This window comes from Schistocerca americana, chromosome 7 (assembly GCF_021461395.2).
Source record: "Schistocerca americana isolate TAMUIC-IGC-003095 chromosome 7, iqSchAmer2.1, whole genome shotgun sequence".
In the NCBI taxonomy this organism is placed as follows: domain Eukaryota; kingdom Metazoa; phylum Arthropoda; class Insecta; order Orthoptera; family Acrididae; genus Schistocerca; species Schistocerca americana.
This window is the reverse complement of record NC_060125.1, coordinates 123661311-123774876: the sequence shown is the minus strand read 5'-3', so window position 1 is coordinate 123774876 and position 113566 is coordinate 123661311. Positions and strand designations below refer to the sequence as shown.

Sequence of the window (113566 nt, the reverse complement as noted above, 5' to 3'; positions counted from 1 at the left end):
TTCCAAGCCACAATTCGAGGTTGATCTCCGAATCTAATGAACTCCAGATCGACGGGACGTTACACCCAATTTTCCTTCTTCCTTCCTCCACGGATTTCGTCGTCAAAACAACTGAAATCGGGTAATTTTCTAAATTACGGTCTGGAGAGAAGTCGTCATAAATTCTGTCTCAATGGGGTTGATTAGAAGTCTAGCCTACCGTTCTCGATATTTTTGTGTACATTGCTTCTTTCTGTAGGCATTCCATAGGTCAAACACGGGAGTTTTTCCGTCAGCGAGAGGAGAAAATGGTGTGTGCTGTGTGGGCAGAAAGCCACACGTTTGCGTCACGCCTTCGACAGAATGTAGGTTCCGACTATCATCACTTTCTCTATTCTCTGTTAACAGCGTGTTCCATTTTGCATGTGATACAACGATCGCCCGAGTAAAGTGAAGCGCAGTTGCGTCAATTTAAAACCGCCATGCTATGCGCATTCGCCGTCATTAACACACGACGGGTTTTGTGCTTGTCTTTCATGATGTACCAGCCACGCCGCGCGGTCTTCGTGACGGGGGTTAAAGACAACAACACGGATTTTCTCGGACTGACAGCTGCCCCTGATGCCTTCTCAAATTGTGTGAGGATGGAATGAAGGACATCAACATCTTCATGTCATTCTGTAAAGACGCATAAGTCATCTGTTTCAGCTCTACAAATCAAGAGTTCGTGCCAATGGAAAACCGTCAACATTCTTTGCTGGTTTTGCGAAGCAGTTAGTCTATAGCAATAGCGAAAAGGCCCATTGAAAGGCGGCAGTCTTCTCTAACAGATCGTGTGACTGGGAACACGGCTGCTGGACGCCCATTAAAGACTACGTGTTATGTTGCAGCCTGGAGAATGTTATGAGTCGTTTCAAATTCCATTTCCCTCACAATTCTGCGTAAATATTCATGACTAATTCTATGGAACGCATTCTCAAAATCGATGGAAAGAATAGCGGCCCTGTTTCCATTGTGTGTAGTGGCATAAGCAATGCAGTCGCGGTACAAAGCACTGCGTCATAAATATTCCGTCATGGTACGGTGCACGTTTGTGGAGGAATTGCGATATTCTTCAACGAAAGTTTCAGTTCTTTGGAGTTATATCGGCAATGATTTTGTTATGTGCATTCAACAGAGTTGTCAGCCGCAAGGTGGAAGTGCTGGGCGTCGCCACTGCTTTTGGAGTGAGGACAATTAAACCTTCAAAAACTCTTGTGGCGCAACGATGGCTCTGTGAATCTCGTTCGCACTGACAACAAAACTATACTTTTAAAGAGCATATAACTTGACACAAAACTTCACAGGAAAGCCGTCGCCGGCCGCTGTGGCCGAGCGGTTCCAGGCGCTTTAGTCCGGAACCGCGCTGCTGCTACGGTCGCAGGTTCGAATCCTGCCTCGGGCATGGATGTGTGTGATGTCCTTAGGTTAGTTAGGTTTAAGTAGTTCTAAGTCTAGGGAACTGATGACCTCAGATGTTAAGTCCCATAGTGATTACAGCCATTTTTGAAAGCCGTCACTGCCTGAATGTCATCCACGATAAGGTCTTCGTTTAAAAGCATTCCATCCGACCGAGTTAATACATGTGAAACTTTTTGAAATAGTAACTGAAGAGCTGTATTATCCATTGGCTTGTATTGGAAAAGACTGCACAATGTTCATAAGTTATGTTGTGATTTTAAATCTGTTGATGGTTTTTAAGCCGTCAGTAGTACCCTAATCTTTTATATAGAGGTTGTCACTACGTTGTTGCCCCGTTTTAAATGGCACACTGCAAGAGTTTCAACCGTTTCAGTTTTGAAAGTCCCGCTGCGACGAATAATAGCACCCTTTGCTTTACGGCATGGACTGTTTAAGATTTTAGTCTTCATCTTATCTGAAGAGTGGAGAAATACAGGTCGGACGGCGACTTTACATACGAGGGTGAGTCAAATGAAAGCCTTAAGTCTGTAATAACAAATCTAAATTTCGCGCCATTATCCTGTAAGTTGGTAAGCGTGCTAATAACAGCGTGCAGAATGACCTGTAGGTGGCAGCATAGTGCAGGTGCACACATACCATCGCAGTATCAGTATAAAGATGGCCGCTCCACTTGCGACTTGTACCAGGGAACAACAGCGTTCTGTTATTCGATTTTTGGGTAGTGCAGGTGTGAAACCTATTGAAATTCATCGATGAATGAAGGTTCAGTACGGTGAAGCATGTTTGTCACAGCAGCAAGTCTACGAATGGAGTAGGACGTTCGCAAATGGCGTGATTTCAGTGGAGGATGCTCCTCGTCCACGTCAGGCACAACGAGCTGTGACTCCACAGAACATTGCAGCAGTTGAAGCCAAAGTGAAGGAAAACCGCCGAGTGACACTGAATGACATTGCAGCATGTTTACAGATTAGTCGTGGGTCAGCACACATAATTGTGCATGATGTGCTGCAGTTTCACAAAATGTCTGCAAGATGGGTGCCACGGCAGCTGACTCCTGCAATGAGAGAACGACGTGTTGATGCTTGTGAAGAACTACTTCGGCGCTTTGAACGAGAAGGTGATGGCTTCCTTGCAAGAATCGTTACTGGGGACGACACCTGGGTTCACTTCCACCAACCGGAAACGAAGAGAGAGAGCAAGGAATGGCGCCATTCCTCATCACTAAAACCAAAGAAGTTTCGAACAGAACCATCAGCAGGGAAGGTTATGCTGACTCTCTTTTGGGATGAAAAAGGCGTCATTTTGGAGCATTACATGCCTAGAGGGACCACTGTCACCAGTGAATCACACACAGATCTCCTAAAAAATCATCTGCGACCTGCAATCAAATCAAAGCGACGTGTATTGCTGTCAGCAGGTGTCCTTTTGCAACATGACAATGCAAGGCCCCACACTGCCCGTACAACAGTTGCAACAATCACAGACCTGCATTTTGAGTGTCTTCCTCATTCACCATACTCAACAGACCTTGCCCGAAGTGATTTCCATATGTTTGGACCACTGAAAGACATAATGGGAGGAAAGAAGTTCCGTTCTGATGAAGAGGTACGCCACGCGGAGCATGAGTGGTTGCGCGGACTACCAAAAGAATATTTTTCTAAAGGAATTTATGCACTTTGTAAGCGCAGGAGGACTTGCATTGAGCGCGGGGGAGATTATGTTGAAACGCGATACAGCTTTGTACCACTTCTCCACAGTAAATAATATTTAAAAAAATATTCGTGGTTTTCATTTGACTCACCTTCGTACAAGATGTTTTAGGCATTCTTGATAAAAAGTTAACGTCGCCATCTCCCTGTAGCCCTTGTCACGATTATAAGTAATTAGAAGATGGCGGATGACGGTTTCAAGTACGGGATTCGTTTGTGAATGATAAGGGAGAGATCGTGGTGTTACACGCCAGCTTTGTATAGGGCAGCAAATGGATAAAAGTGCTAAAGCGAAGCTGTCTCACTGTATTACAGCAATGTCGGCACGGGGCGGCCGCAATGAGAACATTTTACCACCGAGACTGGACGAGGGCAAAACACAACATCGGCGTTTCTGCCTAGCCAGGCAGCAGACTTCAGCAGAATGTAGTGGGACAGCAGCCAAACTGTGTCACGTCACCTTCGTATCTGACGAAAGAAAGTCTAAGGCGAATGCGACAAATGGTACCAAGAGCTTTACAAAGCGGTTCTATGCATGGTAGACGGTAAACCGCTGATACCTACGTAACAGCAAGCCCTATGTAGCCATGACGAGTGACTCTGGGTACACATAAGCCACTACTTTGCTCCATAAATAGCCCAGCAGTTTAGCTCATAAGGCAGTCGGTCAGACGGCTCAGTGGCATACATGACGTTCGCACTCGATTCCCTGGTCGATGTGAAGTGACGTCTGGCACAAGTCTGCAGTAGATTTCCTGCACGCCATGGTCAAGAACAGTTGCTACTGGGAGAGATGGCTACCGCGACATATTCACCAGTCGCAGACTTCAACACGACAGTGTAGTGTTTAATAAAAAAAAGAAAATGAGAAGAAAAGAAAAGGAAAAGGTTGAAAATGTGGGAAGAAATCGTAAGTGAAAATGGTTTTCTTAAAATCGTTAATGACCGTGAAAAAAAAGGGAAAGAATGAAAAGCAAATCGGACTTCGTATTACAGAAAAGCTATTGTTGGGGTGGCCCTTGTGGCGTTTTTGAGCAAAAGTTAAACCAATTTCCACTACAAAAAGTATTGAAAAAGAACAGAGAATAACAAAATGTAACTGACAGGGGGAAATGACGTAGATAAGAGTTCATCCTTTACCAGGTAAACTTGTCTTCTTTCATGTGGCGTCCAGGTCTTCAAAATTCTCCTGCTTCATTTCTGCGCAAAAAGTCTGCTCCGAATTCTTGCAATAAGTTTCATTGTCCAGGAATTTCTAATGTATACAAAAACGTCTTGATCTTGAATACAATTTATTTTAGTTGCTTCTCTCCATCCTCCGAATTTCATAACAACTTCCACAATGTCTACACATTACAATCAAATCAAGACTAGCTATTGAGTTTTTTACGTCAGCATCAGATCACGTCTGCCTTAAGCTTCGGCTATCAAGAGACAATTAAGAAACGAATAAAAAACAAAAAAAGAGTTACAATTTTCGTAGTTTCTCTGCCGTCGAGCGTTCGTACCGCTGCGATGGGATATTTTTTATCTTAGGGAACGAGTGTAGCGCGGCGAAATTCAAAGTCCCGCTACAACAGTCTGCCTCTGTCGCAGATGGAAGGACCTGCATATCTTTCTGTCCCGCCAGGATTAGGACACCTGCGTTCCTGACAGGACTGAATGGGAGCTACCTGGACGGCAGGGCAATACTGTTGAACTTCACGACTACTCGGCAACAGTCATTACGGTACAATGGATGACGAAGAAGAATGGTGATCAGGAGGGGACAGAGCACCTCCCAAGTCGGCGTGTGTTAGTTTAGTACATGTACCGTCATCAGTCAGTGCCACGGCGTCGCAGTACAGTCGGAGGCAGGACCACCACAAGCGGTGAGCCGCCAGTACAGCAGCCAGCTGGAACGAAGTGTGTGGTTTAGCTGCCTCCAGCGGGCTGAAGCCCGTTTTCGGCGCTATTTCTCAGCGGGCATTGACAGACGATGCCAACCACGAGTCAAGACGCTACCTGTAATTTTATGGAAATAATTAACGAATTCTCAATCTTTCAGTGCGCCTATTGGCTACCACACTTCATTACCATTCTGCCGAGGAAAACTGACAAGGAGCTAACTGGCAGATCTGTTTGATAATATCCATTTATTAAACCTAGAGTTTAAAAAGAACTTCCGCTGGCCCAATTATCTAATCAGAGCCTTATAGCGTATTAAGACTGATTCCACAAATGCCCTGTCTTTACTCTGAAAGTGTTAACTTTTAACTTTTTCTTGCGATGCAGGTATGTCGACAGGTTGCTGTGTTCTACCTCGTACCCTAGAATCCTCAATATCCTCCTCTTCGAGAACCTCCAACATGGCTAACAGTAATCGCCTTGGAAGACTCGCTTCATCTCCCCCAAAATCACCGACTTATTGCTTAAATAACGTGACCATTGATATCCCTTGTATGTATTGTACACCTACGTACAAAACAATGTTGTTCATTCAACATGTCATTACTTGCTAGCGGTTCTACTAAAGAAAGTACACCGTGTTGAATGTTACTATCTACAGGTATCCAGATTAGGTTTTTTTATCTGCTGGTACTTTGTCACGCAAAACAACTTTTAATGCATTTATACACAGTTTATTCGATGCCACCTTTGCAACGGGTGCGTCTTGTGATATAGAAGCATTTGCAACTGTTGTACCCAATGGGAATAACTTACCATCGAGTTCAATCGACTGTTGCGAATGGTTGATTCTAGCACAATGCCTAACCAGAAAATCAAGCGCAAGTATCGCAGCAACAACTTGTTCACAGTCGGCAACACTCCTATTTGCTTACGAAACCTTGAATTTTCTATTTTAAACCCAAGCCTTGCTGTCGCGACTGAATCAAATGCATCGCCCCCTGTTGCGCGCAAGATGTACCTTGGCTCTTGTAGTCTGCTCTTTTCCACGAGGTCCAGACTGACAACCGATACGTGTACCGCAGAATCTACCGAAAATTCATATTGTTTCTATTTCAAACAAGCCACCAACGAACAATCCGTCTCTGTGTGTGGATTGAATGCACTACTATTTAATGTGAATGCTTCTCGATGGAATGAAGATTCCTGTTGTCGTTTAACGATTTCTTTTTACCATTATAGTTACCCCATTTCTTTGACCTACACTTCTGTGTCTTATGACCAATCCGTTGACAATTAAAACATTGCGGCTGGTGACAATGTGCTTTGAAATGACCATTTTTTCCGCAGCGATAACATTCTTTGTTGGACACAAACATTTTCTGGTCATTCTGAGACTTACTAGCACTATCTGTCTCTTGCAGATAATTGGCTACGTACAGCGCTGCTGGTACGTCTTGAGGGTTTTCCATTCTCACTCTGCGAGAAATTTCCGGAGATATCCCCTTAGGAATACATCCAGCGCCCAATCCTCAGCGTCCGGTTTGTTAGTCAAGTCACAAGTTTGGCCGTTGACCTTGCGTGTTTATCCAAAAACGCTTCGACAGTTTCATTTAACAATTATCTCAAATTACTTAACTTTTCTCGAAAGAAACGAGCACTATTTTGTTTTCTGTATCGTTGCTTTAAGCCATCTGTCAAATCTGTAAATGTGGTTATTTTACTCGAATCCTCGTGGTGCATGATGTACGTCTTACTCGGCAAGCGTAATTTGGCCTTCTGCAGTGATATTTCTTCAGACTAATTGCACAAGCTGGCGGCTGATAACATCCTGAATAAAAATAATGACATCACCTGATGTGTTCCCATAGAAAAGGGAAATAAGACCAGTGAGTACAAGATCCACAGAAAGGGAAAGTACTGCCAGTATTGATTAAACTTCACTAGGACCTGATTGTGAAGGATCTCCCATTTGACTGCACAATTGCTGAGTCATTTGCTCGTTCTATTCTCTTAATTTATTTAACCTGCTCTGTCAGAGCTGATATCGTGTCTGCTGTAGTAGCTGCTCGCGTTTGAGCCATATTTGTGCAGTTTCATTTTTTATCACAGTAACCCTTGTATACCACACACAATATACACTGTAATGAATATCAAAACTTACTTATTACTTCGTCTCATTGACACCTAGTGACACTTAACAAAGCTCTCTTTTGCATGACCATACGTAGGTGGGATATATTACGAGAATAAACCTATCACAAGGCGCACTGTGCCTAGACAAATTACAAATTTTACAATCTATCGAAAAAATGCGTTTTACTAATATTCCCCTTAAACGCTGATACTGGGCTTTGCAAAAAGTAACTCTGAAGTCACTGTATCTTATTCTGGATATGATCACCACCTAACCATGCTTGTGTGAGAAGCAAAGATTTCAGTGAGTCGCATCGCAACTGAAACTACTGGTGTTGCTCTGTACGGAATACTTCGTAGAGCCTTTTGGTATAGATGCTGCAAGGGTTAGAAGCACAACCACTTCCTGACACCAATTTTGCAAGAGGCGACTATTGGGAAGGCGTAAGTATAGTTGGTTCTGTGTGAGGAGGCACTCTGCCAGATAGCTCCTTGCCGGTTTTCTTCAGAAGAATGGTAGTCACCTATGGTCGCCGGTAAACACAGCGGAAAAAGATTCAGAATTAGTTACTTGTTTCCAACTTGACTCGTGATTGGCACCGTCTGTCAATGCCCGCTGAGGAATCGCGTCGTAAGTGACCTTCAACCCCTTCGAGACAGCTGAACCGCACACTTTCTCCCAGCTGACAGCTGCTCTGGAGGTTCGCCTGTGGCAGCGGTCCTGGACCCGGCTGTGCCGTGACGCCGCGGCACTGAGTGACGGTGGCCCTTGTGCTGAACTCACACACGCCGACTTGGGAGGCGCTCTGTCCCCTCCTGCTCACCACCCTTCTTCGTCATCCGTTGTATCGTGAAGACGGTTGCCGTGTAGTCGTGAAGTTCGACGATATTGGACTCTAGTCCTGGCAGGCTCCATTCAGCCCTCTGGAACGTCAGGAACGTGTCCTGATCCTGGTGGGAAAGAAAGACATCCAGGTCCTCCCATCTGCGATGGAAGCAGACTGTGCTGCTGAACCCTGCAACTGATGATTATGGCGAAGTATCCATCTCTCCCAGTAGTGGCTGTTGTCCGCAGCGTGCACGAAATCTACAACACACTTCTGCCAGACATCCCTCTGCTGCAAGCAGGGAATCGAGTGTGAATGTCGTGTGAGCCATTGACGCATCCGACCGGCTGCCTTATAAGCTAAACTACTGGGGTGCTTATGGAGCAAAGTAGTCGCTAACGTTTACCCGATGACATTCATCTCGACCGCATATGGCTTGCTGTTACGAAGGTATCACTGGCTTTTCCTTCTACCGTGATTGTTTAATGAGTTTGTTATGGCATCGAACTGGTTTTGTAAAGCTCTTGGTCCCATTTGTTGCATTCGCCTTAGTCTTTCTCTGGTCACATACGAAGGTGACGTGACCCTGTTTGGCTGCTCTGGCCCCCATGTTCTGCTGAAATCTGCTGCCCTGCTCATCACAACCGTCGACGATGTGTTTTGCCCTGACCCACTTACGGTGGCGAAATGTTTTCATTGGGGCGACCCCTGTGTCGACATTGCTGTCATGTAGCGACATACACTATGTGATCCAAAGTATCCGGAGAGCTGAGTGAAAATGACTAACAAGTTCGTGGCGCCCTCCATTGGTAATTCTGGAATTCAGTATGGTGTTGGCCTACCCTTAGCCTTGATGACAGCTTCCACTCTCGCAGGCATACGTTCAGTCAGGTGCTGGAAGGTTTCTTGGGGAATGGCAGCGCATTCTTCACGGAGTGCTGCACTGAGGGGAGGTATCGCTGTCGTTCGGTGAGACCTGGCACGAAGTCGGTGTTCCAAAACATCCCGGAGGTGTTCTGCAGGATTTAGGTAAGGACTCTGTGCAGGGTAGTCCATTACAGGGATGTTATTGTAGTGTAACCATTCCGCCACAGGTCGTGCATTATGAACAGGTGCTCGTTTCTGTTGAAAGATGCCATTCACGAATTGCTCTTCAACAGTGGGAAGCAAGAAGGTGCTTAAAACATCAATGTAGGTATGTAATTTGATAGTACCACGCAAAACAACAAGGGATGCAAGCCCTCTCCATGAAAAACACGACCACATCATAACGCCACCGCCTCCAAATTTTACTGCAAGCACAGCATTCGCTGACAGATGACGTTCACCGGGCATTCGCCATACCAACACTCTGCAATCGGATCGCCACATTGTGTACCGTGATTTGTCACTCCACACAACGTTTTTCCACTGTTCAATCGTCCAATGTTTACGCTCCTTACACCAAGCGGGGCGTCATTTGCCATTTACCGGCGTGATGTGTGGCTCATGAGCAGTCGCTCGACCATGAAATCCAAGTTTTACTCACCTCCCACCTAACTGTCATAGTACTTGCAGTGGATCCTGATGCAGTTTGGAATTCCTGTGTGACGGTCTGGATAGATGTGTGACTGTTACTCATTACGGCCCTGAAACTTTCAGCGGTCTCTGTCAGTCAACAGATGAGGTCGGTTTGTACACTTTTGTACTGCACGTGTCCACGTTTCAACTTCTCTATCACATCGGAAACAGAGGACCTAGGGATGTTTAGGAGTGTGGAAATCTCGAGTACGGATGTATGACACAAGTGACACCCAATTAGCTGACTATGTTTGAAGTCCATGAGTTACGCGGAGCGCCCCATTCTGCTCTCTCACGATATCTAATGACTACTGAGGTCGCTGATATGGAGTACCTGGCAGCAGGTGGAAGCTCAATGCACCTAATCTGAAAAAAGTATGTTTTTGGGGGTGTCCGGATAATTTTGATCACGTAGTATTGTCATGGAACTGTGGCAGATTTGACAGAAAGAAACCTCTGCAGTTCATCATCCTCTGTCACTGTGATGAGGCGCCCTTGGCGGTCAGCAACCCCGCAGCTACCACACTGTCTAGCTCGCCTGTGTTTGTGAACAGGCCTGTTGCCCCTCTTGCTGCTGTCACGCGGCCAAGCAAGCAGTGCTGGCCGGCCTATCCGGCAACCCTTGCCAGACTACACTCTCATAATCCACGTCAGAATGTGGAATGGGTCTTCGCCTGCTCTGTCGCCTGATTGACCTGCTTCCACCCCTGTCACAGCCGCCGCTCATACCTCGCGACCTTCGGAGCTCGTTCGTGTGTACACTGCGGCAGCCTGCTCCTTCGCACCTGCGCAGTACTGAGACACTCCTTGTTTGTCTTTGTCCCCAATAATCTCACAATACAACTGTACAAATACATAACACACAAACAAAATAACAAGAAAAATCCTTAAACCTACAATAGCTATCGGTAATTTAAATCAACTTGATATAGCAAAGCGATGTACGGAACGTAATACTTCATAGAGCCCACGGCCTTGTCGCAGTGGTACACCGGTTTCCCGTCTGATCACAGGCGCTGTCGGGCTGGGCTAGCCCTTGGATGGGTGACCATCCGGTCTGCCGAGAGCTGTCGGCAAGCAGGATGCACTCAGCCTTGTGATGAGGGAAACTGAGGAGCTTCTTGATTGAGAGGTACCGACTCCGGTCTCGTAAACTGACGTTCGGCTGGGATTGCGGCGTGCTGACCACATGCCTCTCCACATCCGCATCCAGTGACGCCTGTGGTCTGAGGATGACACGGCGGCCAGTTGGTACCGTTGTGCCTTCGAAGGCCTATTCGGACTGAGTTTAGTTTAGTTAGTACTTTATAGAGAAACGCCTAAGATTCAAAATGGTTCAAATGGCTATGAGCACTATAGGACATAACATCTTAGGCCATCAGTCCCCTAGAACTTAGAACTACTTAAACCTAACTTACGGACATCATACATATCCATGCCCGAAGCAGGACTCGAACCTGCGACCGTGGCGGTTGCGCAGTCCGAGACTGAAGCGCCTAGAACCACTCGGTCACACCGGCCGGCAACACGTAAGATAGAGCAAGTACAGATTATGCGTAGTACTGAACACTTTGATTGGACAACAGTAATACAGTTTGCAGAATAGGCCGAGCACTCGTTTGCGATCGCTAAAATAATACTGTTTATTTGGCGGCTCGCCGCAGACCCTATTAGTTGTACGGATGCGCGATCTCTGAAATCGTGCATGTCATGAGTGAAGGTACGTCACTCCTTCCTTTCAGGGATGGGAAAACCATATACATAAAAACACTAGGCACAGAAAAATACATAGTACAGAGAAAAGCACTGGGCAGAAAAAAAACCACTGGTATGGAAAAAAACCACTGGTACACAAAAAAGGACTGGTACTATAAAATCATTGGTACCGAAAAAGTACTGTTACCTAGAAAGCAGGCACCGAAAAAGCACTGGTATCCAAGAAGTACTGTTACCATGGAAAACAAAACACTGATCTCACATGGCACTGAGATTTCGAGTCACAGAAAACACCAGTGACTGTGCTGAAATCCATTTCATTTCATTGCCCAACGTCGGCAGCTGCTGCAGCATGTGCCGAGCAAGCACCGGCGAGTAGGGGCGGAAGTAATGAGGCGGCGGTCTGGCACACCACCTCCCTCTCGTGAGAGGCCGTAGGGCAGGACCGGGCATGGCGTCGTCATAGTGACGTCCTCGTCGATGTCAGCAGTCGGCGCCGGAGGCGTCAGCGAGGGCGTTAGAGATGACGGTTGCAGAGGACCCAGCAACGGAGGCGGCGGCGGCGACCGTGGCGTCAGGTGCAGGGCAGGGGGGCTGCATCGGCAATGGCGGTGGTGGAGTGGGCAGAGGTTGGAACCCCTGACAGCGATCCATCAGGCAGCGTGAACCGGACCGTCTGCGACACAGGAACACGCTTCGGCAGCGACGGGGGTGGGGGGGGGGGAGGCGGTGGTCCCTCTGGAACAGACCCCCCGTGCGCAGCCATAGCTGGTCGGATTGATGGGACATCTGCCCGTCAGTGGTGCGGATGACGCGCAGATGCCGGCCCCGACAATGCTCGATGGCGGCGGGAAACCACAAGCCCAGACAGGAGCACCTGGTTGGAATGGTCACGGATCCGACGATCTTGGTGGAAACGTCGTCGGATGCAGTAGGTGAAGGAGAGTCCGTGGTTGGCATCCACGTAGCTCCACTGGGCTCTTGTTCCCCACCGGAGTGAAATGATACGAACTCAAAAAACGGTCTAAAGCAGCTTCAGGGAACCTGCTGGATATATACTCCCACAACTGAGTTTTAAATGTTTGAACCATGTGTTCAGACTCGCCGTTTGATTGAGGATGAAACAGGGGAGGTGTGAGATAGCGAACACCACTAGCGTGACAAAAGAAAGCAAATTCAATGCGAGGTGCTTATAATAGTTTCCACAACGAAACTTTGTTTCGAAACCTGGCAGTTATTCCAATGAGATTCTGGTTGTATGTGAAGTATGTTAGCGGCAAGACACAATCGATGCCTTCTCTGCGATATAGCAATGGAGATGCTAACGAAGACAGTGCTGCCAAAGCAGAGTTGCTAATCACAGCCTTCCGAAATGCCTTCACAAAAGAAGACGAAGTAAATATTCCTGAATTCCAATCAAGAGCAACTGCCTACATGAGTAACGTAGAAGTAGATATCCTCAGAGGACTGAAACAACTGAAGTCATGAAATCTGGTTTCGCGGGACAGAGCGGATCAGGTTGTGGAAAGGAGCCAAGGTTAGTTACTGTTAGTTATACAAAAACACACCAGTTTATTTCTCGAACCAATGCACAGTTTTCTCTTTAAAACAACAAAGAACAATTACATATTAAAGCCACAGATTCTGACACAAACGCGGCTGAAAGCCTAAATACAGAGCAACAAGAATTTTAAATAAAACGCAGCTGAAGGCCTAATCTTAAAATAGTTGTCATGAAGTTCGGCTGAAGGCCATATACCAAACATTAAACAGACAATATTAATACACGGCTGAAATCCTGGCACAGTACCTGCGACCAAATAAAATGACAATGACAAACAAGAAACAGTAGTGCTCAGAAGCGTTCCAAGGGTCGGCCTGGGGAGGAAACTCTAACAACAGTTTAGGTGAGACAGGCAGCCAAGCGTAACACTAAACAATAGGGTGGCAACACCACCTAGGGACGGCTCCAGAACCAACCAACAGCCTAATCCATTCCCCTTCCACCCAACACACTCGCTGCTCTATTTCAACCGACCGACAGACAGCATTCATCTGCTCAGTGGAAATCATAGAAGCTACATACGGTTCCACGTAAACACACTTGCACAAGAACTCGAACAGTGATAAAAACAACCACTGTAGAACAACAAGGAGTTTCTACACGTCGTCTGATCAGTTACGTGTGTCGGCAACGGTCGGGCGAGCCTTGACTGTCCGAAGTTGACTGCAGCTCCAACCCGACTCAACTCCATGTCCGTTCGGAACTCAGAGACACGGCGACCTGGGCACCCTGGCTCGGACCCATCCATGCAGAGGTAACTCCTGCCCATTGACCACGACATCTTTGCACAAGGAAGGACCGACCCACGTCCGGCAAGTGACGAGGCCCAGAAACGGTCAAAGACCAAATACACGTCGCCCGATGGGACGACCAACCGAACGACTGAGCAACGGTCGTCCCGCTCCAGTCTCCTTCCGTCGGACAGTTCATGTGTGTCGCCAGCTGTTGGCTGGCACTGGCTGTCAGCGCCTCACCGGAGCTCTGTCCCCGACTCACTGCTGCTGCGTGCCGACTGAACTCCGACAGAACACGACCCGGTAATACTAGCGGTCGCTCCAGAGATAGTACGACAGTGCACTTATCGATAAGCGCTGCTGCTGCCACTCACGGGCAAGCAAACCAGCAACTTAGTGACTCCAGTGAACCGAATAGAAAACAAAGAGGCGACAGACAAGATGACGAGCAAAAAACGGCATGACCGCGAGCCGCGCACGGCTCAAATCACTTGATAAAAGCAAGTCTTCTGGTCCAGACTGTATGCCAGTTAGATTCCTCTCAGAATGTGCTGATGCAATAGCCCCATACTTAACAATCATATGCAACTGTTCGATCGACGAGAAAACCGTACCCAAAGACTGGAAAGTTGCACAGGTCACACCAATGTTCAAGAAAAGTAGTACATACACCAAATTACAGGCCCATATCATTAACGTCGATATGCAGAGGGAATCTGGAACATATATTGTGTTCAAACATTATGGATTACCTCGAAGAAAACGGTCTATTGACACACAGTCAGCCGGCCGGTGTGGCCGAGCGGTTCTAGGCGCTTCAGTCTGGAACCGCGCGACTGCTACGGTCGCAGGTTCGAATCCTGCCTCGGGCATGGATGTGTGTGATGTCCTTAGGTTAGTTAGGTTTAACTAGTTCTAAGTTCTAGGGGACTGATGACCTCAGATGTTAAGTCCCATAGTGCTCAGAGCCATTTGAACCATTTGACACACAGTCAATACGGATTTAGAAAACATCGTTCTTGTGGAACATAACTAGCTCTTTACTCGCACGAAGTGCCGAGTGCTATCGACAAGGGATTTCAAATTTATTCCGTATTTCTGGATTTCCAGAAGGCTTTTGACACTGTACCACACAGCGGCTTGTAGTGAAATTGCGTGCTTGTGGAATATCGTCTCAGTTATGTGACTGGATTCGTGATTTCCTGTCGGAGAGGTGACAGTTCGTAGTAACTGACGGAAAGTCATCAAGTAAAACAGAACTGATTTGTGGCGTTCCCCAAGCTAGTGTTATAGCCCCTTTGCTGTTCCTTATCTATATAAACGATTTGGGAGACAATCTGAGCAGCCGTCTTGGGTTGTTTGCAGATAACGCTGTCTTTTTTCGACTAGTAAAGACATCAGAAGATCAAAACAAAGTGCAAAACCATTTAGAAAATATATGTGTTTATGGTCCGAAAATTGGCAACTGAGTCTTAAGAACAAAAAGTGTGAGGTCATCCACATAGATGCTAAACGGAATCTGTTAAACTTCGGCTACACGGTAAATCAGTCAATTCTAAATCCCGTAAATTCAACTAAATACCTACGAACAACTTAAATTGGAAGGAACACATAGAAAATGTTATGGTGAAGGCTAAGCAAAGACTGCGTTTTATTTGTAGGATACTTAAGAAATGTAACAGATCTACTGAGGAGACTGCCTACACTACACTTGTCCGTCCTCATTTCGAATACTGCTGCGCGGTGTGGGATCCTTACCTGATAGGACTGACGGAATACATCGAAAAAGTTCAAAGAAGGGCCGAACGCTTCGTAGTATCGCGAAATAGGGAGAAAGAATAACTGAAATGATAGAGGATTAGGGATGGACATCATTAAAGCAAAGGCGTTTTTCGTTCAAAATGGTTCAAATGCCTCTGAGCACTATGGGGCTTAACATCTGAGGTCATCAGTCCCCTAGAACTTTACTTAAACCTAACTAACCTAAGGACATCACACACATCCATGCCGACGCAGGATTCGAACCCGCGACCGTAGCGGTCGCGCGGTTCCAGACTGAAGCACCTAGAACCGCTCGGCCACACCGGCCGGCCGTTTTTCGTTCCGGAGGAATATTTTCAAGAATTTCCAATCACCAACTTTCTCCTCCGAATGCTAAAATATTTTGTTGACGCCGACCTACATAGGGAGAAACGATCACCGTGACAAAATAAGGGAATTCAGAGCTCGTACGGAAAGATGTTCCTGTTCGTTCCTTCCGCACACTATGCGAGACTGGAATAATAGAGAATTATGAAGGTGGTTCGATGAACCCTCTGCCAGGCACTTAAATGTGATTATTTAGATGTAGATGTAGAGTTATCAAGAAATAAAGTGGGGGCCATTATTGATAACCACAGTTTACGGAAGTCCCTCAATTGGAAAAGTCTTAGATAGGACCAGAATAGTGGAAGGGCCACTTGGGAAAACTTGGAATAGTCAATACTGATTTAGGAAGGGCTCAGCAAAACCGACATGTAGACACTCCCACTGGCGCTGCGGCGTCGGCCAGGGGGTGTGAAGGCATTGTTAATTACGCATATTAAATTTTTTTTCGTGATTTACTTTAGATTTCTATTCTTTTTCTTTTGTTCATATGGGCATTTCTAATTGTGATTATGTAACATTCTACTGTGGTTTTTAAATGTAAAGATGTAATTGTGATTATTTCGTTTGCCAATGGATAAATATGTTTCTTGCTTTGTACCTGTGGTAAAGTTTATAAAGTTCTCTTTTGAATATTATTAATTGTGAAAAATGCAGTCAATAACATTTATAAAGGTTTATGTAATTTACGATAACGATATAACATCTATAGACAGGGGACAGCGATAGTGATATCGAGAGTCGAAAGGTTGTTGCGTAGTAGAGGGGATGGTGGATGGCGTGTCTGGGAAGCGTGCGCGGGAAAAATAGTACTGTGTTTCATGAAAAGCATACGTAATTGTATGGACAGTGATACCGAACTATCAGATTGTTAATTCTCTTTACCACTGCGGTATGTAATGCCATCGCCAGCGAACTTTAAGAGCAAATAAACTGGAGTCTGAAAGTGCCGCTAACATTACTATGTTGTGGCCGACACGAACAGTGCACTTTTATGTGAATGAACTTTGCTGATATTGGTTTTGGGTGGTGGAACTGTTGTATATCACATTCTATCAAGCCGTGAAGGTGAAGACTAATTAACTGTGCAATATAAATGGCTTTCAGTGACGTTGTAGAAGTTTGAAATGCAAGAACAGAGTGGACATTGCTTACGGTGTGCTTCACACACAAGAACAATTCTATGAACTGTGTATTTGTGGCTAAGACTATATGAATGTGACGAACTGTGTAATTATGGACGATAGCGTCACGGACAGTGAATAAAGTGTAAAAACGAGCGATGTCTACGTCATGTACTTTGAAAGAGAGGACATGTCAACAACGTTCGTATACTGGCGTCTTGTGGTTTGTTAATCACCACGGGGTTAATGATACAGCTGTGCCGGAACTTTATTTGCGTTTCGCCGGAGAAGATTAACCAGCGGAACTGCCTGTATCCTGCTCTCATCATCGTAACCCGCTGACATCCTGCTGCCTAACGCAACACTTCGTATGCAACAAAAAGATAAGGGATTTTGCCGAACGCTACCCCCTGACCTAGAAACATTCTTTCTCTAGTAAAAGTATAAGAATTACAGAATCTATTTAATTAAATTCTTTGTTTAGTTTGTTTGCTTTCTGCTAACGAAAATAAAATTACAATCAGTGAATTAAAAGTTGCCTGGTAGTCATTGTTGAAACACCAGTAAATATAAACTTCTTCCTCTCATTAGGACTAATTCTCCTCGCATGTCAAAATTATTGTATTTATTTTATATAGTTTTATGTATTGTTATGAGACTAGATATATGACAGTGACTAATAAGAGTATTTTGTCACGAAATATGGCTTCGCGCGAAAATTACGGCGACCGCCATAATTGCTTGCGTTCTGACCAATAACGTAAAAGCTGCTATTCCCGTATTGGTGCTTTTCCTGACATGAGCGGGAATTATAAATGTCAGCTGTCAAATCACGTAGTGACTGTTTACCCAGTAATAAAAGTTTTTGATATTGTATTGCTACGAGTCGTAGTATTAAGAGACACTGGTTATACTCAAAAGTGGGTAGATGTATGGTGAAAGCCCCCAGTGTTCATGCGATTGTTAACAGTATTGTGTGTGATTCACGAAATTTTGTCACTTTTTCTAATTCCTTTAAGATATTGTCTTAGATGTCTTTGAAGTTTCACAGAATATATACACAATTTTTTCGGTTCAGGTTAATTTCAGAGCAGTTTCTCGTGAATATTAGAGTTTTCAGTTCATAAACAAAGTGGGATCGTGACCAATTGAGAAGTATAACAAAGAGTGTGGTTTTCCGACTAGAATTTTGGATGACTTCACAGTTCAGATTTTGATTATTATTTTTCCTGTGGGTTGAGGTCATCACAGGGGGGAAAAACGCCCACACGGCTGCCTGTTGCTGAACACAGTGAGTGCAGGCGGCGACAAGCCGCGTAATGTCCACACCTATGTGCGGCTAATACACGTGCCAACGGGCCAAAGCCTTGGTGTGAGGGGTCCCCCAATGACGCACAAGCGGAAGCCACAGTACATTAGCGCGCAAGGAAGCGGGAATCACAACCCGGGGAGCAGCGTCCTCCATAGTTAACAAAAGAACCTCGTCAAACACTGAAAGGCGGTGTTGGAGGGAGAAGTAATTGCTCAACGCATCCGAGGCACGGCCCGGGTATTTTGCCGACCATCAGTGCTGCAAAGAAGGGAGAGGACCTGACAAAGTACAGGATCTGCGGTGACGGCCGATCCTATCGCGGCACAAGAATGTAAAAGCCATTGACCGCATTCTGGTTCTTAGTATTTGAATAGAAACAAAGCAACCCGTTCTGATCGAACGCCTGGACACGCCCGATCGGAAGGCGAGATGAGCGTGACGTGTAGGCCGTCAGCCAGCAATGGATGCGGTGGTGGTAACAGGAGAGGGCGAGAGACCACAGTCGCAGTCGGTGTGCTGCCTCGTCCGGCACGGAAGCCGGAGGGTTTGAAAGAGACGGCTTGTGATCCGCGATTAAATGGAACCTAGAACCGTACAAGAAGATGTGAAATATCTTGGGGGCGAACGCAACCTACGATAATGGCAGAAGCTGAAGAAATGAATTTAAATTTGTGCTTCTGCCCTTATCGTAGACGAAGTTGAGACTCAAATCTCTCAAGGAAAATTTAATTATATAAGATCTATGAAAACAATCGCTAAAGCCTCCTTTTTCAATCTGTGAATACTTCTGCTGAGAGGGAGTTAAAGTCTTGCAAGTGTAAGCAATGCGTCCTCCAGACCCGTCCACGTACCTGTGCGCCAAAACTGCGCCGAGATCAGATAGTCGTCTGTAGCCAACTGGAGACGCTGATCCGTTTTAAAGGTGGCCAGACAAGCGGCAGGTTGAAGCTTAGTTTTAAGCATAGCTAACGCCCAGTCACAAGCTAGGGACCTGAAAAAGGGCACATTTTTATGCAGAAGCCCTCGTTGGGGCTGAGCAAAAATGGATGCGTTCGGTAAAACAACTTTACCTTAAAACGCCTGCAGTTCGTAAACGGAGGTCGGCCGCGACAAAGCAGCAATTGCGTCAGCTTGGTGACGCAGTGGCTTTATCTATGGGTGAGAAACCTCAAAACCTAGGTACTCAATTGACGGCTGAAAAAAATTGAGATTTGGCAAGTTTGCACTTGAGACCCAAAGACTGCAAAATAGAAAACACGATTGGAGACTGCTAAGCGGAAGATTTAATCGATCCAACCGGTTTCAGAGGCTGTCAGTTGTTCTAGAAAACGCTGAAAAATCGCGGGCGCTAGCAACGTCAAAAGGTAAGCGTTGATATTGGCATAGGCCAAAAGGACTATTAACAACGAGAAAGTACTCAGCGGTCCCATGTAAGGGAGCTGGAGCCACGCTTCCGACAAAGCAGTCCTGTAAAAGGAGTGGCTGCTTGACAATTCTGCAAGCAACTCGTCAGGGTGGGGCAAAGGGTATGCATCGGTAACGGACTGTGCGTTGATCGTGACACTGAAGTCGCCGCAGAGGCGAAGCTTACCCCTCGACTTTCTGACGATGACCTGTTGTGTAGGCCACTCACTGGATAGCACCTAGCGACATCAAACGGTCTAATTTGGACTTGACAGAGTGGCGCAATGCGAAAAGCATCTGTCGCGCCCGATGAAACCGAGGACGGTGGACTCTTTCTCGGTAAAGCGGGGCTGAAAACCAACAGCACAACAGGGACCAGGGGAAAACAGAGACAAAAACTGAGAGCAGACGGACTACAGTTGCTGATACGGAACTTGATCTGACACTAATTTACCTCATTGGCAGTGGAGAAACCGAAAGTATGTAACCCGAAGAGGACAGTAGTATGGGAATGGTCCGCACCAAGGAAGGTGAGAGGACGAACGACAGATTTGTTAGACACAGGGGCAAAGATCTGACCTAGGATCGGAGTCTTTTGTTTATTGCAGCTAACCAGACCCAGCGAAACCTGTGTGAGGGGAGGAAATCACTGTAGCTCCTGTGTCCACTTGATTTGTAGTGGTTTATTGTACACACACAAGTCAATAAACAATTTGTTTGGGGAAACAATCACTGTAGAGATAAAGTTTATGTCCATCACTACTAAGTGTTCGGCACGTTTGAAGAGGAGTTACGCACCGATGCAATGTGGACTTTTTTACCACACTTATTGCAAACCGGCCAAGGCTCAGGGCACGCAGCACTCCTCTCGTGTTGGATGAAGCAGTAAGGGCAAGACGGATGGGGGAGGGGGCGTGGGAGGGGGGGGAGCGGATCGAAGCCGTGGCTGTGACGCGGCCTGTCGCCGCTGTGGCCTTAACCGCCGCAGCCCCATGCGACGCTGTCGAAGGCTGTACTGCTGCAAAGACTTCCCCGTCACACTTGCAGCGTGCCTAACAGGGGTTGACCTCCTGCCACTCAGCATTGTGTTCGCCTGGGGCCCGTGACACTGTAAGTAGGCTGTTTAGGTTTTTTTATTGGTAACGCCACCTCTGTATGAAAATCACTGGCTGTGCTGTGTGCAGTCTGTGGCTGCTTTGCATTGTTGTAATACTCGCCATTGTAGTGTTAGGCAGCTGGCTGTGAACAGCGCGTAGCATTGCGCAGTTGGAGGTGAGCCGCCAGCAGTGATGGATGTGGGGAGAGAGATGGCGGAGTTTTGAAATTTGTCATGAACTGCTATATATATCTATTATGACTATTAAGGTAAATACATCATTTGTTCTCTATCAAAATCTTTCATTTGCTAACTATGCCTACCAGTAGTTAGTGCCTTCCATAGTTTGAATCTTTTACTTAGCTGGCTGTAGTGGCGCTTGCTGTATTGCAGTAGTTCGAGTAACCAAGATTTTAGTGAGGTAAGCAATTTGTGAAACGCATAGGTTAATGTTAGTCAGGTCCATTTTTTTTGTAGGGATTTTTGAAAGTCAGATTGCGTTGTGCTAAAAATATTGTGTGTCAGGTTAAGCACAGTCTTGTATAATTCTTCAAAAAAGGGGACGTTTCATATGGCGACCCTGCCAGGATACCTCACTGGAATCTTCAGATTTTTTCCTTATAGTTTGTGTAATTAGCGTAGATTTTGTTTATTGCTAGTGTGTAATTGCAGAGAGAATCTCCTTTGTAGTTGCAGTCTTTCATTGTTGTACACTAAAACAGTTATGACATGCATGTAGATTGGCACCAAGTATTTAAGTAGACATTATTTCCATTTCTATGTTAATGTGTTATCTTATTTTGCTCTTCAAATTATGCTTTTCTGTGTTATCGTGTGAAATATTGTGACAATAATGGCGTGTGAAAAACGTAACACTAGGCTCCAAAGTAAACTGAGAAATAATAGTGACGACGAGCGTAGCTTATCAGCACCACTGTGTAATGAAGTAACAGACATTCAAAGTAGTAATTTGGTAACTGTGCATAGGGAAATGGAGCGGGCATCAAATAATGGTGTAGACAGTGAAACAGGTAGTGAACAGGGAAGTGTTATCGATCGATCGGTCGCAACAGCTCGTCTCAGGAATCGGGAATGACAGAACACAATATTGCAAATACTGCAGACTCAGGTTTTGGGTTCTCACCGTTTTCTCAAATGAGTCAAGACACATTTTCCACTTGTCAAAATGTGAATGTTGCCGGTGCAAATTCACTGCCGAAAAGCACTGAGGAACATGTTTCAGACACCAGTGCATTGTTATTACAATTAATGCAACAAATGGGACAAAAGCTTCAAAAGTTAGACACAATGGAACAAAATCTTCAAAAGTTAGACACAGTGGAACAAAATCTTAAAAAGTTAGACACAATGGAACAAAATCAGAGACAAACACAGCAACAGTTAGACACACTGGAACAAAATCAGAGACAAACACAGCAACAGCTTCAAAAGTTAGACTCATTGGAACAAACTCTTGAACAAACGCGTGAAGATTTAACTACTGAGTTACATAACATTGAATCGAAATGTCAAAAAGTCTGTAATGACGTAAAAACTCAAATTTGTGAGCATTTTCAACCTATTTTTTCGCGGCATGAAAATGCATTACAGAATCACGAAGCAGCCATAAAAGAACTGCAAATTATTGTTCATGAAAATCATGAGACCTTGCAAGCTAAAATTGACTCAGTTGCGTCTACCGATTCGGTTACGCAACTTGCAAAAACTCAGGAATACTTAAAGGACACAGTAGAAAGACACATGGAGGAAATTAGTACTTTATCAGAGAAAGTAGTTGAACTTTCGGATCAGCTAAATAATTTATCTACGAAGGTAGATGATAATCTGAATGACACAAAACCGGTAGTCTTTAATGACACAGAAGAGTGCGAACAAATTAGGAAATTCAAACAAAATCAGAATCAAATTAATACGCAACACCAAAGAGAAATCCGCAAAGTACAAGATCAGCTGACACAGGTAGTACAAGAATTACGTATTTCAGAGGACACTCACGCCCCAATACGGGAAGAGGGACATAGAAATACGGAACAGCCACAAAATAATAACACAGCGCATTTCAGAAATTATGAAAGATATTGGCAAGGTGCACCGAATTTTGAAATTACGAAACGACGTAACAATGACCGATATGCGACTCGCCGACATGATGATTTTGATTATAAGCCGTTCGTTACTACACGTAAATTCAAAACGTTTAAGAATTCTGCCAACGACATTCATCCACAAGCATGGCTCCATCAATTCTCTCATTGTTTTCCTCCCAACTGGTCGTTAGAACACAGATTAGAATTTATGTGTGGCTACTTAGAGAATGAACCAGCTGTAAGAATGCGATCGGTCATTCACGATTGCCACAGTGAAGGAGAATTTTACCATGCCTTCCTCTCAGCATATTGGTCTCAAGCCACACAAGACCGAGTAAAACATGGCATCATAATGATGAAACATTTCGAACAATCTGAATTCTTCAGTCTTGTGAAATATTTTGAAGACATGTTGCACAAGTATCAGTACCTGTCAAACCCATACAGCCCATCAGAACTCATCTGCATTTGCTTAATCAAATTACCTGAACATTTACGACATATTATTTTAGCAGGACGTTGCAAAGACGACATTGAAGCTTTTCAGGGACTGTTACAAGAATTAGAAATCGACACAGACAGTCGCGGGATGCGAAAACAGGAAAACAATCACTACAGGTCACATCCGTCACAATTTTGTTACGACAGAAATAATAACTGGACACGACAAGTCTATTCTTACAAAGCAAATCGTGACCAAAACAGACGCCACCCATATGACAACCACTGGCAGAGTGATAACAGTTACAGAGAAAGATCGTATTTCTGTAGTAATGAATATGACAGAGATTACCATAGAAACAGACAATATGGGAACCAAAATAATTATTATCAAGGGAAACAGAATAACTTTAGATGCAATGGTCCAGCGCACAGTTACGATTCAGGGAGAAATTCTCCACCACATGACCGACAAACAAGAAACTATGTAAACTACCGACAAAACGACAGACGTGAATTTCATCAGAACTGGCGAGCTTCAAACAGGGCAGGGCCTTCTCGTCAAGGTGAATTTGTAGAAGTTCGGTCTCCTAATCCCAGTAATGACGCGCGCCAACAAAGAAACAGACAATGACTCGCACTGCAGGCAACCACGTGCGGCCGCTGGCTCAGGGAAAAATAACATAGACGCTAACCTTGAGAAAAATTCCAGTATTCTTTACCGACGTATACTGCATGATAATTGCGTTCAAGCTGAAACTCTGAGTACTTTGAAGAGTAAAAGATTGTACCACATTTCACATGTAAAACCGTTTATTGAAAGATAATCTGCTTTTTAACTTTGTCTTTGCCATAAAACTCTTAACTTCACATTTCTAGTATGCATTGTCAGACTTAGAAACTGTTACCATGCAACAATGTTTGAAGTTAAATATCCAATCAAGAACCTGGGGAACATTTTTAAACAGAAATTACGAATGCATTGTTATTGTGAAGAGACGACCCAGTGTTATTGTGTGTGTGCATTCTTGCTTGGTAGTTGCACGATTACGTAATGACTATAAGGCTCACATACTTAGAACATATACCGGTACTGCTAATGAGATTTTAATGCAACATTTTGGTTTACTTGAAAATACATTCTGGATTTAAAGTACTTTATGTGAGATACCAGATGACACAGTGATTAGTTTATGTAACAGCTACACGATTTTATCACGACGCTACTAATGAGTGACAATTTACAATGTTGCTTTTGCGGGTTTCTGTTTTATGTCTGCACAGTTTTATGTATTATTCTGGAAAGTAAAACATGTTTTAGTAGCAACTTTTGTGGTATAGCAACAATGAGACAGCCTTTTTCGTGGCACAACAATACGTTACTGTACAGTACTTTCTTCATCACGCCAATAAACATAATAACTACGATATCTATTCGCAAAGCATTTCGCTTTCGTTTATGATGAGGTAAGTACATTGACTTCAGCAGAGCTTTGCTTGCAGAGGACGATAACTACGACACTTCCACAGAATTATCTTACAGCAAGACGCACATTTAGCGCTACAGGACACGCATTTGAGTGATCAATTTTGTACTTAAACCATTTATTTTTCAAGATTTTTGAATTACAAAGAAAGTTTTCCGTGATACATTTCATTCCATTGCTGTAATCTGTAACACTTGAGGATATAATTGCATTTATCCTCAGGGGGGTACACGCTTACTTTGTGTACCATGTGTTTGGCAAGCACAAGGAGCCCTAGCTAATATGGTATTTGCTTATACAACTTTACACATCGGTACCATATTCCTCGAACACATAAATTACATAGCTATCTGATCATTTAACTGAGAGAGACAAACTTCTTTACTGCGGCAGTGACACATGTTTACGTAATTACACCGTTGGATAACTTCACACTTACGAAATTGTATTTTGTCAGTACATTGTGAACTGTTCATATTTTTTCGGAACCATTGTGATACTATGAGAGCTTTGAATGATGTATTTGGTATGGGTTCATGATTTTAAAGTACGTTTGCGGTTGATGACACTATTGAAATGAGCAGAGAATTTTTTTAGGTTTTGACATTATTGCAGAAAGCTACGACATTTTCGAGATTTGATTGAGGTGTTATGATGTTATTTTTACGACGACGATGTGTATTATGCTGTTGAGATATGTTTATGATCAATAAGATGATGCTACCGTATATGAGGAATTTGATTGTGCTACGTATTTCTTATGATGAAATATTGAAGAAGTATCGACAAATATGTATATGTATAATAAGGTAAGGAATAATGAGCAGTGGTTAGGGACTCTGATTTGTGGAAAAGGATGTTGGAAACCAAGAATCGTACTTTAAGAGCTATGAAATGTGTGTATATGCGTGAATGTATCACAATGCTGGCGAAAATTTTTTGGACGCTGTTATATTTATAGGATTTTGTTTCTACAGATTTGTAACCCAAATTCTTGACCTGTGAAATATTTTTATATGAGACTGTCACCGTAGCGGAAACTGGTGTCGTAAATATTTCGGTAAGAAAGTTAACTGACCACCTGCACGTAATGCGTCGTGGGCACCCAGCTGGGCGACAGTCGCCTGAAAAAAAAAAAAAGAAAAGCCATTAGCGTGTGCCTTTCAGAGGTACAGGTGGAGAAAAAAAAAAGGAGGCCATTATCCTCGCTATTGACGTTCCTTTGTAGAAAGCATCGCAAAAACGACATGGTCGAACTTGAAAACATATGATTACACTGTGGAGCTCTTAATTTATGATATTTACTGAAATGCCTAATGAAATGACGAGAAATATTTTTATGTCTATACACCTGATTATGACTACTGTCTCTCTAGTTGAGAGATTTTTCTACTAACTTATGAAATGCCTCATGACTACTGAATGATGTTCTTATGCTTTACTTTGTACATAGTTGCTTATTTCATTTGATATCTGATGTTCTTATGCTTTACTTTGTACATAGTTGCTTATTTCATTTGATATCTGGTTTCCAGCTGTGTTGCAGCATTAGTTTTATAAAATAAACTTAGATGCATTTGCTAATGTGAACACTTTCTGTCAACAGATCTATTAAATAATTATTTTATGATCCACATTCTTCGAAAAAGGAGCTCTTGGAATGGAAAGAACAATAAGAAGGGACTGATAACAATAACTGCATATATAATTTTCTTTTCAAGTACTTGGTAATTTTTTGTAGAATTAGTTTTTGTGGTGCACCACTTTAATTACATAGATATTAAGATGTGAATAGACATTTCCCTTATCTGCATTGTTATCTTTAGTGTACTATTTTTTCTGCTTGAGCTATGTCATGTTTAGATATGTGTTTTTTTTTATTTGCTGCTGCTGTTTGCCAGGCATAATGTTACAGAATTTGACTTTGTATTGCCAGTTTTACTACGGATTTAGTTTTCTTGTTTGCTGCACAGTGCCTTATATTAGTTGTAATATTGCAATTGCTTTGCCTATTTAAATTTTTTGTCATTGATGTTTGTGTTAATTGATTTGTGCTGCTGCATTGCCTCGTCCCTTAGTTTAGCATCTGAGCTCAGTAGATTTAAGTTAGCTTAAGAGGGGGTAGCCTATAAGAGAATGAGTTGCGATGAAATGCATTGAGAAGTCATACGAAAAAAGTACAGAAAGCAGGTATAGATAGGACTTTTTGGAAATAATGAAGAACGAAGGGAGATCTCTGAGAAGTAAAGAAAGTTTTGTTTGCAAAATACTGCAGTAAAAGAAACCCTGTCCTTTCCTTGTGTCATCCCTCTATATGTTTGTGTACCCTTGTGTATTTGTGTTTTTCCTGTCTTTATGTGTTCAGCTGATGAGAGCTATGTTGTAGAATTTTTCTAATACTATGTTATTTACTTTGTAAAGATGTTGAGACATTATTTATTCTGTTTTGTTGCTCATATGTGAAGGTGATGTTTCAAAAGTTATTCTGATATTTATGTATGTACTTATGTCATTATTTTTGTAACACTGATGTATATGTTTATTTCTATTCTTTTGTAAAGCCTGTTTTACTACAAGTGTTATCTGTATTGTTATGTTCTTTAATGATGTATTTTGTACCTTTGTTATTGTATTCTTATGTTATAAAATTTTAATTGACACCAGTTCATCAAATTAAGTAACTTGTAAGTTACATTTCACTGCACACGTTTCTGTTGGTCATAGTATATGGACAATATGTGGGGAGTTGGGACTGTTAGTGTTTGCACGTGTGTTAATAATTCAGCAAGGGACTGGATAACAGCATTGCTGGTTCTAAGGACAATTCCAAAAACTTTGTGAGTGGACAAGTGGTGGTTATGAACTTGCTGTATTATCCGCAAGACTCTTCGATGGTGATTTTGCACCTGCACAGTCGCAGCAGATGGCTGCTGGCCATCTCTACAAGAACTACATTGGGGCTGCATCTTTGATGGCCCACCAATACCATTATTTCTACAAGGACTACAGTGAGTCTACACCTTTGCTGACTCACCAATACTATTATTTCTACAAGGACTAAGTGAGTCTACACCTTTGCTGACTCACCAGTACCATTATCTCTACAAGGACTACAGTGGGTCTGCGTCTTTGCTGACTCACCAGTACCATTATTTCTACAAGGACTGCAGTGGGTCTGCACCTCTGCTGGCCCACCAATACCATAATCTCTACCAGGACTACAGTGGGTCTGCACTGTGATGTCCTACCTACCAGTATTCTTCAAAACTTTGACTGACTCCGCTGTGGGTTTGCTCTGTTGTGGCCCATGACCTGTCTGCATGTCGAGAGTCAGCACTGTCTTTCCGTTGGAAGGCCAACGCTACTTCTTCAAGACTGCATGGAAATCCACAACTTCCGTGTGCATTTTCTTTTACTGCTCAGACTTTGCGAAAAACACGGCTATTTTACTGTGATGAACGATTAGGACTGTCCTCATGGACTGTGAGAAAGTTTAGCTTTTGACCAACATTGTATCAATAAATGTGTGCAATTGATATCTTTGTTACTGTAATTATAAATTTTTTTTTATCAAATCATTATTGGCCACTGTCCAAAACAATTTGTAAAATTTTTTGTGGGGAGCATGGGGGCTATGTAAGTAGGCTGTTTAGGTTTTTTTATTGGTAACGCCACCTCTGTATGAAAATCACTGGCTGTGCTGTGTGCAGTCTGTGGCTGCTTTGCATTGTTGTAATACTCGCCACTGTATGAAAATCACTGGCTGTGCTGTGTGCAGTCTGTGGTTGCTTTGCATTGTTGTAATACTCGCCATTGTAGTGTTAGGCAGCTGGCTGTGAACAGCGCGTAGCATTGCGCAGTTGGAGGTGAGCCGCCAGCAGTGGTGGATGTGGGGAGAGAGATGGCGGAGTTTTGAAATTTTTCATGAACTGCTATATATACATACATACACATATATATATATATATATATATATATATATTATGACTATTAAGGTAAATACATTGTTTGTTCTCTATCAAAATCTTTCATTTGCTAACTATGCTTATCAGTAGTTAGTGCCTACCGTAGTTTGAATCTTTTACGTAGCTGGCAGTAGTGGCGCTCGCTGTATTGCAGTAGGTCGAGTAACCAAGATTTTTGTGAGGTAAGCGATTTGTGAAACGCAAAGGTTAATGTTAGTCAGGGCCATTTTTTTTGTAGGGATTTTTGAAACTCAGATTGCGTTGCGCTAAAAATATTGTGTGTCAGGTTAAGCACAGTCTTGTATAATTCTTCAAAAAAGGGGACGTTTCAACACTTCAAAGGACAGTGCTATACTGAGCACATCCGTAAATTGAAGTGCATTTTCGCGGATTCCCTGTCCGGGTCAGACGAATAGTAACATCGTACACCATGGTTCAGTGTAGGATTTGTGATCGGTGCTAGTGACAAATTTACAACTACGGCTCAGCCTGTGTAATTCTGCGGGTCAGGCAGTGTGGTTTGGGCGTTTCTAACAACGTCAGAATTCTACACTCGTCGCAATGACGTGCGTTTTGTCGCAGTAATAGGTTGAGAGAAGCTCGCAGCCGGCCGAAGTGGCCGTGCGGTTAAAGGCGCTGCAGTCTGGAACCCGAAGACCGCTACGGTCGCAGGTTCGAATCCTGCCTCGGGCATGGATGATTGTGATGTCCTTAGGTTAGTTAGGTTTAACTAGTTCTAAGTTCTAGGGGACTAATGACCTCAGCAGTTGAGTCCCATAGTGCTCAGAGCCATTTGAACCATTTAGAAGCTCGCATATTTCATCAAATGATAAGCTGGCTGGGTCTTGCAAAAGCGCAAGTTGGCAGAACAACTGATAAATGTGCGGCGAAAGCCATGACAGAAAGAAAGCCCAACACAGGCTTGCATCGTCCACGCAAAGAACCTGGCGATGTTGGCGTACATATCAAGAAAGAGTGCACGGGTAAACAAAGTTTATGAGCTCAATATAACAGCAACTAATGAGAAAATATTGGAGGTACCTACATGTAAAAAACGAACATAGTTACACCACATTGACTTGTCTGGTGCCGAGCCTAGACGACCTGATGACGTGTCGCCGCTCGTCCTATGACACCTTGTGAATTGGGCTATCAGCTCCAGCTCTTTTCTCCACTCCCAAACAAGCCATAACTGACACTTACACTTATTTTAGGTATGAGTACAATTTGCTAATCATACACATAACTTCACATCCACTCCTATACATACCGTGCGGTTCTAAGCGCGTCAGTTTAGAACTGCGTGACCGCTACGGTCGCAGGTTCGAATCCTGCCTCGGGCATGGATGTGTGTGATGTCCTTAGGTTAGTTAGGTTTAAGTAGCCGCTGCCAGCCCGCCCCCTTCGGTGGGGGGGGGGGGGAAATTGAAAATCAATAAAGGAAAAAAAATGACGTCGCCGAGGAGTTGTTGCTCACAGTGCCATTGTCCTGATTACTCAGTGCGACTCTCTCGAGTGCACACGTCCACCGACATGACACTGTTGCGAGAAACTCGCTGCTCCCACGACGATGTACCCCACGCTACAGTGGCGTGGGCGGGCTCGGCGGCGGGCATGGCACCACACTCCAGGCAAACTCTCGCAGAATGGTGCAACGCGACCAAAAGCGTGCCCATACTTCCGCGAAATCTACCTCGAAAAATGGTAAAGCGCAAACAAAGGCGTGCCCATACTCCCGTGAAAGAGCTAGTTCCTCCCCGACGTTATCTATGACACAAAATCAGCTTCTCTTATTCATGGACAGGTGGTAACGATCCCATGCAAGAGAAAATCTGTTGTGCTGGAAAACAACCCACTGATATCTCGTCCCACACTATTGCAGATGGCATCACAATCACGCAAGATAACATAGCACGGGTGGTCGACATTATCGGTCATCCAACCAAAATCATAATTAACGGATTTAAAAATGAAATTCTACCTATATGTTGGATGCAAAATTCACTATCCTCGCTAGACAAAATTATTTTACAAATCACTTGATACGTGAAATGCGGTGTATACCATCTGATTTCTTCAATTGTTTCAGTTCAAACGCATTTTGGTGAGCCGTCCTCATCACGTAGGATCCACTGTACACCAAGAAGTTTTTCTGATGCTTCTGTTTCTGTTTGTTCGAAATCCGACAGGATTTTACGAGTACCTTCTATCATATATAGAATTACCGTCCTCGTGCTTTCTTGTCGGCACGGTCTTTCCTGCTTCGAGCTCCGAACTGAATTCTGTTGAATGCTTGCTCGATAATTCGCCTCCGCCGCACACGAGTCCTCCACTTTCCTGACGGGGTCTTGTGGTTGTCAGTTTACCAAGACAGTAACCGGCGCTAGCTCCGTGATCCCACGGGATGCCTCGTTGACGACATCTTGAGGATTTTGAGGAAGATGCCTCAAAAAGTGTTCTCCTTCTTGCAGTGTATTCGACACAGGTTGTCCAGCTCTTTTATTACCCATTCGGCCGATTTGGAACGCGGATGGTGGGATGAGGTATAAACTGGCTCAATCTTGTGTCTTCTTAATTTCTCCTTCCACCTTCCTGACTTGAATTGTCACCCATTATCAGAGATAATTCCTGCTGCATGCCCCACCCGTGGCAAGAAATTTTCACACAGAGAACGCGAATCTTCAGTCCTGTAGCCTTTTTCAGTGGGTGTTTGTGGGAATTGAAGATGAGCCGAAGTGATCCGTCTTCCTTGGCGACTCCCCTGAGTCGATTGTTATCTGTAGACCTGGCAGATTCCGTCATCCCATCGGCCAGCGTTTTCGAAATCTCTTTAGCGGCTTCATCTCTGTAGACCAGAGTAATTGGATAAGGTGGGAGAAAGAATTTCATGTGCGGACACAACTTGGCTTCATATTGAAAATTATTCATCATCTCCGGTTTTGGCAGAAAAATTTGACCTGGACAATGTATGAATCTGGCGGCATACCATCTTAGTCTCGGAAAAGCATCATCCACACAATTCCGAAAACGGCAAGAGCTGACAAGCGCGAGAATTATCGCACAGTCAGGTTAACAGCTCATGCATCCAACTTGTTTGTGGTGTGCGTACTGTAAGACCTTCCGTACACACACCATCAGATTATTTGACTTGTCGCTCTAACAAAGTAGGCGAATGTCAGCAATATGTCTCGTGGTCTTATTGTGGCGTGTTTATCTTCTGCCGTTAGGTCAGACGATAGAAATGCCACTTGCACGCTTAGAGTAGCAGATTGATGGTGACCAACTTTAAACAGAACTTGATTAATTTTCACACACATTTATTAAAGTAGTAACAAGCACAAACCTTATGTAACTTGATTCTGGTTGCTATTTACAATTGACAATCTGAAGTTCCTTTGGTCTTATTCTCACATATATCTGATACTTGACAAAGTGTCTATACATTTCTCTTCATGGCTATGTACAGGAATATGGTAATCTTATTAGGCGCAGACTGAAACTTGACTATAGACTGGTACAGACAAATGCAGACTGGCACAGACTGGTGCAGATAAATGCAGACTAATGCAGACTGAATGATCGGACGTCTGTACACTCATTATAATACCTCGCACTTTCAGGTATCACTACACGAATGTGATCCACGAGGAGAAAAGGTTCTACGTTAGCAGCAATCTCACTGCCTGCGTTACATATTAATACGCAGATCGGCGGAAGCAGAATTTGGTCCATCTCTAAGGCAGCGCCATCTCGTAGTGCAGAGATGGACAAGCGCTGCGCCTGCGCTGTTGTGCTTAGCGGGGTGTGCTTTAGTGGGAAAGTTGTGTACACGCTGACTACGCAGAACTATGTACACAACATTGTTGATAAGAATAGCAAACAGAAGAATGGAAAAGAAAATTGAGGATGCGATAGATGACGATCAGTTTGGCTTTAGGAAAGGTAAAGGCACGAGAGAGGCAATTCTGACGTTGCGGTTAATAATGGAAGCAGGACTAATGAAAAATCAAGACACGTTCATAGGATTTGTCGACCTGGAAAAAGGGTTCGACAGTGTAAAATGGCGCAAGATTTTCGAAATTCTGAGAAAAATAGGGGGAAAGCTGTAGGGAGAGACGGGTCACATACAATATGTACAATAGACAAGAGGGAATAATAAGAGTTGACGACCAAGCACGAAGGGTGTAAGACAACGATGTAGACTTTCGCCCCTACTGTTCAATCTGTACATCGAGGAAACAATGATAGAAATAAAAGAAAGGTTCACGAACGGAATTAAAATTCAAGGTGAAAGGATATCAATGATACGATTCGCTGATGACATTGCTATACTGAGTGAAAGTCTAGAAGAATTACATGATCTGCTGAATGGAATGAACAGTCTAATGAGTACAGGGTACGGATTGAGAGTAAATCGAAGAAAGACGAAGGTAAAGAGAAGTAGTAGAAATGAGAACAGCGAGAAACTTAATATCAAGATCGATGGTCACAAAGTAGATGAAGTTAAGTAATTTTGCTACCTAGACAGTAAAATAATGAGTGACGGACGGAGCAAGGAGGACATCAAAAGGAGACTAGCAATGGTAAAAAGGATATTCCTGCCTAAGAAAAGTCTACTAATATCAAATATCGGCCTTAATTTGAGAAAGAAATTTCTGAAAATGTGCGCCTGGAGTACAGCATTGTATGGTAGCGAAACATGGACTGTTGGAAAACCGGAACAGAATCGAAGCATTTGAGATGTGGTGCTACAGACGAATGTTGAAAATTAGGTGGACTGATAAGGTAAGGAATGAGGAGGTTCTGCGCAGAATCGGAGAGGAAAGGAATATGTGGACAACACTGGCGAGGAGAAGGGACAGGATGATAGGATATCTGTTAAGACGTGAGGTAATGACTTCCTTGGTACTAGAGGGAGCTGTAGAGGGCAAAAACTGTAGAGGAAGACGGAATACATCCAGCAAATAATAGAGGACGTAGGTTGCAAGTGCTACTCTGAGACGAAGAGATTAGCACAAGAAATCGTGGCGGGCTGCATCAAACCAGTAAGAAGACTGATGTCCTCCCCTCCCCCACCCCCCCAAAAACAGGACACAGGGACAATTCAGTATACAACGTAATGATTCTTAGTATAATCGACAAAAAAGAGGGACTTGCGAATGAGCTGCTGGTAGAGTCAAATGTCGATGTACTACATAATTACTGTTCCCTACATTCTGTTATCAGCAAGATGGAATTTCACGTGGGTTTAAAAACTCGGCTATACCATCTGCCAGTGGTCAAGTAAGATTACTCATCTGTAGTTTCACACATGCAAAAATCCTTAGTGTGACCATAACGCTATACTGCATGTAGCTGAGAGCGTCAGCGTGAATAAATCAGTCTCTACTTTATCGGAGCTACAAATACTTTACCCAGCTGTGAAGCTGATAGACAACTTTCAGCACTGAGTTCCTCTACAGACTTCTGCACGGTGAAACTGTTTCTCTCTCTGGCGGTTCTAGGAGAGGCTCCACGACCTTTCTCTCTCTGGCGGCCCAGATGAGACACTCCTCAGCGCAGCAACTCTGGAAAATAAGCGCGTCTTCATCCCTCCACATTCCAACACTTGCAATTGTGGCTGTGTGCAGCACCACACGTCTGTCATTTCTGTACTGTGCACAGCGCGCAACCCCTCCAAAAACGCCACGCACAACCCAGCTCCAATCGAGAAAATTGCCGCCAAATTTGAGCGGCGCTCTGTGACGTTAGCATGGACCATCTCCAGCCCTCTAATCGTGTCGTTCGTTTTTTACCGAGCAGGGGCGGACCGGGGCGGCAGAAAGTGCACCCGGGCTCTGCAAAACAGTGCCTACGTGTGGCGCCTATCTGTCGGGGCCCCGAACTGTCAGACATCAAGCTCCGAGAACGCCAGACTCGCAATGCACAGGCCTGGCGCCGAGACGACGCCAGTGGCCACAGTCAACAGTAAAAACTACTTTGCGAGGCGGTAGCCAGTCGCTCCAAACTTCTTCCCAGCCGCTGACCTCCGCACCCAGGCTCATACAAAGTCGTACCGCCGACCTTTCGCAAGGGGTCGCCTCCGTCGGCACCCCGCTATTGTCACCGACCGACCGTCTTCTGGGATCTGTCTGGCGTGACCACAGCCGATTGTTCTAAGCGCGCCACGCCTCGCAGAGTTGCCGCACTCACACAGTCAGTAGAAAAGTATAGGAACGAGGCCAGCGCCAACACCCAATTTAAACACAGCAAATGAAGTTATTCTCACAAGGGAACCTCCCCATCGCACCCCCCTCAGATTTAGTTACAAGTTGGTACAGTGGATAGACCTTGAAAAACTGAACACAGATCAATCGAGAAAATGGGATGAAGTTGTGTGGAACTATGAAAAAAATAAGCAAAATATACAAACTGAGTAGTCCATGCGCAAGACAGGCAACATCAAGGAGTCTCTGTGTTCCGGAGCGCCGTGGTCCCGTGGTTAGCGTGAGCAGCTGCGGAACGAGAGGTCCTTGGTTCAAGTCTTCCCTCGAGTAAAAAGTTTACTTTCTTTATTTTCGCAAAGTTATGATCTGTCCGTTCGTTCATTAACGTCTCTCTTCACTGTAATAAGTTTAGTGTCTGTGTTTTGCGACCGCACCGCAAAAACGTGCCTCTCTAATGGGAACCGAAAACATTTGATCGCAAGGTCATAGGTCAACCTACTCCTCCACACGAAAACACGTCTGATACATTCTATACGACACTGGTGACGGCATGTGCATCACATGACAGGAATATGTTGTCGACCACCTAACTTGTACACTTGGCGAATGGGTAAAAAGATTCTTCTACCTTGCCCGATTTAGGTTTTCTTGTGAATGTGATAATCACTCCCAAAAAAGTGATGAAAACATAAGAGTTTGTCACATAAACTTTAACAAATGAATGCAACAGTTTCACAGTCGCACAGTTTTCCCTGTGCTCTGTCAAAACATATGTTTTTAACGTTTTCAAAATTTTTCCGTGTGTAGACCGTCAAATCCTGCATATGTCCAAGCAAATCTGAACATGTCTTGGAATTTTGGAGAGCGAAGTTGATTACGTGTGATTGCCTGAACTTTGTTAAATGTCTCAAAATAAAAAATTAAACTTTTCACTCGAGGGAAGTCTTGAACCAAAGCCCTCTCGTTCCACAGCTATTGACGCTAACCACGGGACCACAGCGCTCCTGAACTCACACCATCCTTGATGTTGCATATATTGCGAATGGACTACTCAGTTTGTATATTTTGCTTATTTTTTTCATAGTTCCACACAACTTCTTCCTGTTTTCTCGATTGATGTGTGTTCAGTTTTTCAAGGTCTATCCACTGTGCTAACTTGTAACTAAATCTGAGGTCAGTAACCGATCACACGTTACTCCATGGCTTAATGGGCCTGCTCCCACCGACGACATTTCGAATGAGTGATGAAATTGGAAGGTAAATGGAAGAAGACAAATCAACAAGGGCTTGGCGTCTTTCGTGATCAACTTCAGTGTAATTGTTTAGTGTACCATATGTTCGCAGACCATGAAATAAACTGTATTTGCTAATGGATTAACAGAGAAATGGTAATATCGCTGAGCGTCTTCTCCAGAAGGGGATGCAAAATTAACGATTTTGCATCTATATTTTTGTTCTGGGAACCACTGTGAAGTTCATGGCAAGAGGTAGATCCCAATGTACCATTTATTAGGTCTTTGACGTGTTCCATTTGTATACGGAGCACTGGATGAATGATTACTTAAACGCCGTGTAATTAGTCTAAATTTGTCTTCGCGGCCTGTATGGAAGCGATGTGTAGTGGGTTGCGGCACATCCCTAGATTCACCACTCAGTTATTAAACAGGATCCTTGAGTGTCTGCCAGTACTCCACTTGTTCGATGTACCATATCAACTGATAAGTGCAAATGTCAAGTCCTTCTTTATCGAACACACTTGTCGGATAAGTATCAAGTTGCTCTTTCCTGTGACGATTGGAAACACCTGCACTACACGAAGTAGATCTTGCCTCTGCTACATTGGAAGTGCCCATCACTAATGGCATAGTGGATAATCCCGAAGTATTCCAAGTAATGTGACAAGTGTGAGAAACAGACGTTACATTAAGGAGATTTTAGTGTCTGAAGTTTCCCCTGGTGACTCCACACGCTATATTTCAGAAACAGCGTGGTCTGTTACATGCGGCGAACACCGTGAAAGGTTTACTCGAAGAACAGCGCTAAGGATGCAATGGATCTGTTTGTTTGTTTTACTTATTTATTTATTTATCTATTAGTTTTCATGCGATCATGTGAGCCAAAGCTGCTTTTTATAGGACGAGGCAGTACATAGTTACGAGACTGCCGATTAGAAAATTTATAAGCAAGGAATTAATGAAACTAAAGAAAAACCAGAATATAGGAATAAATAACAAACGACAAAGAAAAGTTCTCAACTACAGCGAAAAATTCCTGTACAGAATAGAAAAACTGTGCCACAAGAAGGAAAGTTTTGAACTCGGGTTTGAATATGTGGGATTAACCACTCAATTTTTTTCAATTCTTCTGGAAGCGCCTTGAAAATGAAACCTGCTGAAAAGTGTACATCTTTCTCTACAGTGCTTAGGGAAACGTTATCGAGATGCATATCGTTTCTGCGTGTGGTATTGATGTTACAGTTTCTTTTGAATGTGTCAACATTGTCAACAATAAATCCCATGTTGGAATATATGTACGAGGACCGCAGAGTTAGCAGTGAGAAATACTTAATAATCGACTGCACATAGTTCGTGAACTGACGCCTCAGATCAGTCAGAGTGCCAGTTTCTTGATCAACAATATTCTTCGTGAGTCCACAGCTCTGCCCTAAATGTAACACCATACGAGATAACAGAGTGAAAGTAAGCCGGGTAAACAAGCCTTCGTGTTTGAGTGACAGAGAGAAATCATTTTTATAGTGGAGCATGTGTGAAGTATTAGTTAAGCATTTAGCATTAAGACGTCAGCTCTGAACCCAGTGGCCTATACACTGAACAGATCGCTACCCATCATATCGTGCGAGAAGTAAAAGCAAAGTCACGCAACGGATAACTAATTAAAAACCTGAATTAAACAGGGGTGACCCAATTAAACGGAAAATATGGGTAAGGCAATTCACACAAATATACCGATAAAAGTTTCCATCTAGCTACTATATGAAAGTAAAGGTTTCATAACAGTCCGATTTATTGCTAGATGCGTTAATGTGATCCTGTCCACTGAATAAACAATACGAATAATTTCAAATGGGTACAAGGGTCTAAAAATATGTCGAAAAACCTTGGCGCTGGAGGGTGAATTTGAAATATAGATGATACAAAAACTGTGTGTTCGATAATCGCCAATGATTGCTGAATAGATCACTAAAGCCTAAAGAAAAGATCCAGAAAAGTACGTACAAGTACCAGTGCTTTTGAGTAAGCGGACACTTAGGAAAACGAAATCTTGACCTCAAACAAATAACTTTGCTGTGCCTTCGTCACGACGTACGCAAATGAGACCCATGATGATCAATGTGAAGGTGCAGAGGATAGCTGCGGCAGTGGCTGAGAATTCTAAGTTCCACCCCAGGAACTGTGGACACATCTCCGTATGCATTACTTAAGTGTTCTCGGTCTGCAGTCCCAAGACAAAGTCTTCTTTCTGTGGAGATCATGGCACACATTGTAGTATGGAATTGGGTTGCCAAGCCACAACATTAAATTCACATTCACACTTCACCACAAGCATGCACACGAATTTGTGTATTGTGTGTGTGTTTTGAATCGGGGACCTAGAAACGACGGAGAGGCTTCGTCCTGCCGTAGTGCTCAGTGGAACCCCACAGAAGGCCACAGTAGTCCACACACCCCACCGCCGCCCCGCACCGAACCCAGGGTTATTGTGCGGTTCGGGGTCCCCAGAGGACACCCCCCCCCCCCCCCTCTTCCACTGGGAACGTCTCATACCGGACTACTGTAACCCCAAATGTCTGCATCGTAGAGTAAGCGTTGTGTACACGTACGTAGAGACAGTGTTTGCGCTGAAATCGCCGACATAGTGTAACTGAGGTGGAATAAGGGGAACCAGACCGCATTTGCCAAAGCAGATGGAAAACAGCCTTGAAAACCATCCACAGGCTGGCCGGCGCACAAGACCTCGACACTAATCCACCGAGCGGATACGTGCCGGGAACCGGCACGCCTTACAGCGCGTTAGACCGAGCGGCTAGCCGGGCGGGCATCCACATAAGTACTCTTATTTGCTTTCGTGAGGGTAAAATTTCATTAAGTTTATCTATACTTAAGGGCGCACCGGCTCACAAAGTTCCACTCAGACCTACTATTTACTTTTAGAACAGTCAAAAGAAAAGGCATTGCGTTAAGAATCTCATACACACATGGATGGCTCAAATTTCTCATACTCAAAATCACTTGAACAATTACTAATTAGACATACACACTTCCTATATTATAATCGCAAATCATTCACACTTTATATATTCTCCCTAGCGTCATTATTCACGATAAATCACTGTGTATAAAACAGATATAAATACAATGACATAGTATCCTTTCAACATACGAGAGGTGTTCAATAAGTAATGCAGCAAGTTTTTTTTTTCTCGGCTAATTTGGGTTGAAATCAAATAGAATTTGTTGCGGGACATGGTGGAATATTCACGCTTCAGCCCCTATAGTTCCGTGAAATTCCGATAGGTGGCGCCGCTATATGCAGCCTTCAAAATTGCTTCTGTAACGGAGGTGTGTTCCAAGCAGAGAGCTGTTATTGAGTTTATCTTTGCGGGAAACGAGAGCATCACAGATATTCATTGGCTCTTGCAGAATGTATACGAAGGTGTGGCAGTGAACAAAAGCACAATGACTCGTCGGGTGAGGAGTCTGTCTCCATGGCAACGAGGTCACGAAAACCTGTCCGATCTCCCGTGTGCCAGCCGGCCGTACGCTGCTGAGAAATTAAAGAAACGTCGTCAGTGTGATCGTCGACACAAAGATGCAAACGGACTTCTCCTCCTCCATGACAACGTAAGGCCCTACAGGAGTCTACGCACGCGAGAGGAGGTCATAAATCTTCTTTTGACTGTTCTTTGTCGTTCACCCTACAGCCCGGATCTCGTACCTTCTGACTTCCATCAGTTTGGCCCAATGAAGGATGCTCTCTGCGGGAAGCCGCACGTGGATGATGGGTGGGGGTGGGGGGTTACTGATGCAGCAAGTTGTTGGCTCCGACATCGACCAGTAGACTGGTAGCAATGCGGGAATACAAGCCATTCCAGCAAGGTGGCGTAAGGCCGTCGCATTAAAAGGAGACCGGGGAATAGTATGATGTACTGGAATCCGGAATAAAACCAACTTGATTGGTGTGCCATCTTAACTGCAGAAAATGTAACACTGACGTGCTCAACTTAGAGTACAATTATTTTCACATGCAACAAACACACTTAAATGTTACCAGGTAACAGAACCGTGTAACTTGCAACACCGCTGACGATGCTCCTCTGGATTCTTTCATGAAGTAGGCAGTTCACATGAACGTGTTTTCGCATGTCTCAGAATGGGCCTATAGGGTAGCTGCTGCTAATACATTTACCCACTCACTTACACACACACACACACACACACACACACACACACATACACAAATTAAATTAAATATGCCCCTAAAAAGAAAAGCGTCAAAGAAAAACACAAAAATACACTGTACTGTTTGCGAGCAAACACACACTTTTCAACACACGGATGGTCTTGACTGAAAGTTTGCAATCAGAAATGTCACGATTACATATGGGTTAATGTTCGGAGAGCTTTTACAGTACATTTTGTAAAACCGCGTCACCAATTTGCAGCTTGTATTAAGATATCGTTTGGTTGATTTGCCCTCATTTGTATTTTGGTCAAAGGGCTAGATAATACGTATATCAAAAAAAGTTTTGCACCACTCCGGTTCCCAGAACTCCTGAAGATAGATGCTGACTGTGGATGTTGTATCACAGACACAATCCCTTTGTTCAGAGATTCACTAAACCCGCCGAAAGATGTAAACAACCATGCATGAGCAGCGTCTATCAGACGTAGGGGGTCCGATAGCCGATCAGTTCCAGTCATTCTAGCATGCAGGATATACACGGCTCCTGTTGTCTGTAATTTAACCATGCCAAGAAGGTCAATGCGGCGGTTCCATCGCGTCCGCATTGTTACTTTGTGCCAGGAAGGGAAGTGTCCAGGCGTCTCAGAGAGAACGAAACCTATGTTGTTAGGACATGGAGGAGATACATAGAGACAGGAACTGTCGATGACATGCCTCGCTCAGGTCGCCCAAGGGCTACTACTGCAGTGGATGACCGTTACCTACGGATAATGGCCACCATGTCGAATAATGCTTTCCGTACAGACACAGGACGTCGTGTTACGACTCAAACTGTGCACAATTGGCTGCATGATGCGCAACTTCACTCCCGACGTCCATGGCGAGCCCCATTTTTGCAACCACGACACCACGCAGCACGGTACAGATGGGCCCAACAGCATGCAGAATGGACCGCGCAGGATCGGCATCAAGTTCTCTTCACCGATGAGTTGCATATGCCTTCAACCAGACAATCGTCGGAGACGTGTTTGGAGGCAACCAGGTCAGGCTGAACGCCTTATACACACTATCCAGCTAGTGCAGCAAGGAGGAGGTTCCCTGCTGTTTTGAGGTGGCATTATGTCGGGCTGACGTACACCGCTGGTGGTAATGGAAGGCGCCGTAACCGCTGTACGACGCGTGAATGCCGTCCTCCGACCGATAGTGAAACAATATCGGCAGCATATTGGCGAGGCATTCGTCTTCATGGCCGACAAATTCTTGCCCCCATCGTGCACATCTTGTGAATGACTTCCTTCAGGGTAACGTCATCGCTCGACTAGAGTGGCCAGCACGTTCTCCAGACATGAACGCTATCGAACATGCCTGGGATGCACTGAAAAGGGCTGTTTATGGACGACATGACCCACCAACCACTCTGAGGGATCTACACCGAATCGCTGTTGAGGAGTGGGACAATCTGGACCAACAGTGCCTTGATGAACCTGTGGATAGTATGCCACGACGAATACAGACATGCATCAATGCAAGAGGACGTGCTTCTTGGTATTAGAGGTTCCGGTGTGTGCAGTAATCTGGACCACCACCTCTGAAGGTCTCGCTGTATGGTGGTACAACATGATATGTGTGGTTTTCATGAGGAATAGAAAGTGCGGAAATGATGTTTATGTTGATCTCTATTCCAATTTTCTATACAGGTTCCGGAACTCTCGGAACCGAGGTTATGCAAAACTTTTTTTGATGTGTGTATTACCGTTCGTGCCCATAGCCTGCTTGAAATAAAGGACTGGCTTATTCTTATCTACACTTCTCCCAATGTCTGCCTTTCTGTTCTTCATGACCGCAGGACCTGATGGATGATCAGTGATCTAGTTGCATTAGTAAGACAACGTGATGTGTCCTTCTGGTTGGTTTCAGTGAGTTGCCTAGCAATGTTCATACTCACAAGCAGATGGAGTAAAACTGGTTATGTGTACTGTATGGATGCAATCGCACTTGCATCACTCTCAAATTGCACTATGTGTACACCAAGGCAAAAGTTCGAGGTGAGCGTTGCACTTGATATTTATTATTATGATATGTCTTGTGTGGACAGCACAATGAAAAAGTCTGTTATAGATGAGTGCAGTCCACACGCAAGTTATTCCAATCGTCGCAGGGGCTGTCTGGTTTTACAACTGTGATAAGAGTTGACATCCGAAGCATTGCCTCTTGACTTTGCCATCAGACATCAGTTTTGGATGTTCTAAGGAGGATTACTGGACAGTGATCAGTTGTGTCATGTGGATGACTGCTCATCACCATCAGCAGGTACAAATCCCTATTGTACGCAGCCAAATCCTGGTTCTGTGCCACCAACCATAAACATGCGGTGTGGCGCACAGTGCCGAGTGTGGCTGTCCTAGACAGGGGACTCATCGTGGGCCTCCAAGTAGAACTTGGCCCAGTCCCTTCTCATGCTCGCACCGATATGTGGGCCACGATCGCTGCTTTCCTGCTGCTGGCAATGTGGTCAGCTATGCTGTCATTTCATTCGCGCTCCAAAGCCCACCTCAATCTGTCCTCAAACAGAGTTAGGTAGTTGCATGTTAGAAGTACAAGAAATGGTCGTTACAAAGTACTCATGCCACTCAACGTGGGTTACTGATCAGGAAAAATGGTTATCCATTATGAATTAAAACTGAGAGGTGTTTCCATCATTTAACTTACTGTACAAAAGTTAGTTCCACTATCATTTAAAAATGAACAATCTCGGTTTGTGTGGCATCCATGAGCAGAGTGGTGCGTACTAATGTCTAACTTCATAGTCTAATATTGGAAGTGATTGATTTACATGGATGTATATGTGTACAAATTGGTAGTCATGCTATTGATGTTTAACACATGCAAACACGGGAACCTTTTCTATTACACAAGTGACGCAAAATTTAAGGTACTTATTGCCACACTGCAAGACTAACTACTCTGCATGCAGCATGTGTGTGTACACACTCTTCTTTAATGACAGAACCTCCGTTTTGTCGTTACATTCATCCGTTTTGTTCCTGGATCATTCAACGTATGATGGTTTCTGTAAATGATGTGTAGTTGCTCTGAAACACACAACACGTACCTGAACAACAAATGGTCGATAAAGGGAAAGAATGGAAAATACCCCACAGCGATCCTCAAACTCAATATATATATCTATCATAAATCTATCTTTGTATCTGTGAACTGATAGCCGTACCGTAGGTGCAACCACAACGGAGGGGTATCTGTTGAGAGGCCAGACAAACGTGTGGTTCCTGAAGAGGGGCAGCAGCCTTTTCAGTAGTTGCAAGGGCAACAGTCTGGATGATTGACTGATCTGGCCTTGTAACAATAACCAAAACGGCCTTGCTGTACTGGTACTGCGAACGGCTGAAAGCAAGGGGAAACTACAGCCGTAATTTTTCCCGAGGGCATGAAGCTTTACTGTATGATTACATGATGATGGCGTCCTCTTGGGTAAAATATTCCGGAGGTAAAATAGTCCCCCATTCGGATCTCCGGGCGGGGACTACTCAAGAGGATGTCGTTATCAGCAGAAAGAAAACTGGCGTTCTACGGATCGGAGCGTGGAATGTCAGATCCCTTAATCGGGCAGGTAGGTTAGAAAATTTAAAAAGGGAAATGGATAGGTTAAAGTTAGATATAGTGGGAATTAGTGAAGTTCGGTGGCAGGAGGATCAAGACTTCTGGTCAGGTGACTACAGGGTTATAAACACAAAATCAAATAGGGGTAATGCAGGAGTAGGTTTAATAATGAATAGGAAAATAGGAATGCGGGTAAGCTACTACAAACAGCATAGTGAACGCATTATTGTGGCCAAGATAGATACGAAGCCCACACCTACTACAGTAGTACAAATTTATATGCCAACTAGCTCTGCAGATGACGAAGAAATTGAAGAAATGTATGATGAAATAAAAGAAATTATTCAGATTGTGAAGGGAGACGAAAATTTAATAGTCATGGGTGACTGGAATTCGAGTGTAGGAAAAGGGAGAGAAGGAAACATAGTAGGTGAATATGGATTGCGGGACAGAAATGAAAGAGGAAGCCGCCTGGTAGAATTTTGCACAGAGCACAACATAATCATAGCTAACACTTGGTTTAAGAATCATGAAAGAAGGTTGTATACATGGAAGAACCCTGGAGATACTAAAAGGTATCAGATAGATTATATAATGGTAAGACAGAGATTTAGGAACCAGGTTTTAAATTGTAAGACATTTCCAGGGGCAGATGTGGACTCTGACCACAATCTATTGGTTATGACCTGTAGATTAAAACTGAAGAAACTGCAAAAAGGTGGGAATTTAAGGAGATGGGACCTGGATAAACTAAAAGAACCAGAGGTTGTACAGAGATTCAGGGTGAGCATAAGGGAGCAATTGACAGGAATGGGGGAAATAAATACAGTAGAAGAAGAATGGGTAGCTTTGAGGGATGAAGTAATGAAGGCAGCAGAGGATCAAGTAGGTAAAAAGACGAGGGCTAGTAGAAATCCTTGGGTAACAGAAGAAATATTGAATTTAATTGATGAAAGGAGAAAATATAAAAATGCAGTAAGTGAAACAGGCAAAAAGGAATACAAACGTCTCAAAAATGAGATCGACAGGAAGTGCAAAATGGCTAAGCAGGGATGGCTAGAGGACAAATGTAAGGATGTAGAGGCCTATCTCACTAGGGGTAAGATAGATACCGCCTACAGGAAAATTAAAGAGACCTTTGGAGATAAGAGAACGACTTGTATGAATATCAAGAGCTCAGATGGAAACCCAGTTCTAAGCAAAGAAGGGAAAGCAGAAAGGTGGAAGGAGTATATAGAGGGTCTATACAAGGGCGATGTACTTGAGGACAATATTATGGAAATGGAAGAGGATGTAGATGAAGATGAAATGGGAGATATGATACTGCGTGAAGAGTTTGACAGAGCACTGAAAGACCTGAGTCGAAACAAGGCCCCCGGAGTAGACAATATTCCATTGGAACTACTGACGGCCGTGGGAGAGCCAGTCCTGACAAAACTCTACCATCTGGTGAGCAAGATGTATGAAACAGGCGAAATACCCTCAGACTTCAAGAAGAATATAATAATTCCAATCCCAAAGAAAGCAGGTGTTGACAGATGTGAAAATTACCGAACTATCAGCTTAATAAGTCACAGCTGCAAAATACTAACACGAATTCTTTATAGACGAATGGAAAAACTAGTAGAAGCCAACCTCGGGGAAGATCAGTTTGGATTCCGTAGAAACACTGGAACACGTGAGGCAATACTGACCTTACGACTTATCTTAGAAGAAAGATTAAGAAAAGGCAAACCTACGTTTCTAGCATTTGTAGACTTAGAGAAAACTTTTGACAATGTTTACTGGAATACTCTCTTTCAAATTCTAAAGGTGGCAGGGGTAAAATACAGGGAGCGAAAGGCTATTTACAATTTGTACAGAAACCAGATGGCAGTTATAAGAGTTGAGGGACATGAAAGGGAAGCAGTGGTTGGGAAGGGAGTAAGACAGGGTTGTAGCCTCTCCCCGATGTTGTTCAATCTGTATATTGAGCAAGCAGTAAAGGAAACAAAAGAAAAATTCGGAGTAGGTATTAAAATTCATGGAGAAGAAATAAAAACTTTGAGGTTCGCCGATGACATTGTAATTCTGTCAGAGACAGCAAAGGACTTGGAAGAGCAGTTGAATGGAATGGACAGTGTCTTGAAAGGAGGATATAAGATGAACATCAACAAAAGCAAAACAAGGATAATGGAATGTAGTCTAATTAAGTCGGGTGATGCTGAGGGAATTAGATTAGGAAATGAGGCACTTAAAGTAGTAAAGGAGTTTTGCTATTTGGGGAGCAAAATAACTGATGATGGTCGAAGTAGAGAGGATATAAAATGTAGGCTGGCAATGGCAAGGAAAGCGTTTCTGAAGAAGAGAAATTTGTTAACATCCAGTATTGATTTAAGTGTCAGGAAGTCATTTCTGAAAGTATTTGTATGGAGTGTAGCCATGTATGGAAGTGAAACATGGACGATAAATAGTTTGGACAAGAAGAGAATAGAAGCTTTCGAAATGTGGTGCTACAGAAGAATGCTGAAGATTAGATGGGTAGATCACATAACTAATGAGGAAGTATTGAATAGGATTGGGGAGAAGAGAAGTTTGTGGCACAACTTGACCAGAAGAAGGGATCGGTTGGTAGGACATGTTCTGAGGCATCAAGGGATCACCAATTTAGTATTGGAGGGCAGCGTGGAGGGTAAAAATCGTAGAGGGAGACCAAGAGATGAATACACTAAGCAGATTCAGAAGGATGTAGGTTGCAGTAGGTACTGGGAGATGAAAAAGCTTGCACAGGATAGAGTAGCATGGAGAGCTGCATCAAACCAGTCTCAGGACTGAAGACCACAACAACAACAACATCTGTGAACTCGCAACTTTACCTTTCTATCTCTTAAAATTACATTATTCTTTACTTATTCGTTTCTTCTGTGGACCGTAGATGTCTTTCCCATCACATTTATAATCACAAATATGGATTTCCTCCAGATGATAGTTGTACTTTCTGTGAACATTATAATAAGGACTCGAAAAATTCTGCACCTTCACTTCATGTGACTCATGTATCTGTTAGTGAAGTGGCGCGTCGGTGCTCTAACTCTCCCCCTTAATGGTCCAGTGTATCCCACAACTGTCTCCCTTCCCTACTGGCACAGTACTCCATCATGACCTGCAAATCAAGGCTCGCTGTGTCCATGCTATCGGCAAACATGGCACAATGGATCTCATTGCTGGCTCCTAAAGAAAATTCCACTAGGCAGACAATCCTGATTGGGAACATTCATCCAGTATCTCGTTCGATGCTTTTATCCTTGTCATCTTCCATTCTGCTACTATGATCCAACTCTCACTGGAGGTCATCCACACGTTAATTTACCAGTGTCTGAGCGACTACAATAAAAGGACTAATGTGGCAAATTGGGCGCTCTCAGTTTTATCAGCATTTAAATATCTCAACATATTTTAATTTGTTTGAGTGTACCTTTCGCTAAGTGTGATGTACCAAAATTCCTCTCCTGTTCAAACACGAGTCAGATTACTCTTCCTTCTCTTCAGGTGTACCTCTGCCCATGGATGTGAGACTTACTGTAAGATCTCAGACTACCTTTGTTCTATAACCATTTGAAGTGGGAAATGTGTTGCCATCCCTTCAGTTTGCAGCTCCTGATGGGTTCGATCACTACAACATTGTCATGAATAATTCTCCTAACTCGGCACAGTCCAAAGTAGGCACAGAAAAATATGTGACTCATGATCTTACTTTTTCGTGATATTTCCTTCATCTTTAACAGAACCTTTCCACCTTCACCAAGCTTAAGCTGTCTTCTCACGCCTTTCTGATTAACTATAAATACACTTTTAACTGGCGCAGACATCCACGTTGATATTACTGCCACGAACTAATTTGTAGCATATGTTCCCCTATTTCCAGCATTTACCGCCCATTAAGGCCTCATAACTCGAATAGCATTCTCACCATCACTGTTCAGTGCTCTTTCTTCTTTCCTCTCCGTCTCAACCACCAGAACAGCTGCATTCGCTGTATCTGTAGCACATATGTTTTCCTGGTGTTTTATCATACATTCTTCGTTCACACTTTGCTACTCAGCTCGAATAAACATCACCTTAAGGTATATCTAGCACCGGTTGATCCATCCTTTTGAATGAAGAAGTGTGTAAAACGTGCTAGCGGCCTTTTCTTAAATAATAAACCATACGTACTCTATCTCATCATCTTCGGAGTCGCTAGCCCAAACACCTTCCCATTTGTCGTCATCATCTTCACAACATCCTTCAGTACCTGATCCTCTTCTTCTACCGCTAATTCTGTCCTCGCCTCTGTCGTCAGAACATCTGATGAATCTGCTTCATTACCCTCGTTTTCCTCTTACAAGGAACCTCTTGACTGCCAGGTCGCAAAAGGCCAGTGATGCGTATGCCACATAATGTCTTCCATGCAAGCAAAATATTGGCTGCTAATAGCAACAGGGGTGGGACTGGAGATATACAATGACAAGACCGGCATGAGCCGATGGAGAGTAGTTGAATTGTGTAGACAACGAGTAACTCACAACAGTGCTACAGTGTTAATACAAAGCAGAACAATGGCAACGATAAGCAAACAAAAATTGCATTACATCAACAACAACAGTTGCCGAACTTGACATTTCTTCAGAACGGAAAGGAATTTCGCAGGGTGAGAAAGAAGTGGCAGATGGAATATTAGCATTTCTACGAGACGAGTTAGTAGAATATATGGTTTGTATACGCTCGATTCTGTGGCAATATCCATTAGGAACACAATAATGGTGATATGTGCTTAAGGAGTGAAAGTGATAGTGAAACATGTCGAGCCGTGTAGTTTATCATCCTTGTCGGATAGGGAGCCACAAATCTGGTGCGATACTATCTGACAACTTCCTTCGTAATTCATAGCAGTCGATAAATAAAACTCCGAGGAGTTGTATACCTCCTAACGGCAAGGTCACAGCCTATCCCATTAGACAAATGCGCTGGGTATTCCCGCCTCCACCATCGTTGCATTGATCAATTGACGGGACAGGACTACGTACTTCCACGATTTCTGCACCTTCTCTGCGCTGATCTCTTCTTCCTCCTTGGCTGCCTCAGTCATCTAGTTGATATGGAGACACCCAAGATCATTGAGGAGTCTTTCTACGCCACCTATCACCGTTCTTGCAGGGTGGATGCCTCGCACACCAGTTTCAGTTGTGGACAGTATACTGCTTCACCTCGAAGTGGATTTGCACAGACATGCTAAGAAAAAAATTAAAAATTAAATTTTTAGGTGCAGTCTTCAGGTCTTTAGAGGGCAAAATCTGTTTAAGACAAAGAGACGGATTATGCCAAAGGCTGTTCAGTTGTATGTTAGGAAAGGTAATCATGGAATGGAGGAAAAGAACGGAAGAAGGAATTAAAAACACCGCAATCTGGACGAAAGGATGTAATCTGAGAACTGATTGTTTGGGTTTTGTAAAAGATTTTGCCATCTTAGCTGAACTTGGAGATGGTGAGCAATGCAGATAAATATCGTACAAGAGAGAGCTCTAAAAGCAGACACATATATATTTTGAAAAAACAGTATATGGCAGCTGGGAAGACGGCATCTAAACACACGGAAACTAGTACAGAAGAATGAAGAAAGGTTCAAAAATGGTTCAAATGGCTCTGAGCACTATGGGACTCAACATCTGAGGTCATCAGTCCCCTAGAACTTATAACTACTTAAACCTAACTAACCCAAGGACATCACACACATCCATGCCCGACATAGGATTCGAACCTGCGACCGTTGTAGTCACGCGGTTCCGGACTGAAGTGCCTTGAATCGCACGGCCACCGCGGCCGGCTAATGAAGAAAGGCTGCAAAATTTAAATATCTAGGAAAAATAATGGAGCTGAATGCGCTGGATGAACTTTAAGCTGCATCGTGACATTCATATTACTGATAAAATCTTTGCCAGTGGCGAGTATATCTGATACGAATATCTGTTGTCGAAGTTTTCAGCAATCAGTACTGTTGATACGTCAACGTACTTTCCCATCTCCGTAAATGATAACTCAAACTTAAGATGCTACTTTTTTATGCCTACCGGAAATGGCTATTACACAAGTGATTCGGTTTGGTCGAGTTATAATCAGTGAATCACTTAATCTGTTCAGTGCTGAGTAATGTTACGAAGTAGTTTACAACCTGTACGTATATATATCAGCTGGGTTGTCTGCCTGACATTACTGACTATACGAGATGCTGAAGCTGACCCTGTTGGCTGGCCTGATCGCTGTTGCCGGGGCCCAGACGGCAGTCAACCGGTTCCCGGATGGTTTCCTTTTCGGGGCGGCCACTGCTGCCTTCCAGATCGAAGGAGCGTGGAATGAGGATGGTGAGTATAAACTAACATCTGTGTAAGAGTCTTCTTAATCGTCATGTGGTTTAAATATGAAAGATGGTGGCAAATTAAAACTGTGTGCTGGACCGAGACTCGAAGTCGGGACCCTTGAATTCTGCGGGCAGGTGCTCTATCGAATATTTTTTCTTTTTGTCTGCCGATTTCTTTTTCCGTAGACCCACTTCAGGTGTTGGCCCCTAACGCCCTTACTACCCATAAAATCTATCTAACACACAAACAAAAACAATACCTAGTGCCACTGCCGCTTTCACCCTAAAAACTAAGTAGGGGAGATGTATGCCACCCCATCAGGCTCCGTCTGCAAACTAAAAAGAGATACGCCTCCGATAGTTTTGTAAAAAAGAAAGAGGAATGAAAGAAATGGTACCACGATTTATTTTATTTTATTATGTTAACTATTTTAAAATCTTCTTTCACGGCTGTCCAGATCGTCTTCTCGTTCATCGAGGGTGAAACACCCTACAATTACCGTTGATCTCTCACATCAGCCCATCCTGTGCTATATCTTTAATCTCACACGCTGTAGCCGGTATCGGTGGCCGAGCGGTTCTACGCGCTTCAGTCCGGAACCGCGCGACTGCTACGGTCGCAGGTTCGAATCCTACCTCGGGCATGGATGTGTGTGATGTCCTTAAGTTTAAGTAGTCCTAAGTTCTAGGGGACTGATGACCTCAGATGTTAAGTCCCATAGTGCTCAGGGCCATTTGAACCAGATGAACACCCTGTGCATCCCAATGCTTTGAGGGGCGCATAAACAACGGACCCAAGTAATTAGCAGAGAGCGAACCATTCGACCCTTTGCGCCATAAAACCATGTAGTTGCTCTTTAAATAGAACCATAAATCTAATACAACCATTAAAATTGCTACACCACGAAGATGACGTGCTGCAGACGGGAAATTTAGATGACAGGAAGAAGATGCTGTGATATGCAAATGATTAGCTTTTCAGAGCATTCACACAAGGTTGGCGCCGGTGGCGACATCTACAATGTACTGACATGAGGTAAGTTTCCAACCGATTTCTCATACACAAACAGCAGTTGACCGGCGTTGCCTGGTGAAACGTTGTTGTGATGCCTCGTGTAAGGAGGAGAAATGCGTACCATCACGTTTCCGACTTTGATAAAGGGCGGATTGCGATTGCGGTTTATCGTATCGCGACGTTGCTGCTCGCGTTGGTCGAGATCCAATGACTGTTAACAGAATATGGAATCGGTGGGTTCAGAAGGGTAATACGGAACGTCGTGCTGGATTACCCTTCACGCTGCATCACAGACAGGAGCGCGCGCAATGGTGTACTCAATGACGAACCAGGGTGCACGAACGGCAAAACTTCATTTTTTCGGATGAATGCAGGTTCTGTTTACTGCATCATGATGGTCGCATCCGTGTTTGGCGACAGCACGGTGAACGCACATTGGAAGCGCGTATTCGTCATCGCCATATTGGCGTATCACCCGGCGTGATGATATGGGGTGCCATTGGTTACACGTCTCGGTCACCTCTCGTGCGCTTTGACGGCAGTTCGAACAGTGGACGTTACATTTCAGATGTGTTACGACCCGTGGCTCTACGCTTCATTCGATCACTGCGAAAACCTACATTTCAGCAGGATAATGCACGACCGCATGTTGCAGGTCCTGTGAGCCTTTATGGATGCAGAAAATGTTCGACTGCTGCCCTGGCCAGTACATTCTCCAGATCTCTCACCAATTGAAAACGTCTGGTCAATGGTGGCCGAGCAACTGGCTCGTCACAATACGCCAGTCACTACTTTTGATGAACTGTGGTACCGTGTTGAAGCTGCATGGGCAGCTGTACCTGTACACGCCATCCAAGCTCTGTTTGACTCCATGCCCAGGCGTATCAAGGCCGTTATTACGGCCAGAAGTGGTTGTTCTGGATACTGATTTATCTATGTACCCAAATGGCGTGAAAATGTAATCACATGTGAGTTCTAGTATAATATATTTGTCCAATGAATAGCCGTTTATCATCTGCATTTCTTCTTGGTGTAGCAGTTTTAATGGCCAGTAGTGTAATTTTGCAACGGCCTCACTAGAAATGTATGACAGCGCCATACCTTTAACGCACACCGTGGCGTCATGTGGAGCAGCAGGGTAGTATGTGACGTCAGCATGGATCAGTTCTGTGGACTGCACGGACTGAGTCGTCCGTCGGAGCAACAATGGCAGCATGCCACGTCTGAGGAGCCTACAGTCCGCAGCCGTATCACGAACGAAGCGGTGCATGTCAAGTGTCGACAGCTGAGCGTCGGGGCAGAGAGGGTCCTCGGAAGATGCGTAGTGTGGGGAAGTTTCCAGTCGTTATCACATACCACAGCCCCCCACCGTGGTGGGAAGGAAAGGCGCGTGTATGTTACTCCACACTCGCTTCCAGCCAACCGCCGGATGTCGGCGTTTAGTCAGCAAACAGTGCTCGCCGCCGATGAGCTACCCAAGTACGACTCACGACTCTCCTCACAGCTTTACTTCCGCCAGTACTTCGTCTCCTACTTTCCAAACTTCTCAGATTTCCTGTGAAACTTGCAAGACCTTCACTCATGGAAGAAAGGATTTTGCGGAGACATGGCTTAGCCATAGTCTGAAGGATGTTTCCGGAATGAAATTTTCACTCTGCAGCGGAGAGTGCGTGAACTTCCTGCCACGCTCCACCAACATACTGACACGCATATGAGTTTATCACTTCAGACAGCTGACAATATGTCTCAGGCCGTTTACGCTTTCGCACATTGGTGTAGTGGACTGTACGTAAGGTATGGAAGATGACAGAAAGGCCCACGCTGGACAAGTCACGTATGTATAACATAATGAGAGAACATGATTTTTTTTCACTTTTAATGTTCCAGTCTGAGCAAGATTTATGTGGTGTACGTACACTGATGAGCAAAAACTTTATGACCACCTTCTTAATTGCTTGTTTGTCCGTCTTTCGACCGAACTACATGACTGATTATGCGTATCACGGATTCGACGGTTCGTTGGTAGGTTTGTGCAGGTGTGTGGCATTATATGTCTAAGTAAAAGTCATGTAATTGGCGTAAATAACGGGGCCGCTAATTTGCTTATGCGTGACGGGGTACGATAGCGACCAGTTGGGTTTACACCAGAGGAATTTGGTCGCCGGGACATCAACGTGACTTCACTATAATGCTCCCCAAACCATTGTAGCATGGTTCTGGCTCCGAGATATGGACAATTATACTGCTAAATGATGACACTGCCTTAGGGGAAACATCAAGCATGAAGGGATGAGGGCGCTTTGCAGCTGTTAGCGTTCCTTCGATTGCTGCCACAGGCTCCATGCAAGTACAGGAGAATGTCTCCCTTAGCATAATACTGCTGCTACCAACCTGCGTCCGTGGTGCGCTGCACTTTTCGAGCCGTCGTTCACCTCGATGACGGCGTTTGTGGAGACGATCTTCGACCTAGTGTAGCGAAAATGTGATTCACCCAAAGAACCGACACGTTTCCACTGATCGACGGTCGAATTCTGATCGTCCCGTGCTCACTGTAATCGTAATTGACGATGTCGTGTTGACATGTGAATACGTAGGGGCGGTCCGCTGCGGAACTCCATGTTCAACGATGTACGATGAACGATGAACGATATGCTCCAGAACACTTGTACGTGCACCAGCATTGCGCTCTTTCTGCAGAGCTACCACAGATCACCATATATTGTACTTTAGAGAGAACAGAAGTCCCCTAACTCCGCGTTCTGTGGAGGGTCGTCCAACCACTAGTGTTGTTCACTGTCCTACCTCTTTCCACGACTAAAGCACGTCAACATTAGACCAGCTTCGCCGTTTTCGAGATGCTCGTTCACAGGCTCTGTGTCACAATAATCTGATCTCTCAAATGTTTTTTATTTCAGTCTCTGACCACCATATCAATTCTTTTGACGATGGCCGGTTTCAGTCAGTAATGACCATCCTCAGATCTTTTCTACACCATGTCTGAGGATGGTCATTACTGACTGAAACCGGTCATCGTCAAAAGAAATGATATTGTGATCAAAGACTGGAATAAAAAAAAACATTTGACAGTATTGGATCACTGTTCAATTATGCGACTATGCCGCAGGTGGTGGAACATGAATTCTGTCAAACTCGCTTATCTAAATGGATTTCCCCATTTTCATTCCCACAACTTCGCTAGGGTTCCCTCCCGTCCGTGTCTGCTCCGCTTACAGAATTTTGCTATCGCGCCACATGCTCACAACACCACCAGGCGGTAACCAGCATCGCTGGACTGTGGTCATGTTTTGGCCTACCAGTGTATGTGATTGCGCACTGCAGTATTGTAACTGTAACAGGGTGATTTTGTATGATTTCTGTACTGGAAATGCAATTCCTAACAGTGGGAGATACTACGAAATCCCGCACAGGCTTTGAATTCTGCAGCCAACAGCAACTGTCAACTGAAAATGATAGCGTTAAAGGCTTACACGAAGACTGTGCTGATGTGTTCAGCATCGTTACGCATCTCTAGAAGTAGAGTTGTGTTCTGCATAAAATCCAGTGTTTTATTCCTGATACCTAAAGCATGAGAGTGGCGGCTGACATCGGAGGTGGGAAATTAAGCGCCGTGGACAGTTGCAAATTACTGTTAGTTGTGCTAAAATATAATATGCTGTATATAAGACGACTAATAGACCGTCTTCCTCTACTGCGAGCTCGTTTGCCACCTCGTTCCCCCTCTGAGACACACACTGGCTGCAATATTCGATTTCCATTCGACTGGGTACGAGCCGATAATTCTCCTTTCAGAAATTTGTTTCCTCCTTTTCTTATCACTCAGTTCTTGCTCTCTTTCTTACTGCTGTCTTCTGCAGAAAACTTCTGGACTCCCTCCGCTCTCAAGCAACTGTTCCTCATTTTCTTCTGCTCTGTGTCCATCTACTTTCTCACAGTCAGGTGACAGGCGATGTAGCGAAATGGCGGTGCCAAAACAGTTTCCTCTGCGTGAGGCGACATTTGAGCCACGTGCTAATGTCCTAATGTTGCCTAGGCATCGTTCGTGGGGCGTCCGTTGGCCGTTGGCCTTTGGTGACGGGTTCATACTTTGAGGTATCTCGGTGGCCGTCTGATGATAAATTCCTGTACTAATGAATCGTGTGAGAGGCGTGGGATATCAATGGTTGTCTGCTCGCAGATCATTGCAGTATGGACTCAGGTTCCTACAGCGGAGTGGAAGAGAACAGTAGCATCATTACCAAGAGCCTCCATTAGAAACTCTCTTTGTAAAACTGCTTTCCACTTAACTGTACCTTAGAAATGACATATATTATAGCAATTGTTCTTTCGCTCACAAGTCTGCTACAGTTCGTGGAATTATAGTTCGTTTGTACGCAGGCAAGGGTGAGAGCATCTGGGACCGCATGCTCCACGAACACCCGGAGTACGGCACGAATGGCGACAACGGCGACGTGGCCTGCGATTCGTACCACAAGTACCAGGAGGACGTGCAGATGCTGAAGGCGATCAACGTGAGTACTCGCTGTTACGTAAATGTGGTATTCAGTGAATCTACATTTCAGTGTCGCGGTAAGCCGTGGCACAATTTGTTGATCTTCTCCCCACATACCAGAACGTACTTCCCTCATACAGTATTTAAGCGATTTAGACTTAGCAACAACGTGTCTATCCTACTTGGTGAATGATTCCTGCTGCCATGGTAGAATACATACAAGATAATGAGTTTAAACCGATGTATCTCCTTTAGGCGTAATTATGCCCTTTGTTTATTTACCTAGAGTAAAAGTAACTTACTGATACCGCGTAAAGATTGCGTGTAGTACTTTAAATGCAATCTGCTCAACAAGTATCACAAAAATGCAGATATTGCGACGGTAAACTAATCTTATCTACCATTTACGATAAATACTTAAACAGGTGATATTGTGATATTAACTCTTCCTGAAAGTTTAAAGTTCACGAAATCTGATCATTTATTCTATCTTTTGTTACTCACGAATTAAGATAACAAAGATACCTAATCGTTTAACGGGGATACTGTGAACAAGACAACGGTTCAAAAATGGTTTAAATGGCTGTGAGCACTATGGGACTTAACTTCTGAGGTCATCAGTCCCCTAGAACTCAGAACTACTTAAACCTAACTAACCTAAGGACATCACACACTTCCATGCCTGAGGCAGGATTCGAACCTGCGACTGTAGCGGTCGCGCGGTTACAGACTGTAGTGCCTAGAACCGCTCGGCTACTAGGGCGGGCAAGACAACGGTCAACTTCAGAGTATCGTTGATAGCTTTCAGAATTCCTGTTTGCATTTTCTATTTATTTTATATATTTTTTTCTTCCATTAAATTATTTTCTATCTTGTTAATAACTTTTACCTACAGTCTGTGTATTAAAACCTATATAAAAAAAGAAACAAATTTTGAATCTTTCGTATGTAAGTACGTGAAGTGTCTTATCTTTCCCTTTGCTTACTTTGTTTGATCTCTGATCCTGGAGAAATAAAAAAGAAAGTTATTTTCTTTTGAAATTAAAGCTTTATCATTCATTAAAGTATGTTCAACGTGTTCACTAATATCAACTGGCTCCTGAATCTTTAAGACAGAATTTTATTCTTTAAGGGCTGTCTGGCAGTTTCACGTTATTGTCACTTAAGATCAATTACATGTGTTGAAATCAAGTAGTGATGTCCTAATTTAGCTTTGCCTACAAAAAAGTTAGTTAGTGCCACCACCACTTGATCTCTAAAAATTTAACAATCAAGAAAATCTCTACCATTCAGACGCTGAAGAATTTGTTACATACTCGATTCTGCTGATCTTGTTGGGCGAAGAGCAAATTAACTCGCTTGAAAAATGAATTTCCCAGTTATGCGGATGTAGTCGCCGCTGCATCAACAAAATTTCCTCTTGAGCATGTACATGCACTTGAGGTAATATATAAACAGATCCTTCACCGTCCGCGAGATCACAAACACTCTCGCTTGAAATGGTTCTGTATAGGACACCCACCCGTATTTCGCACCGGAGCTAATTGGTGCTTACCCCATTCTAATACTATACATGTTATCGATAAATGTTGTGTTTACGACCTTTTGGGGCCTTATCGATCTAACATCCTTTATTATGCAGTATCCTTAAATTGACAAATGAATCGAATTCATTTACCGAATGATAAAGGAACAATATATGCATATTACTCTTTAGAACGGCATGAACTGACTATAGACAGAAAGTTTTAAATTTACTTGACAACCTTTCCGTAGCAACCTAAAGACAACTTCTCCAGTGACTTACCCATTCTCGGTCTGGCAACTTAACTACGGCAGGATCAATATATTACTGTCATCAGAGCCATATTACAGCTCAGGAACGATGAAAATTAGACAAACGCTACTAGTACTCTTAAACAATGTTGTCGCTGCATTCGTTGGCCATGAGTGAAGTGTGCAGCGGCTGACCACACGCTTGCAGTACACCCTTCGCGACCACGGAGCTGCAACATAGGTAGCTACTCTTGGCCCCAACAGTTTGCGTCATCTTTCTCCTTCTTTTTATCTACAATGTATTTGACACAAAATTTGTACATCAAGAAATTTTCAATTTTATACATCAGTTTTATATTCATGGAGCTCATTTCCCACGGTTTATAAACTAAGAATGGCCGTTAAATGTAGTTATTCCATTAGTTTTAAGCTATGTAAATGACTTTTCTCTTGCTAGATATGCAATTTCGAGACCACCACATTAGCAATACTGTAACCATACTTTTAAGCAGATCCAAATGAGGATGGAGCTTTATAACTAGACTTTTTGTGCCGCCTCTAATATAGTAAATGTTGTTGGACTAATCACTTTCTATACGTGCTCTAACATATGGGCATTTGACATTGGTATTTACAATAAAACCTGATATCCTGTATCTATCTCAGTTATGTCCAGAATTTGCCACACATCACACATTGCATTTAAAGAAATCTGTAGCCCTGTCTGCACTTCTTCAATAATTTTTTTTTCCACTAGCAGATCACATTCTTCTCGTGTAGCAACTATTTTCAGCGAATACTCGGATTTGTATTTTGGACTTCCATTTCCGCTTTCTTTTGCGTACAAGTAAGATATTAGCTAGACAGAAAGGCGTCATTTCTACAATAGGAAATTGTTTAAGTCCTTTTAGTATATTTCTCCTTTTCCTTGAGACCTGTGGAATAAGATGGTACCCAATCCTAGTTTGGCAATAAATATGTTTGACAGTATAGTGTGTAACAACGTTCTAGAATGAGAATAATACATCTTTGACTATAATAGGAAAGCTTATATTGTTGTTGTTGGAGCTTGTGTTAACAATTTTCACACAGTTCACAGGTAAATAATTAAAACTGTAGGCAATCAGAACAAAGTTAATTTTTCTCGGTCTTGATTGGAAGATTTACTTGTACACTAGTCAACGCTTATGTATTCTTCTTACCTCAGCAGGAAAATTGCAGAACACTGTTAATCACAGCAACTATTCTGTAAGCTGTCCAACTGTTTGCACCACACAGAAACGATAGTCACAGAATGCAGGGGAGCATAATGGAAATACTCTTTCTTGGCATTTAATACAAACAGACAGTCTTCCACAGAAGCAAGCACACCATCCATTCTATAATTACAAATCGTGGCCTGCAATCTGGTAACAGCATATTCTTTAGCTTAGGAAAATGTAAAAGTTTCTCATGCACACATATAAAGGACACTTCATAAAATAAATAGATGGTTTCTGATATAATTGTTCAGTTCTTGGCTATTGATTTGACGTATTAATATGATATTTATCTTTATTCTATAACTGGAACTCACCCACATTAAACTGTCTATTCAAAATGTCTAATTGTTGCTCACAATCTCACTGCTGTTTCCTTGGTAGTCGTCTTGCACACAGAGGTCATGGTTTGATGTAAGGTAATTACACATCTCCATTTTGTTAAAAATCCCAGAAAAATCTTGCGTTATATCCAGACCCACAAGGAAATAGTCATCTTACCATAATTGCTTCAGAACTGACCACTTAGATATCTCTTAAACGTACCACATATCTCGCTCTTTAACGTTATAGACCGTCCGTTCCCTAATGGTTCTTGGCAGTCCACTTGTACACAGCTGCAGGCCTCTGACAGCAACATGATACATGTGAAGCCCACATCTCCTGTAAAAGGAGACACAAGACATGTGCAAGTTTGAACACAATAACAAGTATCCACTTGCCTGAGAACTACACATCTGACCACCATCCCCTGACGTCACATACAAGAGACTGGGAGGAAGAAGTCTCTTTTGGACTTAACTTGGAGTTATCTGAAATGAGTGTACGCTTGTACGAAAGTGAAATGTGGACGATGAGCCTTTCAGACAAGAAGAAAATGGAAGGTTTTGAAATGTGGTGCTGTAGAAGAGTGTTGGAAATAAGATGGGCAGACCGAATAACTAATGGGTGAATCCAAAAGAGGAAGAATACTTTGCGGCACAACTTGACTATAAGAGCGGACAGGCTGATGAGACACATTCTGCGGGGTCAGAGAATCACCAAGTTGGTAGTGGAAAGAAGTGTGGGAAGTACAAATTACAGAGGAGACGAAAGCTGAATACAGTAGACAGATTCAGAAGAATATACGTCGCAGTAGCTGTCCAGAGATGACCGGGCTCACTCAGAACGAAAAGGAGAAATGGTTCAAATGGCTTTGAGCACTCTGGTACTTAACATCTGAGGTCATCAGTCCCCTAGAACTTAGAACTACTTAAATCTAACTAACCTAAGGACATCACACACATCCATGCCCGAAGCAGGATTCGAACCTGCGACCGTAGTGGTCGCGTGGTTCCAGACTGAAGCGCCTAGAACCGCTCGGCCACAAAGCGAATAGGAGAGCTGCATGAAAGCTTCCTACGTTTTACTTCTCCGGAGTTACAAGAAATTTGTCTGTATGTCACGTCAATTTTTGCTGCAGTTATATCTTATTCAATAAGGTTTCTATACTGTTTCCTCATCCATCCTGATACATTCTACTTTTACTTGCCATTAACTTCGTTCCCTGGCCAGCTATAGTGTTACTTTCTTACCTCATTCATAAGATTCTTGTAATGTTTTTGTTATGTTGTTAAGATTGGGTATTTCTGCGTGATACATAACTCTTTGGAGTTTTGTGTACAAACGATGTTCTGTCGTGCCTTAATTATTTTGCTTTACTACATTTTAATTCTTGTAACTACTTTCATGTCGTTATATAGATCATTGGTCGTTACCTCATATAAATTGCACTACATTTCACACTGTCCTAATTTTGCAGCTTTCTGTTTCGTCGTATACCACCTCTCCTTTATCTTATAGAGATTCAACCTACTGCTTATCGAAGCTGCACTACGTTTTGAGTCTACTTCAGCCCCTTGGCGTGCTCTGCAGTGCAGAAACTCTCTTTTTCTAACGAAGACATACTCAACTTGATATCTTCAGTTCCCTCCTACATATCCAATGTTCTAGTCGATCTATGTTTGCTTTCCAACCACATTGGACTATACTAGTTTTTCATCCCTCTTCACAGTTTCAACAATTTCTCTGCTCATACAGAATATTTTATTAAAGTGTTCGTCATTCTTACAGCGGATAGTTCTGGTAAAAAATAAAAAAATCTTATTAACATATGACCAGAAGAAACATTTTTGAGCTGTGGAACATTTTATCGACTGACAGGCATATGTCTGTTGGCACTAGAGGAGGTGTTCCATGGATTCACTACTTATCGTTACCAGTCCGGCACCCTTGGTTCTCAAAGAATGACAGATTTGTACGAATATCTGGTTGCCTTCGGATTCGGTTACAAGCGTGCCACAGACTTTCCAGTAAGGTGTGCAAGTTGTCAGTGGATCTAGAACATGACGGTGACTTTAATCGTCCTCAGCGTTATAACTGTAAGGGATTAAGATTAGGTGAAAGGGGAGGGGACCTAATCGAGCTATAGACATATCACTACACTTTTGCGTCAGGCACTGTCACACGAGGCGCAGACAGAGCAGTGGTGCACCGTAGTACAGTAAGAGGCTTTATTGCGTGTGTTACGTCTGACAACAGTATTAGTGCTAGAAGCAGAAGTACAGAGGCACACACAAAGAAGTAGAAATGTGTAATGAACGTCAACAAGGAGGCACCCTACACCACTGTGCTTGGGCCGTTCTACGCACAAGTTAAATGGCCCAATATTTGGGCCCAACCATTTGGCCAATATTAACACGCTGAGAATGTGAGGCACTCTTTTCAAATTCCTTGTATATTACTTCTATTTTCTCATCCTCGGCTTGTTTCATGCACATAAAGGCCTGTGCAGTCGTGGCTGGTGCGCTTAGTGTCAGAGCACAAAAGAATCTTTCAGTAATAACGTATCACTTTTGAATTTAAGTGTTTTAAGGCGTCCTTTGCCATGGTGGTTATATTAGAAAGGCCACACAGATATTAATATCTTTTCTGAACCAAAGAAAGCACACGAGATACAGAAAACAGTATATACCAGTACCTAGGATCATGCCGTATTGCTCAGGGAAACGGTTTTGTTAAAAAGATCCGAAGTACCCTTTACCAAAACTGTTTCACTGGGGAAGATCGTGTTGTGGTTCCTCCCTTAAACAGTCGCATGAACTTGAAAATGACAGATATCGGGAATAGTGACCAGGGGATAGAAAGGTAACCGACACCGCTCAACAGAGACAAGGACACTGGACCTAGTGAGACAACCGTACGACATAAGGGTACGCAAAATAAGTCGCTCCTCTTCTAGCGTCTGTAGGTCGCTGGAGGAGCTAAGCGTTCCTAGTAATCGGAAGAAGAGCAGCTCATTCCAGTTTCGAAGAAGGATCGTCGAGTAGACGCACAAAACCACAGGCCTATATCTCTGACGTCGGTCTGTTGCAGAGTTTTGAAACGTGTTTTATGCTCGCGTTTTATGTAATTTCTCGTGACCAAAAGTCTGCCCCGCAGGAATCAACATGAGTACCGGAAACAACGGTCGCGTAAAAACCACCCCCTCTGTTGAACCAGGCGCGCGAGATAGTAAACAACAGGAAATATCGGTGCATCTCGGCAGCGCGGCATAATGAATGAAATACGAGCGTGCGGAATGTCAGACCAGCCATGTGACTGAAGAGTTTCCAGCAAACAGAACACTGTAGGTCATTCTCAACGAAGAGGAATAATCAGACGTAAGAGTAACTTCGGACGTACAGCAACGGACTGTTATAGGACCATTTCTTTTCACAATGTATATGAATGAATTAGTGTACAATGTCGAATGTTCCGTGAGGCTTTTCGCGAACGATGCTGTTGTATACAGGGAAGTCACAATGCTTAGAAAACCCTTGTTCCACCAACACACGAATGTTTCTCATCCGTGTGCGATGTGTACCAGATAGGGTCGATAGAGGAAACTGAGAACATCCGAAGAAGAACGGCGCGTTTCGTTACAGGTTGATTTAGTAAGCGCGGAAGAGTCACTGAGATTCTTAGCTTGTTCTATAGGCGGATGGTGCAGCAGAGGCTTTCTGCATCACAGTATGGTTTACTTTTAGCGTTCCGACAGTGCACGTTCCTGGAAGAGTCAGCCAAGATATTGGTTCCTCCTACGTACGTCTCTCGAAGTCATCGTGAAGGTAAAATTATAAAGACTCCAAATTACACGGAGGCATGCCAGCAATAGTTCTTCCCGCGAACCAATCGTGACTGGAACAGGAAAGGGGGAACTGACTGTAGTGCATAAAGTACCCTACGCCACTCACCGTAAGGTGGCGTGCAAGGTGTAGTTTTTCAATGTAATGTTCTATCACCCATATTTACTCCGACATTCATTCTTTAGGTGGCGTCATTTGACTTTTATGCCTCACAAAATGTTACGATTCTGATCCCCTGCATTGCTTATCCCAGTATTCACGCCTATCCTAACATTTCTTTCAGAAAATTGGACCTCTTTCTGTTTATGAGCTCGTACTGTATACTCATTCAAAATCAGCGTCCCATTAATCTGTCTCACAGACTGGAAGATTTGCAAATCATTAACTGCAAACTGTTAACTTTAATGGCGCGATCTGCATGCAATCCACATAAAATGCATGGTTACTCTGCTATAGCACACAGGGGCGTGGACCCAAAAATAAAGCTTGCAGTTCTGCAGCATTTACTGTAGCTCAACCATCATCACCTGTCGCATGTTCCTACTCAGAGTGACGTCTGCATGTAAATGTGATACATAAATTGCACATTCATTTGAAGATGACAATGAATAAGTTCTGCACTCTATAAGACACATTACTTAAAATACATTACTCGCCATTCAAATTGCTACACCACGAAGATGACGTGCTACAGACGCGAAATTTAACCGACAGGAAGTAGATGCTGTGATATGCAAATGATCAGCTATTCAGAGCATTCACACAGGGTTAGCGCCGGTGGCGATACCTACAACGTGCTGATATGAGGAAAGTTTCCAACCTATTTCTCAAACACAAACAGCAGTTGACCGGCGTTGCCCGGTGAAACGTTGTTGTGATGGCTCCTGCAAGGAGGAGAAAGGCGTACCATCACGTTTCCAACTTTGATAAAGGTCGGATTGTAGCCTATCGCGATTGCGGTTTATCGTATCGCGACATTGCTGCTAGCGTTGGTCGAGATCCAATGACTGCTAGCAGACTAGGTTCAGGAGGGTAATACGGAACGCCGTGCTGGATCCCAACGGCCTCGTATCACTATCAGTCGAGGTGACAGGCATCTTATCCGCATGGCTGTAATGGATCGTGCAGCCACGTCTCGACCCCTGAGTCAACAGATGGGGACGTTTGGAAGACAACAACCATCTGCACGAACAGTTCGACGACGTTTGCAGCAGCATGGACTGTCAGTTCAGTGACTATGGCTGCGGTTACCCTTGACGCTGCATTACAGATAGGTCCGCCTGCAATGATGTACTCAACGACGAACCTGGGTGCACGAATGGCAAAACGTCAATTTTTTCGGATGAATCCAGGTTCTGTTTACAGCGTCGTGATGGTCGTATCCGTGTTTGGGGACATCGCGGTGAACGCACATTGGAAGCGTGTATTCGTCATCGCCATACTAGCATATCACCCGGCATGATGGTATGGGGTGCCAATGGTTACAGGTATCGGTCACCTCTTGTTCGCATTGATGGCACTTTGAACAGTGGACGTTACATTTCAGAAGTGTTACGACCAGTGGCTGTACCCTTCATTCGATCACTGCGAAACCTGACATTTCGGCAGGATAATGCACGACCGCATGTTGCAGGTGCTGTACGGGCCATTCTGGATGCAGAAAATGTTCGACTGGTGCCCTGGCCAGCACATTCTCCAGATATCTCACCAATTGAAAACGTCTGGTCAATGATGGCCGAGCAACTGGCTCGTCACAACACGCCAGTCACTACTCTTGATGAAGTGTGGTGTTGTGTTGAAGCTGCATCGGCAGCTGTACCTGTACACGCCATCCAAGCTCTATTTGACTCAATGCCCAGGCGTATCAAGGCCTTTACTACGGCCAGAGGTGGTTGTTCTGGGTACTGATTTCTCAGGATCAATGCACCCAAATTGCGTGAAAATGTAATCACATGTCAGTTCTAGTATAATATATTTGTCCAATGGATACCCGTTTGTCAGCTGCATTTCTTCTTGGTTTAGCAGTTTTAATGGCCAGTAGTGCATCATACGAAACACCAGTTGCAATCATGTTGCCTTAAACCCTTTATTGCCATGTCATGTAATATACATTGTAAAGCTATAACGTGAACTACGTTCTCAGCTATCGACCTAGATGCTACCTCGTCGCTACGTATGAAAAATATACGCTACCAGGAAGAAGTCATGTCGCTGCTACCAAAATAGCTCTCCTCTCTCTTTAGAGTACAAACTTGAGATTCGTTTACAGTAGTATGCCATTCCTCTTTTGTCTCTTCCCTCCTCCTCACTTCCGAGTATGTTGTGCAACCCCACACCATTCATAACGTGGTGCATGTGTGACATCCTTGGGCGTCCTCGACTGTTCTTCCCCTCTATAGCTCCTGCTACATAGTTCCACTGATATTATTGTGTTTCAAAATGTGCCCTACCAGGTTGTCTCTTCTTCTTTTGAGGTGTCTCCAGAGAGATCTGGTTTCTTGTACTCTTGTCAGCACCTCTCCACGGGTAACTCGGTCTTTCCAGCTGATCTTTATCAGCCTTCTACAGCACCAGATCTCCAGAGCTTCTGGCTTTCTTCTCTCCTTTGTACATCAATAATATTTTATGAGTCGCCATTGAATGTACCTAACCACATGAACCATGGACCTTGACGTTGGTGGGAAGACTTGCGTGCCTCAGCGATACAGATGGCCGTACCGCAGGTGCAACCACAACGGAGGGGTATCTGTTGAGAGGCCAGGCAAACGTGTGGTTCCTGAAGAGGGGCAACAGCCTTTTCAGTAGTTGAAGGGGCAACAGTCTGGATGATTGACTGATCTGGCCTTGTAACACTAACCAAAACGGCCTTGCTGTGCTGGTACTGCGAACGGCTGAAAGCAAGGGGAAACTACAGCCGTAATTTTACCCGAGGGCATGCAGCTTTACTGTATGGTTAAATGATGATGGCGTCTTCTTGGGTAAAATATTCCGGAGGTAAAATAGTCCCCCATTCGGATCTCCGGTCGGGGACTACTCAAGAGCACGTCATTATCAGGAGAAAGAAAACTGGCGTTCTACGGATCGGAGCGTGGAATGTCAGATCCCTTAATCGGGCAGGTAGGTTAGAAAATTTAAAAAGGGAAATGGATAGGTTAACGTTAGATATAGTGCGAATTAGTGAAGTTCGGTGGCAGGAGGAACGAGACTTGTGGTCATGTGAATACAGGATTATAAATACAAAATCAAATAGGGGTAATGCAGGAGTAGGTTTAATAATGATTAAAGCAATGGGAATGCGGGTAAGCTACTACAAACAGCACAGCGAACGCATTATTGCGGCCAAGATAGACACGAAGCCCATCCTACTACGGTAGTTCTAGTTTATATGCCAACTGGCTCTGCAGATGATGAAGAAATTGATGAAATGTATGATGAGATAAAAGAAATTATTCAGGTAGTGAAGGGACACGAAAATTTAATAGTCATGGGTGACTGGAATTCGAGAGTAGGAAAAGGGAGAGAAGGAAACATAGTGGGTGAATATGGATTGGGGGAGAGATATGAAAGAGGAAACCGTCTGGTAGAATTTTGCACAGAGCATAACTCAATCATAGCTAATACTTGCTCCAAGAATCATAAAAGAAGGTTGTGTACATGGAAGAATCCTGGAGATACTAGAAGGTATCAGATAGATTATATAATGGTACGACAGAGATTTAGGGACCAGGTTTTAAATTGTAAGACATTTCCAGGGGCAGATGTGGACTCTGACCACAATCTATTGGTTATGAACTGTAGATTAAAACTGAAGAAACTGCAAAAAGTTGGGAATTTAAGGAGATGGGACGTGGATAAACTGAAAGAACCAGAGGTTGTACAGAGTTTCAGGGAGAGCATAAGGGAACAATTGACAGGAATGGGGGAAAGAAATACAGTAGAAGAAGAATGGGTAGCTCTGAGGGATGAAGTAATGAAGGCAGCAGAGGATCAAGTAGGTAAAAAGGGATGGGCTAGTAGAAATCGTTGGTTAACAGAAGAAATATTGAATTTAATTGATGAAAGGAGAAAATATAAAAATGTAGTAAATGAAGCAGGCAAAAAGGAATACAAACGTCTCATAAATGAGATCGATAGGAAGTGCAAAATGGCTAAGCAGGGATGGATAAATGTAAGGATGTGGAGGCTTATCTCACTAGGGGTAAGATAGATACTGCCTACAGGAAAATTAAAGAGAGCTTTGGAGAAAAGAGAACCACTTGTATGAATATCAAGAGCTTTGATGGAAACCCAGTTCTAAGCAAAGAAGGAAAAGGAGAAAGGTGGAAGGAGTATTTAGAGGGTCTATACAAGGGCGATGTACTTGAGGACAATATTATGGGAATGGAAGCGGGTGTAGATGAAGGTGAAATGGGAGATACGATACAGCGTGAAGAGTTTGACAGAGCACTGAAAGACCTGAGTCGAAACAAGGCCCCGGGAGTAGACAACATTCCACTAGAACTACTGACGGTCTTGGGAGAGCCAGTCCTGACAAAACTCTACCATCTGGTGAGCAATATGTATGAGACAGGCGAAATACCCTCAGACTTCAAGAAGAATACAATAATTCCAATCCCAAAGAAACCAGTTGTTGACAGATGTGAAAATTACCGAACTATCAGTTTAACAAGTCACAGCTGCAAAATACTAACGCGAATTCTTTACAGACGAATGGAAAAACTGGTAGAAACCGACCTTGGGTAACATCAGTTTGGATTCCGCAGAAATGTTGGAACATGTGAGGCAATACTGACCCTACGACTTATCTTAGAAAATAGATTAAGGAAAGGCAAACCTACGTTTCTAGCATTTGTAGACTTAGAGAAAGCTTTCGACAATGTTGACTGGAATACTCTCTTTCATATTCTAAAGATGGCAGGGGTAAAATACAGGGAGCGAAAGGCTATTTACAATTTGTACAGAAACCAGATGGCAGTTATAAGAGTCGAGGGGCATGATAGGGAAGCAGCGGTTGGGAAGGGCGTGAGACAGGGTTATAGCCTGTCCCCGATGTTATTCAATCTGTATATTGAGCAAGCAGTAAAGGAAACAAAAGAAATATTCGGAGTAGGTATTAAAATTCATGGAGAAGAAATAAAAACTTTGAGGTTCGCCGATGACATTGTAATTCTGTCAGAGACAGCAAAGGACTTGGAAGAGCAGTTGAACGGAATGGACAGTGTCTTGAAAGGAGGGTATAAGATGAACATCAACAAAAGCAAAACAAGGATAATGGAATGTAGTCGAATTAAGTTGGGTGATGCTGAGGGAATTAGATTAGGAAATGAGACACTTAAAGTGGTAAAGGAGTTTTGCTATTTGGGGAGCAAAATAACTGATGATGGTCGAAGTAGAGAGGGTATAAAATGTAGACCGACAATGGCAAGGAAAGCGTTTCTGAAGAAGAGAAATTTGTTAACATCGAGATAGATTTAAGTGTCAGGAAGTCGTTTCTGAAAGTATTTGTATGGAGTGTAGCCATGTATGGAAGTGAAACATGGATGATAAATAGTTTGGACAAGAAGAGAATAGAAGCTTGTGAAATGTGGTGCTACAGAAGAATGCTGAAGATTAGACGGGTAGATCACATAACTAATGAGGAGGTATTGAACAGAATTGGGGAGAAGAGGAGTTTGTGGTACGACTTGAGAAGAAGAAAGGACCGGTTGGTAGGACATGTTCTGAGGCATCAAGGGATCACAAATTTAGCATTGGAGGGCAGCGTGGAGGGTAAAAATCGTAGAGGGAGACCAAGAGATGAATACACTAAGCAGATTCAGAAGGGTGTAGGTTGCAGTAAGTACTGGGAGATGAAGAAGCTTGCACAGGATAGAGTAGCATGGAGAGCTGCATCAAACCAGTCTCAGGACTGAAGACAACAACAACAACATTGAATGTATGCATAACGTAATCCACGGTAAGCCGTTTAAATTCGCGTACTCTCAGGTAGACGTGCTAGCAGTTCTCTGACAGAGGGTTTATAGCACCCTTTACAGCAAGACGTTTGCTGGAAATAGGGTCGTCGAACGTTTTCGGTTTGTTGATGTAATAATTTTCTCTGACAGAATGTCCGAATAAAAAAAAAATGTAAAAATGCTATTTCTTTCGGGACACTGTTCCTGTTTCGTTATAACATACCTAACCGTGATTTTTGTTATCATTGTCACATGCCTGCTCCATTCTCCATTCTCGTGAAGTGTTTCGTCCCTTTGCTCAAAGATCAAAATGTATTCTCAACTGTACTCGACTCTCACACGTAGTGTACTACACGCTCTTGTTTATTTATCTATGTCATTTGAAATTTATAGCATAACTTTTGAAAGAGACCTAGAGTATGATTAATATATTCGTACATTCTTCCCGTACTCTTAGAATGAATTGGTCAACAAGGACAGCGGAGCTGTTTTCATAAACTTACTTACGTATTTTATTCTGTTTTGTTTACGGACAGGCGGACGTGTACCGTTTCTCCATTGCCTGGACACGCATCCTGCCCACTGGAGACCTCGACGTCATCAACCAACCGGGCATCGACTACTACAACAATCTCATCAACGAGCTGCTCGCGAACGGAATCCAGCCTCTGGTAAGAGAGAAGCATACATGCAGGTGTGACCAAAGAGTCGTTATGCAATTATAGGTTTCCATATGTAGTCGAACGTTGTTATAAAGTGGTTTCTTTGTCTGTCTACACTGGTTCATTTGTCTTGTGCTAGTAATGCAATGGTACATTAGCGCAAATAATACTGGATCTAGTTTACTGGCCATAAGTATGTAAAAATTAGGGGAGAGGTGGAACTTTCGGGCACATTGTTGTCTTAGATTCAAGTGGTTCAAATGGCTCTAATAACTACGGGACTTAACATCTGAGGTCATCAGTCCCCTAGACTTAGAACCAAGTAAACCTAACTAACCTAAGACATCACACACATCCATGTCCGAGGCAGGATTCGAACCTGCGACCGTAGCAGCCGTGTGGTTCCGGACTGAAGCGCCTAGAACCGTTCGGCCACCGCGGCCGGTTTGTTAAGTCATAAGCTCAAAACTTGTCTATATAGGACACAACGTGTTCTTTCGCAATCTCGGTTACGTGCTATGCCCCATTCATGGTTCGAGTAGTGTGAATCACGTGCCCAGATTTTATTAGACGCCAGTAGAAGATGACCGCTAGGCAACATGAAATTAGGTACTCAGTGTTGTTTAGACCACGACCATGCTTGGGGTTACTCTAAAACAGTGTAACGTTCCAAGTGTACGTTACATGCGGGAATTGCTGGTATAAGAACTGATCCACAAGTAATGTAAGACTTTGGTTTCGTCACTTCAAATCACCTTTCGAAGAGTGAATTGAGGACGAGTTGTCAGTGCCATGATTTGAAGGCAGGAGTGACAGCTTCACGATTACAAGTAGTCTGCGTAAACCAGTTACGTTGGCCAGTGATGCGTTGTGTCTACGGATGGTGTTAAGCCCTTCAGCATCACTAAGGAATGAAGATAGTGCATTGTACCGCCGAAACTGCTAGCCAACAATAAATGACGTCATAAAGACGGCTGTAGGTTTTGAAGAAATCAGGTTCAGCATCAAGTTGCAGTCGTTGTAAGTATCGATCGTAGCAGGATTACCACGTGCAGAGACTATAATCAAGAGAAGTCTATAAAATCATATCATATTCTGCAGAAATATGCTCAAGTCAACAAGTAAGGTTAAGATAATGAGGTGAGCCAGCATTTAGACCCATTTCTGATTGTCTGGTCTAGTCCAGATGACTATTTTCTCTGTGAGCGTCCTGACTCAAGCTGCAATCTACACACTGGTAGGCCATACCACCTTTGCTGCGAAATCGTAATTGCTAGTACACAAAGAGAGAAAAATAGCTATAACGTGAACAACAACCTGTCTCGAAACGACCGGCCGGTGTGGCCGCGCTTCAGTCTGGAACCGCGAGACCGCTACGGTCGCAGGTTCCAATCCTGCCTCGGGCATGGAAGTTAGGTTCAAGTAGTTCGAAGTTCTAGGGGACTGATGACCACAGATGTTAAGTCCCATAGTGCTCAGAGCCAATTAAACCATTTTTTTTGTCTCGAAACATCGCAATTTCGTTGAGTTCCATGGAATGCATTTTGTCCTCCTATAATAGACATATACAAGGTGATTTTGACAAAAAAAGATAAATTGGAAGAAATGATCCTTGATACGATATAGAGCAAAATAGAATATGAACACTTCTGACGGGAAATTCGCACGAAGAGAAGTACACCCAATTGAAGCTAGAGATAAATATATTTGACTGTGTAGGTTACAAAGACTGAAAACGTACACGACAATACATCACGGAAGTGGAAATGTTCTGTTTGTACTAGTGTTTTGGATCCACTCTCAAATACGCATTATTTCCAACTTCATGAGAGTGTCTCTCCCTTGAAACGCACTTTTGGCCATGTGTCCATATGACTTCTTGTCCTCTCAGCCATAGTTTCCTGCAGTTTGTCTCCAATTAGCAAAGCCACCCTGAACACTGAGGTAAACCTGATTTTGGAATGGACAGGAAACCACTAGATTTAAGACTGAAAAATGTAATCGATGGACAGCAAGTTATGGGATCTGGAATTTAAGTTCACGAAGCAAACTCGTTGTGCAGGTGACAATGTACCACTGGGACCTGCCGCAAGCGCTGCAGTACATCGGTGGATGGCCAAACCCAATTCTCGCTGACTACTTCGTGGAGTATGCCAGAGTGCTGTTTGAAAACTTTGGAGACAGAGTGAGTATCGATGGCTCCAGTGTTTCTCATATCGGTTCCTGCTCACTGTGATTACGCCTCTGACGGCTGTCGTCTCGCAGGTGAAGATGTGGACCACGTTCAACGAGCCGGAAGTGTTCACCATCGGCTACGCTTCCGCGGAATTTCAGGCTCCGTCACAGAACGCTCCGGGCATCGGCGACTACCTGGCTGCACACACCGTCATCAGAGCACATGGACTCGTCTACCGCCTCTATCAGGAACAGTTCAGGGCCAAGCAGAATGGTATGTTTCTCACTGTTGTTAGATCCTGCACGTATCACGCTTTCTCGAATTAATTCAGTCCGTCAACCTGATGATTACTTTTCGTGGATCATTCACGACTGTTTCCGCATCCTACCAATAGCTCATCTTCAGTGACTGTTTTCATATCGCTGGATTCGAGGAAGGCGGCCTACACCATCACCGAATGGTTCAATAGATTTGACTCCCGTAGTTTCTCTCTGGAAAATTATAAAACTGTTTATCAGGACAAATCTACTATAGTAGATGATGTAAAGGGCCGTATTCCTACTGACTGCGCAGGAACTTCCGCTGAAGTGCTACCGTGCTTACTTCAGGCTTCCAATGACAGACTGGAGCCTTGTAATGAGGCTGGTGGTGGCGTACTGAACACCACACTCGAAGGGCAAACTTCTTTCTTCTTCAGAATCCAAAGTATTTGTTTATTCAGTTTTTTTCGTAAGTTAGTGCTGACACATGGAACAGTATTTACAATTTTCAAACTACAGTTGCTCGTGGACTGCTACCAGAGGAATCCATAACACGAGCACTGACATTCTGTTAATGTCGATGAGCAAGTTCCATTTGAAAATATATACCGTACTGGGTGAACAAGAACTCCACCAAAAAATTTTGGAAGTTGTTAGGAAATATTTTCCAAATATTTTGGTACAAGTTATCTGTGTTCTCCTTACAGGCTAACAACATTTCATTTGCTATCTTAACCGTTGTATCGGTATTATGGTGAAAATTTGCAAGGCAATGCAAATGTCGACGGTATTTCACTCACGGTACTTGCTGTTCACAACAGTAAGGTCTACTTTAATCCTGGTCCTCAGGCTTGCATTCAGTACTCCTCTGTCCAATCTGGGATTTGTTTCTCTGGTAGTGGTAGTTGTACATTAACAGCGGTACATAGCGGCCTGGGCGGGTTTACTGAGGAAGAATAGGCCAATGTGCTTATCTTCTATGGGTTCACTGAATGCAGTGGAAAAGCAGCTATGTCCAGCTGTCCCCACAGTGACAGCAAGCATATCAGAGTAGTTTTGCGTAAATTTTCGCATCCTTTCATGCTACTATGTTTTGCTGATTGTATATTGTAGGATTTTTCAGTGTTGTGAAAGTATTTTCACGGAAACAAACATAATACTGCTCAGAAAGCTGAATAAATCATAATTATAATATTCTGAACAAGCCATCAGAAACCACAGGTGCGATTTATGTGTGGATGTATGTCCAGCAGAGGGGGTGCATTAGATGGACAGAGGGCGGGGAGGGGGAGTAGGAGATGGAAAGAGAGACAGGGGAGGAAATGTGTTGTATGGATAGTATCGGTTATCGGTATGCTTTGCACGGGCTACACATGCAGATGAGCAAGGCAGAGCAGAGACAGCGGGATTGGGGGAGGGGGGGTGGAGGAGAAGAGAAGGAGGAGGAGAAGGAGGAGCTAGAAAGTGAGAGAGGGGGAGAATGAGTAGGACAGAGGAGGTGGATAGAGGAGATGAATAGAAAAACAGGGAGGGGGAGAAGATGAACAGAGAGAGAGTGGATGAGAAGATGGACAGGCAGTGAATGAGAGGATAAGATGAACAGAGAAGGCAAGAGGAGATGTGTGTGAGGAGACTGTAAAGAGAGGACAAACAGACAGGGAGAAGGGGAGGAGAGGGAGATGCAGGAGGCAGGTGGAAGGTGTAGTGGGGTAGTGAACAGGGGATAAGAAAGACAGAGAGAAGGATGTAATAGAGTGAGGGGAGAGGGGGAGTTGGACACAATGAGGAAGGAGGAAGATAGGCTTGGAGTGAGGAGCTGAGGAGATGGAGGGGGAGGACATGGAAAGATAGAGAAAATGAAGAGGAGGATATGGACAGATAGAGCTGGGGAAATGAGGTGGACAGAGATGGGGAGAAAGAGGTGGACACAGTAAGAGGGGAGGAGGAGACATGTGAAATTATGTATCAGATGTGTATGTGGCGAGGGCAGAAGGTATACAGGATGTCTCTACCAAGGGTCGTCTTGCAAATTTTCTCAATTTCGTTTTTGCATTGTGTAGTTGGAGTCAGTCCAAACAATTGCTGCTCGTCTCGTCTTTAATACGATGCCCTTTGTCGACGGAAAGCGTCAGTTTGTTTCCCATTACAAAAAAAATTATTTTTAAACCGCAATTTTACGTGCCCGCTAGATCGGGCGCTCCCAAATTAGTCTAGTCGGATACTCGTTTTATCGACATGTATTAAGAAGGCCAGTAAAACTCTAACTGAAAACAGCAATCCAGGAGCGACTCAGTAGAGCTACGTGGTTGGCGGTGGCTGTAAGCGGGTGCCAGGGTTGTGCTGTCGCTGATGGAGAACTGGCTACAACAGCCAGTTGGAGACATGTCTGTCAAATGCCGTTCCTTCAGTTTGGCCAAAGAGGAAAATATCAGTGTCATACTTAAGAAAAATTAGCACTCCGCAATAAGCTTACTCCTTACGTTTAACTGTATTTGTATATAAACTACGAAAGGCTGCAAATTTTGCAATATTAATTTTTTTCATTCAGCAACCATCAAATAACTAGAGAATGTAATATTTTGATACTTTAACCGTTTTTTTGGAGAACCATATACGAAACCATTTTACTGTAAGTACGCTCAAATTCAATGTATAGTGAATTTTGGACTAATGAAAACAATGAAGAAAATCCCTTCACATTGCAGTCATAGTATTGCTATATTAACTTGACCTTCTAAAATACTCAGAATATCAAACTTATTACTTTCATTTGTCATTATCACTTTCTTGTTTGACGAAAGCTGGTTGCTGCGGCTGCAAACCTCTCTTGTATCATCTCCATAGAGTTCCACGTTGAACAGTTGTTCCACTTAGAAGTAATTTGTGTTGCTGTCTTACAGTGCATGCGTTTGACAGGTTATTGATAGCTTGTAGTAGCTGCTATTTAGTAAACCTACAACTGCCACTAGTTTATTTTGGCAACTTAATCCACATTTTTTGTAATTAATGGTACGATACTTGCAAACTTTCTTCACTACACTACGATGAGCTTCATCAATATGATAATGGAATAATGCACTTTACATTCGTGCACTTCTAAATAATGTATAACTTCCTTCATGCTAAGTACAAGTACTGTATTTCATTATTTTACTAAGTGGAAATCTGTTTCAGGCACCGTAGGAATTACGTTAAGTATAACGGGAAGAAAACCAGTCTCAAACTCCAGTGAAGACTTGGAAGCAGCTGAGAGGAAGTATCAGTTTGATGTAAGTATGGTAGTGTGATCGCTCCTGGGAAAAAAAACTTGAACCCTCATATCTAAATATAAATGCATGATTTCTGAAAAACTGAAACTTTTTGTGAGGGCTGCATTTCTCGTGAATAACATCTTTTCCAATCCGAACCAAGAAGAGTGGAAACGGAGCAGAGTAATCCCAGATGAATAATACTTTAAAGAAAATTTATAGCGACTACAAGCTATTGTTCAGCAACAATAAGTGAACCTTTACAAATGTCGGGTACTGGCCTACTTCAATAGCTTACAAATATATCAAAAATAGTACAATTCCGAGAGGTGCCGGTATCCTTTTGCGCAGTAATGGAGTAATTTTGTAGAAGGATTTTGAACAGGCTAGTCATCATATTTCTTAATATTAAATTTTAAGTTAATTTATGATTCTTTTTAAAAAAAAAACTCCAGTCGACAGTGGTAGGATCCAACCCAACGTGACAAAAACACACAAACTCAGAATAAAGTCTGTACTGGACTCTTGAGAACATTGAAGATGTCAGCCAAGGAGAGGAGTAACACGTATACAGCTCCTAGCATTAGTATATCTTTTCATTTTTCATATAGAACTTTTTGCTATGACTGAAATAGTATCTATGACGTGTAATAAGTTTATAAAACTTCTATATACATTTAAAAACTGTATAGCTACTGCGAGATTATAAGTTCATCAGTCATGTAGTCTATCTACGTTTTATTATGTGCATCAATGATACGTTTGAGGAAAGTGCGCTGGTAGTGACAACCGTTTGTCTTGATATTGACCAGGTTGGTCACTACGCACACCCTATCTTCAGCCAGGAGGGGGATTACCCGGCGGTGGTGCGTCAGAGGGTAGACGCTAACAGCGCAGCAGAGGGGCGTCCCCGCTCACGGTTGCCAACTTTCACTCAGGAAGAGATTGAGTACCTCAGAGGTAAATATGCACCCATTAGCAGCGTCATTTCCTTTAAAGCGGAATGTAGAACAACTCATGCTGTGATTTCTTCCACAGAACATAAAATTTAATGAGATTACTTTTTGCGTGTAGTTGCTCTAAGTTTGCACCTTCTTCTATATCTACATATATACTCCGCTAGCCACCAAGCGGTGTGTGGTGGAGGGTACTATTCACGCCAAAGTCATATTTCCTCCCCTCTGTTCCACTCACGGATCGCTCGAGGGAAAAACAACTGTCCGAACTCCTGAGTACGAGCGCTATTTTCCCTTATCTTTGAATGGTGATCATTGCGCGGTTTGAAAGTTAGAGGTAATAATATATGCTCTACATCCTTGGCGAAGATCGGGGTTTTGGAATTTAGTGAGCAGCCTCTTCCGTTTAACGCGTCGTCTATCTGCAAGTGTGTCCCACTTCAAACTTCCTGTTGTGTTGGCAGAAGAGCCAACACCGTGTTGTTAGAGGAGGCCGAAATGCACGCGTTTTAGCTCACGCCAGCTGGCGTGAGGAGGGAAGGACTATACTGACGTGAGGTCTGGAACAAGACAAGGAATTAGAATTCAGAAAGCGGACGTAATTACTTTGATACTTAACTTTAATCCATTAATGATGAACGTCGCGCTTGACGGCACATGATTCACAATATTATCTGTTAAGAATAGTAACTGAATATGGCGCCTTGCTGGGTCGTAGCAAATGACGTAGCTGATGGCTATGCTAAACTGTCGTCTCGGCAAATGAGAGCATATGTAGACAGTGAACCATCGCTAGCAAAGTCGGCTGTACAACTGGGGCGAGTGCTAGGGAGTCTCTAGACTAGACCTGCCGTGTGGCGGCGCTCGGTCTGCAATCACTGATAGTGACGACACTCAGGTCCGACGTATACTAACGGACCGCGGCCGATTTAAAGGCTACCACCATGGAAGTGTGGTGTCTGGCGGTGACACCACACTTTCTGTGAGATTTGCAGCGCTCTCGCGATGTCTAAATGTACCAGTCACGAATCTTGCCACTCTTCTTTGGACCTTCTCAATCTCTTAAATCAGACCCAACTGGTAAGGTTCCCATACAGGCGAACAATAAGACTGGACGAACCAACGTATTGTATGCAATTTCCTTTGTTGAAGGACTGCATCGCTTCAGGATTCTACCAATAAACCGCAATCTAGAGTTTGCCTTACCCGTTACTTGTGTAATCTGATCGTTCCATTTGAGATCATTTCGAATAGTCACACCCAGATTCTTGACGGACGTTACCGCTTCCAAAGACTGGGCATTTATTTTGTACTCGTACATTAATGGGGATTTTCGCTTTGTTATACGCATTAGGTTACACTTAATAATATTGAGAGATAACTGCTAGTCATTACACTACGCATTTATTTTCTGCAGATCCTCATTGATTTGTTTATTCTTCTTCTTCAACCTCTTCTTCTTTTTCTTCTTCTTCTTCTTCTTCTTCTTCTTCTCCATCCGTCTCTTTGGAATCAATAGCTATGCTTTCTCAGTATGAGTTGTTCTCAACGACAGTGTTCCACATTAATTGACTGTAGTATGACCTAAAGTATCAAAAAATAAAAGCACGTCACTGGACTGAATGTAAAACATACACTGATGAACTCGTCTAACAGCGTTTGGACCGCCTTTGCAACGTACCTCACAGCAGCAGTCCTGTGCGGTTCAAATGGCTCTGAGCACTATGGGACTTAACTTCTTAGGTAGTCAGTCCCCTAGACTTAGAACTACTTAAACCTAACTAACCTAAGGACATCACACACATCCATGCCCGAGGCAGGATTCGAACCTGCGACCGTAGCAGTCTCGCGGTTGCGGACTGCAGCGCCTAGAACCGCAAGGCCACCGCGGCCGGCGTCCTGTGCGGCATGGATTGTAAAAGTCCTCCAAAGTTTTCTGGAGGTATGTGGAAGCAGAGGTGGCATGATACCTGCTTGCTCGTAGGTACAGAGCTGGCGCCCAATAGCGCCCCAGAAGTGTTCCACGAGGTTCAGACTAGGTGAATTTGTTGGTCAAGACATCTACCAGTTCACTATCATGCTCCTCAAAACCAGATGAGCATGATTCTGGCTGCTTGTCTGTAACATTTATCCTGCTGCAAGAGGCTGGCGCCCCCTGTGGAGACATCAGGCACGAAGCGATGAAGGTGATCCACAATAATGATCATGTAGTTCACACCTGTCATGGCCCCTTCGATTACTGCTACGAGTACCACGGAAGATCAGGTGAATATCCCCTGTAGCACTAAAGGCTATTTCCCTATATTAAAAATATGGTTCGGATTGTTGTTATTTTGTAATTAAAGGCCAAAAGTCATTAAATTCCAAGACTTGGTCACATGATCGAAAACGCACTGTTATTGCTGAAGCTCTGGTGACGTCACACGCCAGGAGTAACATGAAACTCTATTTGTGTTACGAGAGTGTTAGCCGTAGTTACTGGTACACATGTACATGAAATGTCTTCGCAGCTGCGAATATGAACAACCGTCAGCTGCATAATGGGATGACTTCAATGAAAATTTGAGCCGATATTTCCCACTTATCGCCAAGCGGTCGACCAACCCTCGGGCTACCTGAGCACGACTCACGGTGAGACCCAAACTTCGGTATGTCGTCAACCACACATCTACAACCTGTACTCGTACGTCCATTATGTGTACTCCTGTACAGGGGCGACATTTTACTGGAAAGTCACTTGCTCAGTGTCGGCAGGTAATTACGATACTTGACTGTTTCCCGGAAATCGTCTTAACTGGTTAATTATGTCATCGTATGTTCGGAACACGTTTATGTGATGCCGCTGACGTCACTGTCTAGTACTTCCGCTGCTTATTCACCTGTGTTACTCCGAATTATGATGCAATGTCCCTTGGAACATGCATCGTATGGAAGTTTCTAGTGTTTTTTTTTTTTCGTACGTTTTTGCAAACGGTGTAGTTATTTAGTGATGGAAAATGCGTTTCCAACTTCTAAGTAAAAGTGGAAAGGAATTTTGTGAAGACTGACTGCGGAATCCTTCGGAAAGTTGATGCGTTTATGCCCTCTTCGTTCTTCTAAACAACCCAGATAATCAAGTTCCGGAAATAAGAAACATGAAAACTGCATTGCATGGTGACTGGTAAGGAAGTACTGTGACACAGCAATAAGTTGCAGAATTATGTTAAAAGTGCGGGAATCTGGAACTGTGTTATTTGTTCCGACCACGCTAAAGGTTTTCCAAGGCTGCTTGTGAAAGCCTGCTCAATAAGACACGTTGGAAACATTTTCATTCAGAGGCTAGTTCTGGCAGTTAAAATTTGTAGTTGTTGCCAGAACGACTACTGTTTTCCAGGTACCTCTTTTCTCAGTTTTCAAATTTTCTGACAGCGTCCTAACACTCGTGGGGATCCGCAGAGCACCGTCGGCTTACATACTGCCATGTTCTGTTCCTCCGTGTCATTAATTTAAATCACCGGAAAATTAGCTCTACGAAATATGCAGTTTACGCAGTAGAACCTTGAAGTATCCATTATTTTACTGCATATGTAATTGATGCTGAAACACTGCGATCTAAAGCTGCTTAAGCAGGACCGACTTTCACTTTTTTATTACATTTCCTCGTCGGTTCCAAGCAGTGTTCAATTTTTCTCTTTGACAGAATCACACAACTTTACAACAGGTTAAATGAAACCTGTTGTAAGTGACAAATTACTGTCTTCAACGACTTGTTTGGGAAGTATAACGCGGTCGGAAGATGTTAAATGGTGTTCCAGAGTCATCTGAACGAGAGATACCTCACGCACGAAATACGGTTTCTTAACTCCAACTTTGTGATGTATCTCAAACTGACCAGGTGTAAAATGTAGTAAATGACAATTTTACTGAAATGTCATATAGAATTTAAAGTTCCTACATAACTGTATTACGAATAAAGTAAACTTAAAAAGACGTCAGTGAAGAGAAGAGGAGGGGAAAAGAAAAACAAACTTTCTCCGAAGGAGAATCGGTCTTGAAAATATTGCATTAGACTTTCAGCATGCTATTTATTAAGCTACAGGCTATAATGTGTTCATACAGATGATGATGATGTTGATGATTTTTGCTTTGTGGGGCGCCCAACTGCGCGGTCATCAGCGCCCGTGTTCATACAGAGTGTCTACTTACATCAAAATGATGCTTACAGAAATAAACTCACGTACTGAGCATTTGATCTTTATGAGCGAGTTGCTACCAAATTTTACTTATCTTCTCGTTCTTTGGAACGCTCAAAAGTAGTTTTTTTCAGGAGCTTTATACTGTAGATGTATTTGTTCAATGGGGTACTACCAACTCAAAATTCCAAAACAAGGCATCACTGCGAATAAGCAGCGGAAATACTAGAGAGTGACGTCACAGGCATCGCATAAGCGTGTTCTGAACGTACGATGACATAAATAACTAACCAGTTAAGACGATTTCCGGGAAACAGTCAAACACCCTATTGTGCCCACAGCGGCCAGTGTCCGTGGTATTTAACACTTTCAGTGCTAGTTTCGATGCTATTCTCAATCATTCCTTTGTAAATGCAAGTAGAGATTCAGGACTTGAGAATGCGCTTCCGACCCTGAAATTAGTCGGAAAACTTTTTGTATATGTGTTTCGTTACTATCGAACAATATGAGGCCACGTACTTCGTCCTTTGACATGCCTTCATTAGGAACGTTATTTGTAGTAGAAGAAAATGGATTCACAACGACATTCAAAGTACCGCGTCAGATTTGCCACAGGGCTGAATCTCCTCTCCCCCTAAGAAATGGAAAAATGAAACTGTTAAAATATACATCATGGGAGAGGAAAAACTGGAGGCAGATCGAAGGTATGATTCTGAAGCGTGAGTAAAGTAAGGTGTAGTACTGAACCTTCAAAGAATGATTCAAGAACACAATGAGCTCATCCGTTTTGGTACATTCTTCGTGAATTGAAATGAAGGTTGCTTTCAAAACTCCTCGACTTTTCATTTAAATCCACACTCTTGAGATAATCAAAATTTAAAAATAGAAGTAATGTCAGTGAACGTCAAGAAAAGAAATGAAATACTTACAGCATCCTATTTCGAGTTTAAAAAGTGGTGTTTATTCTATTTTCACATCCAAAAAGTTGAACTATTGCCCACGATTTTTGATTAAACAATATTCAGCCTACACTGCAGTTTTCCACTGCATTCGAATGAACTTTCAGGGGAAAACCAATAAAGATGAAGATGATATATGAGCATAAATATATATGTGAAATATGTATGTCTGTATGCTGCGAAGCCACGGGCAGAAAGCTTGTTTATTCAAGCTCCTTTATATGCCACTGGTGCCCAGTGACCATGACAGGTTCCACCTTGACTGCTTGTCTGATGTAGAAGAATGGTTTGAGAATGGGTCTAAGACCTGGAAACTAGTAGTAAAGAGAGAAATATAAATATAGAAAATAAATACAACAAACTCTAGGAATGGAACTGTTACTTCCAGAAACATGAAACTGCATTTGTCGCCACGAATTGTGTAACTGAGAGTGTTGTGTCTTGGAACACCTTCCACACTTCGTCTCTAGCTAATCTTGTAGTAGAAGCCAAATATCCTTTCCCACTCCATTTTGAAATAATAGCATACAATTTATGTAAGCTATAGCTTTTTTCTGAAATTGCAAAACTTACCTCCTGGAGTAAAGTTTCGTCTAAATGTGAATAACGGATTCAATGTACAACTTGATCGTATGCCTAAGTACAAACATTCTATTTAAATTTAAAAGCGTTGCAACCGAGAAAATCTTCCCAGTACTGTCTTGCATTATTAATCTGTTACGCACCAATAATCACTTGGAGAAATCAAATTGAGGAAAATTATTATCAACATTTTGAAACGGAAGCTATTGGCAGCCAGCACAGACTTCCACTTTCAAGGCAGGAAAAATTGTTAAGACATTAGAAAGACTCATTTCATTTGCAGAAATGTTCCATGATAGTGCACCTTCTGTTTCGAGGTACAAGATGGTGCACGGTCGACGACATGCAGTGTAACAGCCGACGCGTTATTCAACTACTTTCAGAAATGTACAGAATTTTAATCGCCATGAAACTCTGTAAACAAAGAATTAACAGTATCTTCCGAACAGCACTAATACATCATACAACACTTAAACTACCTATGCAAAGGTTGCACGAAACACAACCTCATGTCTCACAACAGCAGAAACAGTAGAGAGTGTCGGAAGCTTCTTCTGGCTGTTTCAAATGCGCATTTCTTTAACTGGTTTAAAATCAATCAGTGGATTGAAACATGGACGAGAAAACATCACGAGTTGCCTGGTACACTATCCTCCACGTACAACTGTTTCCCCCAACTTCATTTTCAGTGCTGCCTATCTTTGCAATGCGATGTTAACGTAATTATTGTATTTTACAACATTAATAACTGACAATAAAACTGCAGGCTTCATGACAGTGTGAACCATTTCATATTTTTATATGTGGAACAGTTCAAAATCAGGATGTCCAAATCACTGCAAGTGTTATTAAATTATGGCATGCCCCTCGTTCGTTTTCTTCAGCGTTTACTCAGCCTATGGGAAGATGCACTAATGACGGATGTTTGGAATTTCCTGCAACTGGAAACTGTTTTCGGATTACATCTTTCGCCAGACGCCCTTCGTGGCGCCACAAACGTCAGTCACCCTAAGATAGGGACGATGTGTGTACCGCTACTTTGGAAAATGTACTGATATTGTGAAGTGTGCTTTCATATTACAGCTCTTCCGGTGTCGTGTTTTGGAGGTGCAGTTAATCTTCAGAAAAGTGTGGAAAGCCGCCTGAAATCGACCGTTAGGTTTTTGGGTGTACTGGAGCAACAGCCTTTCATCAAGCGCGTGGAATACCCCTGTCCCACAAGTCAACCTCCTGCGCATTAAGTTCGACAAGGCTCTCGAATTACTCAGGTCCATTTCACAGAGTGCTGTGTGTAGCTGTATTGAGTTTTAATTCCACTGCGTTCATCAATGGAGCATAGGAGGAAAATATATACATGGCTCTGTACGAGCTGTTGTTAATATCATTTTATCTTTACTGTCATTAGGGAAGTTAAACGTTGGGTGTAGAAGATTCTGTTGTTAAATTCTACCCATATTCAAACTGCCCAGTAACTATTCACGAGACACTTTCATACATATGAATACGTTCAGCGCGACGTGTAGGTCCAAACTGGCGTGGGTCCATGACGGCGGCACACCTTCATAGCATAACACCGGCCTCCTAACGCGGACTCTGACCGCATGGAGCTGCTAGCGTGTAGCCCGGAGCGCGCGGTCAAAGTGATGTTTCAGCTTATTACCTGGCGGAATTTTGGCGTGAGAGGTATTTCCAAACGATAATTCGGAAGAGGGTAGAGTTGTGCACCTTCGCAGCAGCTGAATGGTTGCTGGTTCTCAGGATTCAAGGTATTTAGAGGATACTTCTAGCAAGCGTCGAACGGAATTACTTTTCAAAATGGTGGATTACGTTAGAGGATTTAGTGTAGGGTCTCTGTAAGCAGCACTTGAAATTCATTTTAAGACTTTGAGAAGTGATTTGTCTCATGTTGTTTTACACAGAATCAAGTCCAAAATGTGACTGCCATCCACAGTTTTACTTATAATTTAAGACTGTTAACAATTTATTTCGCCTACCAATTGAATGACGTGAGAGCTCAGCCACAAAAACAACCGCGAAACGAGGTGAAAAGTTTTGCGGTAATTTTATGAGGTAACAGCTGCGTTCCTCGTAGATTTGGTAAACTTTCAGCATAGTTTCAGGATATCTTAAAACTATTATCTTACCTCGTTTTAAGAGGGCTGAAAGTGCCATTTCAAAAGTGCTTGCATGATTTACAGAATTAAGTTAGTGTTGTGTACATACTTCCGCATAGTCAGCACGTACACAATTTTCCCACTAGAGCGCGCCCCGCTAAGCACAACAGCGCAGGCGCAGTGCTCATCCGTCTCTGCACTACGAGATGGCGCTGCCGTAGAGACGGACCAAATTCTGCTTCCGCCGATCCGCGTATTAATGTGTAACGCAGCCAATGAGATTGCTGCTAACGTAGAACCTTTTCTCCTCATGGATCACACTCGCGCAGTGATACATGAATGTGCGAGGTATTATAACGGGTGTACAGACCTCCGATTAGTCAGTCGGCATTAGTCTGTACCAGTCTGCATTAGTCTGTACCAGTCTGTAGTCAAGTTTCAGTCTGCGCCTAATAAGATTACCAAATTCCTGTACATAGCCATGAAGATAAATGTATAGACACTTTTGTCAAGTATCAGAGATATATGTGAGAATAAGATTAACGTACCAATACCAAAGGAACTTCAGATTGTCAATTGTAAATAGGGTCCAGAACCAAGTTAAGTAATTTTTATGGTTGTTATTATTTTAATAAATGTGTGGGAAAATTAATCAAGTTCTGTTTAAAGTTGGTCACCATCAGTCTGCTACTCTAAGCGTGCAAGTGGCATTTCTATCGTCTGACCTAACGGCAGAAGATAAACACGCCACGATAAGACCACGAGACATATTGCTGACACTCACCTACTTCGTTAGAGCGACAAGTCAAATAATCTGATGGTCTGTGTACCGAAGGTCTTACAGTACGCAGACCACAGTTAGTGATTTTATTATTTGTAGATATGTTTAAAAGTCCGGAAAATGTGTTCATCTATCAGAAATGAAACTCTGTTGCAGGTGCATCTGACTTTTTTGGAGTGAATCATTATTTAACGAGCTATGTGAAACCAAGCGACTTTTGGAGTTCTCCATCCAAATGGCACGACGCTGGTGTCGTCAGTGTCAATATTGGGGTAAGTAAGCTGTAGAAGTCCGGCACAGCGTTTCCAGCCGTGGTTTGGGCGATTTGTAATTTTAAGTGGTGTTCGGTGTTGGCTCAGTTGAAATATGTTACGTACTGAAATTTCGTCTTAACACCTGTCGTCGATATGTTACGACGTCACATCTACGGAACAGTACAGACGCTGAACAGACAACACATTATGACCACGTTCTCAATAGTGCGTGGGACCACCTTCGGAACACAAAACAACAGTGGTTCTGGGTCGCCTGCTTTCGACTGGTCCTTGGACGTCTACGTACAAATCACGGAAATATCGTGAACTACGGTTTGTGGGCGCAAAGCTGGCGTCAGAAAACGTCGCAGGCGTCCTCCATTTCGATCAGACGAATTAGACGGCCAAGTTATCGACGTGTGTTGACTGTCTTGCTCCTCGAAGCACTGAAACACTGTTCTGGCCTCATGATATGGACAGTTATCTTACTGGAAGATGCCGTCGCCGTTGGGGGAAGACATCAAACGTGAAGGGATGCAGATTGTCCGCAGTAATGTTCAGGTAGTTTGCAGCAGTGACAATGGAGGAGGAGGAGGAGGAGACTAGTGTTTAACGTCCCGTCGACAACGAGGTCATTAGAGACGGAGCGCAAGCTCGGGTGAGGGAAGGATGGGGAATGAAATCGGCCGTGCCCTTTCAAAGGAACCATCCCGGCATTTGCCTGAAGCGATTTAGGGAAAACACGGAAAACCTAAATCAGGTTGGCCGGAGACGGGATTGAACCGTCGTCCTCCCGAATGCGAGTCCAGTGTGCTAACCACTGCACCGCCTCGCTCGGTCAGTGACAATGCTTTCGCTTACTACGACATATCGATTTGAAGCCCTGGCTGGTGCTCTCCATATCATAATACACACATCAAGAAAAGTTATACATCACCCTGGTTCCCAGAACTCCTGGAGATAGAAGTTGACTGTGGATGTTGTATCACAGACACAGTCCCTTTGACTGTTCAGAATTGTCACTAAACCCGCCCAAAGATGTAAACATCCTTGAATGAGCAGCGCCTATTAGACGGAGGGGGTCCGATAGTCGGTCGGTTCTAGTCATTCCACCAGGAAGATGGTACGCGGCTCGTGTTGTCTGTAGTTCAACCATGCCTAGACGGTCAATACATGGAGGAGATACAGAGAGACAGGAACTGTTGTTGACATGCCTCGTGGAAGGCACCGTAACGGCTGTACGATACGTGAATGCCATCCTCCGACCGATAGTGCAACCATATCAGCAGCATATTAGCGAGGCATTCGTGTTCATGGACGACAATTCGCGCCCCCATCGTGCACATCTTGTGAATGACTTCCTTCAGGATAACAACATCGCTCGACTAGAGTGGCCAGCACGTTCTCCAGACATGAACCCTATCAAAAATGCCTGGGATGCATTGAAAAGGCCTGTTTATGGACGACTTGACCCACCAACCACTCTGAGGGATCTACGTCGGATCGACGTTGAGGAGTGGGTCAATCTGGACCAACAGTGCCTTGATGAACTTGTGGATAGTATGCCACGACGAATACAGACATGCATCAATGCAAGAGGACGTGCTACTGGGTATTAGAGGTGCCGGTGTGTACAGCAATCTGGACCACCACCTCTGAAGATCTCGCTGTATGGTGGTACAATATGCAATGTGTGGTTTTCATGAGCAAAAAATATGGCGGAAATGATGGTTATGTTGATCTCTATTCCAATTTTCTGTACAGGTTTCGGAACTCTCGGAACCGAGGTGATGCAAAACTTTTTTTTGATGTGTGTACTACCGAAATCGGCCTACGTTAGTAGGGCGCTGTGTCTTTAGAATAGCCGTTCTCCTGCATGACAGTGAATCCAAATACGAGCGTCAATCTGTAGCCTATGAGTCATCATTTCCATCGATCCACGCTTCACTCCCGACGATACGGTGAACAAAATTTCAGAAAAATGGCTGTTCAAAAAGAAGTAATTAAAGCGCTCCAACCAAATAACATTACGCCAGAGGAAAACGATGAAAACCAGTGCATGAAGCTCACAGTTTTTATCTATTTTATTGAAAGAAAATAACCTATCAGACCGGTAAGATTTTACAGAAATGTAACATCAGATGTCAGGTCAAGCCATCAGATTGGGAAAGGATAAACGTTCTTCCTTGTCGGTATGTGGGGCATGCAAAATTACTTGTAAGTGTGATGAGTCAGCATTGGAATTAAAAAGAGAAGTGTAAATATGCCTTTGAAGTAAAACAAAAGTTTTTGTCTACTAGGGAAAGGAGAAAGATCAGCTGTAGCAGAACACGCTCTTCAGGCTGGAAACCATGATGGTAAATTTTCCGAGACAAAATTTTATCTACATTGACGAACTATAATCGACAGTTATACAAGGTGTTCATAAACTCCCGTTACAAACTTCTAGGACTTGTAGAAGAAACTGAGTACGTAATAAGAGGGTCACTCCAAAAGAAATGCACACTACTTTTTTTTAAATCCATTATTCTACATGTTTGAAAGTTTTACAGTGTGTAGATACATCCTTTAGGAACAATATTTTCATTTTTCCACATAATTTCCATCCCTCTCAACTGCCTTACGCCATCTTGGAACCAGCGCCTGTATATCCACACGGTAAAATTCTGGACCAATTTGTTGGAGCGACTGTTTGGCAGCGTGCACAAGGAAGTCATCATCTTCAAACCTTGTTGCATGAAGAGAGTCTTTCTGTTTCCCAAAGAGATGATAGTCACATGGAGCCAGGTCAGGACTATAAGGCGGGTGTTTCAGTGTTGTCCATCCCAGTTTTGTGATCGCTTCCATGGTTTTTTGACTGATATGTGGCCGTGCATTGTTGTGCAACAGCAAAACATCCTACTTTTGCCGATTTGGTCGAAAATGACTCAGTCGAGCTTGAAGTTTCTACAGTGTCATCACATATGCATCAGAATTTATGGTGGTTCCACTTGGCATGATGTCCACAAGCAAGAGTCCTTCGGAATCGAAAAACATCACAAGCAGGAATGATGTATCTACACACTGTAAAACTTTCACACATGCGGAATGACAACAGTATTTTTACAAAAGTAGTGTGCATTTCTTTTGGAGTGACCCTCGTATTTAGAATAGGAACCCATGTCGGACACGTTATCCAACTACGCTACGGAGCGTCAAATTTATAAGCACCGGCGCCTGTAAACGTATGTATATAAAGGGTGATTCCGTGATGATGTTAAGACTTATAAGGATGATGTAGACGGATGAATGTATCAATTTGAGTTATGGGTCCCTGTACCGAAAACGAATGAGTCGACAACTACAAGCGAAAATCGTACTGATATCTCTGACAGTGGAATATATGTACCGGTGTTTTTGTTACTAAGACTGTAGGGTAGGGAACTTCCAGAGGTGGTAGTATGGACCAAAACAAGAGAAAATGTCCGTTAAACAAGGGCTCTAAGATGCACAGCTGAGAAGCCATGAGCACTTGTTCATCTTCGCTAGAGCGTAACACATCTCCTCTATAGAACAAATGCTCACAGCTCTCAACGAATGCATTTCAGAGCCCATGTTTACTGCACATTTTTTCTTGTTTTGATCCCTACTGACCCCTCTGGAAGTTGCCTATCCTACAGTCTTGGCAACAACAACACCGGTACATACATTCCACTGTCAGAGGTATCAGTACGGTTTCCGCTTATAGTTGTCGACTCATTCGTTTTCGCTGTAGGGACTCATAACTCAAAGTGATACATATATACTTCTCCCTGATACTGCAAAGCTTGTAACATCATCACGGAAATACCCCTTGTACACATACATACATTTCAAGCGCCGCGCCTGACGCTCTGTAGCGTCGCTGGATGACGTTTCCGGTCAATGGTTCATATGAGAAATACTATGTACGCACTTCCCTTCAAAAGTCCTAGAAGTCTGTAACGGGAATTTCCGCACACCACGTGTACAGAAGCCCTCTAAAAACAGGGCGCAACGGATATAAGTGCAGATATTTTTATATGCTTTAATATGTACTCACATTATTTTGCTGGTTATTTTTTCTCTGCACCGGACAGTCTTCCCACAAACACGTCACAAACTCTACGACCCGATCTTTTCTGCACCGTCGAAATCGCATCATTAAATGGACTACAGCCGTCAGTACATACTAAAGACTAACAACTGTGCATCCACGCGTCCAACATCTCTTCTGCTGCCCAGGGGAAAATATGCGTTAATGGTCTTCTTGCCACATATACTTGGAGGTACTAACCAGCCTAAAACATAGCTATACTTATTAGTCTGCAAATAAAATAAATACCGATGTAATGTTTTTCAATACCGAGTGCTCAGTGAGCAATAAAAAGTCTGCACTTACATCCATTACACCCTGTATACAAACACGGCGACAACTCAGATTTCACAGAAAGGAAGAAGCCATGAAACTTAGTGATGTATGGACAGCGGATCTCCAGTATCTATTGATAAGTTTTATCTTTGTCAGTCCAAAGTTCCATAATTAAGTTTTATGTTTGACTAGGATTATCTTTGCCTATCATGTGTAAATCTTTACCGCAGCTCCTTCGCGTGATATTCATATAGCTCTCCATTGGCCGACTGGCCAGTCGCCAAGACTCAGGAGAACCAGGAGTACCTCTGATGATGTTCAACGTAGCTCTGTACAAATAGTGTGGAGCGAAAAAGTTTCATGGACGACGATCATACAACCCATAAGACTGCACCAACAACAAAGACAACCGCTCATGAAAGCCTCCATTGTACGGTGTTGATAAATCCAACAAGTTTCACACCGAGCAGTTCACTAGTAGAGGCTGATGCACGTGGTGAAATAGAGCGGCTGTTATTAATATATGAAAAGGTCTAGAGTGTGAGTCAAGCGGCCGGGGATGGTGATGAAGATGCGGGTGCTTGTAGTGAGGCTATGAGCATTACGTACACAAGCACCTGTCTGATATCACACCTGTGGAAAAATTTGAAGCATCCAGTGGCCTTTCCGATAAAGCCAGACGCAGAATGTGAAGGCCGTGTAAAGTTGTAGATCTGGAGGGGGACAGATATCACCCTCATTGGATAACGGAGAAGCAACGAGACACTCCTTCATATAAATTCCGAATGGTTCCCTGATGAACATTCCAGCATTCTTATTAGAATCACGTACCAAAATCATCAAGTAGGTGTATCCACACTGAAGTCCCAAAGAAACTGGTATAGGCTTGCTTATTCAAATACAGAGATATCTACACAGGCAGAATACGGCGCTGCGTTCGGCAGCGCCTATATAAGAAGATAAGTGTCTGGCGCAATTGTTAGATCGGTTACTGCTGCTGCAATGGTAGAATATCAACATTTAAGTGAGTTTGAGCGTGGTGTTATAAACGGCGCTCGAGGTAGCGATGAAGTGGGGATTTTCCCATACGATCATTTCGCGAGTGTACCGTGAATATCAGGAATCCGGGAAAACGTCAAATCTCCGACATCGCTGCGACCGGAAAAAGATCCAGCAAGAATGGGACCAACGACGACTGAAGAGAATCGTTCAACGTGACAGGAGTACAACCCTTCCTCAAACTGCTGCAGATTTCAATGCTGAGCCATCAACCATTCAACGAAACATCATTCATATTGGCTTTCGCAGCCTCTTGCTCCCTTGATGACTGCACGACACAAAGCTTTTCGCCTCGTCTGGGCCCATCAACACAGACATTGGATTGTTAATTACTGGAATCATGTCGCCTGGTCTGACGAGTCTCGTTACAAATTTGAACGAGCGGATGAACGTGTGTGGGTATGGAGGCAACCTCATTAATCCTTGGGCCTTGAATGTCAGAAGGGGACTGTTCAAGCTGGTGGAGGCTATGTAACGGTGTGGGGCGTGTGCAGTTGGAGTGATATGGGACCTCTGATACGTCTAGATACGACCCTGACAGGTGACACGTACGTAACCATCCTGTCTGATGACCTCCATCCATTCATGTCCATTGTGAATTCCGAGGGACTTGGGCAATTTAAGCAGGGCAATGCAACACCCAAACGTTCAGAATTGCTACAGAGTGGCTCCAGCAACACTCTTCTGAGTTTAAACATTGTTGTGTCCCTACACATGGACATTACTGAGCATATCTGGAATGCCTCACAATGTGCTGTTCAGAAGAGATCTCCACCCCCTCATACTCTTACGGATTTATGGACATCTGTGCAATTTCCTCCAGCACTACTTCAGACATTGGTCGAGTTCATCCCACGTCGTGTCACGGCACTTCTACGCGTTCCCGGTGGCCCTACACGATATTAGGCAGGTGTACCAGTTTCATTGGCTCCTCAGTGTATAATGCGCTAGTCGCTCGACAACTCATTAGAATATTCGTCAGCAAAGTCCATGTTCGACCAATGGCTATGGCTATCTTTACAATGGCTTTCGTATGCTATACGTTAATGGCATGTCCAGGTTCATCGCTACAGCCACGATCGCATTCGGTTCAAATCCCTCTCCTGTCACCCAGATTTAGGATCTCCTTGATTTCCCTAAATTGTTTCAGTCAAATATTGGTAGGGTTCCTTTGAAAAGGGCATGGCAGATTTGCTTCCCCATCGTTTCGTGATGTTCTCCATCTTTTATGACCGCACTGTCGACAGGACGTTAAAATCTAATCTTTCTTTCTTCTTTCCTATCTTCTGCTAGTATTTCTTTCAACAATAGTTTCCAAAAGTATTACTTAAAAACAGACAATGGGCATTAAAGGACAAGAGACTCAAGTTTAAAAATTAAGATTATTAGATACGAACTATGTAAATAATCAGACCTCCTGACAACGAAGATGTAACAAAAGAAAAAATAACTGAACTTTTATAGCTCAGGAAATAAAATTTAACAAAGCAATTTACAACACTGGATTATAACGAACTACGCTGGTAAACCGATTGGGCAGATTAACCCTTTGACTACCGCCAGGACGTATGTGTCGCACGATAGATTATCAGAAAGCCAACTGTAATTTGTTGCATGTCATTGCTATTTATGGATGTCCCACAGGTAGAGGAAAGCCTGCCAGTGGTTAGTAGAATTTCTATAATTACAGAGTGCACATGTAGCTTGTTCTGTCCTCAAGTTTCATCGTTAACCCTCGTCACCGTATTGTCACACCGAATTACTCTGCATCTGCAGATAGGCAACCCAGTTACCAGATTCGCAAAGCGGGCCTTTGTGCCTTCCCGGACGCATCGTCTTAACGACTTGCACCCACGATTTGACGCTTGCCATATCACAAACGAAACGAATATTGAGCACCTTTAGCGTGAGCTACAATCCTGGAGAAATGGTCTGTCCTCTAATGTGTGTCTCTTCTCGGAATGTAGTTTTTGTATAGTCTTCGTCTGAAATCCTGGAGGTATTTATGAACACTGGTGTACATCCTACCCTCTCCCCTCCCCCAACCCCGCCCTCAAACCCCTTGGAAAACGAAACGGTGGGAAATACTCGTTTCATATTGTTGCTTCTGACTAAGACATTAATTAAAATAACGATACATTAATGTTTTGGAAAAAAAAATTGTAATCATAGAGATAAGACGATGATGGATGCCTGATAGTTGTGACATTATAAAATGAAGTGGAAAAACAGTGATGGGGATGTCTTTCATTTAGCCGTGCTTGGGCAGATTATCTGGTTGATTACTTTTAACGTTCCCCTGTGGATACCTGTTTCATTAAAAGGACGTATGATGTCACGGGAATGAGGAAGAGAAATTTCACACTGCGCATTCTGTGATGTTTTCTACATTCCAGTAACTGGTTTGCAAACATGGTTTCTTGTGATGTCCAATTGTTGAAAAACATTTTTCATATAATGCTAAATGTGCCTTCATTTTCTCGTGTTCCAGTACTATCCTTCGGGATTCCGCGACTTACTGAACTGGCTCGTTAAGGAATACCCTGGTTATCCAATCTTTGTGACAGAAAACGGATTGTCAAATACTGGTGGTCTTAATGACACCGACAGAATCGAGTACTTTACGGTGAGTTACGATTTTTACCTTCGGAAACAGTAAACATTAGTAGTTTACTTCCTTAAAATGAACTCCTTAATGGTTTTAAATATTCATTACAGTCGTACCTGACGGCTCTTCTACAAGCTATCCACGTTGACGGTGTTCCTGTGATTGGCTACACCTGCTGGAGTCTCATGGACGACCTCGAGTGGACGGACGGATTTACGTAAGTCCTTGTGCACGTTCAAGTTTCTTTTCGTTTCCTCTTGATCAAGGCTGAAAAATCGATAAAGCCATTAACTGATCATGGAAATGTGTTCTGAAGTTTTAAGTATTGATGACACAAACATACAAGTTATTAAAACCGTCGCCGAATTTATTATGCCATTTATTAAAGAGAACTTCAGTTTAGTTTTCGTTAGCCATAACACTTCGTTTTGACTGGAAGCAAAACCTGATTCAACGTAAGCAGACTAATAATAACCGGAAATTATTATCCTAATTATTAAAAGTTTTATATCATATTACTCATGAACGCCTACTGGAATATCTGAAGATTTATCACATCTACGATAAATGTCAATCAGGCTTCTAGAAAGCTATTAGGATAGCAGATAAATTGATCAAAGTGGCTCATGAGTTCAAACATCCCACAGATTGACGGGAGAGAGTAATTTATCTCCTTGATTTCAGTGAGGTATCTGGCACCGATGATTTTATTATCCTAATTTTGAAAACGACAGAAACGAGTTTCTCAAACACTGACTTCGGAGGTACAACCAGAAGCACAGAAAGAAACATCAAAAAATCGATTGTGGATTGTCAAAGTACGAATGTGCTCTGAGGGGTCTCTTTGGGTACATTCCTTGCCTCGTTTATTTTCCCTCTTCGTGCTACATAGTCTTTGTTATTACCACTTGCCTCCTGTCCTCGTTGGACAATCCGCTCTCAGGAGTACCCTAGAGTTCAGGATTTTCTCCGTTCATTTTGTCCTTGTGAATGAATGATCTTACCTGTTTTAATATGACTCTCCTCCTGCCGATATCCAGTATTATCGAACTGCCAATAATAAATCACCTAATAAGTCACGTTCGACTTATCACGCATGAATGGTATACTGTGTTCACCATCAATACTCCTACAACACATGGTTCTCAAATTAAACCAACTCTGTGTAACAGTGAATGCTTACCACAAACATGTAACTTCCAGCCACTGCAGTCCACCTTATGAATAATTAGCGTGGATACTATCGGAAAAGTCACAAGCATTCTTTTCTTCATTCAAACTTCTTAGTCACTGGACTCTCCCTCACTTGTTGTCGTGTATCAAATACCTACCAACATTCCGTAATTCCAGCATAAGAACTGGTACTTCCAGCATCTGTCTTGAGCGTAGGCATAGCTCCAAATCTTTCTCCATCTCCCTCTCTCATTACCAAAAGGATATAATATCTCCACAACAAAAATGGAAGTAACACTGATATGTAGATTTATTACACCACCTATCATTAACTAGGACAGAGGTGCTCTCCCAGTGAAGTACTGAGGAGAGACTTGTTCCTCGCTCTTTGAGTACACGTACGAGCGCACACGCTCTTGTTACGTGTCCCCGCTCGAAGAGCGACAACGGAACGGCCCCTCTCCACGCCAGACGTGAAGGGGTATATCTTTCAGTCTCTTCCATTACTCCTTCAGCTCAAGGTGTCAGAAACATCGTCTGCCAATCAGCATTGCTCTTCTAAAACGCGAGAATGACGTTTCGTTTAAGGCTACCAATCCAGAAATCTGTAGTATTGGCGTTTGGCGTTTGCTGTCTCCCTCTGAAAATCTCTGAAACTGCATGCTATATTTGTAAAGAATGCATAGGTTGGGCGCTCCCACACAATGTAGCGGAATTTGCTTTTAAGCCAAACACGGGGTCGTTCCCCCTTTCACTCGGGCAAACGCTGTCCGCTCCACGGGCGGCTGCCGGCCGACGTAGATAGCTCCCTGTGAGCTTCGAATAGTTGAACCACGGTGTGCTTACTTGTTATTTGCATATTGTTTACATGAATTCATACAACATTGACTTTATCTTATCGAGTTTGGGTTCGAACGAAGCGTCTTGATGTGCGGAATATGATTGTGAGGGCGGAATATGTAAGCAATGAAGGTCAGGAGACCATGACTTCTTACAAATGTAGTCACTGATCTTTTCTCTGGGACTGGTGCCATCGCATGTGCAATAAATTACAATTAGCTGAGTGCAGCACAAGCCACAGGCAAAATGTGACCAAGCAGTAAAAAAAAAGACGACCGCCAGTGGTCGAGAACGTGAGCGACATGTCGAAAGTGCAAAGTTGTTGGACATACACATAAGCCAGTGGTAGAATTGCCAGAACCAGGAGACTGTTTCTCCCACGTATGTACACGAAGATTTTGTGGGCCTGCTTGCAGTATCCAAAGAGTATCCGTGTACATTTACGTCTGTTGTTGACAGATACACTCTTTGAGTGGAAGCGACGCCAGGCAGTGGTATATCAGCAGAAACAGCAACAGGAACATTTTTAATGACTGGACTAACGGTTGCGACTGTCTAGCTCATGTCACTACGAATGAAGGGCGAAAATTTGAGTGGAGGCTATTTCTCGAACGCCACCATATGACTAGCCACCTTCTTGCAAGCTACACGGCGGCAAAGCGCGGACGTGTCACTTTAAAAGCCGCGCTTAGGCATGCACCGAGGGAACAGCTGGACCGCCGCTGTTCCACACGCCTTACTGGACCTCCGCACAGCTTTCAGATCAGACATCGATACCGGAAATGGTTTATGGGGGACACTGCACTTCCCGTCGGAGTTTTTTCGGTATAACAGCTGTCAGTTGAACCATGGCTACCGTTTTTATGGAAACAAGTCAAGATGCAAATCTCTAAGCTATGCTCTTCGCGAGCACCCAGCCACGGAAATCAGAAAGTTTTCATCCACAACGACCTTAAAACTTGCTCACATGTGATGCTAAGGATAGATGTAGTACGCCCACCGTTACGACCGCCATAATTTAGACCTTCCTTAAATGCGATGAACATATTCTGCAAATAATGTGCAACGACAAACTACTAACGGTATCGCTGGAAGCCAACACCAGACGGGAAACCTGGGACTCCACATCAACGATTTCAAACCAACCCTCCAGTTGGGCTGGTCAGTCAACCCGTGTCACGCATAAATACCCGCACAGTGTTGGCAGGAGGGGGGGGGGGGGGGTGCGTAGGGCTACATGGGAAGGAAACATCGACTTTGGATAATAATTTAAAGTGCCGACGTTACATTTTCTCTTTGTACTTTTTGACAGTTCTTTGTTTACTTACGTTACATGCGTATTACTGAGTTATTGCCGCATGTTTTACACAGGAATCTTATAAGATGTTGTAGTTCTTATACTAGTGCATATACAGGTACGTGATGCGCAGTACATCAGTTCTTATGTCATACTTCTTTACGAACTTTTTCAAACTATTTGGGTTGTGTGAGTTTTTCGTTAAATGGTTACGCTCATACTTACTACCGTTTGGAACAGAATTTCATTTTTTCTTTCCAGTGAAACCTCTTAAAACGTGGTGTGGAGTCCAATTGTATCTGTTTTTATACCACAGACGCGCTAATAACATTCAAATGAGGGTTCCTCATCATCCGGCTACCACCAAGTTATTCTGTTTTTCTTTCTTTCTTTTTTTTCGTTGTGTTGATTGCTTGGTGGTTCTTGACCGACTGCGTCTCCGTTGTGTGCACACGCGCCCACATTTTACCATACGTCCTTTCCCTCTGGCGCGTCTGCGCCTCTCTAACACAGAGCGACTTTCTCCCTGCTATCCTCGATCTACTGGTACATCATTTTCAGTATACAGGAAACCTAAGCATGGATCCGTAATTTTCTATTCGTAATAGAAGCCAATCCACGTAACTCCCGGCACTTATTAAAAAATCGCGTTTACACTGTCATTTAGAATATTCAGTATACACAAAAGCATCGAGAAAATTATGTTATGTAAAAGTAATCTGTCACTATAAGTAGTGCTAGAATCAGTACACTTGTCTGTCAAAGCCTTACCAGTTTTAAACGTTTGCAGCAAGAAGCTAGGGCTGTACGAGGTGGATTTCGACAGCCCGAACAGAACCAGGACGCCAAGGGCCTCTGCAGCTTTCATGTCGGAGATCTTCGAGACTAAGGAGCTGCCTCAGGAATACTTGCGCTACAGTCTCCCCTGAACTACAACTTATCTTGGTCTGCTCTTTATATGACCTTATGTACTGCAAAATAAAGAACTTTGGCTAAGTCTTAATCATTGACGTTCTTTCCTTGTGTGGTAGCGAATGCAATCCGCAGAATCACAGCAGTTCGTTATTGAGACCTTCATCTGGCAGTGGCATTTCCGTTTTGAGACTATCTGAATTCTGATTCCATGTTGCTCATCCGCACATAGTTCTTAAAATTTTACTACGTGAAATGCTTTAAGATAACGAAATTAGAGTCCATGGGAAACGGAAAGCAGTGGATTACGTCTGTAAAGAAATTAAAATCGATAGTACTAAATTTTCCGTACGTTTACATTTCAAAAATTCCTTAGTAAGCATGAAAACCAGGTAACACATGTAGTAGTAACTGCAAGAAGCTAAACTCCCACATTACTCGTATATACCGTTCTATGTAATGACCTGATACAGGGACAGATGAAGCCTGACGTATTAAAATTCCACTAAGGAATAAAACGTAAAACATATTAAACACGAATGGTACGCCACAGATTTTACCAACAAAGTACGCTGAGAGCGTAAGATAAACTTTTACATTACATTCGTTGTACAAAAATGTTCAAATGAGTAAATTTCTAAGAGACCAAACTGCTGAGGTCATCGGTCCCTAGACTTACACACTGCTTAAACTATCTGATGCTAAGAGCAACACACACACCCATGCCCGAGGGAGGACTCGAACCTCCGACGGCAGGAGCCGCGCAGTCAGTGACGTGGCGCCTCTAACCGCGTTCGTTGTACACTGATTGCACGTGCATTTCAATATAATTCCATTTGCACAGTTTGTAAAATCCACGTAAACATAAGAAACTACACTAAATTGCAAGATTTCAGTAAACTTAGCACTTCGGGGTAATATTCGGAACAACGCTGATGTTCAACAAACGGACAGTGCAGATAAAGACAAGTGAAACACGAGGACTGAACAAAGCTTAACGACTAAGCGAGAAACACATGTAAACTCGTCACTCGGTATATAGAAATCAGCTGCAGCTTTAAGCCCGGTGTCACAACTTTGACATTATGAAAGACGGTGACATTATGAAAAACGGTGCGTAACAAAGGCAATACAACAATCACATGTGCTGTGAAGTGGCGTGAATTGAGGTCGCACATATGTCTCGTCTGCAATGGAAATTCCTTCGAAACAGATTTTACAGCCGACAAAACATTAAATAACAAGTAAATAATATGGAAGAAGGGAAGAAAAAAAGGAAGCTATTTAGAACATTGAAACTACATCAGTAATTAAGTAATCAGGTCCTCATGGAAGGTAAGACCGCTTTGAACGTCACAGTCTACAAATCTCACCAGGTATGTTCTGCAGGCACCAGCAGTTCAAAGTAGGCCGGCCGCGGTGGCCGCGCGGTTCTGGCGCTGCAGTCCGGAACCACGGGACTGCTACGGTCGCAGGTTCGAATCCTGCCTCGGGCATGGGTGTGTGTGATGTCCTTAGGTTAGTTAGGTTTAACTAGTTCTAAGTTCTAGGGGACTTATGACCTAAGATGTTGAGTCCCATAGTGCTCCGAGCCATTTGAACTTTTTTGAAGTTCAAAGTAGCTTTCAAGGAACTGTGAAGTTAGAATACTTCACACACAAAGCACGATAACAGCGATAGCAGTGTCATGTGCTAGAAAGTAAGTCGTAGGAGCAACTGGGTACTAAACACAGAAACATTTGTATCTACCACTGACCCACACTCGCACCGAACTACTCGGCCTGAAATAAGTAAAATGGTTCAAATGGCTCTGAGCACTATGGGACTCAACTGCTGAGGTCATTAGTCCCCTAGAACTGAGAACTAGTTAAACCTAACTAACCTAAGGACATCACAAACATCCATGCCCGAAGCAGGATTCGAACCTGCGACCGTAGCGGTCTTGCGGTTCCAGACTGCAGCGCCTTTAACCGCACGGCCACTTCGGCCGGCTTGAAATAAGTAGCAGAGGATCTGAAATGGCGGGAGTTAAAGTATAACGGCTGCAGAAGAATCGCAAGGTCAGAACAGGTAGAAGGCGGCAGCAAATCCTTTTGGAGCAGAAGCCATTATGTGACATAATATCAGTGATGAGCAAGAGAAAGTGTATGGGTTTACCCTAAAATTCCCGGTATAACGTATCTTGTACCAAGAATCACTGTCGCCGGATAAATTAACCCAAGCGAGCTGTTCGGAATGAACAGGAATAGCTCAAAAAACTTTTAATGCTTGTCCATATCTGATTCCATTAAACGCCATTTTCCTCATTCTTACTGGTTAATGTGTGTTGATCGCCTTCACAGGTGAATGTAAGTCAGTTAAGTCAACCACACCAGAAATACTGCAGTTTAATTACTATGTTATGGTAATAAACATCACTGCCCCCACCCCCCGAGCCATTGACCTTAACGAATTGGGAAGCCTTTCGTGCCTCAACGAAGCAGATAGCCGTACAGTAAGTGCAACCACAACAGATGGGTGTCTGTGGGGAGGTCAGACTAACCCATCGCTCCTGAAGATTAGCAGCCTTTCAATAGTTGCTGGGGACGTACTCAAGATGGTTGACAGATCTGGCCTTGAACCTATGCCATCTGGCCTTGCTGTGTTGGCACTGCGAAAGCAAGCGAAACTACAGCATTTCTTCTTTTACTGAAGGCATGTAGCTCTACCGTATGACTTAATGATGATGTCTTCCTTTAGCGTTAAATATTTCGGAGGGAAAATAACGCCTCATTTGCATCTCTGGACTGGGAATACTCAGGAGAATGTCATCGCGTTAAAACAGGTCGGAGCGTGTAATGTTAGAACCCCCAACTCAATAGGTGCGTTAGAAAATTTAGAACGGGAGGTGGGTAGGTTAGACCTAGTGGGAACTAGTGAAGTGCTGTGCCATGGAGAAGAAGACTTCTGGTCAGGTCAGTACAGGGTTGTCACAAGAAAATTGGTTGTAATGCAGGAGTACTCATAATAGTGAATAACAGAATAAGAACGCGGGAAAGCTACCATGTATAGCATAGTGAACGCATTATCGTAGCCAAGATAGATAAGAAGCCAAGAAGGAATACGGGTTAATGAGAGAACTAGTTCCGTAGATGCAAAAGAGACTGAAAGAACGTATGATTAGATGAAGAAAATTATTAAATAGTTAAGGGTGACGAAAATTTAATTGTAATGGGGGACTGGAAATCGGTAGTGGGGAAGGAAAGAGAAGGAAACATAGGGGGAGAAGACTGTGGAAAAGGAATGACAGGGGATCCTGCCAGCTGGAAATTTGCACAGAGTATAAATTAATCATTACTTACACTTGGTTTAAGAGTCGTGAAAGAAGGCTGTACGCGTGGAAGAGACCAGAAGACACCGGAAGGTTTCTGACTTATTGTACACTAGTTACCAATAAAATTGCTACACCAGGAAGATGACGTGCTACAGACGCGAAATTTAACAGACAGGGAGAAGGTGCTGTGATATGCAAATGATTAGCTTTTCAGAGCATTCACACAAGGTTGGCGCCGGTGGCGACACTTACAACGTGCTGACATGAGGAAAGATTCCAACCGATTTCTATACACAAACAGCAGTTGACCGGCGTTTCCTGGTGAAACGTTGTTGTGATGCCTCGTGTAAGGAAGAAAAATGCGTACCATCACGTTTCCGACTTTGATAAAGGTCGGATTGTAGCCTATCGCGATTGCAGTTTATCGTATCGTGACATTGCTGCTCGCATTGGTCGAGATCCAATGACTGTTAGCAGAATATGGAATCGGTGGGTTCAGGAGGGTAATACGGAACGCCGTGCTGGATCCCAGCGGCCTCGTATCACTAGCAGTCGAGATGACAGGCATCTTATCCGCATGGCTGTAACGGATCGTGAAGCCACGTCTCGATCCCTGAGTCAACAGATGGGGACGTTTGCAAGACAACAACCATCTGCACGAACAGTTCGACGACGTTTGCAACGGTATGGACTATCAGCTCGGATACCATGGCTGCGGTTACCCTTGAAGCTGCATCGCAGACAGGAGCGCCTGCGATGGTGTACTCAACGACAAACCTGGGTGCACGAATGGCAAAACGTCATTTTTTCGGATGAATTCAGGTTTTGTTTATAGCATCATGATGGTCGCATCCGTGTTTGGCGACATCGCGGTGAACGCACATTGGAAGAGTGTATTCGTCTTCGCCATACTGGCGTATCACCCGGCGTGATGGTATGGGGTGCCACTTGTTACACGTCTCGGTCACCTCTTGTTCGCATTGACGGAACTTTCAACAGTGGACGTTACATTTAACATATGTTACGACCCTTGGCTCTACCCTTTATTCGATCCCTGCGAAACCCTACATTTCAGCAGGATAATGCACGACCGCATGTTGCAGATCCTGTACGGGCCTTTCTGGATACAGAAAATGTTCGACTGCTGTCCTGGCCAGCACATTCTCCAGATCTCTCACCAATTGAAAACGTCTGGTCAATGATGGCCGAGCCACTGGCTCGTCACAATACGCCAGTCACTACTCTTGATGGACTGTGGTATCGTGTTGAAGTTGCGTGGGCAGCTGTACCTGTACACACCATCCAAGCTCTGTTTGACTCAATGCCCAGGCGTACCAAGGCCGTTATTACGGCCAGAAGTGGTTGTTCTGGGTACTGATTTCTCAGGATCTATGCACCCAAATTGCGTGAAAATGTAATCACATGTCAGTTCTAGTGTAATATATTTGTCCAATGAATACCCATTTATCATCTGCATTTCTTCTTGGTGTAGCAATTTTAATGGACAGTAGTGTATAATGTTAAAATAGATTTTGAAACCAGGTTTTAAACTCGGCGTTCCAGGCGCATGTGTGAACTCTTTCACTGATTACGAACGGCAGATTAAAAGCAAAGAAGTTGCAGAAAGGTATAGTGATACGGAGTTAGGACTAAGATAAACTGAAGATATTATATTGTTGAGAGTTTTGCGGGACGCATCAGACAACATTGGACTGAAACGGGGTAAAGGAGTACACTGCAAACGAAACAGTAGCTTTAAGAGGAATTAGGAAGGCAACATGACACCACACGGGTAAATAAGCAATGTGTACTAGAAATTGTAACGTTATGTGTGTGTCCATCGACCGAATTTAACTGGATAAGTTCTCCAGAGAATGAAAGACTGAGTGAAATTGGAAAAGTCGTGTGATATGACGTGACCTGTTCTGGCGCAGAGCGCCAAAGATTACTATTGCGATCCGATATACTCAAAGGCGGTCAAAGTTATTTCTTAAGCTCGACCGCGGTGAAACAAAATGTGAGATACAATGTGAAAACAAAATGTGTACTAAATCATATACCAATTTCGTTTTGTCTCTCTGTATGTGTAGACGCGCGTTATTACAGTTCATTGTAATTTACAATTAAAAATATGTAATGTGAATAGTTTCGATGTGAAATGTCTCAATACATCAAGAAGTACGACATATAAAAAAAGCAATGGATATTTGCCTGTTTCTGAGGAGTTGTAATTATTAGCACAAAGGCTGGTTTATGTGGCATTGTCAGCCACGATAATTTGTGAAAAAATGTTTAAAGTAAGTTTCTCTATAGCTTTTTTTTTTTCTTTCGAATAACCCATTTGGAGGGTCCGATGAATCAACTTTGGCTATTCTTCATTGTATTAGATTTCTTCAGTTTCCAAATTTCCTTCATCCTTTTAGAGTGTTGTTCCCTTTCTTCTTGAGTCCACTTTCGTCTAGTTATTTTCTTTCTCTCCTGAAATTCTGCCTTTTGAACTGCCTTTCTGAAATGTGTTCTGTTTTCTATTGTGTCTATTGTAACTCCAGCATTTTCAATGTCCTTTTCAGTCTCTATGAACCATGCTGGCTTGGATTTGTAGCTATTGAGTAATGTGAATATCCGCTTGGTTAGTCTGTTGTTATCCATTCTGAATATATGTCCAAAAAACTGTAGTCTCCTCTTCCTCATTACATCAGTTAGTTTCTCCGTTTTCAGATATAGCTCTCTGTTTGGTCTTAACCTGTATTCAGCATTATCGTTTCTGTTAGCTCCCAGTATTTTCCTTAAAATTCTTCTTTCGACCTTCTCTAGTTTCTCAAGATCTCCATTTCTTATTAGTTTAAGTGTTTCTGCCGCATAGAGAGCTTCAGGTCTGGCCACTGTTTGGTAGTGTCTTAATTTCGTGTTCCAGGACAAGGATTTTTTATTATAAACGTTTTTGGTCATATGAAACACTCTTTCCATTTTGTGCACTCTAGTTTCTATAGCTATCTTTTCTTTGGCATTGCATGTAATCCACTCTCCTAGGTATTTAAAGGAATCTGTTTTGTGTATTGTGTTGTTGTCAACTGCAATATTTTGAGGAGCATCACAGATGTTTGTCATAAACTTTGTTTTTTCATAGGATATTTGTAGTCCTACTTTGGCTGCTTGTTTTTGTAGTTCTCTTATTTGTTCTTGGGCATTGTCTAGTGAATCTGTAATCAATGCCATGTCATCTGCGAAGGCTAAACAGTCGACAGTGATCTTCAAAAAATGGTTCAAATGGCTCTGAGCACTATGGGACTCAACATCTTAGGTCATAAGTCCCCTAGAACTTAGAACTACTTAAACCTAACTAACCTAAGGACATCACACACACCCATGCCCGAGGCAGGATTCGAACCTGCGACCGTAGCAGTCCCGCGGCTCCGGACTGCAGCGACAGAACCGCTAGACCACCGCGGCCGGAGACAGTGATCTTGTTTGGATTTCTCCCTAGTTGAATCCCTTTAGTATTGATGGCCTTCCTCCATTCTCGAACGACCTTCTCCAAGACACAATTGAAAAGCAGAGGTGATAGACCATCTCCCTGTCGAACACCTCGCACAAAACATCAGGTACCATAGTTAACAGCAAAATACTCTCTCCATTTCCACTCATTCAAATTATTTATAATAATATAAAATACCTGTGTAATATAGGAAATACTGAATTTAGCTGATGAAAGGAGGAAAGCAAAAATGCTGCAAATGGAACAGGCAAAAGGGGAATACAGATGTCTAAAAATGAAGTTGGTAAATGGTCAAAATGTCTAAGTAGGAATGTCTGGAGGATAAATACAAGGTTGTAGAAAAAAATGGCTCTGAGCACTATGGGACTCAACTTCTGAGGTCATTAGTCCCCTAGAACTTAGAACTAGTTAAACCTAACTAACCTAAGGACATCACAAACATCCATGCCCGAGGCAGGATTCGAACCTCCGACCGCAGCGGTCTTGCGGTTCCAGACTGCAGCGCCTTTAACCGCACGGCCACTTCGGCCGGCCAAGGTTGTAGAAGCATGTATAAACAGGGGAAAGGTAGATGCCACCAACAGGGGAATAAAAAAGACCTTTGAAGAATGGAGAAACGACAGCTGTGTGAATATGAAAAGTTCAGGTAGCAAGCTAGTGGTAAGCAAAGAAAGTAAAGCGAAAAGGTGGATGCAGCGTATAGAGGGCCAATATATAAAGAAAACAAACTGGAGGACAATGTTATAGATGGAAAGAGGAAGTAGCTGAAAGTGAGATGGGTGATGTGACACTGCGTGGATAATTTGACAGAGCACTGAAAGACCTAATTATAAACTGGGACCAAGTAATAGACAATCTTTCAGAATTAGTAAGATCCATGGGAGAGCAAGTTGTGACAACATTATTCAATCTTGTATGCAAGATATACGAGATCTGGGGAATGCCCTCAGACTCCAGGAAGAATGTAATAATTTCGGTTCCAAAGAACGCAAGTACTCGCAAGTGTGAATACCACCGAACCATCCATTTAACAAGTCATGGCTGCAGATTATTAACAACAATTATTTACAGAAGAATGGAAAACTGAAAGAAGCCGGCCTCAGGGAAGATCGGTTACAGTTCCAGATAAATATAGGAACAAGTGAGGCAATACTGACACTAAAACTCATTGTAGACGAGTTGTCGAAGAGAGGCAGATGTAAGTAGTGAAACAAGGGCGAGGCGGGGGGAGGGTGTTTCTGGATCAATTTGAATGTCAAATTCATATCAAATTAATTATGTAATTTAACTCATTGATCAATTCATTAACCACACCACTTTATGATGCCAAGGGTTTTCTCCAGCCGCCACGTAGGTCTCCCTCAGGCAACTCCGAGTCCCTTCACCACCCTTACACTCCCCTCTCATCCCCTCTCCCTCCCCATTCCCCTGGAAATGGCAGAAAACTAAGATTTTGACGGTAAATGTTGTGTGTTCACCTTGAGGTCCAGAGACCAAATGACCTACTTCACAACACCACCGCCAGAGGGCACTGTTGACATTGTCACATTCCCCCTTCCATCCCTTCCCCATTCCCATCCCCTTCCTATCCTCTACTACCCTCCCCCACTTGGAAACTGGCGGGAAAAGAACCCTGTCTGTGCTGAGCTGCCACACTGGACTGACATAAGTCTAATATTTTGTACGCAGAGGAGCATATTGCTTATTTAAATAATTTGAGTTGCCATTGATCGAGCACTAGATAGTATCTCCAGCAAGTTTCATCAACAATTGCTAGTCGTGGAGCGGATATTTTCGCTATTAGTCCAGCACTGGAGAGTTGCTCCGGCCAGCCCAGCCGATAGTCCTGTATGGGAAGGATAGGTGATGGTTGTTGCTGTTGTTGTACTCTTCAGTCCAGCTCTCCATGCTACTCTATCCTGTGCAAGCTTCTTCATCTCTCAGTACCCACTGCAACCTACATCCTTCTGAATCTGTTTAGTGTATTCATCTCTTGGTCTCCCTCTACGATTTTTACCCTCCACGCTACCCTCCAATACTAAATTGGTGATCCCATGATGCCACAGAATATGTCCTACCGAGCGATCCCTTCTTCTAGTCAAGTTGTGCCACAAATTCCTCTTCTCCCCAATTCTATTCAGTACCTCCTCATTTGTTACGCGATCTACCCATCTAATCTTCCACATTCTTCTGTAGCACCACACTGCAAAAGCTTCTATTCTCTTCTTGTCTAAACTATTTATCGTCCACGTTTCACTTCCATACATGGCTAAACTCCATACAAATACTCTCGGAAACGACTTCCTGACACTTAAATCTATACTCGATGTTAGCAAACTTCTGTTCTTCAGAAACGCTTTCCTTGCCATTGACAGTACATTTTATATCCTCTCTCATTTTTGAGACGTTTTTATTCCTTTTTGCCTGCTTCATTTACTGCATTTCTGTATTTTCTCCTTTCGTCAATTAAATTCAATATCTCTTTTGTTACCCAATGATTTCCAGTAGCCCTTGTGTTTTTACCTACTTGATCGTCTGCTGCCTTCACTATTTCATCTCTCAAAGCTACCCATTCTTCTTCTATTGTATTTCTTTCTCCCATTCTTGTCAATGGTTCCCTAATGCTCTCCCTGAAACACTCTAATATCTCTGGTTCTGTCAGTTTATCCCATCTCCTTAAATTCCCACCTTTCTGCAGTTTCTTCAGTTTTAATCTACAGTTCATAACCAATATATTGTGGTCAGAGTCCACATCTGCCCCCATTCCGTATTCACCTACTACGTTTTCTTCTCTTCCTTTTCCTACTATCGAATTCCAGTCACCTACGACTATTAAATTTTCGTCTCCCTTCACTATCTGAATAAGTTCTTTTATATCATACATTTCATCAATCTCTTAGTCATCTGCGGAGTTAGTTGGCATATAAACTTGTACTACTGTGGTTGGCGTGGGCTTCGTATCTATCTTGGCCACAATAATGCGTTCACTACGCTGTTTGTAGTATTTTACCCACATTCCTATTTTTTTATTCATTATTAAACCTACTCCTGCATTACACCTATTTGATTTTGTATTTATGACCCTGTATTCACCTGATCGGAAGTCTTGTTCCTCCTGCCACCGAACTTCACTAATTCCCACTATATCTAACTTTAATCTATCCATTTCACTTTTTAAATTTTCTAACCTACCTACCTGATTAAGAGACCTGACATTCCACGCTCCGATCCGTGGAATGCCAGATTTGTTTCTCCTGATCACAATGTCCTCCTGAGTAGTCCCCACCTGGAGATCCGAATGGGGGACTATTTTACCTCCGGACTATTTTACCCAAGGGGACACCATCATCATTTAACGATCAAGGGCAGGGGCAGGTATGGTTCAAAATGGTTCAAATGGCTCTAAGCAGTATTGGACTTAACATCTGTGGTCATCAGTCCCCTAGAACTTAGAACTACTTAAACCTAACTAACCTAAGGACATCACACACATCCATGCCCGAGGCAGGATTCGAACCTGCAACCGCAGTGGTCGCGCAGTTCCAGACTGAAGCGCCTAGAACCGCACGGTCACACCTGCCGGCGGGCAGGTATGCACTCAGGGGCAAACCTATTGTTCTTCTTTGATTGACAGGTACTTAACCTGTTGTTCTCCTTTGATTGACAGGTACTTAACCTATTGTTCTGTTAAGTGGTTTTACATATCACCCCCATTTCTTTAAATTATTGTACTGCCTTTAATATTAAATTAAGTAATTAGTTATGTCCTCCCACCATTTTATGGTACACTTTTCGAATTTCACATGCTTCTTTGTCACCCTCCCCATTAAACTACTGTAGTGTATTTACACAAAAATGATGCAGATTACCCTATTGTTCTGCACTTAACCTGCCATTCTGCTCCATTTCACCCACTCACGCACCCCCTCCCCCCCAACTATTGTCCTGCTAACACCAAGTTGATACAAAAAATTCATGCAAATTAATTAAATCGCTATTTTTCATATGTATGGGGTAGTTTTTCTTAATTCGCAGCATCCTATTGGTCGGTGAAATCGATGGAATACAGTTAACAAAAGACGCTAAAAAAACACATCCCACCACTCGACGTCCGACGCCGCCCCTTCCCCCACTGCAGAAGCCGCCGCCACCACTGTGCCCGCCCTCGACCCCAGCTCGGCCACCTCCACAACAGCATCGCTCTGGCGTCCATAGACCGCCCTCCCTCAGGCTAGCGGGTTAGGGCTGCAGCAACCAGGCTGCTCGCAGTGACCCGATTCTGGAGCGTCTCCTCCTCTGCCGTCACGTCCTCGCCAAACACGTGAGGTACAGCACACACCCGTGTCCACCTCGACACAGAACTTCAAGGCACGCTCACCGATCCCATATGCGAAACGCCTCCAGGCAGCATGTGTGTTTACCGTTTCTGTCACTATACCTATGGATACTGATGTCACAGACCGCACTATAGAAACCTGTTCCAGAATAGCACAGGCTTCTTTCTCCCTAGCGATCCTAACAGAACATACAAGATACCCCAGCGTGACTGACACCTCGCCGCGAAACGTTCGTGTGGTGACTCACCATCTAAATGGTTCTCAATGTTATTCTGACATCACATGGCTATGTAAAAAAATAAGAACCGATTCGACCTCTCGGACATTGCATAGTGTCCCAGAAATAGTTAATGCTCTCTTTCTTGGTGTCTTGGCTTGTATGCACGGAAATTCTTGCCCTAACAGAACATGTTTACGAAAATAGCGCGGAATAACGCCGAATGCATTCTTCCTCATGGTCCTACTGTGGCATCCCGCCCATCACGTGTTACTCTTCCTGCTTTCAACATACACAAACGTTCTCACTGCCAAAAGTCTGTGCACGCTCTCGAAAACTCTGTTACTCATAAAAGCATTCTTGTTGTTTGGAAAGAGAGCACTTTCTAAGCACAGATGGGGGTGATTCAGAACAATTGCCACAAACAGAATTCGAAGCACTGTCATACAGAAAAGAAAAAAAATTGCCAGAATTTTCGGTATCCTACAGCTACAAGTCAGGAAATGTACTAATGCCACAGTGGTGGATGAGTGACGGCATCCCTGCCAGGGATGGATGGTCTGCTTCAACCTGTCTTTTGAATAGAGCATTACGATTGTATTTTGTACAGATCATCATATTGCACCGCCAATTAAACCCTGCAATGTGCCCCACATACAGTCAAATACAGAAAGACTCTCACTCAATTACACTGCTAGCCCACTGAGGACATGAGCTTGAATATTAGAGAGTGAAACCAATCTCTAACCCAGCAATGTATCACCATGTACCATCTCGATGTAGTAAACATACAAAATCGCTCCTTTTACATCATTCGTACATATGCCACAAAGACAGACAGCATCATATACACTCCTCGCAGCACTAGATATCCCCCTGCGAAGTCGGTGGTCATCCAGACCCGGAGGGTGACCAGAGAGTGCCCTCAGCGGACAGAAGTCACTCTCAGAACTGTTCTACAAATTCGGGCTCGGTTCCCCTCCCTCCCTCCCCCCAGCACAAACACGTTACTTTTTCTGGTCCGGACATGCTTCCTTCCTTGCTTGCATTTCTACAGCCTTTCCAGACTCTGGGATTACAAGAAAAATATATTTTCGTATGGTTCGACACAGCTGCAACCTACAGATCTCTTGTGCAACATAATTCTCAATACATAGACTGAAAGTTATATCTCTACAAACCCGAACCTTTAGCGAGGTGGAGTGTGCTGTAGATCACTGACTAACTAGAAACTTGTCCCTCCTGCGAAGACATTTACGTGAGAACTCGAAACAAATAGAGGAAACTGATATCTCCAATCGCGAATACCGACGTCGGTGATGTAGCAGATTCCAAATCATCCCTATAATTTGTAAGGTCAGTTAAGGTGTTTCTCATATCTAGAGAACCAGCAAACTTGTTTTTCACCTGCTAGATGCACACACCACAATCGATCTTCTCTCAACTAAATAATGGCGCGAAATGTACAGAAGCAGTCAACCGAACAATCTATATGGGAGCGAATAACGTTCATCGCAGACGCACCTCCATATTCAATCTTCTCAAATTTCCACTCGATCACGAAAGCTATGCAACACATGTGAGACCTGAGTTTCTCCTGGCGTATACAACTTTCAAATAACTTCCGGGAATTCAGCCAGGTAACACTTTCAGCGACCGCTGATATTTCGGCGGGAGAACACCCCGCCATTTTCAAGGCAAACTGCAACGGACAGGCGACGTACATGCAAATTTAATACCTCGGTTCTCGGACCCAAGCAGGAAAGATAACACACACACACTGAACACTAGTGCCACCAAAGATGGCCAAAGTCAGAGCTATCGATAGTGAGACTATGAATTCGCAGGTGAGGTAGCATTGAGTCTGTCCCTCTGTTTCTTGACAAGGGAGAGAGCCGGATTCCAAACAGAGTTTAAACAGAAACCTCCATCCCTGTTAACGAGGTTGCTCGCTAATTTAATCTCAACTGCCTCCCGAATCACACTGTCCCAATAGCTGGACGTGCATGCCAATATCTCGGTGTTATTATATAACATGGAGTGACCAGTATCCAAGCAATGTTCGGCAATAGCAGATCTATTTGGCTGCTGTAATCGTGTGTGCCGTTTATGCTCAGTACATCTGTCCTCCACGGTCCTGATAGTTTGACCAATATATGCCATGCCGCAGCTACAAGGGACACGATATACACCCGCCTTACGCAGTCCAAGATCATCCTTAACGGAACTCAAAAGTGCTCTAATTTTAGATGGAGGTCGGAAAACACATTTCACATCGTATTTCCGTAAAATACGACCGATCTTATTGGACGTGTTTCCTACGTAAGGCAAGAAGGCAGTAGACTTAGGTGTTGACTCAGAATTATCATCAATCACCTGATGTACAGTTGGTCGATAGCGCAACGCACGTTCAATCTGTCTATCACTGTAACCATTTTGACGAAATGTAACTTCAAGATGGGACAGCTCAGCTGGCAAAGTCTCAGCGTCAGAAACGATATGTGCCCTGTGTACCAAGGTACGAAGTACCCCTTCACGCTGAGCCGAATGGTGACAACTATTAGCTTGTAAGTACAAGTCGGTGTGAGTACGTTTCCTGTAGACTGCATGTCCCAATGATCCATCATCCTTCCTCCTAACCAACACGTCGAGAAAGGGAAGGCAACCATCCTTTTCCACCTCCATCGTGAAACGAATGTTCGGGTGGATCGAGTTCAGATGTTCTAGAAAGACATTCAAATTCTTCCTACCGTGAGGCCAAACAACGAAGGTATCGTCAACGTATCTATAGAAACAGGCGGGTTTTAAAGGCGCCGACTCCAATGCACGTTCCTCGAAGTCTTCCATAAACAAATTTGCGATCACAGGAGACAACGGACTACCCATCGCAACTCCATCTGTCTGCTCGTAATACTGGTCATTAAATAAAAAGTAAGTGGATGTCAACACATGCCTAAAGAGATTAGTTAAATCAGCACCAAACCTGGCTTCAATTAACCGCAACGAATCAGACAGAGGAACACGAGTGAAGAGAGAGACCACATCGAAACTCACTAAAATATCAGAGTCATTCAGCCTCAGTCCCTCCAAACGACGTAAAAAATCAGCTGAGTTCCTGATATGATGTTCACACCGTCCTACTTGTGGACTCAACAGAGATGCAAGATGCTTGGATACACTGTCCCAACAGCTGGACGTGCATGCCAATATCTCGGTGTTATTATATAACATGGAGTGACCAGTATCCAAGCAATGTTCGGCAATAGCAGATCTATTTGGCTGCTGTAATCGTGTGTGCCGTTTATGCTCAGTACATCTGTCCTCCACGGTCCTGATAGTTTGACCAATATATGCCATGCCGCAGCTACAAGGGACACGATATACACCCGCCTTACGCAGTCCAAGATCATCCTTAACGGAACTCAAAAGTGCTCTAATTTTAGATGGAGGTCGGAAAACACATTTCACATCGTATTTCCGTAAAATACGACCGATCTTATTGGACGTGTTTCCTACGTAAGGCAAGAAGGCAGTAGACTTAGGTGTTGACTCAGAATTATCATCAATCACCTGATGTACAGTTGGTCGATAGCGCAACGCACGTTCAATCTGTCTATCACTGTAACCATTTTGACGAAATGTAGCTTCAAGATGGGACAGCTCAGCTGGCAAAGTTTACTATCTGATTCAACGTATCGCAGAATCGATGCTGACCCCACGAAAAGTGTTGAGAGAAAGACCAACAGCCTCCTGAAGAAAAGTGGTTTGTCGCAGGACACAATCAAGAGGCTTAACACCTATAGTGCGGTTCCCCCTAGGTTATATGGCCTTCCAAAGGTTCATAAGGAAGGGGTTCCTTTCCGTCCTATAGTGAGTAACATCGGCGCCCCGACATATCGTGTATCCAAGCATCTTGCATCTCTGTTGAGTCCACAAGTAGGACGGTGTGAACATCATATCAGGAACTCAGCTGATTTTTTACGTCGTTTGGAGGGACTGAGGCTGAATGACTCTGATATTTTAGTGAGTTTCGATGTGGTCTCTCTCTTCACTCGTGTTCCTCTGTCTGATTCGTTGCGGTTAATTGAAGCCAGGTTTGGTGCTGATTTAACTAATCTCTTTAGGCATGTGTTGACATCCACTTACTTTTTATTTAATGACCAGTATTACGAGCAGACAGATGGAGTTGCGATGGGTAGTCCGTAGTCTCCTGTGATCGCAAATTTGTTTATGGAAGACTTCGAGGAACGTGCATTGGAGTCGGCGCCTTTAAAACCCGCCTGTTTCTATAGATACGTTGATGATACCTTCTTTGTTTGGCCTCACGGTACGGAGAATTTGAATGTCTTTCTAGAACATCTGAACTCGATCCACCCGAACATTCGTTTTACGATGGAGGTGGAAAAGGATGGTTGCCTTCCCTTTCTCGACGTGTTGGTTAGGAGGAAGGATGATGGATCATTGGGACATGCAGTCTACAGGAAACGTACTCACACCGACTTGTACTTACAAGCTAATAGTTGTCACCATTCGGCTCAGCGTGAAGGGGTACTTCGTACCTTGGTACACAGGGCACATATCGTTTCTGACGCTGAGACTTTGCCAGCTGAGCTGTCCCATCTTGAAGTTACATTTCGTCAAAATGGTTACAGTGATAGACAGATTGAACGTGCGTTGCGCTATCGACCAACTGTACATCAGGTGATTGATGATAATTCTGAGTCAACACCTAAGTCTACTGCCTTCTTGCCTTACGTAGGAAACACGTCCAATAAGATCGGTCGTATTTTACGGAAATACGATGTGAAATGTGTTTTCCGACCTC

At 43.5% G+C, this 113566-nt stretch overlaps 1 protein-coding gene across 1 annotated transcript; it reads left to right on the top strand.

Annotated features, from left to right (window-relative positions):
- The first annotated feature begins 50144 nt into the window (after positions 1-50144).
- LOC124622777 (myrosinase 1-like) lies at positions 50145-97469 on the top strand. The gene is made up of 11 exons (XM_047148569.1): positions 50145-50280; positions 55687-55820; positions 69493-69627; positions 71681-71803; positions 71884-72067; positions 75229-75323; positions 76115-76262; positions 85023-85138; positions 93040-93174; positions 93267-93373; positions 97257-97469. The coding sequence occupies exons 1-11, from the start codon at positions 50145-50147 to the stop codon at positions 97393-97395; spliced, it is 1452 nt and encodes a 483-aa protein (XP_047004525.1). The 3' UTR covers positions 97396-97469.
- The last annotated feature ends 16097 nt before the right edge of the window (positions 97470-113566 follow it).

Excerpts from the sequence above, each read along its gene's own strand:
- LOC124622777 (XM_047148569.1), top strand. The coding sequence starts at position 50,145 with ATGCTGAAGCTGACCCTGTTGGCTGGCCTGATCGCTGTTGCCGGGGCC. Across the intron at positions 69,628-71,680 it reads CGAACGGAATCCAGCCTCTG|GTGACAATGTACCACTGGGA; the intron begins GTAAGAGAGAAG and ends CTCGTTGTGCAG. Across the intron at positions 85,139-93,039 it reads TCGTCAGTGTCAATATTGGG|TACTATCCTTCGGGATTCCG; the intron begins GTAAGTAAGCTG and ends CTCGTGTTCCAG.